At 47.5% G+C, this 121,896-nt stretch overlaps 3 protein-coding genes across 5 annotated transcripts; 2 read left to right on the top strand and 1 right to left on the bottom strand.

Annotated features, from left to right (window-relative positions):
- The first annotated feature begins 988 nt into the window (after nucleotides 1-988).
- BTBD1 (BTB domain containing 1) lies at nucleotides 989-41,579 on the top strand. 2 transcript variants are annotated; one of them, XM_038767274.1, is made up of 8 exons: nucleotides 989-1,134; nucleotides 21,366-21,522; nucleotides 23,050-23,155; nucleotides 24,342-24,539; nucleotides 27,489-27,681; nucleotides 32,967-33,054; nucleotides 36,802-36,948; nucleotides 39,477-41,579. In XM_038767274.1, exons 1-8 carry the CDS (start codon nucleotides 1,052-1,054, stop codon nucleotides 39,633-39,635), a joined length of 1,131 nt encoding a protein of 376 aa, XP_038623202.1. In that variant the 5' UTR covers nucleotides 989-1,051; the 3' UTR covers nucleotides 39,636-41,579. The 2 variants fall into 2 exon arrangements, with proteins under 2 accessions (XP_038623202.1, XP_038623200.1); XM_038767272.1 differs by lacking the exon at nucleotides 989-1,134 and adding an exon at nucleotides 5,718-5,798.
- Nucleotides 41,580-49,505: 7,926 nt separating this feature from the next.
- Nucleotides 49,506-64,913, top strand: C26H15orf40 (chromosome 26 C15orf40 homolog). 2 transcript variants are annotated; one of them, XM_038767319.1, is made up of 5 exons: nucleotides 49,506-49,597; nucleotides 55,634-55,760; nucleotides 61,080-61,207; nucleotides 64,371-64,476; nucleotides 64,596-64,913. In XM_038767319.1, exons 1-4 carry the CDS (start codon nucleotides 49,523-49,525, stop codon nucleotides 64,464-64,466), a joined length of 426 nt encoding a protein of 141 aa, XP_038623247.1. In that variant the 5' UTR covers nucleotides 49,506-49,522; the 3' UTR covers nucleotides 64,467-64,476; nucleotides 64,596-64,913. The 2 variants fall into 2 exon arrangements, with proteins under 2 accessions (XP_038623247.1, XP_038623246.1); XM_038767318.1 differs by having other exon boundaries at nucleotides 64,371-64,911.
- Nucleotides 64,914-66,516: 1,603 nt separating this feature from the next.
- Nucleotides 66,517-84,493, bottom strand: RAMAC (RNA guanine-7 methyltransferase activating subunit). The gene is made up of 4 exons (XM_038767177.1): nucleotides 84,439-84,493; nucleotides 77,822-77,882; nucleotides 69,696-69,875; nucleotides 66,517-67,667 (listed from the first exon to the last, which is right to left on the bottom strand). The coding sequence occupies exons 3-4, from the start codon at nucleotides 69,863-69,865 to the stop codon at nucleotides 67,439-67,441; spliced, it is 399 nt and encodes a 132-aa protein (XP_038623105.1). The 5' UTR covers nucleotides 69,866-69,875; nucleotides 77,822-77,882; nucleotides 84,439-84,493; the 3' UTR covers nucleotides 66,517-67,438.
- Between the last annotated feature and the right edge of the window lie 37,403 nt (nucleotides 84,494-121,896).

The raw sequence follows: 121,896 nt of genomic DNA, 5'->3' as shown, positions 1-121,896 counted from the left end.
GGCGGAGGCGGGAGCAGGTGCTAAAGCGCAGGCGCGAGGGCCGGCGCGCGAGGGCGGGAGCAGGCGCCAAGGCGCAGGCGCGAGGGTGGGGCGGAGGCGGGAGCAGGTGCTAAAGCGCAGGCGCGAGGGCGGGGGCGGGGGCGGGAGCAGGCCCCAAGGCGCAGGCGCGAGGGCCGACGCGCGAGGGCGGGGCGGAGGCGGGAGCAGGTGCTAAGGCGCAGGCGCGAGGGCCGATGCGCGAGGGCGGGGTGAGGGCGGGGTGAGGGCGGGAGCAGGCCCCAAGGCGCAGGCGCGAGGGCCGACGCGCGAGGGCGGGAGCAGGCGCCAAGGCGCAGGCGCGAGGGCGGGGCGGAGGCGGGAGCAGGTGCTAAAGCGCAGGCGCGAGGGCCGACGCGCGAGAGCGGGGCGAAGGCGGGAGCAGGCCCCAAGGCGCAGGCGCGAGGGCGAGGGCGGGGCGAGGGCGGGAGCAGGCCCCAAGGCGCAGGCGCGAGGGCGGGAGGAGGCGCTGGCGCGAGGGCGGAGGCGGGCAGGCCCGGCAGTGCGCAGGACCGGAAGTGGTGTCGGCCGGAAGTGGAGGGGCCGGGCGGCTGAGGGGGCGATGGCGGCCCGTTGAGGCGACCGTTCCCGGCGGGCAATGGCGGCGGCCGCCGCCTCGTCCTCCTCCTCCTTCTCCCCTTCCGCGGGGGAGCCGGCGGCGGCGGCCATCGAGATCCCGGCGTCGGCGCCGGCCCCTCCGCCCCCTCCGGCGGTGCCGGTGCCGGTGCCGGTGCCGGTGGTGCAGCGGGAGCCGCAGTACAACTGGCAGGCCACCAAGGCCTCCCTGAAGGAGCGCTTCGCCTTCCTGTTCAACACGGAGCTGCTGAGCGACGTGCGGTTCGTGCTGGGCAAGGCCCGCGGCCCGCCGGGGCTCCCGGGGTCGGGGCCCCCCCCGCCGCCGCCGCCGCCCGGCCCGCCGCCGCCCGGCCCGCCGCCGCCCGGGCCCGGCCCGCCGCCTCAGCGCATCCCCGCCCACCGGTTCGTCCTGGCCGCCGGCAGCGCCGTCTTCGACGCCATGTTCAACGGCGGCATGGCCACCACCTCCGCCGAGATCGAGCTGCCCGACGTGGAGCCCGCCGCCTTCCTGGCGCTGCTCAGGTCGGGGGGGGGTGGGCACACAAGAATAATAATAATAATAATAATAGCATTTAATGAGCGCCCACTGTGTGCTAAGCACTGCTCTGAGCGACTGTGAGCCCAATGTTGGGTAGGGACCGTCTCTATATGTTGCCAGTTTGTACTTGCCAAGCGCTTAGTCCGGTGCTCTGCACATAGTAGGCGCTCAATAAATACGATTGATTGATTTAATGAGCGCCCACTGTGTGCTAAGCACTGCTCTGAGCGACTGTGAGCCCAATGTTGGGTAGGGACCGTCTCTATATGTTAACAATTTGTACTTCCCAAGCGCTTAGTACGGTGCTGTGCACATAGTAGGCGCTCAATAAATACGATTGGTTGATTTAATGAGCGCCCACTGTGTGCTAAGCACTGTTCTGAGCGACTGGGAGCCCAGTGTTGGGTAGGGACCGTCCCTATATGTTGCCAGTTTGTACTTCCCGAGCGCTTAGTCCGGTGCTCTGCACATAGTAGGCGCTCAATAAATACGATTGATTGATTTAATGAGCGCCCACTGTGTGCTAAGCACTGTTCTGAGCGACTGGGAGCCCAATGTTGGGTAGGGACCGTCTCTATATGTTGCCAATTTGTACTTCCCAAGCGCTTAGTCCGGTGCTCTGCACATAGTAGGCGCTCAATAAATACGATTGATTGATTTAATGAGCGCCCACTGTGTGCTAAGCACTGTTCTGAGCGACTGGGAGCCCAATGTTGGGTAGGGACCGTCTCTATATGTTGCCAGTTTGTACTTCCCAAGCGCTTAGTACGGTGCTCTGCACATAGTAGGCGCTCAATAAATACGATTGATTGATTTAATGAGCGCCCACTGTGTGCTAAGCACTGTTCTGAGCGACTGGGAGCCCAATGTTGGGTAGGGACCGTCTCTATATGTTGCCAGTTTGTACTTCCCGAGCGCTTAGTACGGTGCTCTGCACATAGTAGGCGCTCAATAAATACGATTGATTGATTTAATGAGCGCCCACTGTGTGCTAAGCACTGCTCTGAGCGACTGGGAGCCCAATGTTGGGTAGGGACTGTCTCTATATGTTGCCAGTTTGTACTTCCCAAGCGCTTAGTACGGTGCTCTGCACATAGTAGGCGCTCAATAAATACGATTGATTGATTTAATGAGCGCCCACTGTGTGCTAAGCACTGTTCTGAGCGACTGGGAGCCCAATGTTGGGTAGGGACCGTCTCTATATGTTGCCAGTTTGTACTTCCCAAGCGCTTAGTCCGGTGCTCTGCACATAGTAGGCACTCAATAAATATGATTGATTGAATGAATGATCGCCCACTGTGTGCTAAGCACTGTTCTGAGCGACTGGGAGCCCAATGTTGGGTAGGGACTGGCTCTATATGTTGCCAATTTGTACTTCCCAAGCGCTTAGTCCGGTGCTCTGCACATAGTAGGCGCTCAATAAATACGATTGATTGAATGAATGATCGCCCACTGTGTGCTAAGCACTGTTCTGAGCGACTGGGAGCCCAATGTTGGGTAGGGACTGTCTCTATATGTTGCCAATTTGTACTTCCCAAGCGCTTAGTACGGTGCTCTGCACATAGTAGGCGCTCAATAAATACGATTGATTGATTTAATGAGCGCCCACTGTGTGCTAAGCACTGTTCTGAGCGACTGGGAGCCCAATGTTGGGTAGGGACTGTCTCTATATGTTGCCAATTTGTACTTCCCGAGCGCTTAGTACGGTGCTCTGCACATAGTAGGCGCTCAATAAATACGATTGATTGATTTAATGAGCGCCCACTGTGTGCTAAGCACTGTTCTGAGCGACTGTGAGCCCAGTGTTGGGTAGGGACCGTCTCTATATGTTGCCAATTTGTACTTCCCAAGCGCTCAGTACAGTGCTCTGCACACAGTGAGCGCTCAATAAATATGGTTGATTGATTTAATGAGCGCCCACTGTGTGCTAAGCACTGCTCTGAGCGCCGGGATGGATCCAAGATCATCAGGTTACCCCCCGCGGAGCCCGCCGCCTTCCTGGCGCTGCTCAGGTCAGGGGGCACACAAGAACAATAATAATAATAATAGCATTTCTTTTAGACTGTGAGCCCAATGTTGGGTAGGGACTGTCTCTATATGTTGCCAATTTGTACTTCCCAAGCGCTTAGTACAGTGCTCTGCACATAGTAAGCGCTCAATAAATATGATTGATTTAATGAGCGCCCACTGTGTGCTAAGCACTGCTCTGAGCGCCCGGATGGATCCAAGATCATCAGGTTGCCCCCCGTGGAGCCCGCTGCCTTCCTGGCGCTACTCAGGTCGGGGGGGGGCACGCAAGAATAATAACAATAATAGCATCAATCGTATTTATTGAGCGCTTACTGTGTGCAGAGCACTGTACTAAGCGCTTGGGAAGTGCAAATTGGCAACCTATAGAGACGGTCCCTACCCAACAGTGGGCTCACAGTCTAGAAGGGGGAGGCGGAGAACAAAACCAAACAGACTGACAAAATAGAATAAATGGAGGAGATACGTACAAGTAAAATAGAGTAATAAATGTGTGCAAACGTATATGCATATATACAGGTGCATTGGGGAAGGGAAGGAGTTAAGATGGGATCATCATCAATCGTATTTATTGAGCGCTTACTGCGTGCAGAGCACTGGACTAAGCGCTTGGGAAGTCCAAGTTGGCAACATCTAGAGGCAGTCCTTACCCAACAGTGGGCTCACAGTCTAGAAGGGGGAGACGGAGAACAAAGCCAAACGTACTAACAAAATAAAGTAAATGGAATAGGTATGTACAAGTAAAATAAATAAATAAATAGAGTAATAAATACGTACAAACATATATGCATACATACAGGTGCTGTGGGGAAGGGAAGGAGGTAAGATGGGGGGGATGGAGAGGATGGAAGGGGCTCAGTCTGGGAAGGCCTCCACTAGTAAGCACTCACTATGTGCTAAGCACTGTTCCGAGCACTGGGATAGATCCAAGATCATCAGGTTGTCCCCCGTGGGGTGCACAGTCTTCACCTCCACTTTACAGAGGCCCAGAGAAGAAGAAGAATAATACTGATGGCATTTCTTAGGCGCTCGCTATGTGTCAAGCACTGTTCTAAGTGCTGGAATAGATACAAGGTCATCAGGTCATCAGCTCACCTCCTCCAGGAGGCCTTCCCAGACTAAGCCCCTTCCTTCCTCTCCCCCGCATCTTACCTCCTTCCCTTCCCCACAGCACCTGTATATATGTATATATGTTTGTGCATATTTATTACTCTGTTTACTTATTTTACTTGTACATATCTATTCTATTTATTTTATTTGGTTAATATGTTTGGTTTTGTTCTCTGTCTCCCCCTTCTAGACTGTGAGCCCACTGTTGGGTAGGGACCGTCTCTATATGTTGCCACCTTGTACTTCCCAAGCACTTAGTACAGTGCTCTGCACACAGCGCTCAATAAATACGATTGATTGATTGATCAGGTTGCCCCCCGTGGGGCTCACTGTCTTCACCCCCATTTTACAGATGAGGGAACTGAGGCCCGGAGAAGAATAACAGTAATACTGAAGGCATTTGTGAAGCGCTCACTGTGTGCCAAGCACTGTTCTAAGCGCTGGGATAGATACAAGGTCATCAGGCCGTCCCCTGTGGGGCCCACAGTCTTCACCCCCATTTTACAGATGAGGTAATTGAGGCCCTGAGAAGTATAATAATGATATTGATGGCATTTGTTAAGCGCTCACTATGTGCCAAACACTGTTCTAAGGGATAGATACAAGGTCATCAGGTTGTCCCCCGTGGGGCCCACAGTCTTCACCCCCATTTTACAGATGAGGTAATTGAGGCCCTGAGAAGTATAATAATGATATTGATGGCATTTGTTAAGCGCTCACTATGTGCCAAACACTGTTCTAAGGGATAGATACAAGGTCATCAGGTTGTCCCCCGTGGGGCTCGCAGGCTTCGTCCCCACTTTACAGATGAGGGAACTGAGGCCCAGAGAAGAATAACAGTAATACTGATGGCATCAGGTTGTCCCCCGTGGGGCTCACAGTCTTCATCCCCATTTTCCAGAGGAGGGAACTGAGGCCCACAGACTAACAATAATAATACTTATGGCATTTGTTAAGCGCTCACTATATGCCAAGTACTGTTCTAAGCGCTGGGATAGATACAAGGTCACCAGGTTGTCCCCCGTGGGGCTCACAGGCTTCACCCCCCATTTTCCAGGGGAGGGAACTGAGGCCCAGAGAAGCGACTGGCCCATTCATTAATTCAGTAGTATTTATTGAGCGCTTAACTGTTCTGAGCGCTGGACTAAGCGCTTGGGAAACACCAGACAGTCACCCAACTGACAAGGCGGAGCCGGGATTAGAAGCCGTTGGGCAGGGGGTAGGAGGGCAGGGGGCCGGAGACCGTTGGCCTGGGAAGTAGGAGGGGGTGGGCAGGAAGCAGGGGACCGTTGGGCAGCGGGAGAGGCCGGGGACCGTTGGGCGGGGGGTAGGAGGGGGGCTGGGACAGTGTGGGGGGGGCAAGCAGGGGATCGGGAACCCTTGGAAGGGGGTGGGGGGGCAGACACGGGCCGAGGAATGTTGGGCAGGGGGCGGGCCGGGAAGCTGGACACCGTTGGGCAGGGAGTCAGGCACCAGGAAAACAGTCAGGCCTTCAATAATAACAATTATGGTATTTGCTAAGCTCTTCCTCTATGCTAGAACTGTACTTAGCCCTGGGGTAGATATTATTATGATTAGTGTGGTGTTTGTTGAGCACTTACTATGTGCCAGGCGCAGAACTAAGCGCTGGGGTGGATACAAGCAAATCGGGTTGGACACAGTCCCTGTCCCTTGGGGGGCTCACAGTCTCAATAGAAGCATACTGGGTTGGACGCAGTTCCTGTCCCACAGAGGGCTCACAGTCTCGATCCCCGTTTTACAGGTGAGGTCACTGAGGCCCGAGAAGTGAAGTGACTTACCCAAGGCTACACAGCAGACACGTGGTGGAGTTGGGATTAGAACCCGTGACCTTCTGACTCCTAGGCCCGAGCTCTGTCCACTACGCCATTCTGGGAACCTGGAGGGTGGGCCCTGGGGGTTAGTCAATCAATGAACGGTATTTATTGTACACTTACTATGTATGGGGAACTATACTAAGCGCTTGGGAAAGTAGGAACCCACCCAAACCCTGCCGTCCCACTCACTTTCCCATCACTGTTGACAGCACCACCATCCTTCCTGTCTCACAAACCCATAACCTTGGCGCTATCCTTGTCTCCACTCTCTCATTCCACTCAATTATTCAAGCCGTCACTAAATCACGTCAATTCTACCTTCACAACATCGCCAAAACCCACCCCTTCCCTTCCATCATTCAATCGTATTTATTGAGCGCTTACTGTGTGCAGAGCACTGTACTAAGCACTTGGGAAGTACAAGTTGGCAACATATAGAGGCGATCCCTACCCAACAACGGGCTCACGGTCTAGAAGGGGGAGACAGACAACAAAACAAAACATTAACAAAATAAAATAAATAGAATAGTAAATATGTACAAGTAAAATAGAGTAATAAATCTGTACAAACATATATACAGATGCTGTGGGGAGGGGAAGAAGGTAGGGTGGGGGGGATGGGGAGGAGGAGAGGAAGGAGGGGGCTCAGTGTGGGAAGGCCTCCTGGAGGAGGTGAGCTCTCAGTAGGGCTTTGAAGGGAGGAAGAGAGCTAGCTTGGTGGGTGTGCAGAGGGAGGGTATTCCAGGCCAGGGGGAGGACGTGGGCCGGGGGTCGACGGCGGGACGGGCGAGAGCGAGGCCCGGTGAGGAGGTGAGCGGCGGCAGAGGAGCGGAGGGTGCGGGCTGGGCTGGAGAAGGACAGAAGGGAGGTGAGGTAGGAGGGAGCGAGGGGATGGACGGCCTTGAAGCCCAGAGTGAGGAGTTTTTGCCGGATGCGTAGGTTGACTGGTAGCCACTGGAGATTTTTGAGGAGGGGAGTAACATGCCCAGGGCGTTTCTGCACAAAGATGATTCAGGCAGTGGCATGAAGTATAGACTGAAGCGGGGAGAGACAGGAGGATGGGAGATCAGAGAGGAGGCTGATGCAGTAATCCAGTCGGGATAGGATGAGAGATTGAACCAGCAGGGTAGCGGTTTGGATGGAGAGGAAAGGGCGGATCTTGGCGATGTTGTGGAGGTGAGACCGGCAGGTTTTGGTGACGGATTGGATGTGAGGGGTGAACGAGAGAGCAGAGTCGAGGATGACACCAAGGTTGCGGGCTTGTGAGACGGGAAGGATGGTAGTGCCATCCAAACTGCTACCACATTAATGCAAGCATTTATCTTAACCCTTCCTTGATTTATTGTGTCAGCCTCCTTGCTGACCTCCCTGCCTCTCGTCTCTCTCCACTCCAGGCCGTACTCCATTCTGTTGCCCGAATCATTTTCCTTCAAAAACATTCGGACCATGTTTCCTCACTTCTCAAGAGAATCCAGTGGTTGCCCATCCACCTCCGCCTCAAACCAAAACTCTTCACATGTCCAAGACTGAACTCCTTGTCTTCCCTCCCAAACCCTGCCCTCTCCCTGACTTTTCCGTCACCGTTGACGGCACTACCATCCTTCCCGTCTCACAAGCCCGCAACCTTGGTGTCATCCTCGACTCCGCTCTCTCCTTCACCCCTCACATCCAAGCCGTCACCAAAACCTGCCGGTCTCAGCTCCGCATCATTGCCAAGATCCGCCCTTTCCTCTCCATCCAAACCGCTACCCTGCTGGTTCAAGCTCTCATCCTATCCCGTCTGGACTACTGCATCAGCCTTCTCTCTGATCTCCCATCCTCTTGTCTCTCTTCACTTCAGTCCATACTTCATACTGCTGCCCGGATTGTCTTTGTCCAGAAACGTTCTGGGCATGTTACTCCCCTCCTCAAAAATCTCCAGTGGCTACCAGTTAATCTGCGCATCGGGCAGAAACTCCTCACCCTCAGCTACAAGGCTGTCCATCACCTTGCCCCCTCCTACCTCACCTCCCTTCTCTCCTTCTCCAGCCCAGCCCGCACCCTCCGCTCCTCCGCCGCCAATCTCCTCACCGTGCCTCGTTCTCGCCTGTCCCGCTGTCGACCCCCGGTCCCCGTCCTCCCCCTGGCCTGGAATGCCCTCCCTCTGCCCATCCGCCAAGCTAGCTCTCTTCCTCCCTTCAAGGCCCTGCTGAGAGCTCCCCTCCTCCAGGAGGCCTTCCCAGACTGAGCCCCCTCCTTCCTCTCCCTCTCCTCCCCATCTCCATCCCCCCCTTCTTACCTTCTTCCCTTCCCCACAGCACCTGTATATATGTTTGTACATATTTATTACTCTGTTTTACTTGTACATATCTATTCTATTTTGTTAATTTGGTTGGTTTTGTTCTCTGTCTCCCCCTTCTAGACTGTGAGCCCACAGTTGGGTAGGGACCGTCTCTATATGTTGCCAACTTGTACTTCCCAAGCGCTTAGTACAATGCTCTGCACACAGTAAGCGCTCAATAAAATTGATTGATTCACCCTTAGCTTTAAAGCACATAATCACCTTGCCTCCTCCTACCTCAACTACTGCAACCCAGCCTGCACACTCCACCCGTCTGATGCTAACCTTCTCACTGTACCCAGTCTCGTCTCGTACCATTGACCTCTCTCGCCCACAGCCTACCTCTGGCGTGGAATGCCCTCTCTCCTCATATCAGACAGCTAATTGCTCTCCCCCAGTTCAAAGCCTCCAGGAAGTCTTCCCTGCCTAAGCCCTCCTTTCCTCCCACTCCCTTCTGCACCACTTACTTGCTCCTTCATTCATCTTCCCTTCCATCCCCACAGCACATATGTATCTATCTATAATTTATATTATATTTATATTTATATTAATGTCTGCCTCCCTCTCTAGACTGTGAGCTCATTGTGGGCAGGAACGTGTCCGTTTCTTACATTGTACTCTCCCAAGTGTTTTGTCGAGTGCTTTGCACACATTAAGCACACGATAAATAAGATTGAATGAATAAAAGAATGGTCCCCTCCCGTTACTGGCCTGGATTAGGCTCTGTGGGAGTTGATGTTGCTTTGCGGAAGGAAATTTGTGTGTGTCTGTCGGGGCGGAGCGAGGATGGCCCAGCTTACTTGGCTCAGGAGGATAGAGGATCTCTGCAAAGGACTTGGGATGATGTCCATCTAATTGTACCTTCCCCAGCGCTTAGTTCAGTGCTTGACAAGCTTAGTAAGCGCTTAACAAATATCATTTTAAAAAAGCATGCACAACAGCAAAAAAATACATTCTAAAGCATTTGGAGAAGGTGGAACCTCTCATAGGGTTTGATGAGTCTTGTACTTTTGATGGCATCTGGTACTTGCTTTGCAGTGTGGCCCAGTGGAAAGAGTACGGGCTTTGGAATCAGAGGTCATGGGTTCAAATCCCGGCTCCACCACTTGTCAGCTGTGTGACTTCAGGCAAGTCACTTAACTTCTCTGTGCCTCAGTTCTCTCATCTGTAAAATGGGGATGAAGACTGTGAGCCCCCCGTGGGGCAACCTGATCACCTTGTAACCTCCCCAGCGCTTAGAACAGTGCTTTGCACATAGTAAGCTCTTAATAAATGCCATCATTATTACTATTATTATTCTCTGTGCCTCAGTTACCTCATATGTAAAATGGGGATTAAGACTGTGAGCCCCACTTGGGACAATCTGATAACCTTGTAACCTCCCCGGTGCTTAAAACAGTGCTTTCTCATTCTTGGCTTCAAGGCTGTCCATCCCCTCGCCCCCTTCTACCTCACCTCCCTTCTCTCCTTCTCCAGCCCAGCCCATGCCCTCCGCTCCTCTGACGCCGCTCACCTCCTCACTGGGCCTCGTTCTCTCCTATCCCGTCGTCGACCCCCGGCCCACGTCCTTCCCCTGGCCCGGAATGCCCTCCCTCCACACAGTTGCCAAGCTAGCTCTCTTCCTCCCTTCAAAGCCCTACTTAGAGCTCACCTCCTCCAGGAGGCTTTCCCAGACTGAGCCCCCTTCTTCCTCTCCTCCTCCCCATCCCCCCCCGCCCTACCTCCTTCCCCTCCCCACAGCACATGTATAGATTTGTACAGATTTATTACTCTATTTTACTTGTACATATTTACTATTTTATTTATTTTGTTAATGATGTGCATAGAGCTTTAATTCTGTTTGTTCTGACGATTTTGACACCTGTCTGCATGTTCTGTTGTCTGTCTCCCTCTTCTAGACTGTGAGCCCGTTGTTGGGTAGGGACCGTCTCTCTATGTTGACGACTTGTACTTCCCAAGCTGTTAGTACAGTGCTCTGCACACAGTAAGCGCTCAATAAATATGATTGAATGAATGAATAATAATGGTGGTATCTATTAAACGCTTACTATGTGTCAAGCGATGTTCTGAAAAGCGCTGGGGTAGATGCGAGCTAATCAGTTTGGACAGAGTCCCTGTCCCACATGGGACTTAGTCTTTCTTCCCATTTTCCAGATGAGGGAACTGCTGAGGTACAGAGAAGTGATTTGCCCAAGGTCACAGAGCAAACGAGTGGTGGAGCGGAATTTAAAACTCAGGTCCTCTGAGTCCCAGACCCATATGCTTATCGCTAGGCTACTCTGCTTTTCAGTAGAGATCTCTCGCTTTGGTCCACATGCAGATATATCCCTGAATACTTAGAATCAATCAGTAGTAGCTATTGAACTCCAGCTGTGGCTAGGACACTGTACTAAATGCCTGGAAGAGGACAAAAGAATTAGTAGAATATGATCCCTGCCCTCAAGGAGCTTAGAGTCTAGTGAGGAAGATAGACACTCAAATAAGTTCAGGTAAGAGGAGGAAGGAAAGGGACCGTGCCTGCTACTTCTGTTGTATCGAGCTCTCCCGAGCACTTAGTACGGTTCTCTGCACATAGTAAGCGCTCAATAAATACTGTTAATCAGTTGGTTAGTGTTTAAACAATAAGGAGCCTGAGAGGTACATAAGTGCTGTGGGAAGTGGTGGGAACACAAGGGCTAAGATGAGATAGAAGTGGGGACTATAAACTGAAGAGACATGAAATTAGTCAGGGAAGGCCGCCTGGAGGAGATTTGATTTAAACAGGGCTGTGAAAATGGACAAAGCCGTGATCTCTAGAATAAGCTCGTTGTGGGCAGGGAGTATATCTACCAACTTGGCTGGATTCTCCCATGCGTATAAGACAGTGCTCTACACACGGTAAGCACTCAATAATGGATTGTTGGCTCGATCTGTCCAACTTGGAGGAGCGATTTCCAGGCAAGGTAAGTGGGCATAAGCAGGATGTAGGCATTGTGAGAAATGAGAACACGGCACAGGGAAATGGGAAAGGAGAGAAAAGTGTGAGCTTGGGTGTCGCGGAAGAAGAGCAGGTTGAGTAGGAGAGAGAAAGAGACCCAGTTGCCTTGAAGCCAGTGGTCAGGAGTTTCCGCTTAATGTGGAAGGGTTGGGAAACCGTCGGAGATGTTGGAGTGGAGAGAATGGCATTTTAGAAAAATGACATGGGGAACAGGGAGGAAGAGTCTGAGAACGGGGAAAAAACCAGTGAGGAAGATATAACAAAGCCTGTTGGCCAGTTGAATAGAGACGAGGCTATCGAGAGGATGGTACTGAGGTCCATGATGATAGGATAATTAGGAGGAGAAGATGAGAAGCAGTGTGGCTCAGTGGAAAGAGCACGGGCTTTGCAGTCAGAGGTCATGGGTTGAAATCCCTGCTCTGCCAATTGGCAGTAGCTGTGTGACTTTGGGCAAGTCACTTCACTTCTCTGTGCCTCATTTCCCTCATCGGTAAAATGGGGATTAAAACTGAGCCCCCGTGGGACAACCTGTTCACCTTGTAACCTCTCCAGTGCTTAGAACAGTGCTTTGCACCATCATTATTATTATTTAGCTGGGGAAGATGAAGAGTTCAGTTTGGAACCTGTTGAACTGGAGCTTCTGGCAGGATATATTATGGTATTCTGTAAGCGCATGTCAAGCACCGTATCAGGTGCTGGGGTAGGTTGGTACACGCTAACCAGACCAGAAACAGTCCCTGTCATACATGGAGTTCACACTCTAAACGGAAAGAAGAGGAGATATGGAGTCCCCGTTTTACAGATGGGGAAACTGAGGCCCAGAGAAGTTCAGGGATTTACCCAAAGTCACACAGCAGCAGGCAAGCAGCGGTGCTGGGATTAGAACCCAGGTCCTTTTGGCTCCCAGGCCCGGGGTGGAGATGCCCAAAAAAGTGAGCGGGAAAGGTGGAGGGGGGAGGAGAAATGGGAGGAGAGGAGAGGGGGCTCTCCAGGGCCTAGGCCTGGTTTGGGGGTGTGTGTCGGGGCTGGGGGGGTGTTGGTCCCCCTCTTCCTCAATCGATGGCATTTGAGGGGAAGTAGCATGGTCTAGTGGCTACAGCCCGGTCTTGGAAGTCGGAGGGACCAGGGTTGTGTGGGCCGGGTTGTAGAAGGAGAGAAGCAAGGAGAGGCTGGAGGGGGTGAGGTGATGGACTGCTTTTTTAAAGTTAAAGGTGAGGAGTTTTTGTTTGATACGGAGGTGAATGGGCAACCACTGGAGTCTTTTGAGGAGTGGGGCGACAGGTCCTGAACGTTTCTGTGGAAAAATGATAACGGCAGCAGAGTAAACTATGGACTGGAGTGGGGAGAGGCAGGAGGTTGGGAGGTCAGAAAGGATGCTGAGGCAGTAATCTAGATGGCATAGAATAAGGGATTGTATTAATGTGGTGGCAGTATAGATGGAGAGCAAAGGGCAGATTTTAGCCATGTAGTGAAGGTGAGACCTCCAGGATTTGGTGGCGAATTGGATATGTGGGCTGAATGAGAGAGCAGAATCAAAGATAACGCCCAAGTTGCAGGCTTGTGAGACAGGAAGGATATTGGTGCCGTCTACAGTGACGGGAGAGGGCAGGGTTTGGTTGGGAAGATAGGGAGTTCTGTTTTGGACATGTTCAGTGTGAAGTGACCAGAGGACATCCGAGGAGAGGTCTCTTGAAGGCAGGAGGAGATGCGAGCCAGGAGAGAGGTAGATGTACAGGAGGAGATGTAGATTTGGGTATCATCCATACAGAGATGGTAGTTGAAGCTGTGGGAGCAAATGAGTTCTCCAAGGGAATGAGAAAACGAATTATTGTCATTATTAATATGGTACTTGTTAAGCACTTACTATCTGCCAAGCTCTGTTCTAAGCACTGGGGTAGATACAAGTTAATCAAGTTAGACACGGTCCCCGTCCCGCATGGGGCTCACAGTCTTAATCCCCATTTTACAGATGAGGTAACTGGGACCCAGAAAAGTGAAGGGACTTGCCCAAGGTCACCCAGCAGACAAGTGGCAGAGCTGGGACTAGAACCCAGGTCCTTCTGACTCTCCCAGGCCCTGGGCTCGATCCCCTAGGTCGTGCTTAGTACGGTGCTCTGCACACAGTATCATCTCAAATATCCGTGCTTGACTGAGGATTTAGTGATTGAGAATGGAGAGTCCCAGCCAAAGCTCCTCCATTCAGGCTGTAAACTCGTTGTGGGCAGGGTCTCAAGCACTTAGTACAGTGATCTGCATACAGTATGCTCTCAATAAATACAATCGACTGACTCGGTGGCAAGAGTGCAGGAACAGAGAGGAAACGTGTGCTGGGTGGGAGAAGTTCCAGGGCTTGGGGTTAGCGGGGTGAGGTCGAGAGAGGGAGAAGGGGGGAATCAGTGGAGGGTGATATTCCATAATCTCACTATCTCCCTTTTCCCCATTTAAGGCTGATTGGTTGCCGTTTTGCTACGCTTGCACAGCTTTATATGTACATTCATTTGGATAATCGAGGTCTCAGATTACATGTTGATCGGGAGTGTTTTAGATCATTTAGTTAATTATGGGTCACATTATTCCAAATTGTTGGGAAACAGCAGTCCTTCGACTCAGACACAATTTGATTTCACCTTGCCAAATGATGATTTAAAATTTGGGCTCTGGAAGGATTTTCTAATCAACGCTTGGGAAGATGTTGCCAAGCAAGGATGGGAACACTCTCGTCTGGAAGCCTTTGGAAAATAGAACTGATACCCATCTTTTGGGGTGATTATGTCCTATACCGAAGGACCGCCCTAGACCACTCCAGGACTCTTCTGGTAGTCATGTGAGCATTAATTGAGCACCCACTGGGTGGACTGCAATGTACTAGGCACTTGGGAAGTGGAAAACAAGCATATGTTCCCTGCCCTTATGGAGTTTACCCTCTAACAGTACAAATAGAGTAGTCAAGATTAAATGCACAGTTGAATAAACACACATACATATATGATTTTATATATATGTGTGTGTGTTTATTCAACTGTGCATTTAATCTTGACTACTCTATTAATCATATGATATGATTTTATATATTATATATATGATTATATATATATATATATATGATTTTAATTCAGTAAAACTGGCAGAGTAGGTATAACGCCATACCATGTGGAGACTACACTCTTAATAGCACAAATAGAGAAGTCAAGATTAAATGCACATTTGAAGAAATATTTATAGGAATAATTTTAATTCAGCATTAACAACAGTAGGGGTAGAAAGCCAATATGGTGACCGGTCAAAAACGAAAACCAAACGAAGTTTCTTTGCAGAAGGATTTCTTAGATCTGCAGATGAGAAGAAAGGTTACTTGAGGAGCTGAATCTTTGAGTTCATTTTACAAACACACATACTTAGTTCGGTGTGCTAGTCTGTTCCCAAAAGGGTGTACAGGCTGGGAGAAATCAAATTCTCCACCTACCATTTTGAGCTCGTGAAATAAATGCCATGACTTTTGCAAGTGAAAGGCTAACTTTCCCACCACTTCCAAAATATTTTTAAAACATGACAAAGAAGACTTATTTGACTGTTTCTATAAATACAATACTCATTGTAGCAAACAGTACCCAAAGACTGTCTTCTTTAGATTGTTTTCAAAGTTCCTATAGAAATCCTGTCTCCATGATTCTTTAAAAAATTGAATCGTTCACATTTTACAGTTTTTTCCAAAAGTAGAGCGAACCTTTATATATGTACATTAATGCCTGTCTCCCCCTCTAGACTGTAAGCTCATTGTGGGCAGGGAACCTATCTACCAACAGTTATATTGTGCTCTCCCGAGCGCTTAGTACAATGCTCGGTACACAGTAAGTGCTCAGTAAATACAATCGATTGAGTAGCTCACCGTCTTACTCCCCATTTTCCAGGTGAGGGAACTGGGGCCCAGAGAAGTGAAGTGACTTGCCCAAGGTCACACAGCAGGCAGGCGGCAGAGTCAGGATTAGAATCCGGGTCCTCCGACTCGCAGGCCTGTGCCCTAATCATTAGGCCCCACTCGCTCAAGGTCACTAGCGGATGAGCCAGCAAGCTGAATTTCTTATTCTGGAAGTTGGCTTAAGTTTTATTTTACTTGTACATATCTATTCTATTTATTTTATTTTGTTAGTCTGTTTGGTTTTGTTCTATGTCTCCCCCCTTAGACTGTGAGCCCACTGTTGGGTAGGGACTGTCTCTATATGTTGCCAATTTGTACTTCCCAAGCGCTTAGTACAGTGCTCTGCACATAGTAAGCACTCAATAAATACGAGTGATGATGATGATGATGAATGATTGGTTTTTGTCTGACTCTGACCACAAGAGAGCTGTGTGATTTCACAGGGTCCCCTTCTGGGTCCCCTGTGGAGCCACAAAAGGGAAGTCTGGCTTCCCCCTCTTCTAGGGAGGCTTCCGAGATTTTTGTCAGTCCTGACACCCTAGGACCGTGGCAGGTTACCTGCTGTTCGAGGTCCAAGTCACAGGAGAAGCAGCGTGGTCTAATGGTTAGAGCTCAGGCTTGGGAGCCAAAAGGAGCTGAGTTCTCATTCTGGCTCCACCACTTTTCTGCTGGGTGTGACTGTGGCCAAGTCACTTCTCTGAGCCTCAGTCCCCTCTTCTGTACAATGAGGACTAAGACTGTGAGCCCCATGTGGGACGGCGACTGTGTTCAACCCGGTCAGCTTGGAGCTACTACAGCGCTTAGTGCCTGGCACATAGTAAGCACTTAAAGATACCATGTTTAAATTTTTTTTAAAAAAGAGGTATCAATGTCCATCTTTGCCAAACACATATTTGTGAAACTGGGTGTTCCATGAATCATTTTAATGCTCATCAGGGTCATCAAGAGATACCCATCAACGTCTCTCCTGCCTTGTGATGGGAACGTAATGCCTCTTGGTATTTATTGAGTGCTTACTGCGTACAGAAAACTTGGGAGAGTACACTGCAGCGGAGTTGGCAGACACGTTCCTTGCCCGCAGCGAGCTTGTCTGCCCCTCTCCTTCCCAACAACCGGTCTAAGAGTTGGAGAGCAATTGGCAAATGAGAGAGTAACCTTCAAGTAGCGGTGCAGAGAAGTTTGGAGACTTGGGGAGCGGGCAGACTTAAAAAGAGGGCAGGGACAAAAGAAGAATGAGCTGTAGCTCTGTAATGAAGCCCCGAGGGGATTGTGAACCAGCTGGAAGCCCTGAGAACCCTGGAGCTGTCTAAAGTGGTAGAGTTCACTGCCCACCTCGAGCAGAAACTCCATGAACCAAAAGCCTGATCCAGTCTGTGTTGGTCTTGTTTTATGGTATTTGGTATGTGCATACTATGTGCGGAGCACTGTTCTCTGCCCTGGGGTAGGAACAGTAATAATAATTGTGGTATTTAGGCGCTTACTATGTGCCAGGCACTGGAGTGAATCCAAGTAAATAGGGTTGGACACAGTCCCTGTCCCACGTGGGGCTCACAGTCTCAATCCCCATTTTACAGATGAGGTAACTGAGACACAGAGAGTTGAAGCGATTTGCCCAAGGTCGCACAGCAGAAAAGCGGCCGAGCCGGGATTAGAACTCGTGACCTCCTATCAGGTTGGACACAGTCCCTATCCCACAGGGGGCTCACAGTCTAAGTAGGAGGCAAAACAGGGGTTTAATGCCCTGAGGAAACTGAGGCCCAGAGAAGCAAAGTGACTTGCCTGAGGTCACACACAGCAAGCAGTTGGCGGAGCCGGGATTAGAGCCCAGATCCTCCCTGACTTGTGCTCTCTCCACTTGACCATGCTGCCTCTCAACGAGCTGCTTCCTCCTCCTCTCTCCCTCCTCTCTGCTGATACCAGCTGGGAAACTCTGCAGCAGTTTGCAAAATCCACCTCCAAGCCAGTCTTAGAGCCCTGCCTCAGCCTCGCCGAGGAGATCCACAAGCCTCCGTCCATCACCACAGCCCCTGTTGTTCCGACTCCACAAAAGTTGTCCCGTTTCAGCAAAACTCAAGGCGCGTTCTACTAGGTACCCTCAGAAAACCAACAGAGGATTTCACCAAGGGAAAAGTTTTTTTGGACAAAGAGTGAGGTCGCACCAAAAGTGTGGTGCTGCCCACACCCATTCTTTCTTCTGTTTTTATGGTCTTCGTTTTAAGCGCTTACTCTGTGCCAGGCACCGTTCCCTGCACTGGGATGGGTACGAGCTAGTCCGGTCGGACACAGTCCCCGTCCCACATGGGGCTCGCAGTCTTCACCCCCATTTTACAGAGGAGGGAACTGAGGTGCAGGGAAGTGGAGTGACTTGGCCCAAGGTCACAGAGCGGCAGGCAGGTGGCGGAGCCCATGATTAGAACCCAGATCCTCCTGACTCCCATGTTGTATCCACCGGGCCTCACTGCTTGCCTTTCGTATTCACACCACCATGGTAGGCAGAGAGTTGCTGAGGTCTGAATTCTGACTCAAAGGCCAGAGCTAAAAGTAATATTGCTGGCTAAGCTATAAGGTGCTCCTGTGTCCACCCCACCTATCTTCAGCTCAGTGCGATCTTCGGTGAGATTCCAGCCCCCCTCCCGCCTTATCTTTGATCAGAGCAGGATTTGACAGTCAAATTTTCCTGTTCGCCCTCCTACTTCGACTGTGAGCCCCACGCGGGACAGGAACTATGTCCAACCTAATTCACTTGTATCCACCCCAGTGCCTGGACCAGTATTTGACACATGGTCAGCACTTAACAAATACCTTTATAAAAAAAAAAGAAAGAAAGGATGACTATCTCTGCTCATCACTTTCCATAATACAAGAAATTCACGAATAAGGAAACGGGCTGTTTTTATTAGCATATTGGATGGGTCATCCGAGCTATGACTGATTCTGCCGGTCAGAAAGTTACTGATTTAGGGGGGATATTGCTCTTGCTTTCTTTCGGAAGAATGAACATGTTAATATCAATGTTACTTGGATTTCAAATACTCGATTTTTGCCAAACATAAGCACATAAAAACGCTTGAGTAAAAAAACAGGTCCACAGGTTATCCAGGATAGTGATCAGGGACAGCAGTGGTAGGGACTTGGGAACGAGAAGCGATAGAAGTGGATAGAGCACAAGCCTGGGAGTCGGAAGGACCCAGGTTGTAATCCCGGCTCTGCCATGTGTCAGCTGTGTGACCTTGGGCAAGTCACTTAACGTCTCTGGGCCTCAGTGTCCTCATCTGGAAAATGGGGGTGAAGACTGAGCCCCACGTGGGACAACCTGATGACCCCCAGCGTTTAGAATAGCGCTTGGCGCATAGCACTTCACAAATACCGTCATCATTCATCATCTCATTGTCTGCTGTGTGACCTTCAGCAAGTCACTTCAGTTCTGTGTGTCTGTTACCTCGCCTAAAATGGGGGCTAAGGTGGTGAGCCACAAGGGACTGTGTCCAACCTGATTTGCTTGTATCTACCCCAGTGCTTAGTACATGCGTGATATATAGTGCTTAAAAACATATAAATAAATGAACCCGATGGAAAGGATTACCCCTGGAAGAAATAAACCCATTGGAAAGATGGGAGGAATCTGTGATAGTCACCCTTCTTGAGAACCACCTGCAAGTTTCTGCATGCACTTTCAAAATATATCTTCATCCAACAATCCATAGTATTTATGGAGGGTCTACTTTGTGCAGAACACTGGACTTAGCTCCTGTCATTAGAGGACAAGCATTAGAGGACATGGGCCTTGCCTTCAAAGTGTTTAACAACCTAGCAGAGGAGACCAGTACAAAATGTTACTTATAGGAGGGACGTTAGAAAGCTGAATATATGTGGGTTACTGTTTAGAGTATATGAGTCACTATATGCAGAGGAGTTGCTGTGGTAGTGCACAGGTGTAGGGGGTGACACCAGTCATAATAATAATGATGGCATTTATTAAGTGCTTACTATGTGCAAAGCACTGTTCTAAGCGCTGTGGAGGTTCCAGGGTGATCAGGTTGTCCCACATGGGGCCCACAGTCTTAATCCCCATTTTACAGATGAGGTAACTGAGGCGCAGAGAAGTTAAGTGGCTTGCCCAGAGTCACACAGCTGACAAGTGGCAGAGCCGGGATTTGAACCCATGACCTCTGACTCCAAAGCCCGTCGAGAAGCAGCGTGGCCTGGTGGATTGAGCCCGAGCCGGGTGTCAGGAGGACCTGGGTTCTAATTCTGGCTCTGCCATTTTGCTGCCGTGCCATTTTTGGGTGAGTTACTTCGCCTCTGTGTACCTCGGTCACCTTATCTGTAAAATGGGAATTAAAACTGTGAGTCCTGTGTGGGTCGGGGCTGTGTCCAACCAGGTTAGCTTGTTTCTACCCCAGAGCTTAGTACAGTGCCTGCCGCATAGAAAGCGTTTAACAAATGCCATGTAAATAAAAAAAAATTATGGGAGGATGACCTCAGAGGAGGAAAGTTAATCAGGGAAAGCCTCCTGGAGGAGGAGGAGGTAGGATTTTAGAAGAGCTTTGAAGATGGGGGGAGCTGTGGTCCTATAGACTGTAAGTTATTTAGACTGGTAAATTCATTCATTCAATCATATTTATTGAGCGCTTACTGTGTGGAGAGCACTGTACTAAGCGCTTGGGAAGTACAAGTCGGCAACATACAGAGACGGTCCCTACCCAACAACGGGCTCACAGTCTAGAAGGGGGAGACAGACAACAAAGCAAAACGTGTGGACAGGTGTCAGGTCGTCAGAACAAATAGAATTAAAGCTAGATGCACATCATTAACAAAATAAATAGAATAGTAAATATGTCCAAGTAAAATAAATAGAGTAATAAATCTGTACAAACATAAATACAGGTGCTGTGGGGAGGGGAAGGAGGTAGGGCTGGGGGATATGTGGATAGGGACTGTGTCTAGCAACTCTGTATTCTTCCAAGCACGTAGTACAGTGCTTTGCACACCTCAAGTGCTCAATAAATACTATCGATTGGTCTACCATACTGGACGTGGGGAGAGAGAGGTGCATATTTTGGGGAGGGGGAAAGTGAAGTTGGGCTTGAGCATGGGGTCTGAGGTCTTTGAAGCTCTCAATCACCTTGCCTCCTCGTACCTCACCGCTCTGCTACTGCAACGCAGCGCGAACACTTCGCTCCTCTAATGCAAACCCACTCACTGGCCCTCGATCCCATATATCTTGCAGCCGACCCCTTGCCCACATCCTCCCTCTGGCCTGGAACGCCCTCCCTCCTCAAATCCGGCAGACAATTATTCTCTCCCCCTTCAAAGTCTTATTGAAGGCACGTCTCCTCCAAGAGGCCTTCCCTGACTAAGCCCTGCTTTCCTTTTCTCCCACTCCCTTCTGCATCACCCCGCCTCCCAGCCCTACAGTGTTTATGGGCATACCTTTTATTTTTTTCTTTCTATTAATATCTACCTCGCGCTCTAGACTGTAAAGTGGGTGGGGGCAGGGAATGTCTACCAACTCAGGTTGGACTCCCCCCAAGCGCTTAGTCCAGTGTTCTGCACACAGAAAGCGCTCAGTAAATACAGTTGATAGCTCGATTGATCTCCCCACTCCTCAGAAACTTCCAACAGCTGTCCATTCCTTTCCGCATCAAGCAGAAAGTCTTGACTGCTGGATTTAAGGCACTCAGTTGCCTCCTTCTCCTTACTTATCCACTCATCTCTCCCCCTGCATCCCAGTTTGTACTCTTCAGTTCCTCTCAAGGTCACCTGCTCACTGTCTTGCCCACTTGACAAAGCTCCTTAAGGCCAAGGATCATGCGTACTAATTCTATTTCACTCTCCCAAATACTCCATCTCTGCACACGATAGCCCCTCGACAAATACTTTTGGGTTTTTTTGTATTTTTTGTTTGTTTTATTCTCCACTTTGCTGTCCCCTTGGGAACTTTTGCCCTGAAGGGTGTACGTGCTCGACAGCTTCCTCTTCGGCTGTTCATTTTGGTGACTCCTTTGATTTCTTACGTTGTTCTGCAGATTTCTCTATTCAGATGAAGTGCAGATTGGTCCAGAAACTGTAATGACCACGCTCTATACGGCCAAGAAGTATGCTGTTCCCGCCCTGGAAGCTCACTGTGTGGACTTTCTCACAAAACATCTTAGAGCAGATAATGCCTTTATGCTGCTAACTCAGGTAAATCCTTTGGGTTGAAGCGGATCTTAGCGCATTGTGAAAAAGCAGCCCGGTAAGCCGTCCCCTCCTTCGCCACCACAGACCAGGCCCTAGAGTTTGAATGTGACTGTCTCCATAGTCGTAATCGGGATGATAGGCAGCTACAGCTTGCCGAGTACTGTACTAAACGCTGGGGCTCAGTCGTAAGAGTAACAGGGGAGAGGAGGTTGGCAAGCAAGGCTTAGCACTAGTTTGAGCAAAGACTATCCTAAGCAAAATCTTTTCCAGAAGAGGAAAATTCCATCTCTGAACCCTCAATCTTGAAACGTAACCCTGAAGTAACCGGGAGAAGGGAATCCGTGATTAAAGGGCCCAAGCTCCTGCCCCAAACTTGGGTTGAGTGTGTCAGTTGATTGATGGTACTGATTGAGCGCTGACTGTGTGCAGAGCACTGTACTGAGCGCTTGGGAGAGGACAGAAGAAGAGCTGGTAGACACGTTCCCTGCCCACAACGTTTGCAGTATAGCAGTTGATCAGTGGTATGCGTTGAGCACTTGCCGTGTGCAGAGCACTGTACTGAGCGCTTGGGAGAGGACTGGAGAACGGTTGGTAGACACGTTCCAGTTTGCACCCAGTTTGCCAGTGCTGGGCTTCGATATGAAATGCTCCATCATCAGGAACCCCGCAGGCCTGATTCCAAAGTGGCCTGTATTTCAGAGGCACGGAGAACAACTTCCTTACCAAATCCTGCCGTTCGCAGTATATATTGCATTTTTATGACCGTTTATGGGGCAGTTTCAAATTACATTAGCGATATCTACAATTCTGCCATTTGGGAGAAGAGTCAACATCTGAAACCCCCGAGGGTTTAGAGGCAAGCATTATGAGGAAAGAACATTTAAGCCAGTTCCTGTACTCTACAAGATATCTTTTGTCCCTCATCCTTTCAAACGTTGATTATTTCCCCCCAAATCTATCTATAATAACCAAAAGAGGTTATTCTTTTTCCCCGGGAGGAGAGAATCGATTGGAAAATGGATTTAAACTGTGACCCAAAATACGCAGCTCGGCTCCCAGGGAAAATCTGATCTTTTTCAATAACGCGTGATCCATGGTGAGCATGAAAATATGAGAAACGGTTGATTTTGATCCCGGCGGCCGTTTTTTCCCACTCGGTCTTCGTCCCCGAAACCAGCGATTTAGTCGCCGCAGCACCAACCAGCTCGGAGCGCTTGCTCTCCTTTCTGGGGTTTGCTTTTTGGATAGGCGATCAAATTTAATGCAGGGCGAAGGGTAGCAAAATGAGGGAAAGAGCCAGAGAGAATCCAGTCCTGGAATCCCCTTAAAAATTTAGCGATGCTATTTTAGAGAAATGGCCGAGTAATTCATGAAAGTGAACTGAACTGTACTTGAATCAAAATGCTGGGTCGAAAGTCGGCCCAATCAAACGTGGTTTGTGAGCTACTTGGTGACTGTTGTTGCTTACAGGGCCAAATAAGAATACCTGCAGCCTGAAAGTAAAATAAGTATATCTTTTTATATGCTTAGGCTCGATTATTTGATGAACCTCAGCTTGCTAGTCTTTGTCTAGACACTATAGACAAAAGTACAATGGATGCAATAAGTGCAGAAGGTTTTACTGATATTGACATAGGTAAGTTTATCCCCTTTGACCTGCATTTTCTTGTTTCTGAGTATATCTTAGTGGTGTGTTGTGGATGTGTTCTGGCGGCAGCTAGAGGCTTTTGGGTTTGGAAGAGTGATGAAAATCGATTGCATTGACGGGGGGAAAATCAGTGGCCGTTTTAAAGGGTGACGCTTTGAAAATAGGCCTCAAATATGATTTCAAAATAATAGCCTGTATTGTTTTGTAACATTTCTTTTTTGAAAATGAAGCTAACAGTAGTGAAGCAGCGGGGCCTAATGGATAAGAGCCCGGGCCTTGGAGCCAGAAGGACTGGATTATAATCCCGGCTCTGCCACTCGGCTGCTGTGTGACCTTGGGCAAGCGACTTCGCTTCTCTGGGCCTCGGTCCCCTCCTCTGTAAAATGGGGATTAAGACTGTGAGCCCCATGTGGGATCGTGATTGCGTCCAACCCGATTAACTGGTATCCACCCCAGCGCTTAGTACAGTGCCTGGTACATAGTAAACACTTAAAAAATATCGTTTTTTAAAAAAATGAAGAGTCCTTTGATCCACCTTTAGGTGGGAGAAGATTGGACTCTGAAACCATTTTTGCCTGCTCTCTTAAAGGCAGCTTTCCGATATTTGACCGACTCCGTTCTGGATAGTGAGGGTAGTACATTCCTCCATGCCTCAGCCAGCTTCCCCATGTTTGGATGTGGTGTTTTTGCCAAACATGTTTTGTTTTATGGTCGTTTAGCCCTGTAACCTGCTCAACCAGGTCGCAGTTTTGAAAAGCTCTTTGTTTTCATTGTCAGTTTTGTGCCCCGGGTGTAGTCCAAATTAAACCACCTCACACATTTCTCAATAAATACGATTGACTGACTGACAAGTAAATTTCTCTGCTCCCAGATGGAGTTTTATAATGTTGCGCCCTGGCCACTTCCCTTTTGAAAACAAGTTGTCCCGAGACGATCCGCTAATTCCCTGGATCGTGTACTCCCAGGCGCTCAGCGGAGTTCTCTGTACACGGGAAACGCTCAGTAAAGACCCTTGACCGATCTCTCCCCCTTTAGACTGTCAGCTTGTTCCGGGCAGGGAACTTCTCTGCTCATTCCGTTGTATCAGTGCTCTGCACATAGTAAGTGCTCCATAAGTACCACTAACTCATTGATTGACTTCTTTACCCACCCCGTCCTGTCTTCTGCCCTGCAGACACGCTGTGCGCAGTGCTGGAGAGAGACACGCTGAGCATCCGAGAGAGCCGACTCTTCGGGGCGGTGGTCCGTTGGGCCGAAGCGGAGTGTCAGCGACAGCAGTTCCCCGTGACGTACGCCAACAAGCAGAGGGTGCTGGGGAAAGCCCTGCCCTTAATCCGCTTCCCCCTGATGACCATAGAAGAGTTCGCAGCAGGTAACCTCTTCCCTCCCTGCTCCCGCTCCCAAACCTGGGGGTCCTGGAGGGCAGGTGGGTCCCAAGCCAAAGTGGCCCCAAGAAGAAGCGGGGTCCTGGTGGAAAAGAGCCCGGCTCCGCCACTTGACTGTTATGTCGCTCCGCTTATCTGGGCCTCGGTTCCCCCGTCTGGAAAAGGGGGGGATGAAGACTCGGGAGCCCCATGTGGGACAGGGACCACATCCATCCTGTTTACCCCAGTCCTGAGAAAGGTGCCTGGCATACAGTAAGAGCTTAACGACTACCATAGTATTATATTTTATTAGCGTGTGTCTACCTCAGCGCTTAGTACGGTGCCTGGCATATAGTCAGTGCCTAACAGATACCATGGAAAAAGTCAAAGGCACCACCAGATCATCATCATCATCATCAATCGTATTTATTGAGCGCTTACTATGTGCAGAGCACTGGACTAAGCGCTTGGGAAGTACAAATTGGCAACATATAGAGACAGTCCCTACCCAACAGTGGGCTCACAGTCTAAAAGGGGGAGACAGAGAACAGAACCAAACATACTAACAAAAAAAAATAAATAGAATAGATATGTACAAGTAAAATAAATAAATAGAGTAATAAATATGTACAAACATATACATATATACCAGTGCTGTGAGGAAAGGAAGGAGGTAAGATGGGGGGATGGAGAGGGGGACGAGGGGGAGAGGAAGGAAGGGGCTCAGTCTGGGAAGGCCTCCTGGAGGAGGTGAGCTCTCAGCAGGGCCTTGAAGGGAGGAAGAGAGCTAGCTTGGCGGACCAGATGCTTTTTACAACCAACACTAGGAGCTTTCTGGGAGCATGACAGCCTTTTTGAGAGGAGGTTATGCAGAATTTGGTGGCCAGTTGAAGTCTGCGTGCCAGCTAGAGCAGTTGAGAAATTGCTGGTGCAACTAGCAGTTTATTGGGGAGAAAGGAAAAGGAATTTCATTTTCTTCCCTGCTGCTTAGTACAGTACTTGGCACATAGCGCTTAACAAATACAATAACAATAATAACAATCCCCAAAAGGGAACCACACCTGCTTATCCTGCTGCAGTATCATTTGCAAGCTGATGAAAGAAGGGGAGGGGAGGGGGTGGGGGGCACTTCAGAAATAACTTTGATCTCATTTGGATCTAGTTTGCTGCCTGGGTACTGGGAGACAGTCAGTGGTATTTAGTGAGCGCTTAGCGTGTGCGGAGCACTGTACTAAGTGCTGGCGAGAGTACAACATAACTGAGCTGGTAGACCCATTCCCTGCCCTCAAGGAGCTTGCAGTCAGCATCAAGCGTCAGTATGTTCCCTTGCCCCGTGTCTTCCGATCAGTCCAGTTTTGTGCATAATGGACAGCTGTCTGTTCTGGGGCTATCAAAAAACCTTGCTTCCTGTCTTCCTCCCACACTTCCCCCTTCCAATCCCGTTTCCACCTCTCCTAAGAAGAATAGTTTTTTTCCCTTGGGACATGGAGGCTTCTCCAAAACCGGGAAATGGAGAGAGGCAGTCCCCAAAATAGGCGGGAGCCTTAAGGGATACATGTGTCACCGTCATTTGGAGAAGCAGCATGGCGTAGGGAATAATCTATAATAATAAGTGAATAATAAGTGGGTTCTAATCCCAGCTCCGCTACTTGTCTGCTGTGTGACCTTGGGCAACCCACTTCACTTCTCTGGGCCTCAGTTAACGCAGCTGTAAAATGGAGATGGAGACTGTGAGCCCCACATGGGACAGGGACTGTGTCCACCCCAAAGCTTAGAATAGTGTCTCACACATAGTAAGTGCTTAACAATTACCAAGAAATGCCGTTGGAGATTATATGATCTTGAGAGAGAAGCTCTTCGGGGGGTGGAAGTAAGATGCTCCCACAGTAAAGGCATAAAAAGTGTGAAGGCAATGGAGAAAACCATGGGGCCCGAAAATCACAATTCTGTGGAAGTATTTTTCCCTTGTGTAAATTGGTTATGGGAATCCACCGAATCCGAACAGACTTTAAGCTCCTCGAGGACTGCATGATGTCTACCTGCTCTTTTGAATTGTCCTCTCCCAAGCGCTCAGGAGAGTGCTCTGCTCACAGTTGGTGCTCGATAGCTCGTTATGGGCAGGGAGTGTGTCTGTTTATTGTTGTAGTGTACTCTCCCAGGTGCTTAGTACAGTGCTCTGCACACAGTAAACACTCAATAAATACAGTGGAACGAATGACTGTCAGTGAATCCTTGTGCGTTAGCTGTAGGCCTTTAATAATAATATTTGTTAAGCGCTTACTCTGTGCCAGGCTCTGTCCTAAGTGCTAAGTTGGATACAAGCAAATCAATCAATCAATCAATAGTATTTATTGAGCGTTTACTGTGTGCAGAGCACTGTACTAAGCGCTTGGGAAGTACAAATTGGCAACATATAGAGACAGTCCCTTCCCAACAGTGGGCTCACAGTCTAAAAGAGTCGGACACAGTCGCTGTCATCATCATCAATTGTATTTATTGAGCGCTTACTATGTGCAGAGCACTGTACTAAGCGCTTGGGAAGTACAAATTGGCAACACATAGAGACAGTCCCTACCCAACAGTGGGCTCACAGTCTAAAAGAGTCGGACACAGTCGCTGTCATCATCATCAATCGTATTTATTGAGTGCTTACTATGTGCAGAGCACCGTACTAAACGCTTGGGAAGTACAAATTGGCAACACATAGAGACAGTCCCTACCCAACAGTGGGCTCACACTCTAAACGAGTTGGACACAGTCGCTGTCGCACGTGGGGCTCACAGTCTCAATCCCCATTTTACAGATGAGGTCACTGAGGCCCAGAGAAGGGAAGTGGCAGAGCTGGGATTAGAACCCATGACCCTCTGACTCCCGGGCCCGTGTTCTACCCACTATGCTTTGGTGCTTCTCAAGGTTTGTCCCTTTTTTTCCTTTTCCCCTCCATCGCGCCGTCACAGGCCCTGCCCAGTCTGGAATCCTGTCAGATCGAGAGGTGGTCAACCTCTTCCTCCATTTCACGGTCAACCCCAAGCCCCGAGTAGAGTACATCGACCGGCCCCGCTGCTGCCTCCGAGGCAAAGAGTGCAGCATCAACCGCTTCCAGCAAGTGGAGAGCCGCTGGGGGTACAGCGGGACCAGCGACCGCATCAGGTAGCGGGCACGGAGCGGGCTGCCCGGGGCCCCTTCCCCGCCGCACCCCATCACTCGTCCTCATAATGTTGGTATTTGATACGCGCTTTCCGTGTGCCCCGCCGCTGGACGAAGCGCCGGGGGGGGTTATGAGCCCCTTCCTTCCTCTCCCCCTCGTCCCCCTCTCCATCCCCCCGTCTTACCTCCTTCCCTTCCCCACAGCACCTGTATATATGTTTGTACATATTTATTACTCTATTTATTTTACTTGTACATATCTGTTCTATTTATTTTATTTTGCTAGTATGTTTGGTTTTGTTCTCTGTCTCCCCCTTTTAGACTGTGAGCCCACTGTTGTATGTATTTATTTATTTATTCATTCATTCATTCATTCATTTACTTATTTACTTACTTATATATGTTCGTACATATTTATTACTCTATCTATTTATTTATTTATTTTACTTGTACATATCTATTCTATTTATTTTATTTTGCTAGTATGTTTGGTTTTGTTCTCTGTCTCCCCCTTTTAGACTGTGAGCCCACTGTTGTATGTATTTATTTATTTATTCATTCATTCATTCATTCATTTACTTATTTACTTATATATGTTCGTACATATTTATTACTCTATCTATTTATTTATTTATTTTACTTGTACATATCTATTCTATTTATTTTATTTTGCTAGTATGTTTGGTTTTGTTCTCTGTCTCCCCCTTTTAGACTGTGAGCCCACTGTTGTATGTATGTATTTATTTATTCATTCATTCATTCATTCATTCATTTACTTATTTACTTATATATGTTCGTACATATTTATTACTCTATTTATTTATTTATTTTACTTGTACATATCTATTCTATTTATTTTATTTTGCTAGTATGTTTGGTTTTGTTCTCTGTCTCCCCCTTTTAGACTGTGAGCCCACTGTTGTATGTATTTATTTATTCATTCATTCATTCATTCATTCATTTATTTACTTATTTATTTATTATACTTAAATATACTTAGTATATTTAATAATACTTACGTATTTATTTATTTACTTACGTACTTATTACTTACTCACTTATTTATTTATTTATTTATTTTACCTGTACATATCTATTCTATTTGTTTTATTTTGTTAGTATGTTTGGTTCTGTTCTCTGTCTCCCCCTTTTAGACTGTGAGCCCACTGTTGGGTAGGGACTGTCTCTATGTGTTGCCAATTTGTACTTCCCAAGCACTTAGTGCAGTGCTCTGCACATAGTAAGCGCTCAATAAATATGATTGATTGATTGATTATGAGCAAATGGGGTTGGAGGTAGTCCCTGTCACACACGGGGCTCACCGCCTCCCCGTTTTGCAGGTGAGGGAACTGAGGTACAAAGAAGTGAAGTGACGTGCACGAGATATGGTATTTGTCATAATAATGGTATTTGTTAAGCGCTCGCTATGTGCCAAGCTCTGTTCTAAGCGCTGGGGGGGATACAGGGTAATCAGGTTGTCCCACGTGGGGCTGTCACTTTTAATCCCCATTTTACAGATGAGGTTACTGAGGCCCAGAGAAGTGAAGTGACTTTCCCGAGGTCACCCAGCAGACAGGTGGTGGAGCTGGGATTGGAACCCACGTTCCCTGATTCCCAAGCCCACGCTCTTTCCGCTAAGCCACGCTGCTTACTGTGTGCCGGGCACCTTACTGAGCGCTGGGGTGGATGCAAGAAAATCGGGTTAGACATACCCCCCCGTACCAAATAGGGCTCAGAGGGGGTAACTGAGGCACAGAGAAGCAAAATGATTTGTCAGCGGTGGAGCCAGGATTAGAACCCATGACCTTCTGACACCCAGGCCCCGTGCTCTGTACACTGTGCAACCCTCTCTACGATAAAGGGCACTGTGATAAATACCCGCCACACTCCGTATGTATGTATGTATGTATGTATGTATTTATTTATTTATTCATTCATTCATTCATTCATTTATTTACTTATTTATTTATTATACTTAAATATACTTAGTATATTTAATAATACTTACGTATTTATTTATTTACTTACTTATTTACTTACTTACTTTATTTATTTATTTATTTATTTTACCTGTACATATCTATTCTATTTGTTTTATTTTGTTAGTATGTTTGGTTTTGTTCTCTGTCTCCCCCTTTTAGACTGTGAGCCCACTGTTGGGTAGGGACCGTCTCTATACGTTGCCAACTTGTACTTCCCAAGCGCTCAGTACAGTGCTCTGCCCATAGTAAGCGCTCAATAAATACGATTGATGACGATGATGATGACCCTGGCCCTGGGGAGAACATTTGGAAGACGGGCAGTTCCAAGTCCCCACCCCCCAGGGGATCTAAACGTCAAGCAGCCTGGCCTAGTGGATAGAGCACAGGTCCGGGAGACGGAAGGACCTGGGTTCTAATCCCGCCTGGGCCACGTGTTCTGCCGTGTGACCTTGGGCAAGTGGCTTCGCCTCTATGCCTCAGTGCCCTCGTCTTTCAGAGGAGGGTGAAGATTATGGGCCCCATGTGGAGAGACCGCGGCGGTTAGAGTCCAGTCAGCCCCGGGCAGGAGAGGGCCGGAGCGAGCCCGCAGCGGTCCGGCCACTGTCCTGGCAAAGCAGGGCTGAGACTGGAGAGCTGGGAGTCAGAAATGCCCACGGGAGAAGGGATGCCAACCGGGTGGGCTCTCGGTTTGGGCCCGGTGCCCCCCAGTCTCCCTCTCCCCCCCAAGGCGCTGTACTTACCACGCTGTGGCCTCAGAGGTGCCCCTCTGGGGACTCCTTAAATTCATTCATTCATTCATTCAATCGTATTTATTAATAAGAATAATGTTCAATAATTTATCGAGCGCTTACTGTGCGCAGAGCACTATACTAAGCGCTTGGGAAGTCCAAGTTGGCAACATAGAGAGACGGTCCCTACCCAACAGCGGGCTCACAGTCTAGAAGGGGGAGACAGAGAACAAAACCAAACATATTAACAAAATAAAATAAATAGAATAAACGTACAAATAAAATAAATAGAGTAATAAATACGTACAAACATATAATAATAATAATGGCATTTGTTCAGTGCTTACTATGTGCAAAGCACTGTTCTAAGCGCTGGGGGGGGGGGATACAAGGTGATTAAGTTGTCCCACGTGGGGCTCACAGTCTTAATCCCCATTTTACAGATGAGGGAACTGAGGGTCCGAGAAGTGAAGTGACTTGCCCAAGGTCACACAGCAGACGTGGCGGAGCTGGGATTCGAACCCATGACCTCTGGCTCCAAAGCCCATGCTCTTTTCCACTGAGCCACGCTGCTTCTCATATATATATATAGGTGCTGTGGGGAGGGGAAGGAGGGGGCTCAGTCTGGGAAGGCCTCCTGGAGGAGGTGAGCTCTCAGTAGGGTGGGGGTGCCCGAGCCCCCAGGCGCGAAGCAGCGCAGCTTAGTGTTTAGAGCCCAGGCCTGGGAGTTTGAGGACCTGGGTTCGAATCCCAGCTCTGCCACTTCTCTGCTGGGAGACCTTGGGCCAGTCACTTCACTTTTCTGGGGCCTCGGTTCCCTCATCTGGAAAATGGGGATGACGGCTGTGAGCCCCATGTGGAACAAGGGACCGTGTCCAACCTAATTAGCTTGTATCTACCCCGGCGCTTGGTACAATGCCCGGCACATAGGAAGTGTGTAACAAATACCACAATTATTATTAGCTCTGGGGAGACGAGTGACGGTGGATCCAGGCCGGGGACTGGGAGATGGCACAAAGGAGACAACGACGGGGGCGGGGGCGGAGTACGTGAGGTGGAGGGAAAAGCTTTCCCAAAACCCGGAGCATTTTCGGTGGCTGTAACCCATCCCGTAAGCTCGGTAACCGGTGGGACGTGAGCAGGAGCTGAAGACACGGCAGACAGCTTCATTAAGGGATTCGTCTTCAGTTAGATCAAAAGCCAAGTAGGCAAAACTGAAAATAGCAAATAGATATCAAAGCAAAGCCCAAGTTCCATTGGAAAATCCTAGGGCCCGGCTGCATGGAAAGGAATTACGTTTTTCAAAACCCAGATCAGTTAGATCAAAAGCCAAGTAGGCAAAACTGAAAATAACAAATCGATATCAAAGCAAAGCCCAAGTTTCATTGGAAAATCCTAGGGCCCGGCTGCATGGAAAGGAATTATATTTTTCAAAACCCAGATCAGTTAGATCAAAAGCCAAGTAGGCAAAACTGAAAATAACAAATCGATATCAAAGCAAAGCCCAAGGTTCATTGGAAAATCCTAGGGCCCGGCTGCATGAAAAGGAATTATATTTTTCAAAACCCAGATCAGTTAGATCAAAAGCCAAGTAGGCAAAACTGAACAAATCGCTATCAAAGCAAAGCCCAAGTTTCATTGGAAAATCCTAGGGCCCGGCTGCATGAAAAGGAATTATATTTTTCAAAACCCAGATCAGTTAAATCAAAAGCCAAGTAGGCAAAACTGAAAATAACAAATCGATATCAAAGCAAAGCCCAAGTTTCATTGGAAAATCCTAGGGCCCGGCTGCATGAAAAGGAATTATATTTTTCAAAAACCAGAAATTTGGCACCGATAGATCCTAGAAAAAGAGGCAGAGAACATTCTGCCTTTAACGTTCTCAAGTTACTGAAAGATTTGGGCTTTATTAATATACCTGTAGCTGGCACAAAGCTGGGTGGCCACACAATTATGATTTTTGCCATTTTCCTTCACTTTTTACCCCCTCTCCTCCCACCTCCACCTATGTTAATGCGAAACTTTCTGGTAAACGTTCTTACTTAAGATAAATAACTCCTGACTTAGTAATTGTAGTGTCCCTCTTTTTCCAGGCCCAGGCATTTAGATTTGTCAGGTGTCTAGCATGACTTATCGTGTCAAATCTGGACTTGAAAATCATATATGGACATTCCCAGACACCTTGACCAATGTTAGGTTGCACGTTATAGCTTTTAATGAATCTGGAAAAATGATAGAAATTTAAAATGCAGATGCTTAATGCTTTGCTCTTTTTTTTTTTAACTCGAGTGAGCGGGTTTGAGGTGGCTGATGGGTTGATCTGAACAGGGAAGTGTAGATTAATTTTGGAAATACCTTCTGGGTACGAAAAGCTAAACCCAAGCCTCCTCATTATCCTCCTCATTATCATCATCATCGGTGGTATTTATTGAGCACTTAAAAGCGTACAGTCTAGTTATGCTGTTCATTCCATAGCAGACATTTGTGATTAATTCTCTGATTGCTAGGAAAAAGTTTTGCTGTTGGTTTGTATTCTCTGACTCTTGTTTTTTTTTTCTTTTATGTTCTTCCACCCAAGGTTCACAGTAAACAGACGAATCTCTATCGTGGGGTTTGGTTTATACGGTTCTATTCATGGGCCCACGGATTATCAAGTGAATATCCAGGTATATCTGGGTTTCTCTATAAAGAATCTTTGGTAGAATGAACGTGTCTTTTATTTAGTGATGTCTTAGAGGGATTGGTACATTTGAACCATTAATGGGGAAAAATAATAATTTTCTAGGTCCTTACTGAATATTATGCGCTGTGTCATGCACTCTTTAAGCACTGGGGTAGATAGATCAATCAATCAATCGTATTTATTGAGTGCTTACTGTGTGCAGGGCATCATCATCATCAATCGTATTTATTGAGCGCTTACTGTGTGCAGAGCACTGTACTAAGCACTTGGGAAGTACAAGTTTGCAACATATAGAGACAGTCCCTACCCAACAGTGGGCTCACAGTCTAAAAGGGGGAGACAGAGAACAAAACCGAACATACTAACAAAATAAATAGAATAGATATGTACAAGTAAAATAAATAAATAGAGTAATAAATACGTACAAACATATATACATATATACAGGTGCTGTGGGGAACGGAAGGAGGTAAGATGGGGGGATAGAGAGGGGGACGAGGGGGAGAGGAAGGAAGGGGCTCAGTCTGGGTCAAACGTGGTCCTCAGCACAGGTCAGACACAATCGCTGTCCCTCATGACAGCAAGGGAGGTAAACTCAGCTTATGAGGGAGACTAGGTATCCTCATTTTACAGTTAAGGAAACTGAGGCACCAAGAAGTTAAACAAATTACCGAAGGTCACATCATAGCAGGGGTTAGAGCCCAGGTCCTTCTGATCCCAGGCCCGTGTTCTCTCCACTAACCCACGCTGTACTAAGTGCTTGGGAAGTACAACATATAGAGACAGTCCCTACCCAACAGTGGGCTCACAGTCAGTCGTTATTTAGCAATAATAATTATTATTATTGTGGTATTTGTAAAGCACTTATCGTGTGTCAAACACTATTCTAAGCTCTGGGGTGGATCTATTATAATCAGGTCAGACACGGTCCCTGTCCCTCCCGCGTGGGGCTCGCTAAGTCCGGGGCGAACAACTGTTGTAATTGATTTATTAATGTCTGTCTCCCCATCTGGACTGTCCCAAGCCAGAACGGTGGTTCCCACCGTAAACTCACTGTGGGCAGGGAATGTGTCCGTTCATTTATCCCGTCGTCCTCTCCCAAGCGCTCAGCCTAGTGCTCTCCCCACAGCATAAGCGTGCAGTAAATACAGTCAACCGACATTTGGGCTGAAGAGTTAAGCCGCACCCCTGGCTCTCACCCGAAGTCCTCTAGACCAAAAGCTCTTCGTGGCCGGGGAACGTGGCCGTTTATTGTTCCCTTGGCCTCTCCCAAGCGCTTAGTCCAGTGCTCTGCACACAGTAAGCACTGAATAAATGCGAATAAATGAATGAATGACTGTAACTTCGTCGTGTGCAGGGAATGTGTCTGTTTGTTGTTCCATTGGCCTCTCCCAAGCGCTTAGTCCAGCGCTCTGCACACAGCAAGCACTGAATAAATGCGAATAAATGAATGAATGACTGTAACTTCGTCGTGTGCAGGGAATGTGTCTGTTTATTGTTCCGTTGGCCTCTCCCAAGCGCTTAGTCCAGTGCTCTGCACACAGTAAGCACTGAATAAATGCGAATAAATGAATGACTGTAACTTCGTCTTGTGCAGGGAATGTGTCTGTTTTACTATTTGTAGCGTCCTCTCCCAAGCCCCGAGTCCAGTGTCCTGCACACAGTAAGCGCTCAATAAATAGGATTGAGTGAATGAAGGTCTGTCTGTCTCCCCCTTTTAGACTGTGAGCCCACTGTTGGGTAGCGACTGTCTCTATATGTTGCCAACTTGGACTTCCCAAGCGCTTAGTCCAGTGCTCTGCACACAGTAAGCGCTCAATAAATACGATTGATTGATTGATTGAAGGTAATTTCGCTGTGGGCAGGGAATGTCTGTTTATTGTTGTATTGTCCTCTCCCACGCGCTTACTCTAGCGCCGTGCGCACAGTAAGCGCTCAATAAGTACGACTGACTGTGAGCCCACTGTTGGGTAGGGACTGTCTCCATATGTTGCCAACTTGTACTTCCCAAGCGCTTAGTACAGTGCTCTGCACACAGTAAGCGGGGAATGTGTCTGTTTATTGTTCCGTTGTCCTCTCCCAAGCGCTTAGTCCAGCGCTCTGCACACAGTAAGCACTGAATAAATGCAAATAAATGAATGAATGACTGTAACTTCGTCGTGTGCAGGGAATGTGTCTGTTTACTATTTGTAGTGTCCTCTCCCAAGCCCTTAGTCCAGTGTTCTGCACACAGTAAGCGCTCAATAAATAGGATTGAGTGAATGAAGGTAATTTTGCTGTGGGCAGGGAATGTCTGTTTATTGTTGTATTGTCCTCTCCCACGCGCTTACTCGAGCGCCGTGCGCACAGTAAGCGCTCAATAAGTACGACTGACTGCGAGCCCACTGTTGGGTAGGGACTGTCTCTATATGTTGCCAACTTGTACTTCCCAAGCGCTCAGTACAGTGCTCTGCACACAGTAAGCGGGGAATGTGTCTGTTTATTGTTCCGTTGTCCTCTCCCAAGCGCTTAGTCCAGTGCTCTGCACACAGTAAGCACTGAATAAATGCGAATAAATGAATGAATGACTGTAACTTCGTCGTGTGCAGGGAATGTGTCTGTTTACTATTTATAGTGTCCTCTCCCAAGCCCTTAGTCCAGTGTTCTGCACACGGTAAGCGCTCAATAAATAGGATTGAGTGAATGAAGGTAATTTCGCTGTGGGCAGGGAATGTCTGTTCATTGTTGTATTGTCCTCTCCCACGCGCTTACTCTAGCGCCGTGCGCACAGTAAGCGCTCAATAAGTACGACTGACTGTGAGCCCACTGTTGGGTAGGGACTGTCTCATATGTTGCCAACTTGTACTTCCCAAGCGCTTAGTACAGTGCTCTGCACACAGTAAGCGGGGAATGTGTCTGTTTATTGTTCCGTTGGCCTCTCCCAAGCGCTTAGTCCAGTGCTGTGCACACAGTAAGCACTGAGTAAATGCGAATAAATGAATGAATGCCTGTAATTTCGTCGTGTGCAGGGAATGTGTCCGTTTATTGTTCCGTTGGCCTCTCCCAAGCGCTTAGTCCAGTGCTCTGCACACAGTAAGCACTGAATAAATGCGAATAAATGAATGAATGACTGTAACTTCGTCGTGTGCAGGGAATGTGTCTGTTTACTATTTGTAGCGTCCTCTCCCAAGCCCCGAGTCCAGTGTCCTGCACACAGTAAGCGCTCAATAAATAGGATTGAGTGAATGAAGGTCTGTCTGTCTCCCCCTTTTAGACCGTGAGCCCACTGTTGGGTAGCGACTGTCTCTATATGTTGCCAACTTGGACTTCCCAAGCGCTTCGTCCAGTGCTCTGCACACAGTAAGCGCTCAATAAATACGATTGATTGATTGATTGATTGATTGAAGGTAATTTCGCTGTGGGCAGGGAATGTCTGTTTATTGTTGTCCTCTCCCACGCGCTTACCCGAGCGCCGTGCGCACAGTAAGCGCTCAATAAATGCGACTGACTGCGAGCCCACTGTTGGGTAGGGACTGTCGCTATATGTTGCCAACTTGTGCTTCCCAAGCGCTCAGTACGGCGCTCTGCACACAGTAAGCGCTCAATCAGTACGACTGATTGATCGATTGACCGTAGGAATGCAGGAGGGAGGCGAGTGGCGCGTCTCTCCCGTTGCCCCTCCGCCTTCCCCGGCGCGAGCGGCTCGGCAGCCCCTCGGAGCCGGCCTCCCGGTGACCCTCCTGTGTTGCAGATCATCGAGTACGAGAAAAACCAGACCCTGGGGCAGAACGACACCGGCTTTAGTTGCGACGGAACGGCCAGCACCTTCAGGGTTATGTTCAAGGAACCCATCGAGATCCTGCCCAACGTGTGCTATACGGCCTGCGCCACGCTCAAGGTGAGAAGGGGGCCGGGGCGGCCGGTTCTGAGCTCCACGGCGGCGGCGGCGGCGGTGTGGCCTGGTGGATAGCGCCCAGGCCTGGGAATCGGGACGATCTGGGTTCTAATCCCGCCCCTGCCACCGGCCTCTCCCCTTCTAAACTGTTGAGTTCGTTGTGAGCGGGGACTAATGTCCGTGCATGGTTGTGTTGGACTCTTCCGAGCCCTTAGGACAGCTTATTACTCTATTTATTTATTTATTTTACTTGTACATTTCCATCCTATTTATTTTACTTTGTTGGTATGTTTGGTTCTGTTCTCCGTCTCCCCCTTTTAGACTTAATCCCCATTTGACAGATGAGGGAACTGAGGCCCAGGGAAGTGAAGTGACTTGCCCAAGGTCACAGGGCAGTCAGACTGTGAGCCCGCTGTTGGGCAGGGACTGTCTCTATGGGTTGCCAGTTTGTACTTCCCAAGCGCTTAGTACGGTGCTCTGCGCATAGTAAGCGCTCAATAAATACGATTGATTGATTGATTGATTCTCTGCACACAGTCAGCGCTCAGTAAATACCAGTGACTGACTTGGTCAGTCGTATTTATTATCAATCGTATTTATTGAGTGCTTACTGTGTGCAGAGCACTGTGTTATTATTATTATCAATCGTATTTATTGAGCAGAGCACTGTACTTAGCGCTTGGGAAGTACAAGTTGGCAGCATATAGAGACGGTCCCTACCCAGCAGTGGGCTCACAGTCTGACTGCCCTGTGACCTTGGGCGAGTCACTTCACTTCCCTGGGCCTCAGTTCCCTCATCTGTCAATTGGGGATTAAGACTGTGAGCCCCACGTGGGACAACCTTGTATCTATTTCAGCACTTGGAACAGCGCTTGGTAATAATAATAATAACGATGATGATGGCATTTGTTAAGCGCTTACTATGTGCAAAGCACTGTTCTAAGCGCTGGGGGGGATACAAGGTGATCAGGTTGTCCCACACGGGGCTCACAGTACGTAGTAAGCACTTAACAAAAACCCTTATTATTACTATTACTACTATTATTATTTATTATTATTATTATCATTATTACAACCAACGCTCCAGAGCTAACCATGTGGCCGGTCTCTGGCCAAGTGGAAATACCTCCTAGGCAAAACCGGGGAGCCGCGTGGCCGAGTGGATAGAGCTCTGACCTGTCATCATCATCATCATCAATCGTATTTATTGAGCGCTTACTATGTGCAGAGCACTGTACTAAGCGCTTGGGAAGTACAAATTGGCAACATATAGAGACAGTCCCTACCCAACAGTGGGATCACAGTCTAAAAGAGTGGGCTCACAGTCTGAAAGACTGTCCTGGGTTCTAATCCCGTCTCTGCCACTGATCTGCTTTGTGACCTTGGGGAAGTCAAAGTCACTTAGCTTCTCTGTTCCCCAGTTTCCTCAGTTGTAAAATGGGGGTTCAACACCTGGTCTCTCACCTACTTTGAGTTTTAACCCCAGAAGGGGTGAGGACTCTGCCCTAGTTGATTATCTCGCACCTACGTCAGTGCTTGGTACAGTGTTTGGCACATAGTACGCACTTAAATACTATTATTATTATTATTATTATAGAAACTGCTGAGTCTAAATAGTGGGCTCTTTCCCCCAGGACATGAGGGAGGAGGACTGTGCAGAGCACTGTGTTAAGTGTTTGGGAGATCACAGGACAACAGAGGTGGTAGACATGTTCCCTGCCCACAAGGGGCTTACAGTCTAGAGGAGGAAGCAAATGTTATTTTTTTTTATGGTAGTAAGCGCTTATTACGTGCCAGGCATTGTGCTAAGCGCTGAGTGGTGGAAGAGAAGTGGCTCTTGGCACGGACACGTTGGTATCCCGAGCAATTATTTTCAGGGAGGGTGTCACACTTACCAGAGTCAGAGAGGAAGCTAAATAAAACAGGCTACCGAAAGTCATCAGGGTGCCCGCCATCCCAAAAAAGTTCACTGAGGATGGAGGTCGTTTCATGAGTAATAATTATAATAATAATGATGGCATTTATTAAGCGCTTACTATGTGCAGAGCACTGTTCTAAGCGCTGGGGGGATACAAGGTGATCAAGTTGTCCCACGTGGGGCTCACGGTCTTAATCCCCATTTTACAGATGAGGTAACTGAGGCGCAGAGAAGTTAAGTGACTTGCCCAAGGTCACACAGCAGACATGTGGTGGAGTCGGGATTCGAACCCATGACCCCTGACTCCAAAGCCCTTGCTCTTTCCACTGAGCCACGCTGCTTCTCTAAGTAGTAGTAGGGCTTTTAGAGGAAAATTTATTTTCAACTCCTCCCCCTTAGCCAGGACCGATTGCCTCGCTCCTATTTATAGTACAAATGCATTCCCAGATGGTGAACAGATATCTAAAAGTGGGTTATGATGTGGGATGCCAAATCGGTTGTTTACTAAATCGAACACATTACAGAGTTTGAAAGTGTATTTATTTATTTCTGAAGAGTCTGTTCCCGAGCATTCAATAAGCCCTTAAAGGCGTCTTCTTTTCTTCTGATTTAGGGTCCCGATTCCCACTACGGCACCAAGGGTTTGAAGAAAGTTATACATGTAGCAGCAACTGCAAGCAAAACAACCTTCTTGTTTTTTAGTTCCCCCGGCAACAATAATGGTACATCGATAGAAGATGGACAGATACCAGAAATAATCTTTTATACGTAATCCGCGCAGCAGTTCGTCTCTGCTTATAGCGGCCAACATCTTACTGGCATAAAGAACTAGCCACTAATGATAGTCTGAGTGTTTAAAATGCTCCCAATTTTAACGTGCAATTAAGAAACATTTTAGTTTCTTAGGAGAGATTTTAGAAAAAAGCCTATTTTTGCTCTGCATGGGTATCAGCTGAGTAGAAAAATCTCCAGCAGGATTTTCATTTCCGTAGAAGCCTGGAAGAAGACTTAAGGGCTCTGATGATAAAGGCTGCTAGCAATTGTTTGAAAGTCTGGGTTTTTCACCTGTATAATTTCATTAGTTTGGTTGGCTCACGGTTGTTGGAATTGACAGATCCTTGCTTTTTAAGGACAGTTTACTTTTTTGGTTTGGTGGTTTTTGTTTTTGTTTTTTCCACCATTACGAGGAATGAATGTTGAAGAACGTTGGCCCACGATGGCTTAGTAAAACGTGCTGCCGAAGCATCTTAGTACATCCGTACCTCTGTTTTGGAGAAGTTTGAGGACTGGATGGATATCTTTTTTTTTTTCCCTTTTGTGTTTTTTTGTTGTTGTTGTTGTTGTTTTATAAAGTTCTGGGGTCTCCAAGGACCATCTGTAATTAACAGCGTGGGGAAATCCCACGAAGTGTCAAACCAGCATCAAGCTGCCCGGGTGAGAAATCTGGGCCGTCTGTTTTTAAGAAGGCCAAGTCAGCTGGTCACCTAGCAGAGCCTTCCACGTTGTAAATAAGCTGCAGTTACATATATCGCAACTGCACGGCCTATGTCGAGAGCCTGCGTGGCATTATTCATGGCGTCGGACGCGAGCGGTTGCGAGGCATTAACGGGAAACCGTTTCTGGTACTTGGCAGCCTCTCCCAGTAGCAGGAGGCAAGCGCAGGACTCTCGGAAGCCGTCCCATCGCTGATTTCCTAGAATGCCCAGCGATTCGCAGCAAACACGGCTGAAATGGATTTAACCTATTTTCACCCACTCTCCCAGCCTTTTCCTATCCAAAAGGGTTCTCAGCGCTCATCCTTTTGGCCTCTAAAGCCCCCCCTCAAAGAGCAGAGTTGGAGGATGTGGGGTACAGAAGCGTTCGAAGAAAAGTAAATGAAAATAGAAATCCCATTCCCTCCCCCCAAAAGTGGTTATGTCGTGTGAAATTCTACAGGAGCAGTAAGTACCCATATCAGTGACCAAGAGCAGGAGTTTTAGAAGGTGAGTTTTGAAAGAGCGATTCAGGTTCGGTAGTCAAAAGTGTGGATGTTTGACTTTTCTTCTGAAATCTTCCTTCAGCTTCTATGCGCGTTTTCAGGGAGTTCTTCCGAAATCTTCAGCTTCTATGCGCGTTTTCGGGGAGGGAGGGCTGTTGAAGGAGCTGATAGGAAAGACTGCTGGCTCCTTCCCTCAGCATCTCCAAGCAGGAACTCTTAAATTTATGGAAAGGAGACGGAATTACACCCACGTCTCAATCTTCCGGCAGCAATAAGCGACACGCTTGCTGTCTTGGGCCAACGGATAGTTTTTGTTTGGTGTTCCCTTCTGCTTCCCCATCAGAAATGGGGGAAATGAGTTCTCGCTCTGTCTCCCAGAAAACTTTCCCTCCTCCTCATTCAGCAAGTTCACCGCGGGGAGGGCGGATATGTCCGTACGTTAAATCTCCCGTCAACTCTTCCCTCTGAGGGTCAGGCAGTTTTATCTAGCAGTCGGAATCGATCTCCTCGGCACAACCGGGCAAAGAGGGTCTCGTCGTCTTTGCCCTCGTGGGACTTTTAAAATCTTGCCTGTGTGGCTACTACCGGGCATTTGAGGGGGTGAGGGGGCACTAGGTGGTACAGAAAGGCCCCTTGGAGAAGCCAGAAAAATGGTCAATGGATTTCAACCAGCATCTCCTATTAGTACATCACTATCGTGAAGCAACATCTGTAAATAAATTCACTGTACAAAACAAACATCGTTTCCTTCCATCTCTCGCGCACGGGGGATGGCGTTGGAATCGTATTTGAACTGGACAAAGTACGGAGTTGTTTATGTCCCCCAAATGGCTTTCTAATTCAGAGGAGCAGCGTGGCTTAGTGGAAAGAGCCCGGGCTTGGGAGTCGGAGGTCGTGGGTTCTAATCCTGGCTCCGCCACTTATCAGCTGTGTGACTTGGGGCAAGTCACTTCTGGGCCTCTGTTACCTCATCGGTAACATAGGGATTAAGACTGCGAGCGCCACGTGGGACAACCTGATTACCTTGTATCTACCCTATTCATTCATTCATTCAATCGTATTTATTGAGCGCTTACTGTGTGCAGAGCACTGCGCTAAGCGCTTGGGAAGTCCAAGTTGGCAACATATAGAGACAGTCCCCACCCAACAACGGGCTCCCAGTCTAGAAGGGGGAGACAGACAACAAAACAAAATGTGGACAGGTGTCAAGTCATCAGAATAAATAGAAGTAAAGCTAGATGCACATCATTAGCAAAATAAATAGAATAGTAAATGTAGTGCTTAGAACAGTGCTTTGCACATAGCGCTTAAATGCCATCATTATTATTATTATATAGTACCGCTTAACAAATACCATCATTGTTATTATTATTAATTGGGTAGTTGGCATCACCCTTTTAACTTGTAGTGTGGGTTTCCAGCATACCCTATTATTCATCTCTTGCCCTAATAAAATTCTTCTAGGAAAAGATTTCAGTGACCTGACAAATGGTGAAATAACAATAATAATGATGGTATTAAGCACCTACTATGTGTCAAACACTGTTCTAAGATCTACTGTAGATACCAGCTAATCAGGTTGGACACAGTCCATGTCTCATAAGTGGCTCACAGTCTTCATCCCCATTTTACAGAGGAGGTAACTAAGGCCCAATGAAGTCGACTGACTTACCCGAGGTCACACAGCAGAAAAGTGCTGGAGCCGGAATTAGAACAGAAGTTCTCCTGGCTCCCGGGCCTGTGGTGTATCCACTAATCTGCATGGAAAATATCCATTAATCAGAAATGGGGAGAATAAAAACGGTTTTTAAAAGAGGGAAGAAAATTCTACAAGTAGATGGCTGCTCTTCTGGCTAGACCAGTCAATCAAGGGTATTGCTTGAGTTCTTACTATGTGCAGAGCACTGAATTAAGTGCTTGGGAATTATTAAGTGGACACCTTCCTTGGCTATAACAAGTTTACAGTTTGGAGGAACAAAGCTGCATGTGCCTGTGGCTCATCGATCCATCAGTCATTGGTACTTATCGAATGCTTACTGTATGCAGAGTAGTGTACTCAATGCCAACTCTCCTGGACCCCCTCCAATCTGGCTTCCATCCCCTACATTCCACGGAAAACTGCCCTCTCAAAGGTCATCAATGACCTGCTTGCCAAATCCAACGGCTCCTCTATCCTAATCCTCCTCGACCTCTCAGCTGCCTTCGACACTGTGGACCACCCCCTTCTCCTCAACACGCTATCCAACCTTGGCTTCACAGACTCCGTCCTCTCCTGGTTCTCTTGCCTCTCCGGCAGTTCATTCTCAGTCTCTTTTACGGGCTCCTTCTCCCCCTCCCATCCCCTTACAGTAGGGGTTTCTCAAGGGTCAGTTCTTGGTCCCCTTCTGTTCTCAATCTACACTCACTCCCTTGGTGAACTCATTGGCTCCCACAGCTTCAACTATTATCTCTCCGCTGATGACACCCGGATCTCCATCTCTGCCCCTGCTCTCTCCCCCTCTCTGCAGGCTCGCATCTCCTCCTGCCTTCAGGACATCTCCACCTGGATGTCTGCCCGCCACCTAAAACTCAACATGTCCAAGACTGAACTCCTTGTCTTCCCTCCCAAACCCTGCCCTCTCCCTGACTTTCCCATCTCCGTTGACGGCACTACCATCCTTCCCGTCTCACAAGCCCACGACCTTGGTGTCATCCTCGACTCCGCTCTCTCATTCACCCCTCACATCCAAGCCGTCACCAAAACCTGCCGGTCTCAGCTCCGCGACATCACCAAGATCCGCCCTTTCCTCTCCATCCAAACCGCTCCCCTGCTCGTTCAAGCTCTCATCCTATCCCGTCTGGACTACTGCATCAGCCTCCTCTCTGATCTCCCATCCTCCTGTCTCTCCTCACTTCAATCAATGCTTCACGCTGCTGCCCAGATCATCTTTGTGCAGAAACGCTCTGGGCATGTTACTCCCCTCCTCAAAAATCTCCAGTGGCTACCAGTCAACCTATGCAACAAGCAAAAACTCCTCATCCTCGGCTTCAGGGCTGTCCATCCCCTCGCCCCCTCCTACCTCACCTCCCTTCTCTCCTTCTCCAGCCCAGCCCGCACCCTCCGCTCCTCCGCCGCTCATCTCCTCACCGTTAGGCCTCGTTCTCGCCTGTCCCGCCATCGACCCCCGGCCCACGCCCTCCCCCTGGCCTGGGATGCCCTCCCTCTGCCCATCCACCAAGCTCGCTCTCGTCCTCCCTTCCAAGCCCTACTGAGAGCTCCCCTCCTCCAGGAGGCCTTCCCACACTCAGCCCCCTCCTTCCTCCCCCCCTCCATCCCCCCCGCCTTACCTCCTTCCCCTCCCCACAGCACCTGTATATACTTGTACATATTTATTATGCTATTTATTTGTACATACTATATTTTATCAATGATTTGTATATAGCTATATTTCTATTTATTATGGTGGTATTGACACCTCTCTATTTGTTCTGTTTTGTTGCGTCTCCCCCTTCTAGACTGTGTACCTGTTGTTGGGTAGGGACTGTCTTTATATGTTGCCGACTTGTACTTCCCAAGCGCTTAGTACAGTGCTCTGCACACAGTAAGCGCTCAATAAATACGATGGAATGAATGAATGGAAAGAGAAGCAGTCAGTCTAGGGGGGGAGACGGACATTAGAATCAGTGTCCAAACTGATTAACTTGCATCTTCCCCAGTGCTTTGAACAGTGCTTGGCACCTATTAAGTGCTTATCAAATGGATGATAATAAGTGCCCGACACTTGGAATGCTGCCTGGCACATAGTGTTGCCAACTTGTACCTCCCAATTGCTTAGTACAGTGCTCTGCACACAGTAAGCGCTCAATGAATACGATTGAATGAATGAATGAAATACCATAATTATCGCCATACAACAGAGTTGGTAACCCCAACTATTGCCCTAAGCAAGGGAGACAGGCATTGAAATAAATGACCTGAAATAAATACGATCGATAGATCGGTCGATTGATGTTAACCTTGACCAAGGGCCCCTCTTGCCAACTCCCTCCCAGCGTGGCTCAGTGGAAAGAGCACGGGCTTGGGAGTCAGAGGTCACGGGTTCGAATCCTGGCTGGCCCCACTGTCAGCTGACTTTGGGCAAGTCACTTCACTTCTCTGGGCCTCAGTTCCCTCATCTGTAAAATGGGGATGAAAACTGTGAGCCCCCCTGTGGGACAACCTGATCACCTTGTAACCTCCCCAGCGCTTAGAACGGTGCTTGGCACATAGTAAGCGCTTAACAAATCTACTTATCTATTCTATTTATTTACATATCTCATCATCATCAATCGTATTTATTGAGCGCTTACTGTGTGCAGAGCACTGGACTAGGCGCTTGGGAAGTACAAGTTGGCAACATATAGAGACAGTCCCTACCCATATTTACGTATCTCATCATCATCAATCGTATTTATTGAGTGCTTACTGTGTGCGGAGCACTGGACTAAGCGCTTGGGAAGTACAAGTTGGCAACATATAGAGACAGTCCCCACCCAACAGTGGGCTATTCTATTTATTTACATATCTATTCTATATATTTTATTTTGTTAGTATGTCTGGTTTTGTTCTCTTTCTCCCCCTTTTAGACTGTGAGCCCACTGTTGGGTAGGGGCTGTCTCTATATGTTGCCAACTTGTACTTCCCAAGCGCTCAGTACAGTGCTCTGCACACAGTAAGCGCTCAATAAATATGATTGATTGATTGATTAACAAATGCCATTATTATTATTATTATTATTATTATTATTATTATTATTATTATTATTATCCATAGGGCGTTTTGACCCCAGGCCCATCTAGTGATCGCGGGACTCCCCAATCTAAGCTCGCTGTGGCCAGGGAGTGTGTCTACCAACTCTGTTCGATCGGACTCTCCCCTGTACTAAGCGCTTAGTACAGTGCCCTGCACAAGGTAAGCGCTCAATAAGCACCGTTGATTGATTGAACGCTTTATTTACCCCTCTCTAAACTGTAAGCTTGCTATGGGCAGGGAACCCATCCGCCAACTGTATTATATTGTACTCGCTCAGTAAATCTACTTGTTTTGTTGTCTGCCTCCCCTCCCCTGTGAGCCCATTGTTGGGTAGGGATCGTCTCCACCTGTTGCCAAATTGTACTTTCCAAGCGCCTAGTACAGTGCTCTGCACCCAGTAAGCGCTCAATAAATACGACTACATGACTGAATGAATTTATTGAAAGCTCACTGTGTGCAGAGCACCGTACTAAGCGCTTGGGAAAGGACAATTTATTTATTTTACTTGTACATATCTATTCTATTTGTTTTATTTTGTTAATCTGTTTGGTTTTGTTCTCCGTCTCTCCCTTCTAGACTGTGAGCCCGCTGTTGGGTAGGGACCGTCTCTAGATGTTGCCAACTTGGACTTCCCAAGCGCTTAGTACAGTGCTCTGCACACAGTTGAATGAATTTATTGAAAGCTTACTGTGTGCAGAGCACTGTACTAAGCGCTTGGGAAAGGACAATTTATTTATTTATTTTACTTGTACATATCTATTCTATTTATTTTATTTTGTTAATATGTTTGGTTTTGTTCTCTGTCTCCCCCTTCTAGACTGTGAGCCCGCTGTTGGGTCGGGACCGTCTCTATATGTTGCCAACTTGGACTTCCCAAGCGCTTAGTCCAGTGCTCTGCACACAGTAAGCGTTCAATAAATACGATTGACAATAGTGCTCTGCACACAGTAAGCACTCAATAATAATAGTAATAATAACGATGGTATTTATTAAGCGCTTACTCTGTGCAAAGCACTGTACTAAGTGCTGGGGAGGTTACAAGCTGATCAGGTTGTCCCATGGTGGGGGGGGCGGTCACCGTCTTAATCCCCATTTTACAGATGCGGTAACTGAGGCCCAGAGACGTGAAGTGACTTGCCCAAAGTCACCCAGCTGACAAGTGGTGGAGCCGGGATTTGAACCCATGACCTCGGACTCCAAAGCCCGGGCTCTTTCCACTGCGTCACGCTGCTTCTCTTGTGTGGACTAGTGGCTTGGGAGTCAGAAGGACTTCATTCATTCATTCAATCATCATCATCATCAATCGTATTTATTGAGCGCTTATTGTGTGCAGAGCACTGTACCAAGTGCCTGGGAAGTACAAATTGGCAACATATAGAGACAGTCCCTACCCACCAGTGGGCTCACAGTCTAAAAGGGGGAGACAGAGAACAAAACCAAACATACTAACAAAATAAAATGAATAGATATGTACAAATAAAATAAATAAATTGTATTTATTGAGCGCTTACTGTGTGCAGAGCAGTGGACTAAGCGCTTGGAAAGTACAACTCAGCAACATCATCATCATCAATCGTATTTATTGAGCGCTTACTGTGTGCAGAGCACTGTACTAAGCGCTTGGGAAGTACAAATTGGCAACATATAGAGATGGTCCCTACCCAACAAAGGGGTCACAGTCTAGAAGGGGGAGACACACAACAAAACAAAACAAATCAGGTACAAGTAAACAGCATCAATAACATCGATGCAAATAAATAGAATTATGGATTTATACACATTAATAAAATTAATAGAATAATAAATATGTACATATATACACAAGTGCTGTGGGGCGGGGAGGGGGCTAGAGACTTGGGTAGAGAATCAATCAATCGTATTTATTGAGCGCTTACTGTGTGCAGAGCACTGGACTAAGCGTAGAGAAGCAGTGTGGCTCAGTGGAAAGAGCCTGGGCTTGGGAGTCAGAGGTCATGGGTTCTAATCTCCCCACATGTCTGCGGTGTGACCTTGGGCAAGTCACTTCACTTCCCTGGGCCTCAGTTACCTCATCTGTAAAATGGGGATTAAGACTGTGAGCCCCCCGTGGGACAACCTGATCACCTTGTAACCTCCCCAGCGCTTAGAACAGTGCTTCGCACATAGTAAGCGCTTAACAAATGCCATCATCATCATTATTATTATTCTAGTCCTGGCTCCGCCACTTGTCTGCTGTGTGAGCTTGGGCGAGTCACTTCGCTTCTCTGTGCCTCAGTTCCCTCATCTGTAAAATGGGGATTAGGACTGTGAGCCCCACGTGGGGCAGGGATTGGGTACAATCTGATTAGATTGTATCTACTCCAGCGCTTAGAACAGTGTCTGGCACATGGGAAGAATGAATAAATACCATTAAAAAATACGATCGATTGATCCCCCTCTAGACTGTGAGCCCGCTGTTGGGTAGGGACTGTCTCTATGTGTTGCCAACTTGTACTTCCCAAGTGCTTAGTACAGTGCTCTGCAAACAGTAAGCGCTCAATAAATACGATTGATTGATTGATTGATTAACGTTAACCTTGAGCATATAGCTTTAATTCTATTTGTTCTGACGACTTTGACACCTGTCTATACATTCATTCATTCAATCAATCGTATTTATTGAGCGCTTACTGTGTGCAGAGCACTGTACTAAGCGCTTGGGAAGTGCACGTTTTGTTTTGTTGTCTGTCTCCCCCTTCTAGACTGTGAGCCCGTTGTTGGGTAGGGACCGTCTCTATATGTTGCCGACTTGTACTTCCCAAGTATATATGTTTGTACATATTTATTACACTATTTATTTTACTTGTACATATTTATTCTATTTATTTTATTTGGTTTATATGTTTTGTTTTGTTGTCTGTCTCCCCCTTCTAGACCGTGAGCCCGCTGTTGGGTAGGGACCGTCTCTATCTGTTGCCGACATGTTCTTCCCAAGCGCTTAGTCCAGTGCTCTGCACACAGGAAGCGCTCAATAAATACGATTGAGTGAATGAATGAATGAATAGACTGTGAGCCCACTGTTGGGTAGGGACTGTCTCTATATGTTGCCAACTTGTACTTCCCAAGCGCTTACTGCACACAGTAAGCGCTCAATAAGTACGATTGATTGAATGAATGAATGAATGGATCAATCAATCGTATATATTGAGCGCTTACTGTGTGCAGAGCACTGTACTAAGCGCTTGGGAAGTCCAAGTTGGCAACATAGAGAGACAGTCCCTACCCAACAGTGGGCTCACAGTCTAAAAGGGGGAGACAGAGAACAAAGCCAAACATACTAACAAAATAAAATAAATAGAATAGATATGTACAAGTAAAATAAATAAATAGAGTAATAAATCTGTACAAACATATATACATATATACAGGTGCTGTGGGGAAGGGAAGGAGGTAAGATGGGGGGGATGGAGAGGGGGTGGAGGGGGAGAGGAAGGAGGGGGCTCAGTCTGGGAAGGCCTCCTGGAGGAGGTGAGCTCTCAGTAGGGTCTTGAAGGGAGGAAGAGAGCTAGCTTGGATGGATGAATGGATGGATGAATGGATGAATGGATGGATGAATGGATGGATGGATGGATGAATGAATGAATGAATGAGCAAGGGCCCATTCCTCGCTGACAAGATGGAGGCGCCTAACGCCCTCCAGCGGCAGCAGGATGAACAGCGCGCCTGCGCAGACAAGCTGCGGGCCGGCGCGCCCCCCGGCGGCTGCCGCCGGAGGAACAGCGCGCCTGCGCAGACAAACTGCGGGCCGGAGCGCCCCCCGGCGGCCGCCGCCGGAGGAACAGCTCGCGCGTGTGCGCGCGCATGCGCCTTCGCAGCAGGGTCGCAACGCGCATGCGCCGGGCGGGGGCGCAGCACGCAGGACGGAAGCCGACGCGGGCCACGCGGCGCCGGGATGCTCCACGGACGCTTGGGGGCGCACGCTGGGAGAGCCGCCACGTTCGCTTCCGGGCCGGAGATGCCTAAAAAAGTGAGCGGGAAAAATGGGGGGGGGGGGGCAGGGGGCGTTCATTCATTCAGTCGTATTTATTGAGCGCTTCCTGTGTGCAGAGCACTGGACTAAGCGCTTGGGCAGTCCAAGTTGGCCACATATAGAGACAGTCCCTAACCAACAGCGGGCTCACGGTCTAGAAGGGGGAGACAGAGAACAAAACAAAACATATAAACCAAATGAAATAAATAGACTAAATATGTACAAGTAAAATAGAGTAATAAATGCGTACAAACATATATACATATATACAGGTGCTGGGGGGAGGGGGAGGAGGGGGCTCAGTGTGGGAAGGCCTCCTGGAGGAGGTGAGCTCTCAGTAGGCCTTTGAAGGGAGGAAGAGAGATAGCTTGGCGGGGGGTGGAGGGAGCTCCCCTTTCCTCAATCAATGGGATTTAATAATAATGTTGGTATTTGTTAAGCGCTTACTATGTGCCATCATCATCATCATCAATCGTATTGAGCGCTTACTGTGTGCAGAGCACTGTACTAAGCGCTTGGGAAGTACAAGTTGGCAACATATAGACAGTCCCTGCCCAACAGTGGGCTCACAGTCTAAGAGGGGGAGACAGAACAAAACCAAACATACTAACAATATAAAATAAATAGAATAGATATGTACAAGTAAAATAAATAGAGTAACAAATATGTACAAACATATATACGTATGCACAGGTGCTGTGGGGAAGGGAAGGAGGTAAGATGGGGGGGTTGGAGAGGGGGACGAGGGGGAGAGGACAAGCACTGTTCTCTGCTTCTCTGCATTTGTGGGGAAGCAGTGTGCTCAGCGCTTAGAACAGTGATTGGCACATAGTAAGCGCTTAATAATAATAATAATAATGATGCCAAGCTAGTTCTCTTCCTCCCTTCAAAGCCCTACTGAGAGCTCACCTCCTCCAGGAGGCCTTCCCAGACTGAGCCCCCTCCTTCCTTCTCCCCTCCTCCCCGTCCCCATCCCCCCACCTTACCTCCTTCCCCTCCCCACAGCACCTGTATTTATATATTTGTACATATTTATTACTCTATTTTACTTGTACATATTTATTCTACTTATTTTATTTTGTTAATACGTTTTGTTTTGTTGTCTGTCTCCCCCCTCTAGACAGTGAGCCCACAGTTGGGTAGGGACCGTCTCTATATGTTGCCAAATTGGACTTCCCAAGCGCTTAGTACACTGCTCTGCACACAGTAAGCGCTTCATAAATACATATTTATTACTCTATTTATTTATTTTACTTGTACATATCCATCCTATTTATTTTATTTTGTTGGTATGTTTGGTTTTGTTCTCTGTCTCCCCCTTTTAGACTGTGAGCCCACTGGTGGGTAGGGACTGTCTCTATGTGTTGCCAGTTTGTACTTCCCAAGCGCTTAGTACAGTGCTCTGCACATAGTAAGCGCTCAATAAATACGATTGATGTTGATGATGACGATGACGATGGAATGAGTGAATGAATGAATAAATACGATTGAATGAATGAATGAATCTGTTAAGCAGGAGCGAGCAATGGGAACTTCAGGGAACCAATGAGGACCGACAGGATGGTTGTAAATTCTCATTAGTCTCTGTTCTCACAGCCTTATACAGACGGGAGTTACTTGTTACCGGCCCTTCGACCTTGCATAGACAGGTGTTACCTGTTGTTGAGCCTTGCATAAATACAAAAAGGAGTTGCTCTCGGCCTGCACAAAATGGAGTCAGTCATGCCAAGTCTAGTGGTAGTGCCGTCTACAGTGATGGGCAAGTCAGGGAGAGGACAGGGCTTGGGAGGGAAGATAAGGAGCTCAGTCTTGGACACGAGTTTTAGATGGCGGGCGGACATCCAGATGGAGATGTCCTGAAGGCAGGAGGAGATACGAGCCTGGAGGGAGGGAGAGAGAGCAGGGGCAGAGATGGAGATTTGGGGGTCATCGGCGTAGAGATGATAGTTGAAGCCGTGGGAGCGAATGAGGTCACCAAGGGAGTGAGTGTAGATGGAGAACAGAAGGGGACCGAGAACTGACCCTTGAGGAACCCCTACTGTAAGGGGATGGGAGGCAGAGGAAGAGCCTGCAAAGGAGGCCGAGAATGAACAGCCAGAGTGATAATAATAATAATAATGGCATTTATTAAGTGCTTACCATGTGCAAAGCGCTGTTCTAAGCGCTGATAAGAGGAGAACCAGGAGAGGACGGAATCAGGTTGGATAACGTGTTGAGGAGAAGGGGATGGTCAACAGCGTCAAAGGCAGGTCGAGGAGGATTAGGATGGAGGAGGAGCCATTGGATTTGGCAAGGAGGAGGTCATTGGTGACCTTTGGGAGGGCGGCTTCGGTGGAGTGGAGGGGACGGAAGCCAGATTAGAGGGGGTCCAGGAGACAGTTGGATTTGAGGAATTCGAGGCAGCGGGTGTAGACGACTTGCTCTAGGAGTTTGGGAAGGAAGGGTAGGAGGGACATGGGGCGATACCCGGAGCGGGCTGTGGGGTCAAGGGAGGGATTTTTAAGGATGGAGGATGATGATGATGACGGCATTTGTTAAGCGCTTACTATGTGCAAAGCACTGTTCTAAGCGCTGGGGAGGATGCAAGGTGATGTGGTTGTCCCACGTGGGCTCACAGTCTTCCTCCCCATTTTCCGGATGAGGGAACCGAGGCGCAGAGAAGTGAAGTGACTTGCCCAAGGTCACACCGCAGACATGTGGGGGGATTAGAACCCATGACCTCTGAATCCCAAGCCCGGGCTCTTTCCTCTGAGCCACGCTGCTTCTCTAGACGCGGGCAGGTTTGAAGACAGTGGGCAAGAAGCCACCGGAGACTGAGTGGTTGAAGATGGCAGTGGAGGAGGGGAGGGGGGACAGTTTTAGGAATGGGGTCTGACGCGCATGAGGAGGGGGTGACGTTGGAGAGGAGGCGGATAATAATTGGATAATAATTGTATAATAATATAATATTAATATAATATTGTATAATAATGATGGTATTTGTTAAGTGCTTAGTTCGTGTGAAGCACTGTTCTACGTGCTGGGGTACAGCCCCCTTCGGACAGTGTCCGGCACACAGGAAGCTCTTAACAAATACCACGGTTATTATCAATAATTAATAATTCTGGTACTTGGTAAGCACTTACTGTGTGCCAAGCACCGCTCTAAGCACTGCCGTTGATAGAAGGCAATCGGGTTGGTCTCCCTCTTAATCAGTGGAAATAATAATAATGATGACGGCACGCCGAGAAGCAGCGGGGCTTCGAGGAAAGAGCCCGGACTTGGGAGTCGACCTTCAAATCCCGACTCTGCCGCGTGTCCGCTGTGTGACTTTGGACAAGTCACTTAACTTTTCTGTGCCCCGGTTCCCTCATCTGTCAAATGGGGATGAAGACTGTGAGCCCACCGTGGGACGACCTGATCACCTTGTATTGTCCCCAGCGCTTAGAACAGTGCTTTGCACATAGTATGCGCTTAATAAATACCATTATTATTATTATTATTATTATTATTAGAACAGTGCATAACAAATGCCATCATATTATTATATACTATTATTTGTTATTATTATAAATTATTATTATTATTGCATACTTCCCAAGCGCTTAGTACAGTGCTCTGCACATAGTAAGCGCTCAGTAAATACGATTGATGATGATGATGATGCATAACAAATGCCATCATATTATTATATACTATTATTTGTTACGTGCTTACTATATGCAAAGCACTGTTTTAAGCGCTGGATTTAAGGAGCGCTCAGTGTGCAGAGCACTGTGGTCTCCAGCAGAATTCTGGGAGGGGGGAGACATTATTATTATTATTATTATTATTATTATTATTATTAAAACGGTGCATAACAGATGCCATCATATTATTACATACTATTATTTGTTACGCGCTTACTATATGCAAAGCACTGTTTTAAGCGCTGGATTTAATGAGCGCTTAGTGTGCAGAGCACTGTGGTCTCCAGCAGAATTGTGGGAGGGGGGAGACATTATTATTATTATTATTATTAGAACAGTGCATAACAAATGCCATCATATTATTATATATTATTATTTGTTACGCGCTTCCTATACGCAAAGCACTGTTTTAAGCGCTGGATTTAATGAGCGCTTAGTGTGCAGAGCACTGTGGTCTCCAGCAGAATTGTGGGAGGGGGGAGACATTATTATTATTATTATTAGAGCAGTGCATAACAAATGCCATCATATTATTATATACTGTTATTTGTTACGCGCTTACTATATGCAAAGCACTGTTTTAAGCGCTGGATTTAATGGGCGCTCAGTGCAGAGCACTGTGGTCTTCAGCAGAATTCTGGGAGGGGGGAGACATTATTATTATTATTATTATTAGAGCAGTGCATAACAAATGCCATCATATTATTATATACTATTATTTGTTACACGCTTACTATACGCAAAGCACTGTTTTAAGCGCTGGATTTAATGGGCGCTCAGTGTGCAGAGCACTGTGGTCTCCAGCAGAATTGTGGGAGGGGGGAGACATTATTATTATTATTATTATTATAACAGTGCATAACAAATGCCATCATATTATTATATACTATTATTTGCTACGCGCTTACTATATGCAAAGCACTGTTTTAAGCGCTGGATTTAATGGGCGCTCAGTGTGCAGACCACTGTGGTCTCCAGCAGAATTATGGGAGGGGGGAGACATTATTATTATTATTATTATTATTAGAACAGTGCATAACATGCCATCATATTATTATATACTATTATTTGTTACGCACTTACTATATGCAAAGCACTGTTTTAAGCGCCGGATTTAAGGGGCGCTCAGTGTGCAGAGCACTGTGGTCTCCAGCAGAATTGTGGGAGGGGGGAGACATTATTATTATTATTATTATAAAAGTGCATAACAAATGCCATCATATTATTATATACTATTATTTGTTACGTGCTTACTATATGCAAAGCACTGTTTTAAGCGCTGGATTTAAGGAGCGCTCAGTATGCAGAGCACTGTGGTCTCCAGCAGAATTGTGGGAGGGCGGGAGACGTTATTATTATTATTATTAGAGCAGTGCATAACAAATGCCATCATATTATCATATACTATTATTTGTTACGCGCTTACTATATGCAAAGCACTGTTTTAAGCGCCGGATTTAAGGGGCGCTCAGTGTGCAGAGCACTGTGGTCTCCAGCAGAATTGTGGGAGGGGGGAGACATTATTATTATTATAAAAGTGCATAACAAATGCCATCATATTATTATATATACTATTATTTGTTACGCGCTTACTATATGCAAAGCACTGTTTTAAGCGCTGGATTTAAGGAGCGCTCACTGTGGTCTCCAGCAGATTTTTTTTTTTTTTTAATGGCATTTATTAAGCGCTTACCATGTGCAAAGCACTGTTCTAAGCGCCGGGGAGGTGACAAGGCAATCAGGTTGTCCCACGTGGGGCTCCCAGTCTTCCTCCCCATTTTCCAGATGAGGGAACCGAGGCCCAGAGAAGCGAAGTGACTTGCCCAAAGTCACACAGCTGACGGTTGGCAGAGCCGGGACTTGAACCCATGACCTCCGACTCCAAAGCCCGGGCTCTTTCCCATTGAGCCACGCTGCTTCTCTGTTCTGGGAGGGGGGGAGAGCCGCCATCCCCAGCTGTCAGTCAATCCGTCGGTAGTATTTATTGAGCGCTTTATGTTTGTACATATTTATTACTCTATTTATTTATTTTACTCGTACATATCTAGTCTATTTATTTTATTTTGTTGGTATGTTTGGTTTGGTTCTCTGTCTCCCCCGTATAGACTGTGAGCCCACTGTTGGGTAGGGACTGTCTCTAGATGTTGCCAACTTGGACTTCCCAAGTGCTTAGTCCAGTGCTCTGCACATAGTACGCGCTCAATAAATACGGTTGATGATGATGATGATGATGCACTGAGCGCCTGGGAGAGTACTAGAGCGTAACCGTCGGTGGGTAAGGACCCTCTGCGAGGGACGGCAGAGCGACTGAGGCCGGGCACCGGTGGTGACCTGTTTCCCTCCTCTCCCCCCGCCGCCGCCGCAGGGGAAAGGCCCGGCCCGGGGGTCCCCGAAGCCCCCGCCGCCCGCGGGCCCGGTTGGCATCGACAAGAGCGGCGCGGTGACCGTCGCCGTCCACGCCAAGCCCGGTGCCAAGCAGAACGCCGTGACAGGTAGGACCCCGGGGCCCGCCCCAAGTCACCGTCTTGCCAGCTTGCCCTTCCCAAGCGCTTAGTACAGTGCTCTGCACGCAGCAAGCGCTCAATAAATACGACTGATGACGATGGTCTGTCGGTTGAGCGCTTCCTACGTGCAGAGCACTCGGACCGGGCTCAGCTGGGCCTGGTTGTTCAGTTGTATTGAGTGAGCGCTTACTGTGTGCAGAGCACTGTACTAAGCGCTTGGGAGAGGACAGTAGACAGCGCTCAGTACAGTGCTCTGCACATAGTAAGCGCTCAATAAATACGATTGATGACAATAGAACAAAAAGCACATTCCGTGCCCACAACGAGCTTACAGTCTGGAGGTGACTTCTTTGGGCCTCAGTTTCCACGTCTGTATATTGCCAACATCTAGATGTTGCCAACTTGTACTTCCCAAGCGCTTAGTACAGTGCGCTGCGCACAGTAAGCGCTCAGTAAATACGATTGATTGATTGATTGATCTACAGTGCTCTGCACATAGTAAGCGCTCAATAAATACGATTGATGATGATGACGACAATAGAACAATAAGCACATTCCGTGCCCACAACAAGCTTACAGTCTGGAGGTGACTTCTCTGGGCCTCAGTTTCCACGTCTGTATATTGCCAACATCTAGATGTTGCCAACTTGTACTTCCCAAGCGCTTAGTACAGTGCGCTGCGCACAGTAAGCGCTCAATAAATACGATTGATTGATTGATTGATTGATCTACAGTGCTCTGCACATAGTAAGCGCTCAATAAATACGATTGATGATGATGATGACAATAGAACAGTAAGCACATTCCGTGCCCACAACGAGCTTACAGTCTGGAGGTGACTTCTCTGGGCCTCAGTTTCCACGTCTGTATATTGCCAACATCTAGATGTTGCCAACTTGTACTTCCCAAGCGCTTAGTACAGTGCGCTGCGCACAGTAAGCGCTCAATAAATACGATTGATTGATTGATCTACAGTGCTCTGCACATAGTAAGCGCTCAGTAAATACGATTGATGATGATGACGACAATAGAACAATAAGCACATTCCGTGCCCACAACGAGCTTACAGTCTGGAGGTGACTTCTCTGGGCCTCAGTTTCCACGTCTGTATATTGCCAACATCTAGATGTTGCCAACTTGTACTTCCCAAGCGCTTAGTACAGTGCGCTGCGCACAGTAAGCGCTCAATAAATACGATTGATTGATTGATTGATTGATCTACAGTGCTCTGCACATAGTAAGCGCTCAATAAATACGATTGATGATGATGATGACAATAGAACAATAAGCACATTCCGTGCCCACAACGAGCTTACAGTCTAGAGGTGACTTCTCTGGGCCTCAGTTTCCACGTCTGTATATTGCCAACATCTAGATGTTGCCAACTTGTACTTCCCAAGCGCTTAGTACAGTGCGCTGCGCACAGTAAGCGCTCAATAAATACGATTGATTGATTGATCTACAGTGCTCTGCACATAGTAAGCGCTCAGTAAATACGATTGATGATGATGATGACAATAGAACAGTAAGCACATTCCGTGCCCACAACGAGCTTACAGTCTGGAGGTGACTTCTCTGGGCCTCAGTTTCCACGTCTGTATATTGCCAACATCTAGATGTTGCCAACTTGTACTTCCCAAGCGCTTAGTACAGTGCGCTGCGCACAGTAAGCGCTCAATAAATACGATTGATTGATTGATTGATCTACAGTGCTCTGCACATAGTAAGCGCTCAATAAATACGATTGATGATGATGACAATAGAACAATAAGCACATTCCGTGCCCACAACGAGCTTACAGTCTGGAGGTGACTTCTCTGGGCCTCAGTTTCCACGTCTATATATTGCCAACATCTAGATGTTGCCAACTTGTACTTCCCAAGCGCTTAGTACAGTGCGCTGCGCACAGTAAGCGCTCAGTAAATACGATTGATTGATCTATAAAATGAGGATTAAATCCCCGTTCTCCCTTCCCGTCAGACTGAGAGCCCCAAGTGGGACAGGGACTGACTCTGATGCAGTTATCCTGTACTTACCGTAGCACTTAGCACAGTGCTTGGCACATCGAGAAGCAGCGTGGCTCAGTGGGAAGAGCCCGGGCTTTGGAGTCAGAGGTCACGGGTTCAAATCCCGGCCCCGCCAATTGTCAGCTGGGTGACTTTGGGCAAGTCCCTTCACTTCTCTGGGCCTCGGTTCCCTCATCTGGAAAATGGGGACGAAGACTGTGAGCCCCGCGTGGGACAACCTCACTTTGTAACCTCCCCGGCGCTTCGAACGGTGCTTTGCACATAGTAAGCGCTTAATAAATGCCATCATCATCGTCATTATCATTATTATCATAAGTACTCGAACTCTCCTGAAGGGGTTTTGCCAGTCCATCCTCTTTCCAAGCCCATTCCAGCATATTCCCCTTGGAATACCACGGTTTCGGAGAAGACCCTCGTGAGGGAGAGGATGAATGCGGGGGTGGGGGGGGACGGACGGATCGATGGGGGAGGCCAGGCTGGAAGGAGGCATAATAATGCTAAATAATAATGGTAATTGTTAAGCCCTTAATGTGTGCCAGTAACACAATTACTTATGTTGCCAATTTGTACTTCCCAAGCGCTTAGTACAGTGCTCTGCACATAGTTAGCGCTCAATAAATACGATTGATGATGATGATGATGCCAAGCACTGGAGTAGATACAAGTTAATCAGGTTGGACACAGTCCCTGTCCCACATGGGACTCCCACTCTTATCCCCGTTTTCCAGATGAGGGAACTGAGGCCCAGAGAAGTGAAATGACTTGCCCAGGGTCACACACAGCAGACAAGGGGGAGAGCCGGGATTAGAACCCGGGTCCTTCCAACTCCCAAGCCCATGCTCTAGCCTCTAAGCTACGCTGCTCCCAGTTATTATCCTCAATTATTATTATAATTGCACCCAAACCGGCACCCAGTTGAGAAGCACCCAGTCTTCTAGACCGTGAGCCCGTTGTTGGGTAGGGACCGTCTCTATATGTCGCCGACTTGGACTTCCCAAGCGCTTAGTACAGTGCTCCGCACACAGTAAGCGCTCAATAAATACGATTGAATGAATGAATGAATGAAAGTAGCATGGCATAGGAGATAGAGCACGGGCCTGGGACCCAGAAGGTCATCATTGTCATCATCAATCGTATTTATTGAGCACTTACTGTGTGCAGAGCACTGTACTAAGCGCTTGGGAAGTACAAGTTGGCAACATATAGAGACAGTCCCTACCCAACAGTGGGCTCATAGTCTAAAAGGTCTTCACTGCCTGAAAAGATACAATAGGGTTAAAAAAGGAGGATTTTGCTCCCGCTTCTTTGTCTCTGTAAGGATTTAAAGAAAATAGATGAGGAGGGAAAGGAGAGATTTGCTGGGTGCCGAGACATCTCCTCGTGTCTCCGAGGCCTCGTATTGCAGAACGGATAGGGAGTGGTTGAGGTGCCAGAGGAGAAATATGCTCCGTGCCAAAATTCCCCAGATTTCATTTTCCTACCAAAGGCGGGCTTCAAGACCTTCACGATGATATTTGAGGTGGAAAGGGAGGAATTAGCTTCACGCAAACAGCCTCCAGTTTTCATTTCTCTATCGAATGTCTCCTGTGCTTTGAGAGAACATCAGCTGTGCCGAAGGAGAAATTTGCTTCAAGGAACCTCCAGTTTTATTTCTCTACCTAGCGGCTCTTTAAGGCCACCGAAGAGAATATCGGAGGTGAAAAAGAGGAAATTTGCTTTATACAAAAAAAAAATCTCCTGCTACACTTTCTCTTCCTAAAGTCTGAAAAGGCAATATCTGGGTTGAAAATAAGGAGAATTTTGCTTCATGCAAAACCTCTCCTATTTGAGAGGCTTCAAGAGAACAGTTGAGGGTCCCATAGGAGAAATTGGCTTCTGGCTTAATGGAAAGAGCACGGGCTTTGGAGTCAGAGGTCATGGGTTCGAATCCCGGCTCCACCACTTGTCAGCTGTGCGGCCTTGGGCAAGCCACTTAACTTCTCTGTGCCTCAGTTACCTCATCTGTAAAATGGGATTAAGACTGTGAGCCCCACGTGGGACCTGATCACCTTGTATCCCCCAGCGCTTAGAACAGTGCTTTGCACATAGTCAGCGCTTAATAAATGCCATTATTATTATTATTATTATCTCCTCCTGCTCCTAACTCCACCTCAGGCCTCCAAAGCCTCTGAACTGAGCATGAATGAGGGAACGTTTGAGGTGGAAAAGGGGCAATTTGCTTCATGCAAACACCCCCAGCTTGGATTTCTCTACCTAAGGCCTTCAAGGCAAGAAAAGAGAATATTTAAAGGTCAAAAAGGAGAAAATTGCTTCCTGGAAACCATCTCCAGCTTTTCTTTCTCTACCGTGGCTCAGTGGAAAGAGCCCGGGCTTTGGAGTCAGAGGTCATGGGTTCAAATCCCGGCTCCGCCAATCGTCAGCTGCGTGACTTTGGGCAAGGCACTTAATTTCTCTGTGCCCCCAGTTACCTCATCTTATATGTTGCCAGCTTGTACTTCCCAAGCGCTTAGTACAGTGCTCTGCACACAGTAAGCGCTCAATCAATACAATTGAATGAATGAATGTAAAATGGGAATTAAGACTGTGAGCCCCACGTACAGTAAGCGCTCAATAAATACGATTGAATGAATGAATGTAAGATGGGAATTAAGACTGTGAGCCCCACTTACAGTAAGCGCTCAATAAATGCGATTGAATGAATGAATGTAAAATGGGAATTAAGATTGTGAGCCCCACGTGGGACAAACTGATCACCTTGTAACCCCCCCCCCAGCGCTTAGAACAGCGCTTTGCACATAGTAAGCGCTTAACAAATACCATCAGCAGCAGCAGCAAGGTCGTGGGTTCTAATCCCAGCTCCGCCGCTTGTCTGCTGTGTGACCTTGGGCAAGTCACTTCACTTCTCCGCGCCCCAACTGCCTCATCTGGGGAACGGGAATTGAGACTGTGAGCCCCATGCGGGACAGGGGCTGCGTCCAACTCAATTTGTGTCCGCCCCGGCGCTTAGTGCAGTGCCTGGCACATAGTAAGCGCTTAAATACCATCGTGATTATTATTACTATTATCCAGGGCCTTCTGTTCAGTGCATGGCATAGGCTCCATTTCCAGGAGAAGGAACGGAAATCCAGAAAGCTACCGTAGTCCGCGCGAGCGTGTGTCCACCGGTTAAGGGTAACCCAGGTTTTCCGTGTCCCGAATTATCCGTGCTTTAATCCGCGGTGCGACGGAGATGACGAACCTCGCGTGTCTAACAGCCGAGCGGTCCATCTGTCGGTTGCAGATGTGAGCGTGGAGGCCGTGGGGGTGGCCATCGCAGCACCCCCGTCCGAAGGGGAGGCCAACGCAGAGCTGTGTCGCTTCCTGGCCAAGATCCTAGAGCTGAGGAAGAGCGACGTCGTCCTAGACAGGGTACGTGGTCCCACTTGCCGTCTTCTTTTTTTCAATGGGAGGCCTCGTGACTAGAGTCGGGGCCTGGGTTCTAATCCCGCCTCCGCCACTTATCTGCTGTGTGACCATGGGCCTCAATTACCTCATCTATAAAATGGGGATGAAGACTGAGAGCCCCTTGAGGCACAGGGACTGTGTCCAATTCGATTTTCTTGTATCTGTCTCAGCGCTTAGTTCAGTGCCTGGCACATAACAAGTGCTTAACAAATACAATAATAATAACAACAACAATGTCTCTCTCCCTGCCCATGAGACAACAGACATTATTATTATTGAACACCATAGATAGCAATGCCCATGAGACAAGGAAACAGACATTATTATTATTGAACACCATAGATCACAATCCCTATTTGTGTTTATATTGATTTTTCTTTTTAGCAAGTAGTGCAGAAAAGTAGAAACCAAAGGAGGGGGAAAAAAAGGAAGCAACTCCAGTTAAGCCAGTATAAATCACCACCCAGTTCCATCGTTGATTGGGCTTTGTGGGATTTAATTTTTGATTGGGTTGTGCCAGTTGGGCTAATCCAGGAATTTTACATTTTTTAAAAATGGTGTTTGTTAAGCGCTTACTACCTGCTAGGCATTGTTCTAAGCACTGGGGTAGCTACGAGGCGATCAGGTCGGACAGTCCCATTTTACAGAGGAGGTAACTGAGGCAAAGAGAATAATAATTATGGGACTTGTTATATACTTACTATGTGCCAAGCACTGTGGTAGTCAGGTCAGAGTCCCTATCCAACATGGAATTCACAGTCTTAATCCCCATTTTACAGGTGAGGGAACTGAGGCGAAGAGAAGTGAAGGGACTGGCCCAAGGTCACACAGCAGACAAGTGGTGGAGCTGGGAGTAGAAATGAGGTCCTTCTGATTCCTAGGCCCGGGCTCATAGCCACTAGGCAACGCTTTTTTGGCCCTCGTTAGTCATTCATATTTATTGAGCACTTACAGTGTGTGGGGCAGTGGACTAAGTATTCGGAAGAGGATGAGAGACCAATTTAACAGACACGCATTCCCCGCCCGCAACGAGACGGGCAGACAGACATGAGTTCCATCCCACTGTTGGTGTACAGATGAATATGCTAATTTACAACTCAGAATTTCAATTAAGCTTTTTTTTTTTTTTGCATCGGCAATGAGCAGAAATGAAGCTTTCCATTTCAAAGTTTCAATTTCCTGGTATTACTGTGTTGCAAGGGTGAGCTTTCCAAGTCACGAGTAGAGAGTTGCCAATGGTCCTTGGGAAGCATCTTTGCTGTGGGGGAGGAAAAGTCTCTTAAAACAATTTTACACTCCATCAGTAGCGGGAGTGTTTTGTAAGCGCTTACCGTGTACAAAATCCCGGGAAAGAGTCTACAGGTGGGCATTAGACATGATGGACCCTGTTCGCTGAGGGGGCTCACAATCGATCAAACGGTTCCTGTTTCAGATCATCATCATCAATCGTATTTATTGAGCGCTTACTATGTGCAGAGCACTGTACTAAGCGCTTGGGAAGTACAAATTGGCAACATATAGAGACAGTCCCTACCCAACAGATCGATCCATCATATTTATTAAGCGCTTCCTGTGCACCAAGCCCTGAAAATCAGCGACTCTGTTCCTCAAGGGGCTCACAATCGATCAAGTGGTTCCTGTTTCAGATCGATCCATCATATTTATTGAGCGCTTACTGGGCACCAAGCCCTGAAAATCAGCAACTCTGTTCCTCAAAGGGCTCACAATCCTTGAAATGGATCAGGAGCTAGTTTCAAGATGGATCAAACAATCGTATTTATTGAGTACTCACTGTGTGCCGAGCACTGTAAGTCATTAACTTGTACTTCCCAAGCGCTTAGTACGGTGCTGTGCACACAGTAAGCGCCCAATAAATACGATTGATTGATTAACCCTCCTCCCTGAGGAGGATGGCCTAGTGGATAGAACATGGGCCTGGGCACCAGAACGACCTGGGTTCTAATCCCGGCTCTGCCCCTTGTCTGCCGTGTAACCTCAGGCACGTCATTTCACTTTTCTGGGCCTCGGTTTCCTCATTTGTAAAATGGAGATGAAGACTAAGGTCACTTTGTGTCCAACCCGCCTAGCTTGTATCTACACCAGTCCCCGCAGCGGTGCTTGGCTCATACGTAGAGCGTAACAAATACCGCAAGGAATGTGTCTGCTTCTTGTTGTATTGTGCTCTCCCATGCGCTTAGTATGTGCTCTGCACACAGTAAGCACTCAAATACAAATGAATGAAATACCGTAATAATAATAATAATGATGATGGCATTTATTACGTGCTTACTACGTGCAAAGCACTGTTCTAAGCGCTGGGGAGGTTACAAGGTGATCAGGTTGTCCCACAGGGGGCTCACAGGCTTAATCCCCATTGTACAGATGAGGTAACTGAGGCACAGACAAGTTAAGTGACTTGCCCAAAGTCACACAGCTGACAACTGGCGGAGACGGGATTCGAACCCATGACCTGACTCCAAAGCCCGGGCTCTTTCCACAGAGCCACGCACTGAAGAAAGGAATCGTTCCCGTAGTTCCTGTTTAAAATGATCAGTAAGGCATTTTCCGCCAGGATTCGTTTTATGACCCGGTTTGTAGTTAATACAGATTTGAAAATGAGGATTCCAGCATTGTATTAAATATGCACTAAGTGAATCCTGGAAAAAAACGTTGCAATCCATAAGGAGCGGCCCCCATTTTATCCAAGACAGCGAGTCATTTTTAAAGCGATTAGTGATTACATATCTATTCTATTTTGTTAGTATGTTTGGTTTGGTGCTCTGTCTCCCCCTTTTAGACTGTGAGCCCACTGTTGGGTAGGGACTGTCTCTATATGTTGCCAACTTGGACTTCCCAAGCGCTTAGTACAGTGCTCTGCACACAGTAAGCGCTCAATAAATACGATTGATTGATTGATTGGTCAGGACAAGAGTCAGGAGTTGTGGGGAGGCGGCAGGCAGAGAGGCAGATGGGTCCATAGGGTTGGGTAGGGAGGGTTTGGGGAACCTTTTCCCCTCCGGCTACCATTCTCACCTCCAAGTTTTGGAGTCCCCCCGCCTTTGTTGCGGACTTCAAAGTCATTATTGCCTTTTCCTTAATCCGGTATTTTATTTCCCTTTCGACCCAGGGCGGTAAATCTCGTGAAAAAGTCATAAAGATCCTGTCAGCCACCACCCCGGAGGAGATTTTGGCAAAACTGAAAAAACAGACAGAGACCACGTGAGCCAGAAAAGGTGAGATACAGACATCGTCCTTGGAGGAAATGATTTCTGGACAGGAAGTTCTTCCAGAGACCGAAAGCCAATAACGTGGTCTTGGCTCAGAAGACACGAACCCTGGGTATATTTTGCAGGATTTAAGGTCAAAATCTGGGCAACCCGCTGCTTCCCGTGGCTTAGAGTCCTCCATCAGTTGTCTTCAAACTGTTCAGCCCATCAAAAACTGTGTCCCACGACCTTGTCTTACGACAAGGTCGTAGGAGCATGACCCGATGTCGGCCGCATTGTACCAAGTGAATACGAGTGATAAACAGAGCTAAAGTTTTCGAGACTCGCGTTGTAGAATTGTGTTAAAATTAAATGCTTTGTATATTACAGCGCTTTTCTGGCAGTGTCACTATCTCTAATCCCTGGGCCTCAGCTCCCTCATCTGAGGGAATGAAGTCTGTGAGCTCCGTGGTGAGTGAGACAGGGACTGTGTCCATCCTTGAATAGCTTGTATCTACCCCAGCCTTTAAAACAGTGCTTAACAAATACCATCATCATCATCAATCGTATTTTTTGAGCGCTTACTGTGACTAAGCGCTTGGGAAGTACAAGCTGGTAACATATAGAGACAGTCCCTACCCAACAGTGGGCTCACAGTCTAAAAGGGGGAGACAATACCATCATCATCATCTCCTCCTGCCTGATGTACTCGGGGTCTGGACCACCCGAGCCAATGGGCAGGGCAAAGGGGCGACTTTTAAAGCCGTCTGTACCCCAGAACGGGCACCTTGCTGCCCCCCATATTTGTAGCTCTGAGGACCAGGGACTCACACCATGGGACTGAGGCAGAGGTGAGCCTTGGGCTACAGTTTCATCCCCTTAGTGCTAGCAGAACCAGCCAGGTAATGATGATAATAATGATGGTATTTGTTAGGCACTTACTATGTGCCAGGCACTGTAATAATAATAATGATGGCATTTATTAAGCGCTTACTATGTGCAAAGCACTGTTCTATGCGCTGGCGAGCTTACAAGGTGATCAGGTTGTTCCATGGGGGTGCTCAGTCTTAATCCCCATTTTACAGATGAGGTAACAGGCACAGAGAAGAAGAATAATAGTAATGATGGTATTTGTTAAGCACTTACTATGTGCAAAGCACTAACTGTGCGACTACTGTATTTAAAGAGAACAGTCTATGCTACTGGGTAGATGAATAAAATGAGTAACGTAAAATAGATCTGAGTTATCATTGCTACAAAAATAGAGGACAAGCCCAAATCCTGAATTAAATTTTACATACTAGAAGGAAGGTCAGAACATACAACAGTTCTAAGCACTGGGGGGATACAGGGTGATGAGGTTGACCCACGGGGGGCTCCCAGTCTTAATCCCCATTTTACAGATGAGGGAACTGAGGCCCAGAGAAGTTAAGTGACTTGCCTAAAGCCACACAGCTGACAATTGGCAGTGCAGGGATTTGAACCCCTGACCTCTGACTCCCAAGCCCGGGCTCTTTCCACTGAGCCACGCTGCTTCTCTGTATCTTGTATCTGCCCCATTGCTGTACCAAGTGGTGGGGCAGACACAAGCCGGTCACGTTGAAATACAGTCCGTGTCCCACGGGGAACACACAGTCTTCATCCCCATTGGACAGATTGAGGAAACTGAGGCCCAGAGAAGTGAAGTGACTTACCCAAGGTCACACAGGAGCAGACAAACAAAGCCAGGATGAGAACCCAGGTCCTTCTGACGCCCGGGCCCGGGCCAAAAATCAAATCCCGGGCATTGGAGCTGCTGCTGGACAGCACTGGCGGTGAGAGGGTGAGGAAGAAACGAAATGGAAAGAAGGTGGGGGGAAGTAGGAGTGAAGGGGGAAGAAATGTGGAGGGGAGAGTGGTTAGAGTCTTCAGGAGCACTCCTGGAGGGAAGCATGGAGGAGTACAAGAGAAAGGAAGGGGGCAGTGGCAGGTACAAGGGGAAGACCAACGCAAGAAATCCTCATCAGTCTGAGGGCCCTGAAACGTGCTTCACGGGAACGGAGAAAACAGGACCGTCGGAAACAACTCGTGCGACTACTGTGTTTATTGAAAGAGAACAGTCTATGCTACTGGGTAGATGAATAAAATGAGTAACGTAAAATAGATCTAAGTTATCATCGCTACAAAAATAGAGGACAAGCCAAAATACTGAATTAAATTTTACATACTAGAAGGAAGAAGGTCAGAACATACAACAGAGGCTGAGATAGAACTTGTACGGCATTACATCTAACTTTGATCCCCTCTGTAGCAGGCTTTTGTCATTTTGAAGTTAGCAGGAAGTCTTGTGTTCTTAGAAGAAAATGCCCCCAGACCCTCCATGTCCTATGCCAAAGAAACAGATCAGAACCCACGAAGAAACACTTAAATCTCCATCACTAAACAACCCAGCATCCGGATTTCACATCTTCATCCTGGCTAGCCCTAATTGATTCTTGGGAAGGTGGAATGTCGGCAGGCAGCAGGAGCTACCGTTTCCGGAGCCGGAACCGAGCGGAGGGCGGTAGGTCCGGATTACCTGTGGCTACCCGGGTTAAACGTCGGACGGGATGGCTGCGGAAACCCGCTGAAATGTGAGAAAATCACCGCCGCCCCAAATCTGAGGGGCGGTGGGGGGAGAGCCGACCCTCTCCCCCGGTTCCTACCCGGTCGCGGCCGCCTGTGACTCGCACCTGGTGACGAAGTGGATGTGGAAAGAAAACAAACCCTCCCCCAAAAGGTAAAAGCCCCCGTGGGGAGTTGCCCGACGGCGATGGCCCGGAGGGGGAGGTTGGACGGTCCGGTCCGGCCGCCGGACGTGTTCCCCGCCCCCTCGCACCTGTCCCGGCCACCCCGGGTTGAGCTGCCCACCCCCCACCCCCAACCAAGACTATGTACAGAACAGGAAAAACCAACAGAAGACGCCCACAAGCTTTGCCGCGGCGGAGGAGACGCTGGGCGGCCGGCGGTGTTAGTAGTAGCCGTAGGGGTGCCGCTGGTTGTAGCCGTAGTGGCCGTACTGGTGGGGGTGGGGGTGGGGGTGGGGATGGGGGTGGGGGTGGGGGTGGTAGTAGGGTTCCTGCCTGTGGTGCTGCTGGTAGTTGTTGCCCCAGGGCCTGCCCTGCCACTGGTTCGGTCGATTGTCACTGGCCCAGCCGCGCCTGTTGTCCCGACCGCGGAACGGTCGGTTTTCCGGCAACCTAGGACGAAAGGACACGGGCGATGACGTCGGCCTCTCCTTTCCTCTCCTCCCACTCCCTTCCGCGTCCCCCTGACTCGCTCCCTTTACTCATCCCCCCGGGCCCCAGCTCCCCAGCACTTTCCGTCCACGGCTGCCATTTCTTTCCCTTAACGCCTGTCTCCCCGTTTAGACCGGAAGCTCACTGGGGGTAGGAGGACGGGCCTGTTGTGTTGTGCTCTCCCAAGCCCTTGGTACCGTGTTCTGCATCCAGTAAGCACTGAATAAATACAACACTGAACTCCTTTAATCAATCAATCGTACGTATCGAGCGCTTACTGAGCACAGAGCACCGTACTAAGCACAACACGACGTAACAGACGCATTCCCAGATGAAAAACATTCAATTTGAGCACTAGGCTGAAGCCGGTTTCTCAGAAAAATCAATTACTTTTTCGACAGTAGATTATTCATATCTACCCACAGTTATTCCTATCTTTCCCAAGAGTCATCGAAAAAAACAAACTTTGGATGGAATTCAAGAACAGATTTACTTGTAACATATCTTGACCCGAATCGATCATCTTTGAGTAATAATAATTAACAATGGTATTTATTAAGTGCCGATTATGTATCAGTCATGTTTTAAGCATTGAAGTACATATCTATTCTATTTTGTTAATATGTTTTGTTTTGTTGTCTGTCTCCCCCTTCTAGACTGAGAGACCACTGTTGGGTAGGGAGCGTCTCTAAATGTTGCCAACTTGGACTTCCCAAGCGCTTAGTACAGTGCTCTGCACACAGTAAGCGCTCAATACGACTGATTGATTACCAAGTAATCAGGCTGGGCACAGTCCCTGTCCCTCATGGGGCTTGCAATTTAAGCAGAGAATGAGTATGACCCATCGCTTAGAACAGTGCTTGAAACATAGTAAGCACTTAAAAACTATTAAAAAAATTTGAGCCTAGAAATGACCCTGTGTATATTTACTAACAGATAAAACAAACACAGACCAACTAGGCGGCACACCAGGAGTGCAGAGAAAAAAAAACCCATGATGAAAAATGGTTTGGTGGCAAAACCACAATCCCTTCTTTTAACAGAGGAGGGAACTAAAGCCCAGAGAAGAAAGTGACTTGCCCAAGGTCACTCAGTAAGCAAGGGGTGGAGCAACAGGATTAGAATCCAGGTCCTCGCTCCCTCCGCCAGTTTAGGCCGATTTCTGAAGTTAAGACTCGGATAGTAAAAGTCCATCAAAAGCATGGCTTGGTGGCTACAGCCCGGGCTTGGGAGTCGGAAGGTCCTGGGTTCTAATCCTAGCTCCTCCACTTGTGTGCTGTGTGACCTCGGGCAAGTCACTTCACTTCATCTGGAAAAACCCGTGAGCCCCATGTGGGACCGGGACAGTTCCCAACCAGATTAGCTTGCTTAGAACAGGGTTTGGCAACAATAAACGCTTAACAAATACCATTTAAAAAATATTATTATTATTCCTGGGCAGGGTTTGGCAATAATAGGCGCTTAACAAATACCATTTAAAAAATATTATTCCTGGGCACCTGTGTGTGGAGAACCAGACAAGACAAACTGATTACTGAGCAGCGTGGCTCAGTGGCAAGAGCCCGGGCTTTGGAGTCAGAGGTCGCGGGTTCAAATCCCGGCTCCGCCAATTGTCAGCTGTGTGACTTTGGGCAAGTCACTTCACTTCTCTGTGCCTCAGTTACCTCATCTGGAAAATGGGGATGAAGACTGTGAGCCCCCCATGGGACAACCTGGTCACCTTGTAACCTCCCCAGCGCTTAGAACAGTGCTTTGCACATAGTAAGCGCTTAATAAATACCATTATTATTATTATTATTATTACGAGGTGCCTGGATGAGCAAACGTCTGAAATGACTTTACTTCCCAAGTTAGTCATCACTTATTGAAGTGGACACATGGTTGTAGTGTACTCTCCGAAGCGCTTACTACAGTGCTCTGCACACAGTAAGCGCTCAATAAATATGACTGACTGAACAAAAAGAAATGCAGGGTGGGGGGAGGTATTACCGGTTGCCTCTGGGCCTTTGGTTCCCGCCGGCTCTGCTGTTCCACTCTTCAATTATAGGAGGCGATTCCGCTGGGCGTTTCAAGTATTCTTGATACTCTGTATCTTCTTCGGAGAACCGGTTGGCAAACATCTCCTCGTAATTGGAGAGGGCATCGGGGGTGTCAGTCATCCTGAAAAAGCTTTGAGGCACGAGGGCAAACGGAATCATCTTCGAGCAGAGATACCTTTTTAACAATGAGTCAGTGGCCCGACGATGAAGCGTTTGCTATTTTCAAATGAAACCAGGGCTGGCGACCCAACTGCGTGACTAACAGTCGTACTGATTGACTAGTTGGATATTATTCTTATTCCCTCTTTCTAGTCCCCAACGTCTCTCCCTAATATATTTGGTAAAAGCTTACTACGTGCCAGGCACCGTACTGAGCGCTGGGGTGGATGCAAGCTAATCAAGTTGGACCCAATCCGTCCCGCATGGGGCTCAGTCTTCACCCCCATTTTACAGATGAAGGAACTGAGGCCCAGAAGTGAAGTGACCTGCCCAAGGTCATGGAGCGGGCAGGCGGCGGAACCGGGATTATAGACTACCTCACATTCCAGGCTCCTCGGGGGGGACAGAGGGAACGACAGGTAGGGTCACTAGGATCCTTGACCGAGTGGGATCATGGCTTGTTTCCGATACAGTTTCCAAATTTCCATTCCTCCTCCAGGGATCTGTGTGGGGTCAGAAACATTTCTAACGTGTCTCTGCTCCTCAAGTCTATCAGTCAATCGTATTTATTGAGCACTTACTATGTGCAGAATGCTGTACTAAGCACTTGGAAGACAATATAACAGAATTAGCAGACGTACCCTGCCTATAACAAGCTAAAAGTGTCCATTATGAGCCCAAGCGCTTACTACAGTGCACTGCACACAGTAAGTGCTCAATACGATTGAATGAATCAGTAATTTAAGAGATGTACATAAGTGTCCATTAATAATAATAATAATAATGATAATAATAATTGGCATTTGTTAAGCGCTTACTATGTGCAAAGCACTGTTCTAAGCGCTGGGGGGGATACAGGGTGATCAGGTTGTCCCACGTGGGGCTCACAGTCTTAATCCCCATTTTACAGATGAGGGAACTGAGGCCCAGAGAAGTTAAGTGACTTGCCCAAGATCACACAGCAGGTATGTGGCGGAGTCGGGATTCCAACCCATGACCTCTGACTCCAAAGCCCGTACTCTTTTCACTGAGCCACGCTGCTTCTCTACCAGCCTTCCCGTCTCACAAGCCCGCAACCTTGGTGTCATCCTCGACTCTGCTCTCTCGTTCACCCCTCACATCCAATCCGTCACCAAAACCTGCCGGTCTCAGCTCCGCAACATCGCCAAGATCCGCCCTTTCCTCTCCATCCAAACCGCTACCCTGCTGGTTCAATCTCTCATCCTATCCCGACTGGATGACTGCATCAGCCTCCCCTCTGATCTCCCATCCTCCTGTCTCTCCCCGCTTCAGTCTATACTTCATGCCACTGCCTGAATCATCTTTGTGCAGAAACACTCTGGGCATGTTACTCCCCTCCTCAAAAATCTCCAGTGGCTACCAGTCAACCTATGCAACAAGCAAAAACTCCTCACCCTGGGCTTCAAGGCTGTCCATCCCCTCGCCCCCTCCTACCTCACCTCCCTTCTCTCCTTCTCCAGCCCAGCCCGCACCCTCTGCTCCTCTGCCGCTAATCTCCTCACTGTTAGGCCTCGTTCTCGCCTGTCCCACCGTCGACCCCCAGCCCCCGTCCTCCCCCCGGCCCGGAATGCCCTCCCTCCGCACATCCGCCAAACCATCTCTCTTCCTCCCTTCAAAGCCCTACTGAGAGCTCACCTCCTCCAGGAGGCCCTCCCACACTGAACCCCCTCCTTCCTCTCTCCCTCCCCTTCCCCCCGGCCCTACCTCCTTCCCCTCCCCACAGCACCTGTACATACGCTTGTACAGATTTATCACTCTATTTTACTTGTACGTATTTACTATTCTATTTATTTTATTTTGTTACTGTTTTGTTCTCTGTCTCCCCCTTCTAGACTGTGAGCCCGCTGTTGGGCAGGGACCGTCTCTAGATGTTGCCAACTTGTACTTCCCAAGCGCTCAGTACAGTGCTCTGCACACAGTAAGCACTCAATAAATATGACTGAATGAATAAGTGCTGAGGGATGGGGCGAAAATCCAATGCTCAAAAGTCCCAGATGAGAAGGGCATGGGTTCTTATCCCGGCTCCGCCACTTGTCTGCCGTGTGACCTCAGGCAAGTCCCTCACTTCTCTGGGCCACAGACGGATTTTACCGTCCTCTAGGCTGTAAGCACGCTATGTGTGGGGAAACACGTCAGCTAACTCTGCTCCCATGCGCTCAGTACGGTGCTCTGCACATGGTAAGCGCTCAATAAATACCATGGGGATTGACTGATTGAACTGCACAGCTACTGACACTAAACTCTTCTTGCAAGGGCTATATTTAGACTGGCTTCAGCTGGGCATCTGAATAGTCATTTTCCTGGCAGGGATGGGCACCATTCTGTACGAGGAAACCACAAGGACACAATGTACTGCCCGCCCCCCTCTCCCCCACTTTTTTTTTTTAAAAACAGGCTTTGTTAAGCACATACTATGTATCTGGCACTGTACTGAAGTGCCGAAATGGACACAAGCCCATCAGGTTAGACACAGTCTCTGTTCCACACGGGACTCATGGCCCGTGATCGACGTGCACTGCCCATAAACTTTCCTTACAGTTTCAAATCTACTATAGGCCCTGAAGTTAGAAAGATCTGGGTTCTAATCCTGGCTCTGCCACAAGTCTGCTTGTGTGACCTCGGGCACCTCGGGGCCTCAGTTCCCTCATCTGTAAAATGGGGATTAAGAGTGTGAACCCCATGTGGGACGGGGGCTGTGTCCAACCTGATTAACCTTTATCACCCCAGTGCTCGAAACGGTGCTTAGTACATAGAAAGTGCTTAACGTACCATTATTATTGGAATGGCAGTTGGGTGCAACTTTAAAAACCTAGCACTGCTGGACTTTTGCATTCTCTAGGTGAGAGTGTGACACTGTCGTTCATTCAATCATATTTATTGAGGGCTTACTTTGTGCGGGCACTGTACTAAGCACTTGGGAGAGTATAATATGACAATAAACATACACAGTCCCTCCCCACAACGAGCTTACAGTCCTGGGTGTGACCAATTTCCGGGGAAAAACCAAACTAGTTTCTACCTCCAACAAGAGGCAAAATAAATTTGGGGGAGAACTGCAATATACGATCCGTACTTTCTTACCCAATCAAAAATTTATTTTAGGCCTTAAGGACAGAATATCCGTTACGTATGGTTAAACTGGCACACAAAATGGTAATCTTGGATCTCTTGGAAATTTGAGAGTCCCCGGATACTTGAGCCTGACTCCAACGGTAATTACAAACCCATGTGCACGTACAATACGTGGCCTGGTGGAAAGAGCCCGGGCGTCAGAAGGATCTGGGTTCTAATCTCCGCTCGGCCACTCGTCTGCTGTGTGACCTTGAGCAAGCCACTTCTCCTCTCTGGGCCTCCGTTCCCTCATCTGGAAAACGGGGTTTAAGACTGCGCCCAACCCAATGTGCTCGCATCTACCCCTTAGTACAGTGTCCGGCACATAGTAAGGGCCTAACTTAGGCCACTAAGGTCAAAACCAATGCCCCGAGGGAACGGGGCAGAAATCGAGCAATGGGTTCCAGCTTCCTCTGTCTGACCATGGAACTGCCCCCCATCCGCTAGCCTGGGGTCCCCAAAAGGTTTGGGGGTGGCTTCTCTGGGTGGGCCGCCTGCCGGTTTCCAAACTCCCTTGACTCCGTTCTGCTGTCCTTCTCCCAAGCGCTCAGTAAAGTGCTCCGCATGAAAGAGCCCGGGCTTTGGAGTCGGAGGTAATGGGTTCGAATCCCGGCTCCGCCACATGTCCGCTGTGTGACCTTGGGCAAGTCACTTAACTTCTCTGAGCCTCAGTTACCTCATCTGTCAAATGGGGATTAAGACTGGGAGCCCCACATGGGACAACTTGATCACCTGGTATCCACCCCCAGCGCTTAGAACAGTGCTCTGCACATAGTAAGCGCTTAACAAATGCCATTATGTGTTGCCGACTTGTACTTCCCAAGCGCTTAGTGCAGTGCTCTGCACACAGTAGGTGCTCAATAAATACAATTGAATGAATGAATGAATCTCCAAACTAGCTCTCTTCCTCCCTTCAAAGCCCTACTGAGAGCTCACCTCCTCCAGGAGGCCTTCCCACACTGAGCCCCCCTTTTCCTCTCCTCCTTCCCCTCCCCACAGCACCTGTATATATGTTTGTACTGACTTATCACTCTATTTATTTTACTTGTACATATTTACTATTCTATTTCTTTTGTTAATGATGTGCATTTATTTAGCTTTAATTCGATTTGTTCTGACGACTTGACACCTGTCCACATGTTTTGTTTTGTTGTCTGTCTCTCCCTTCTACACCATAAGCCCGTTGTTGGGTAGGGACTGTCTCTATATGTTGCCAACTCGTACTTCCCAAGCGCTTAGTACAGTGCTCTGCACACAGTAAGCACTCAATGAATACGATTGAATGAATGAATGAATAGTAAGCACTCAGAAAATACAATTGATTGAGGGGCTATTCATGGCAACAATTGTGCTACGTGAGGTGGTGGCACTGGCCTGGCCCCTTTCCCAAAGGGGGTAGCCGACTCATTAAGCATAGGTCATTCGTACCTGTCAGTCATTTAATCGTATTTACTGAGCTCTTACTGTGTGCAAAGCACTATACTAAGTGCTTGGGAGGGTACAATGTAACAGAGGAGGAGAGATCAATCAATTAATCAGTGGTGTTTATCGAGCACTGCACTAAGCGCTTGGGAGACCATGCTATAACAATGAACAGACACATTCCTGCCCACAACAGGCTTACAGTCTAGAGGGAACTGAGGCACGGAGAAGTCATTCGTAGCTACTGAGCGCTCACCGTGTGTGAGTTTATAATAAAGAGGGGGAGAGGTCAATCAATCAATGGTATTTATCGAGGATTTACCTTTTAGACTGTGAGCCCACTGTTGGGTAGGGACCGTCTCTATATGTTGCCAACTTGTACTTCCCAAGTGCTTAGTACAGTGCTCTGCACACAGTAAGCGCTCAATAAATACAATTGATGATGATGATGATGTACAGAGCACTGTACCATGCACTTGGGACACGTCTATACAGTGATATAACAGACATATTCCCCACTCACAATGAGTTTAGAGCCTAGAGGGATGACTGGAATACACAGGCAGGGGCCTTAGGATAATAATCCCTGAACCTGATCGCACAAGGCCGTTGTGGAGAACAAATTAAAATCACTCAGGTAAGGTGTTTTGGCAATAAAAGCAGCGAACAGAAACAGAGAAGCAGCAGGGCCAGTGGCTACAGCCCGGGGCCGTGAGTCTCAAGGACCTGGGTTCTAATCCCAGCTCTGCCACTCGTCCGTTGTGTGACCTTGGGCAAGTCATTTCAATCTTCTGGGCTTCAGTTACCTCATCTGGAAAATGGGGATTAAGACTGTGAGCCCCACGTGGGACAACCCACCTTGTAGTAATAATAATAATGATGATGGTATTTATTAAGCACTTACTAGGTGCCAAGCACTGCTGTAAGCACTGGGGTAGATACAAGGCAATCAGGTTGTCCCACATGGGGCTCACAGTCTTAATCCCCATTTGACAGATAAAGTAACTGAGGCATAGAACAGTTAAGTGATTTGCCCAAAGTCACACAGCTGACAAGTGGCCGAGGCGGCATTAGAACCCACTACCTCTGACTCCCAAGCCCGGGCTCTTTCCACTAAGCCATGCTGCTTCTCAACCCCAGGAGTTTAGAACAGTGCTTGGCAGATAGTAAGCACTTAAATAATAATAATAATAATAATAATAATAATAATAATAACAACAATAATGTTGGCATTTGTTAAGCGCTTACTATGTGCAGAGCACTGTTCTAAGCACTGAATACCATCTAAGCTAAGCACTTAAATACCATCATTATTATTACCCAAGCACTTAGTAAAGTGCCTGGTACACGGTAAGCACTTAACATTTCATAAGAAAGAAAACAAGGTCAAGATTTTTGCAGTTCAGGATACAGAAGTCTCCTCCATAAAGTTAGCAGTCTAAATCCTAAAGAAATTAATATTTTTTTTAAAAGTAGCTCAAAGGAAAGTAAGGTCACTGGTAAACAATGTAAAAAAAATTTCATTCATCATTTAGAAAAACATTTTTTTACAGGAGGCTTTTTATTCCGCATTCCAGAATTTCTAATTTTTTTCAATAAGAAAAACCTGAAGTCTATGGGTGGGGGCAGGGAGGGAATCTTCCTTGAATTTTCCCATCTGGGAGCTGAGTTAACCTTAGATGGAGAATGGGGACTAAGTTAACATTTTTATTTTAACCCTCAATTGAAATCTGTCTTCTAGAAATAGTAGAGCGAGGTTAAGGGGTGCTCAGGGGCAAAATGCCATCAAATCCTTCATCTCCAAATTCACCGTGTTAAATTTAGCCCCAATAGGGATTAGAAATCTCAACTGTGGGGGAAAAAAAACAACTCAGTAGCCCACACAGATGACAAAAATCACCAAATTAGCAGAATGCCCCACCAATTAGCTGTATCTGCTCTTTTATAGAGGATAGGGTTCCTGCTTAACAGTTTCGAAGGAGGTGAGCGAGTAAACTTATTCCCAGCAATGGCATATTTTTCTTCTCAATTGGTCCCACGGTTAGAGCCTGGGAATCAGGACCTGGGTTCTAATTCCAGCCCCCCCCCCCACAATTTGCCTGCTGTGCGACCCTGGGCGAGCCATTTCGCTTTCTCTGTGCCTCAGTTCCCTCATCTGCAAAATGGTGTTTACAACCGTGGGATATGGACTGTGTGTCCAACCCGATTACCTTGTATCTACCCCAGTGCTTGGAACAGTGCTTTACGCTTAGTAATCACTTAATACCGTTATTATCACCTACCCCAGTGCTTTGTGTAGTGCGCCTGACTCATAGTAAGAGCTTAGCACCTAAAAAAAAAAGCCCCTAAAAACAAACAAAAAAAGTAAACCCTACCTCACCAATGCTGCTTTTCTTCTCAATTAGTAAAATTACCGTTTTACAATGAGTGAAGCACTCAATTAAGCATCGGGAAGAATATAATGAAGGGGTTGGAGGGACGAATGACAGGATGAAATCAGCAATTCAAAACAAACAGCTCACAAAGCCACCTGATAATTAATTGTGGCATTTACTGGGCACTTAATACATTCTGAGCAATGTACTAAGCGCTGGGATAGGTAGACACCGAACAAATGGGTTGGCCACCCCATCCCTGACCCAAGCTGGTTTTCAGGAGACAATGAGAAGCAGCATGGCGTAGTGATGATGATGATGATGACGGTATTTATTAGGCGCTTACTATGTGCAAAGCACTGTTCTAAGCGCTGGGGAGGTAACAAGGTGATCAGGTTGTCCCATCAGGGGCTCACAGTCTTAATCCCCATTTTACAGATGAGGTAACTGAGGCACAGAGAAGTTAAGTGACTTGCCCAAAGTCACACAGCTGACAACTGGCGGAGCCAGGATTTGAACCCATGACCTCTGACTCCAAAGCCCAAGCTCTTTCCACTGAGAGCCCTGGCCTGGGAGTCAGAAGGTCATGGGTTCTAATCCCAGTTTGGCCACTTGTCTGCTGCGTGACCTTGGGTAAGTCACTTCACTTCTCTGGGCCTCATTCATTCATCATTCAGAAAAACATTTTTTACAGGAGGCTTTTTATTCCGCATTCCAGAATTTCTAATTTTTTCAATAAGAAAAAAAAATTGCAGTCACCTCATCTGTAAAATGGGGATTGAGACCGTGAGCCCTACAGGGGACAGGGACTGTGTCCAACCTGATTTGCTCGTATCAACCCCAGCGCTTAGTACAGTGCCTGGCACATAGTTAAGCACTTAACAAATACCATCATTATCCAGCGCTTAGAAAAGTGCTTGGCACACAGTAGGCGCTTAACAAATGCCATCATCGTTATTGTTATTATTAATGCTCTTGTTTGGCCTACCTCACAGGGGGTCGGTGGGTTGAAGTTCGCTTAGCTTCTATTTACCGGACACGGGACAGTCCTAATAGGAAACAAACAGCAATTAATCATTAGCTCTCCCCCCGGCTGTTAAATTAAATCAGGCCAATTTAATTATCTATATCCATAATTTACTTATTTATATTAATGTCTACCTCCTCCTCTAGACTGTAAACTTGTCGTGAGCAGGGAATGTGTCTGTTATATGTCTCCTAAGAGCTTAGTATAGTAAGTACTCAAATACTAAGCGCTTACTATACCCACAGCACTATACTAAGCACGGCGAAGAGTAAAATTTGTAAGCTTGCTATGGGCAGGGAATGTGCCCATTTATTGTTGTGCTGTTCTCTCCCAAGCGCTTAGTACGGTGCTCTGCACACAGTAAGCGCTTAATAAATATGACTGAATGAATACTAAGTGCTTGGAAGCATACACAATCCAATAAAATTAGCAGATGGGTTTTCTGCCCACACAAGTTTACAGCTCAGAGGGGCAGGGAATGAGTCATTTTACTGTTATATTGTATTCATTCAGTTGTATTTATTGAGGATTTACCAGTTACAGAGCATCATCATCATCAATCGTATTTATTGAGCGCTTACTATGTGCAGAGCACTGTACTAAGCACTTGGGAAGTACAAATTGGCAACATATAGAGACAGTCCCTACCCAACAGTGGGCTCACAGTCTAAAACGGGGAGACAGAGAACTGTACTAAACACCCACAAAGAGCTTACACTCTGCAGGGGGGCACCAAGGAGACAAACATCAATAATAATAGTAATAATAACAATAATTATGACATGTGTTAAGCGCTTACTATATGCCAAGCACTGCCCTAAGCACTGGGGTAGACACAAAGGTAATCAGGTTGTCCCGCATGGGGCTCACAGTCTTAATCCCCATTTTACAGATGAGGTAACTGAGGCACAGGCAAGTGGCTCACCCAAGGTCACACAGCGGGCAAGTGCGATTAGAACCCAAGACCTCTGACTCCCAAACCCGTGCTCTTGCCACTGTCGCGCTGCTTTCTCTAATACTACAAATATTCATTCATTCAGTAATATTTACTGAGAGCTTACTGTGTGCAGAGCACTGTACTAAGCGCTTGGGGGAGAGGCAGCGTGGCTTAGAGGAAAGAGCCCGGGTTTGGGAGTCGGAGGTTGTAGGTTCTAATCCCCACTCCGCCACTGATCAGCTGTGTGGCTTTGGGCAAGTCACTTCACTTCTCTGTGCCTCAGTGACCTCCTCTCTAAAATGGGGATTGAGACTGTGAGCCCCACGTGGGACAACCTCATTACCTTGGATCTACCCCAGCGCTTAGAACAGTGTCATCTTTATCATTATTATTATTATTCTCTGGTCCCCCATCTGTAAAATGGGGATGAAGTCTGGAAGCCCCACGTGGGGAAACCTGTTCACCTGGTACCCCCCCCCTCCCCAGCGATTAGAACAGTGCTTAGCACATAGTAAGCACTTAATACCATAATTATTATTATTATAAAATGGGGATGAAGACTGGGAGCCCCATGTGGGGCAACCTGATTATGTTGTATCCCCCCCAGCGCTTAGAACAGTGCTTGGCACATAGTAAGCGCTAAACAAATACCATTATTATTATTATTATTATCAATCAATCAATCAATCGTATTTATTGAGCGCTTACTATGTGCAGAGAACTGTACTAAGCACTTGGGAAGCACAAATTGGCAACATCTAGAGACAGTCCCTACCCAACAGTGGGCTCACAGTCTAAAAGGGGGAGACAGAGAACAAAACCAAACATACTAACAAAATAAAATAAATAGAATAGATAGGTACAAGTAAAATAAATACATAAATAAATAGAGTAATAAATATATTATAAAATATATTATTATATATTATATTTTATATATTATATATATTATTATATTATATATTTAATATATTATTATATATTATTATAAATATATTATAAAACGGGGATTAAGACCATGAGCCCCACATGGGAGAATCTGATCGCCTTGTATCCCCACCAGCGCTTAGAACAGTGCTTGGCACATAGTGAGCGCCTAACAAATACGATAATTATTATTATTATTATAAAATGGGGATTAAACCTAAGACCCATTTGGGACAACCTGATTACCTTGTATCCCCTCCCAGCGCTTGACACATAGTGAGCGCTTAACAAATGCAGTCGTTATTACAATACAGCAACAGCGATGATCCCTGCCCACAACGAGCTCACAGTGCAAGCGCTTAGTCCAGTGCTCTGCACGCAGTAAGCGCTCAAGAAGTACAAGCGAATGAATGAATGGAGGGGGAAGACAATCATAATAATTATAATTATTAATAGTAAGAAATAAGTAAAGGAGGGGTTGAAAGGGCGGCAAGCTGGGACTTTGCCTCAGGTCAAAGGTCAGCCTCCGGGCCCGGGGTGAGCTGAGCGGGGGAGGGAAAAGTCAGAAGTTTGGGCAAGTCACTTCTCTGGGCCTCAGTGACCTCCTCTGTAAAATGGGGATTAAGACTGTGAGCCCCACGTGGGACAACCTGATTACCTTGTGTCCCCCCTCCAGCAGTGCTTGGCACGTAGTAAGCGCGTAATTATAATAAGCATGGTATTTGCTAAGCACTTAATATAATAATAATAATAATGATGGCATTTATTAAGCGCTTACTATACGCAAAGCACTGTTCTGAAGCGGCGGGGAGGTTGCACGGTGATTGGGTTGTCCCACTGCGGGGCTCACAGTCTTAATCCCCATTTTACAGAGGAGGTCACTGAGGCCCAGAGAAGAGAAGTGACTTGCCCAAAGTCACACAGAGCCCACTGTTGGGTAGGGACTGTCTCTATGTGTTGCCAACTTGTACTTCCCAAGCGCTTAGTACAGTGCTCTGCACACAGTAAGCGCTCAAGAAATATGATTGATTGACAAGTGGTGGAGCCGGGATTTGAACCCATGACCCCTGACTCCAAAGCCCGGGCACTTTTCCACTGAGCCACGGCATGTAGGAAGTGCTTAATAATAATAATAATGGTGTTTGTTAAGCACTTACTATGTGCCAAACACTGGGGGAAGGGGGTACCAGGTGAACAGGTTGCCCCAGTCTTCATCCCCATTTTACAGATGAGGGACCAGAGAATAATAATAATAATAATAATGATGGCATTTGCTAAGTGCTTACTATGTGCCAAGCACTGTTCTAAGCGCTAGGGTAGATACAAGGTGATCAGGTTGCCCCACGCGGGGCTCACAGCCTTCACCCCCATTTTACAGATGAGGGAACTGAGGCCCAGAGAAGCGACTTGCCCTAAATCACCCAGCTGACTAGTGGCGGAGGCAGGATTAGAACTCATCACAACCTCAGACTCCCCAGCCCGGGCTCTTGCCACTGAGCCACGCTGCTTCGCTTAGAGAAGCAGCGTGGCCCAGTGGAAAGAGCCCGGGCTTTGGAGTCCGAGGCCATGGGTTCAAATCCTGACCCTGCCCCTTGTCAGCTGGGTGACTTTGGGCAAGTCACTTCGCTTCTCTGTGCCTCAGTTCCCTCATCTGTAAAATGGGGATTAAGACTGTGAGCCCCCCGTGGGACAACCTGATCACCTTGTATCCTCCCCAGTGCTTACAACAGTGCTTAGCACATAGTAAGGGCTTGAGTAATTGAGAGGCAGCGTGGCTTAGAGGAAAGAGCCCGGGCTTGGGAGTCGGAGGTCATGGGTTCAAATCCCAGCTCCGCCACTTGTCAGCTGGGCGACTTTGGGCAAGTCACTTCTCTGTGCCTCAGTTTCCTCATCTGGAAAATAGGGGTGAAATCTGTGAGCCCCCCGTGGGACAACCTGATCACCCTGTAACCTCCCCAATGCTTAGAACAGTGCTTGGCACATAGTAAGCGCTTAATAAATACCATTATTATTATTATTATCTGTGCCTCAGTTCCCTCATCTGTAAAATGGGAATAAAGACTGTGAGCCCCACGTGGGATAGCCTGATCACCTTGTAACCTCCCCAGGGCTTAGAACAGTGCTTTGCACATAGTAAGCGCTTAATAAATACCATCATTATTATTATTCTCTGTGCCTCAGTTCCCTCATGAGAATGAAGACTGTGAGCCTGACGTGGGACAGCCTGATCACCTTTTATCTATCGTAGCGCTTAGAACAGTGCTTGGCACATAGTAAGTGCTTAATAAAATACCATCATCTTTATTATTATCACCTGGGCCTCAGTTCCCTCAGCTGCAAAATGGGGATGAAGACTGTGAGCCCCACGTGGGACAACCTTGTAATCTCCCCAGTGTTTAGAACAGTGCTTGGCACATAGTAAATGCTTACTACATACCATCACTATTATTATCTGGGCCTCAGTTCCCTCATCTGTAAAATGGAGATGAAGACTGTGGGCCCCACACGTGGGACAACCTCATCACCTTGTATCGATCCCAGCGCTTAGAACAGTGCTTGGCACATAGTAAGCACTTAATTAATACCATCATCATTGTTATTATCATCTGGGCCTCAGTTCCCTCATCTGCAAAACGGGGATGAAGACTGTGAGCCCCACGTGGGACAACCTTGTAATCTCCCCAGCGTTTAGAGCAGTGATTGGCACACAATAAGCGCTTACTACATACCATCCTTATTATTATCTGGGACTCATTTCCCTCATCTATAAAACGGGGATGAAGACTGTGGGCCCCACACGTGGGACAGCCTCATCACCTTGTATCGATCCTAGCGCTCAGAACAGTGCTTGGCACATAGTAAGCACTTAATACCATCATCATTATTATGATCATCCGGGCCTCAGTTCCCTCATCTGCAAAATGGGGATGAAGACTGTGAGCCCCACGTGGGACCACCTTGTAATCTCCCCAGCGTTTAGAGCAGTGATTGGCACACAACAAGCGCTTACTACATACCATCCTTATTATTATCTGGGCCTCAGTTCCCTCCTCTGCAAAATGGGGATGAAGACTGTGGGCCCCACACGTGGGGCCGCCTCATCACCTCGTATCGATCCTAGCGCTTAGAACAGTGCTTGGCACATAGTAAGCGCTTAATTAATACCATCATCATTATTATCATCATCGAGGCCTCAGTTCCCTCAGCTGCAAAATGGGGATGAAGACTGTGGGCCCCACACGTGGGACCGCCTCATCACCTTGTATCGATCCCGGCGCTTAGAACAGTGCTTGGCACATAGTAAGCACTTAATACCATCGTTATTATTATCATCATCCAGGCCTCAGTTCCCTCATCTGCAAAATGGGGACGAAGACTGTGAGCCCCACGTGGGACAACCTTGTAATCTCCCCAGCGTTTAGCGCAGTGATTGGCACGCAATAAGCGCTTACTACATACCATCCTTAGTATTATCTGGGCCTCAGTTCCCTCATCTGTAAAATGGGGATGAAGACTGTGGGACAACCTCATCACCTTGTATCGATCCCTGCGCTTGAAACAGTGCTTGGCACATAGTAAGCGCTTAATACCACCATCATTATTATTATCATCTGGGCCTCAGTTCCCTCATCTGCAAAATGGAAGACTGTGGGCCCCACACGTGGGGCCACCTCATCACCCTGTATCGATCCCGGCGCTTAGGACAGTGCTTGGCACATAGTAAGCGCTTAACAAATACCATCATCATTATTATTATCATCCAGGCCTCAGTTCCCTCATCTGCAAAACGGGGATGAAGACTGTGAGCCCCACGTGGGACAACCTTGTCATCTCCCCAGCGTTTAGAGCAGTGATTGGCACACAACAAGCGCTTACTACATACCATCCTTAGTATTATCTGGGCCTCAGTTCCCTCCTCTGCAAAATGGGGATGAAGACTGTGGGCCCCACAGGTGGGACCGCCTCATCACCTTGTATCTATTCTAGCGCTTAGAACAGTGCTTGGCACATAGTAAGCGCTTAATTAATACCGTCATCATTATTATGATCATCTAGGCCTCAGTTCCCTCATCTGCAAAATGAGAATGAAGACTGTGGGCCCCACGTGGGACAACCTTGTCATCTCCCCAGCGTTTAGAGCAGTGATTGGCAAACAACAAGCGCTTACTACATACCATCCTTATTATCTGGGCCTCAGTTTCCCTCATCTGTAAAATGGGGATGAAGGCTGTGGGACAACCTCATCACCTCGTATCGATCCCAGCGCTTAGAACAGTGCTTGGCACATAGTAAGCGCTTAATAAACACCATCATCATTATTATTACCAACTGGGCCTCAGTTCCCTCCTCTGTAAAATGGGGATGAAGACTGTGGGCCCCACACGTGGGGCCGCCTCATCGCCCTGTATCGATCCTAGCGCTTAGAACAGTGCTTGGCACATAATAAGCGCTTACCAAATAATCATTATTATTATTACTATTAACAAATGCGATGATGATGATGGTGGGGCGGGGGGGGGGGGATTATTTGTCTGTTTCTCCTCAGGCGGGTGCGGCCTGGTGCGCCTTTCCCGCGCATTTCCCGCCTTTCCCGCGCATTTCCTCAGCCTCCTTCCCGGGCTTCCCGTCCGTCAGTCCGTCCATCGGTCGGTCGGTCGGTCGGTCGGTCAGTCGGTCCGTCCATCGGTCGGTCGGTCGGCCCCGGCCGCCTCACCTCGTCAGGGCGTCGCGCTCCGCCCGAGGCCTAACGGCTCGCTCTCCCTCCCGGAAGTGACGTGCGCCCTAACGGCTTCCCTCCCGGAAGTGACGTGCGACCCAACGGCTTTCCCTCCCGGAAGTGACGTGCGCCCCAACGGCCCCTCTACAGGAAGTGACGTAGGGCCGACAGGCGCGCTCCCTCCCGGAAGTGACGTAGACGGGGGGAAAAGAAGAGGGGAGGGCCGCTTCCGGCGGGCTGAGGCGGCGCGAGGCACTTCCGCTCGGCCTCTTCCGGTTTGGGCGCAACCCCGCCCGAGGGGGGGGCGGGGCCTCTAGGAGGAACAATAATAATAATAATGGCATTTGTTAAGGGCTTACTATGTGCAAAGCACTGTTCTAAGCGCTGGGGGGGATACAATGTGATCAAGTTGTCCCACGTGGGGCTCCCAGTCTAAATCCCCCTTTTTACAGATGAGGGAACTGAGGCTCAGAGAAGTTAAGTGACTTGCCCAAGGTCACACAGCAGACTTGGGGTGTAGGCGGGATTCGAACCCATGACCTCCGACTCCAAAGCCCCGGCTCTTTCCACCGAGCCACATCATCATCATCGCTTAGTCCAGTGCTCTGCACATAGGAAGCGCTCAATAAATACGATTGATTGATTGATTGATTGATCATCATCAATCGTATTTATTGAGCGCTTACTATGTGCAGAGCACTGGACTAAGCGCTTGGGAAGTGCAAGTTGGCAACATATAGAGACAGTCCCTGCCCAACAGTGGGCTCACAGTCTAAAAGGGGGAGTCGGAGAACAAAACCGAACATACTAACAAAATAAAATAAATAGAATAGATAGGTACAAGTAAAATAAATAAATAGAGTAATAAATATGCACAAACATATATACATATATACAGGCGCTGTGGGGAAGGGAAGGAGGTAAGGGGGGATGGAGAGGGGGACGAGGGGGAGAGGAAGGAAGGGGAGCAGTCTGGGAAGGCCTCCTGGAGGAGGTGAGCTCTCAGCAGGGCCTTATAATAATAATATTAGACCGTGAGCCCGTTGTTGGGTAGGGACCGTCTCTATATGTTTTTTTTTTAATGGCATTTATTAAGCGCTTACTATGTGCAAAGCACTGTTCTAAGCGCTGTAAATGGGGATGAAGACTGTGAGCCCCACGTGGGACAACTTGATCACACTGTATCCCCCCCCAGTGCTTAGAACAGTGCTTTGCACATAGTAAGCGCTTAACAAATGCCATCATTATTATTATTATAAGCGGCAGAGGCGGGATTTGAACCTGTGACCTCTGACTCCAAAGCCCGGGCTCTTTTCCACTGAGCCACGCTGCTTCCCTAATATGTTGCCACCTTGTGAGCCCACTGTTGGGTAGGGGCTGTCTCTATATGTTGCCAACTTGGACTTCCCAAGCGCTTAGTACAGTGCTCTGCAATCAATCAATCAATCGTATTTATTGAGTGCTTACCCTGGGCAGAGCACTGTACTAAGCGCTTGGGAAGTACAAGTTGGCAACATATAGAGACGGTCCCTACCCAACAGTGGGCTCACATATTAGACCGTGTGCTTCCCAGGCGCTTAGTACAGTTCCCTGCACACGGGAAGTGCTCAATAAATACGATTGAATGAATTAATGAATAATAATAACAGTGGTATTTGTTAAGCGCTTACTATATGCTGTACTTCCCAAGCGCATAGTACAGTGCTCCGCACACAGGAAGCGCTCAATAAATACGATTGATTGATTGGACTTCCCAAGCGCTTCGCCCAGTGCTCTGCACACAGGAAGCGCTCAATAAATACGATTGAATGAATGAATAATAATAATAATGGTATTTGTTAAGCGCTTACTATATGCTGTACTTCCCATGCGCTTAGTACAGTGCTCCGCACACAGGAAGCGCTCAATAAATACGATGGAATGAATGAATGAATAATAATAATAATAATGGTATTCGTTAAGCGCTTACTATATGCTGTACTTCCCATACGCTTAGTACAGTGCTCTGCACACAGGAAGCGCTCAATAAATACGATGGAATGAATGAATGAATAACAATAATAACGGTATTTGTTAAGCGCTTACTATATGCTGTACTTCCCATGCGCTGAGTACAGTGCTCCGCACACAGGAAGCGCTCAATAAATACGATTGAATGAATGAATGAATAATAATAATAATGGCATTTGTTAAGCGCTTACTACATGCTGTGCTTCCCATACGCTTAGTACAGTGCTCTGCACACAGGAAGCGCTCAATAAATACGATGGAATGAATGAATGAATAATAACAATGGTATTTGTTAAGCACTTACTATATGCTGTACTTCCCAAGCGCTTAGTACAGTGCTCCGCACACAGTAAGCGCTCAATAAATACGATTGAATGAATGAGTGCCAAGCAGTGTTCTAAGCGCTGGGGAAGTTACAAAGTGATCGGGTTGTCCCAGGCAGGGAGTTCACAGCCTTCATCCCCATTTTACAGATGAGGGAACTGAGGCACACATATTAATAATAATAAATAATGGTATTCATTAAGCGCTTACTATGTGCCAAGCACTGTTCTAAGCGCTGGGGAGGTTACCAGGTGATCGGGTTGTCCCACGGGGGGGGCTCACAATCTTCATCCCCATTTTACAGATGAGGGAACTGAGGCACAGATAATAATAATAATGATGATGGTATTCATTAAGCACTTACTATGTGCCAAACATTGTTCTAAGCGCTGGGGAGGTTACCAGGTGATCGAGTTGTCCCACGGGGGGCTCACAGTTTTTTAATCCCCATTTTCCAGATGAGGGAACTGAGGCCCAGGGAAGTGAAGTGACTTGCCCAAAGTCACACGGCTGACAGGAGGCGGAGGCGGGATTTGAACCCACGACCTCGGACTCCAAAGCCCGGGCTCTTTCCACTGAGCCACGCTGCTTCTCGTGGGCGGGGCCTGGAGGAGAAAGGGGGCGGGGCCTGGAGGAGAAAGGGGCGGGGCCTGGAGGAGAAGGGGCGGGGCCTGGAGGCGGAGTGGGCGGGGCCAGGAAGGTGAAGGGAGGGGTCTGGAGGAGGAAGGGGGCGGGCTGGAGGGGCGGGGCTTAAAGGCAAGGGGCGGGGCCTGAAGGAGGAAGGGGCGGGGGCGGGAGGGTGATGGGCGGGGCTTAAAGGTGAAGACGGGGCTTAAAGGTGAAGGGCGGGGCCTGGAGGAGAAGGGGCGGGGTCTGGAGGATAGATGGGCGGGGCTGAAAGGTGAGGGGCGGGGCCCGGAGGAGGAGTGGGAAGGGTCCAGAAGAGGGGGCGGGGCCTGGAGGATGAGGGGCGGGGCTTAAAGGAGAGAGGCGGGGCTTGGAGAAGGGGGCGGGGTCTGAAGGGGAAGGGGCGGGGCTTAAAGGTGAGGGGCTGGGCTTAAAGCAGAAGCAGCGTGGCTCAATGGAAAGTGCACGGGCTTTGGAGTCAGTGGTCATGGGTTCAAATCCTGACTCCGCCAATTGCCAGCTGTGGGACCTTGGGCAAGTCACTTAACTTCTCTGTGCCTCAGTTCTCTCATCTGTAAAATGGGGATTGACTGTGAGCCCCCCCGTGGGGCAACCTGATCACCTTGTATCCCCCCAGCACTTAGAACAGTGCTTTGCACATAGTAAGTGCTTAATAAATGCCGTTATTATTACTATTAAAGGTGAGGGTGGGGCCTGGAGGAGAGAGGGGCGAGGCCGAAGGAGGGAGGGGGCGGGGGCCTGGAGGATGGAAGGGCGGGGCTGAAAGGTGAGGGGCGGGGCCTGGAGGAGGGAGGGCGGGGCTTAATTGTGAGGGGCGGGGCCTGGATGAGGGAGTGGGCGGGGTCTGGAGGACGGATGGACGGGGCTTCCTAAAGGCGAGGGGCGGGGCCTGGAGGAGAAGGGGGCGGGGTTTAGGGGTGAGGGGCGGGTCTTAAAGGTGAGGGGCGGGGTCTGGGCGATGGAGGGCGGGTCTTAAAGGTGAGGGGCGGGGCCTGGAGGGGGAAAGTGGGCGGGGCCCGGATGATGCGTGGGTGGGGCTTTTTAAAGGCGAGAGACGGGGCCGGGAGGAGAAGGGGGCGGGGTTTAGGGGTGAGGGGCGGGTCTTCAAGATGATGGGCGGGGCCTGGGGATGGAGGGGCGGGGCTTAAGGGTGAGGGGCGGGGCCTGGAGGGTGAAGTGGGCGGGGTCTGGATGATGAGTGGGCGGGGCTTCCTAAAGGCGAGAGGCGGGGCCTGGAGAAGGGGGCGGGGTTTAAGGGTGAGGGGCGGGTCTTAAGGGTGAAGGACGGGGCCTGGGGATGGAGGGGCTGGACTTAAAGGTGAGGGGCGGGGCCTGGAGGGGGGAAGTGGGCGGGGTCTGGAGGATGGGTGGGGCTTCTTAAAGGCAAGGGGTGGGGCCTGGAGGAGAAAGGGGCGGGGCTTAAGGGTGAGGGGCGGGGTCTGGGGATGGAGGGGCGGGGCTTAAAGGTGAGGGGCGGGCCTGGAGGATGGATGGGGCTCCTTAAAGGCGAGGGGCGGGGCCTGGAGGAGAAAGGGCGGGGTTTAAGGGTGAGGGCGGGGCTTAAAGGTGAGGGGCGGGGCCTGGGGAGGAAGGGGCGGGGCCTGAAGGGGGGGCGGGGCCTGGAGGAGGAAGGGGGCGGGCTGGGTTCCACCTTTCATTCATTCATTCGTTCAATCGTATTTATTGAGCGCTTACTGTGCGCAGAGCACTGGGCTAAGCGCTTGGGAAGTACAGCATATGGTAAGCGCTTCACAAATACCATTGTTATTATTATTCATTCATTCATTCAATCGTATTTATTGAGCGCTTCCTGTGTGCAGAGCGCTGGGCTAAGCGCTTGGGAAGTACAGCATATAGTAAGCGCTTCACAAATACCATTGTTATTATTATTCATTCATTCATTCAATCGTATTCATTGAGCGCTTACTGTGTGCAGAGCACTGGGCTAAGCGCTTGGGAAGTACAGCATATAGTAAGCGCTTCACAAATACCATTGTTATTATTATTCATTCAATCGTATTTATTGAGCGCTTACTGTGTGCAGAGCACTGGGCTAAGCGCTTGGGAAGTGCAGCATATAGTAAGCGCTTCACAAATACCATTGTTATTATTATTCATTCATTCATTCCATCGTATTTATTGAGCGCTTACTGTGTGCAGAGCACTGGGCTAAGCGCTTGGGAAGTACAGCATATAGTAAGCGCTTCACAAATACCATTGTTATTATTATTCATTCAATCGTATTTATTGAGCGCTTACTGTGTGCAGAGCACTGGGCTAAGCGCTTGGGAAGTACAGCATATAGTAAGCGCTTCACAAATACCATTGTTATTATTATTCATTCATTCATTCCATCGTATTTATTGAGCGCTTACTGTGTGCAGAGCGCTGGGCTAAGCACTTGGGAAGTCCAATCAATCAATCAATCAATCGTATTTATTGAGCACTTTCTGTGTGCAGAGCACTGGGCTAAGCGCTTGGGAAGTACAGCATATAGTAAGCGCTTCACAAATACCATTGTTATTATTATTCATTCATTCATTCAATCGTATTTATTGAGCGCTTACTGTGTGCAGAGCACTGGGCTAAGCGCTTGGGAAGTACAGCATATAGTAAGCGCGTCACAAATACCATTGTTATTATTATTCATTCATTCATTCCATCGTATTTATTGAGCGCTTACTGTGTGCAGAGCGCTGGGCTAAGCACTTGGGAAGTCCAATCAATCAATCAATCAATCGTATTTATTGAGCACTTTCTGTGTGCAGAGCACTGGGCTAAGCGCTTGGGAAGTACAGCATATAGTAAGCGCTTCACAAATACCATTGTTATTATTATTCATTCATTCATTCAATCGTATTTATTGAGCGCTTACTGTGTGCAGAGCACTGGGCTAAGCGCTTGGGAAGTACAGCGTATAGTAAGCGCTTCACAAATACCATTGTTATTATTATTCATTCATTCAATCGTATTTATTGAGCGCTTACTGTGTGCAGAGCACTGGGCTAAGCGCTTGGGAAGTACAGCATATAGTAAGCGCGTCACAAATACCATTGTTATTATTATTCATTCATTCATTCCATCGTATTTATTGAGCGCTTACTGTGTGCAGAGCGCTGGGCTAAGCACTTGGGAAGTCCAATCAATCAATCAATCAATCGTATTTATTGAGCACTTTCTGTGTGCAGAGCACTGGGCTAAGCGCTTGGGAAGTACAGCATATAGTAAGCGCTTCACAAATACCATTGTTATTATTATTCATTCATTCATTCAATCGTATTTATTGAGCGCTTACTGTGTGCAGAGCACTGGGCTAAGCGCTTGGGAAGTACAGCATATAGTAAGCGCTTCACAAATACCATTGTTATTATTATTCATTCATTCAATCGTATTTATTGAGCGCTTACTGTGTGCAGAGCGCTGGACTAAGCGCTTGGGAAGTCCGATCAATCGTATTTATTGAGCACTTTCTGTGTGCAGAGCACTGTACTAAGCGCATGGGAAGCGCAGCATATAGTAAGCGCTTAACAAATACCATTATTATTATTCTTCATTCATTCCATCATATTTATTGAGCGCTTCCTGTGTGCAGAGCACTGTACTAAGCGCATGGGAAGCGCAGCATATAGTAAGCGCTTAACAAATACCATTATTATTATTCTTCATTCATTCCATCGTATTTCTTGAGCGCTTCCTGTGTGCAGAGCACTGTACTAAGCGCATGGGAAGCACAGCATATAGTAAGCGCTTAACAAATACCATTATTATTATTCATTCATTCATTCCATCGTATTTATTGAGCACTTCCTGTGTGCAGAGCACTGTACTAAGCGCATGGGAAGCACAGCATATAGTAAGCGCTTAACAAATACCATTATTATTATTCATTCATTCATTCCATCGTATTTATTGAGCACTTCCTGTGTGCAGAGCACTGTACTAAGCGCATGGGAAGCACAGCATATAGTAAGCGCTTAACAAATACCATTATTATTATTCATCCATTCATTCATTCCATCATATTTCTTGAGCGCTTGCTGTGTGCAGAGCACTGTACTAAGCGCATGGGAAGCACAGCATATAGTAAGCGCTTAACAAATACCATTATTATTATTCATCCATTCATTCATTCCATCATATTTCTTGAGCGCTTGCTGTGTGCAGAGCACTGTACTAAGCGCATGGGAAGCACAGCATATAGTAAGCGCTTAACAAATACCATTATTATTATTCATTCATTCATTCCATCGTATTTATTGAGCGCTTCCTGTGTGCAGAGCACTGTACTAAGCGCATGGGAAGCACAGCATATAGTAAGCGCTTAACAAATACCATTATTATTATTCATTCATTCATTCATTCCATCGTATTTCTTGAGCGCTTCCTGTGTGCAGAGCACTGTACTAAGCGCATGGGAAGCACAGCATATAGTAAGCGCTTAACAAATACCATTATTATTATTCATTCATTCATTCATTCCATCGTATTTCTTGAGCGCTTCCTGTGTGCAGAGCACTGTACTAAGCGCATGGGAAGCACAGCATATAGTAAGCGCTTAACAAATACCATTATTATTATTCATTCATTCATTCATTCCATCGTATTTATTGAGCGCTTCCTGTGTGCAGAGCACTGGGCTAAGCGCTTGGGAAGTCCAATCAATCAATCAATCGTATTTATTGAGCGCTTACTGTGTGCAGAGCACTGTACTAAGCGCTTGGGAAGTCCAAGTTGGCAACATAGAGAGACAGTCCCTACCCAACTGTGGGCTCACAGTCTAGAAGGGGGAGACGGAGAACAAAACCAAACATATTAACAAAATAAAATAGAATAGATATGTACAAGTAAAATAAATAAATAGAGTAATAAATATGTACAAACATATATACATATATACTGTGGGGAGGGGAAGGAGGTAGGGCGGGGGGGAGGGGGAGGAGGAGAGGAAAAAGGGGGCTCAGTCTAGGAAGGCCTCCTGGAGGAGGTGACCTCTCAGTAGGGCTTCGAAGGCAGGAAGAGAGCTAGCTTGGCGGATGTGTGGAGGGAGGGCATTAGATTCGATTACCTTGTAGCCATTCCAGCGCTTAGTACAGCACCTGGCATTCATTCATTCATTTATTAAATCGTATTTATTAAGTGCTTACTGTGTGCAGAACACTGTACTAAGCACTTGAGCATGTACAAAATAACAATAAACCGACACATTCCTTGCCCACTCCATCATTCCATTTATTTATTTATTTTACTATTACTCTATTTATTTTACTTGTACATATCTATTCTATTTATTTTATTTTGTTAATACGTTTGGTTTTGTTCTCTGTCTCCCCCTTCTAGACTGTGAGCCCACTGTTGGGTAGGGACTGTCTCTAGATGTTGCCAACTTGGACTTCCCAAGCGCTTAGTACAGTGCTCTGCACACAGTAAGCGCTCAATAAATACGATTGATTGATTGATTCATTCATTCATTCATTGGAGAAGCAGAGTGGTGTAGTAGAAGATCATGGGTTCTAATCCCAGTTCCGCCACTTGTCGGCTGTGTGACTTTGAGCAAATCACTTCACTTCTCTGTGCCTCAGTTACCTCATCTGTAAAATGGGGATTGAAACTGTGAGCCCCAAGTGGGACAGGGACTGTGTCCAACTCAATTTGGTGGTATCCACCCCAGCGCTTCGTGGTTTAGTGGAAAGATCCCGGGCTTGGGAGTCAGGGGTCATGGGTTCTAATCCCGGCTCTGCCGCTTGTCAGCTGTGTGACTTTCGGCAAGTCACTTCACTTCTCTGTGCCTCAGTTACCTCATCTGGAAAATAGTAATAATACTAATGGCATTTGTTAAGTGCTTACTATGTGCAAAGCACGTTCTAAGCGGTGGGGAGGCTACAAGGTGATCAGGTTGTCCCACGGGGGGCTCACAGTCTTAACCCCCATTTTACAGATGAGGGAACTGAGGCACAGAGAAGCGAAGTGACTTGCCCAAAGTCACACAGCTGACAAGCGGCAGAGCTGGGATTTGAACCCATGGCCTCTGACTCCCAAACCCGTGCTCTTTCCACTGAGCCACGCTGCTTCTTATGGATTAAATATGGATTAAGATTGGGAGCACCACGTGGGACAACCTGATTACCTTGTATCTACCCCAGGGCTTAGAACAGCGTTTGGCACAGAGTAAGTGCTTAATAAATACCATTTTTATATGTATAACATCCCCTCTGGCCTGGAATGCCCTCCCTCCCTCCTTAAATCTGCCAAACTAGCACACTTCCCCCCTTCAAAGCCCCCCTGAAAGCTCACTTCCTCAAGGAGGCTTTCCCAGATTAAGCTCCCCTTTTTCCTCTGCTCCCCCTACCTATGCGTATATATTTATAATTATAATTCTATTTATTTTCATTAATAATATCTATAATTCTGTTGATTTATAATGATGCCTACTGATGCCTGTTTTCTTGTTTTGATGTCTGTCTCCCCCGTTCTAGACTGTGAGCCCATTGTGGGCAGGGATTGTCTCTATTTGTTGCTGAATTTTGCTTCTCAAGCACTTAGTACAGTGCCCTGCACACAGTAAGCGCTCAATAAATATGAGTGAATGAATGAATGAATGGCGCACAGAAAGTGCTTAATAAATACCATGATTAATTATTAAATTAATCCAATTGTATTTATTGAGCACTTACTGTGTGCTAAGCACTAAGCACTGTACTAAGCACTTGGGAGAAGACAATAGAACAATAAGCAGACACATTCACTGCCCACAACAAGCCCACAGTAGAGGTCTTGGGTTCTAATCTCTGCTCTGCCACATGTCTGCTGTGTTGACCTTGGGCAAGTCACTTCACTTCTCTGAGCCTCAGTTCCCTCATCTGTAAAATGGGGATTAAGACTGTGAGCCCCATGTGGGGCAACCTGATTACCTTGTATCCTCCCCCAGTGCTTAGAACAGTGCTTCACACATAGTAAGCGCTTAACAAATGCCATTATTATTATTATTATTATTATTATTACAGTCTAGAGGGGGTGATGGACATTTATATGAATAAATAAATACATTACAAATATGTACAATAAGTGCTGTGGGTCATAGTAAGCACTGAACAAATATCATTAAGGAAAAATGATAATTGGGAAGCACCGGTCTGGGAGTTAGAGGACCTAGGTTCTAATCCCGGCTCCGCCACTGGTCTGCTGTGTGACCTTGGGCAAGTTATTCATTCATTCAATCATATTGAGCGCTTACTGTGTGCAAAACACTGTACTAAGTGCTTGGGAGACTACAGTAAAGTAACAGGCATATTCCCTGCCCACAGTGAGCTCACGGTCTAGAGGGGGAGACAGACAAATACATAAATCAGTAGTTAAATAAATAAATTGCAGATATATACATATGTCCTGGGGGGCTGGGAGGGAGGATGAATGGAGGGAGCAAGTCAGGGCGACTGAGAAGGAGTGGGAGAAGAGGAGAGGAGGGCTTAGGGAAGGCTTCTTGGAGGAGATGGGCCTTCAAGAAGGCTTTGAAGTGGGGCAGAGTAATTTTCTGTACAAGTTGGCAACATATGGAGACGGTCCCTACCCAACAGTGGGCTCACAGTCTAGAAGGGGGAGACAGAGAACAAAACCAAACATATTAACAAAATAAAATTAGTAGAATAAAAATGTACAAGTAAAATAAATAGAGTAATAAATACGTACAAACATGTATACATATATACAGGTGCTGTGGGGAAGGGAAGGAGGTAAGGCGGGGGGGAGGAGGGGAAGAGGAGGAGTTAATGTGGTAGGAGTTTGGCTGGGGAGGAAGGGATAGGTTTTAGCAATGTGAAAGTGGAACTAAAAGGATTTAGCGATGGCTTGATTATGTGTGTTGAATGACAGAGAGGAATCAAGGATAACGCCAAGGTTACGGGCTCGTGAGCCGGGAAGGATGGTGATGCTGTCAATGGGAAAGTCAGGAGGAGGAAACGGTTTGGGTGGGAAGATAAGAAGTTCAGTTCTAGTCCTATTAAGTTTGAGGTGACAGGAGGACATCCAAGCAGAGAGGTCCCGAAGGCCGGAGGAAATGTGAGACTGCAGAGAGGGTGAGAGATCAGGGTTGGAGATGTAGATTTGGGTATCATCTGCATAGGGGTGGTAGTGGAAGCCGTGGGAGTGAATGAGTTCAAGGGATTGGGTGTAGATGAAGAACAGAAGGACACCAACCTTGAGGGACCCCCGCAGTTAGGGGGTGGGAGGCAGAAAAGGAGTCCGCGAAAGGGAGTGAGAAGGAGCAGCCGGAGAGATAGGAGGAGAACCAGGAGAGGACAATGTCAGTGAAGCCGAGGTCGGATAACGTTTCCGGGAGAAGGGGGTGGTCGACAGTGTCGAAGGCAGCTGAGAGGTCAAGAAGGATTGGGATGGAGTAGAGGCCACTGGATTTGGCAAGGAGGAGATCACTGGTGACCTTCGAGTGAATGAATGAAAAAATTTATTGAGAGCTGTGTGGAGAGCCCCGTACTAAGTGCTTGGGAGAGTACAATCAACCTACCATTTATTGAGTGCTTACTGTGTCCGGAACACTGTACTAAGCACGTGGGAGAATGCACACGTTTGGGAGACATATTTTTTAGAGAGAAAGATGTAATGGTGAGCACAGGTATTCTTGAATCAATCCAATATCAATTTCACCATCAACATCCTGCTTTTGAGCTTATAGCTTTTTCCTCATCACCCTTTATTCTACTTCTCTGTTTCTGTCTCTCATACCTATCTGCTTTGGCATCCTTTCATGTTGCTCTTTATGCCTCTAGCACAACCCGTTTTTCATTGGGCAAGACAGTCCTCCATTAAAAATAAAAATCATTCATTCAGTCGTATTTTTTGAGAGGTTTCTGTGTGCAGAGCACTGTACTAAGCGCTTGGGAAGTACAAGTTGGGAGCTCACTGTGTGCCAGGCATTGCACTAAGCGCTGGGGTAAGTACAAGGTAATTGGGTTGGACACAGTCCTATCCCACGTGGGGCTCACAGTCTTAATCCCCATTTTACCGACGAGGTAACTGAGGCCCACAGAATCAATCAATCAATCGTATTTATTGAGTGCTTACTGTGTGCAGAGCACTGTACTAAGCGCTTGGGAAGTACAAGTTGGCAACATACAGAGACAGTCCCTACCCAACAGTGGGCTCACAGTCTAAAAGGGGGAGACAGGGAACAAAACCAAACATACTAACAAAATAAAATAAATAGAATAGATATGCACAAGTAAAATAAATAAATAAATAGAGTAATAAATATGTACAAACATATATACATATATATATATATATATATATACATTGATTGATTGATTGATTAATCCCCATTTTACCGACGAGGTAACTGAGGCCCAGAGAAGTGAAGTGACTTGCCCAAGGTCACCCAGAATTGAGTGGTGGAACTGGGATTAGAATCCAGGTCCTTCTGATGCTCAGGCCCCTGCTCTTTCCCCTTGGCCACACAGCTTGTCTATTCTTCAAATCCCTTTCTCACCTCACTACTTCCAAGAAGCAGGTTTAGGACATCATTTTCCTAATCACAAAGAGTGGGGATAAGTTGATTAGTGATTAGAACATTTACTGGATTCTTCTTGCCTCCCCCTTGTGAGAGCAGAACAGCTAAAACGCTCTATTCAATCAGATGCAGAGGTTAGGTTAATTAAAGGAAGAGCAACGTATCGTAATTCCGCTAGCTAAATTCTGGGAGCGATGAAACACGCAGGTGGAAGAATCCCACCTCAAGACCAACAAGGTGCACTGCCTTGAAGAAAGGAGTGACTTTTTTGAGCAAAAGTTTCATAAGCAAAAAAGAGAACAGAAAGCAGAACTACGTCCTGAAAATACAATAACAATAATAATGATGAATAATAATGGTGGTATTTGTTAAGCACTGTACTAAGCCCGGGGGTGGATACAAGTAAATTGGGTTGGGCACAGTTCCTGTCATTCATTCATTCATTCATTCAATCAATTGTATTTATTGAGCGCTTACTGTGTGCACTGGACTAAGCGCTTGGGAAGTACAAATAGGCAACATATAGAGACGGCCGCTACCCAACAACAGGCTCACAGTCTAGAAGGGGGAGACAGACAACAGAACAAAATAACTAGACGGGCGTCAATCAATCAATCAATCGTATTTATTGAGCGCTTACTGTGTGCAGAGCACTGTACTAAGCGCTTGGGAAGTACAAGAAAATGTAGAAAAAAAAAGCAGCATTTCTGATCAGACTGCTTAAACTTAAAGAGATGTTAATGCACTTATCCGGATGTTGTTAAACGAGTAGTTCAGAAATCCAGGGCCTGATCCACTCTGCTTCGGGTTTACATCATTTTTACATCAATTGGGAAGTGACGGCAATCGTTCATTCCTCCTCCTATCCCCTCATCACCCTTTGTTTCCCATTCCCACCTAAATTAAATAAATAATATTTTAAAAACATACACCTCAGTCATTTACAGGGGAATTAAGACCGGGGCGGGCGGGGGGAGTCCAATTCCGATTCCAAGGCTCTTTGAAGGGTCGGTGGGAGGCAGCCCAGCTCTGGCCTTCTGTTGTTAGGTAAAAATGATTTGGGAAAGAGCAAATGGAACCTACTTCAGGTCTTGAATGCTTTTGTGGTGGTGGAGGGGGAAAGGGGGAGAGGGAAAAGAGTCTCCATGACTGCCCCCAAGGAGAAGCGATCTGAGACCAGCTCGGGCCCTAGCTGGGGGTGAGAGCGACGGTTACTTCTGGAGACCAAACCGGTCCCAAAGAAAAGAGGTTGGCTCCAGCTGGGAAAGATGAATCAGTCACTTTCGGTGTCCGAGTAATCCGCAACTGAGGAAGAGCTGATGCTAGTGGTGCTAGGGGCCATCAGAATAAATAGAATTATAGCTATATGCACATCATTACTAAAATAGAGTAATAAATATGTACAAATAAAATAGAGTAACAAATATGTACAAATATGTACAAGTACTGTGGGGAAGGGGAAAGGGGTAAGGCGGGGGGGTGATGGGGAGGGGAGAAGGAGGAGGAGAGGAAAAAGGGGGGAAGGCCTCCTGGAGGAGGTGAGCTCCCAGTAGGGCTTTGAAGGGAGGAAGAAAGCTAGTTTGGTGGATGTGCGGAGGGAGGGCATTCCGGGACAGGGGGAGGACGTGGGCCAGGGGTCGACGGTGGGATGGGCGAGAACGAGGTACAGTGAGGGGGTGAGCGGCAGAGGAGCGGAGGGTGTGGGCTGGGCTGGAGAAGGAAAGAAGGGAGGTGAGGTAGGAGGGGGCGAGGGGATGGACAGCCTTGAAGCCCAGGGTGAGGAGTTTTTGCTTGATTCGAAGGTTGATAGGCAACCACTGGAGATTTTGGAGGAGGGGAGTGACGTGCCCAGAGCGTTTCTGTAGAAAGATAATCCGGGCAGCAGAGTGAAGTATAGAGTGAAGCGGGGAGAGACAGGAGGTTGGGAGATCAGAGAGGAGGCTGATGCAGTCATCCAGTTGGGATAGCGTGAGTGATTGTACCAACAAGGTAGCTGTTTGGATGGAGAGGAGAGGGTGGATCTTGGCGATGTTGCAGAGGTGTGACTGGCAGGTTTTGGTGACGGATTGGATGTGTGGGGTGAACGAGAGAGCGGAGTCAAGGATGACACCAAGGTTACGGGCTTGTGAGACGGGAAGGATGGTAGTGCCATCTACAGTGACGGGAAAGTCAGGGAGAGGGCAGGGTTTGGGAGGGACAATAAGGAGCTATCCCACATAGGGCTCACAGTCTCTATCCCCATTTCATAGATGAGGTAACTGAGGCCCAGAGAAGTGAAGGGACTAGCCCAAGGTCACACAGCAGACAAGTGATGGAGCCGGGATGAGAACCCACGATCTTCTGACCCCCGGGCCCGGGCTCTAAAACAAGAAACAGAACTACACAGTAAGGGCCAATCTTTTTGGGTCCAGTGTGATCAGGACTGAGGTTGCTTCATCACATGTTGCCAACTTGTACTTCCCAAGCGCTTAGTACGGTGCTCTGCACACAGTAAGCGCTCAATAAATATGATTGATTGATTGATTCATCAGCCTTTATCGTCCACACACACACACACTCAGAGGTGAATTTCATCATTAGTCGTGGGTTCTTCTCAATGAGAAGCAGCGTGGCCTAATGGATAGCGCACAGGCCTGGGAATCAGAGGACCTGAGTTCTAATCCCAACCCCGCCGCTTTTCTGCTGTGTGTCCTTGGGCAAGTCATTGGCATAGTGGACAAAGCACGAGCCTGAGAGTCAGAAAGCTGTGGGTTCTAATCTCGGTTCCGCCACTTGTCTGCCGTGCGACCTTGGATAAGTCAGTTCACTTCTCTGTGCCTCAGTTACCTCATCTGTAAAATGGGGATTAAGAGTGTGAGCCCCAGGGACAGGGCCTGCGTCTAACCTGATTTGCTTGTATCCACCCCAGCGCTTAGTACGGTGTCTGGCAACAGTAAGCGCTTATCAAACGTCACAGTTATTATTATTATTATTACTTCTCTGGACCTCAGTTCCCTTATCTGTAAAATGGAGATGGAGATTGTGAGCCCCAAGCGGGACAGGGACTGTGTCCAACCTGATTTTCATGTATTGTGAAAATACAATGCCCGGCACATACTTAACAAATACCACAATTATTATTATTAATGTGAAGGACAAGCAGCGTGGTTAAGGCACAGACCTGGGAGTTGGAAGATTTGAGTTCTAATCGTTCATTCAGCACAGAAAGGGATTACATAAACCCTTCAGGGCTTGCTGATGTAGCAGAATCAGAAGCATCTCCGGATCCAGAGAGCAAGTGACCTACAAAATCTTTTATTGCTGACATTTGGGGGGGGGGAAGGTGTTCCCGCTGGTAATGAGCCCCTGCCCTTGAGCAATGGAATGAGGAGATCTAAACCGGCGAGAGGTCTTTTTTTTTTCTGCCAAAGCACACCTGGTGTTGGCCCAGAAGGACAGGAGAATAGCACAGTTGCACATCATCTCTCGTTTCCAAAGGAGGAATTTCTCATCTAGCTCTCTCAAGAGTCCGCAGGCAAGTCGGACGGAGTTTAAAGCAATGTCAGGGTTTGCTTCACGAGCACTATTCGGCTAGCTGGACGGCCTGATGCGTGCTTGAAAGACGGCTGTCTAACGGGTCTTTCGATGCCACGTGGAAATCAGTCTTTCTCACTAACCTATCAGATCGTCAAAGGCATTGATTTGGGCTATTTTTATTGTCAGTAACAAGGCCGTCCTGGTCCTTCTCTCTGTTCCTCTCCTCTATTAACAATAATAATAATAATTGTGGTATTTGTTAAGCACTTACTGTGTGCCAGGCCCTGCACTAAGCGCTGGGGTGGATACAAGCAAATCGGGTTGGACACAGTCCCTGTCCCACATGCGGTTAACAATCTTAATCCCCATTTTCCAGACGAGGGCCCAGAGGCCCAGAGAAGTGCGGTGATTTGCCCAAGGTCACACAACAGACAAGTGGCGAAGCCAGGATTAGAACCCATGACCAGGACACATAGGCAGGAAGCCTACTGTGTCCAATTTAGTTAACTTGTGCCCACCCCAGTGCTTAGAACAGTGCTTGGCACACAGTAAGTCCTTAACAAGTACCATAATACTAATAATCAATCAATCAATTGTATTTATTGAGCGCTTACTGTGTGCAGAGCACTGTACTAAGCGCTTGGGAAGTACAAGCTGGCAACATATAGAGACAGTCCCTACCCAACAGTGGGCTCGCAGTCTAAAAGGGGGAGACAGAGAACAAAACCAAACATACTAACAAAATAAAATAAATAGAATAGATATGTACAAATAAAATACATAAATAAATAAATAAATAAATATGTACAAACATATATACAGGTAGTATAATAATAGTAGTCATGGTATGGGGATTAGAGCATGGGACAGAGAGTCAGAGGACCTGGATTCTAATCCCGCCTTTGCCACCACTGTGTGACCTTGGGTAAGTCACCTGACTTCCTAGGCCTCAGTTTCCTCATCCGCAAATGTGAACTAAATGCCCATTCTTTCTCCTATTTAGATAAGGAGCCCTCTATGGGACGGGGACTGTATCCCGGCCAATTAACTCAGCATTTAGTACAACCGTGTAAGGGTTTATAAGTGCTTAACAAATACCACAATTCTTATTTTTATTATAATTATTGTTATGATGGAATGTACTTCTGCTATACCAGGACATTTACTTCACCTCTCATTGCAGACAGACGGCTGTACAGTGACCAGACAAGTCTTTTTTTTGTTCTGTTTTTTAATGGTAATTGTTAAGTGCTTGTGATGTGTCAGGCACTGTACTAAATGCTGAGATAGTTACAAACAAATCGGGTTGGACACAGTCCCTGTCCTACTAGGGGCTCATAGTTTCAATCCCCAATTTCCAAATGAAGGATCTGAGGCCCAGAGAAGTGAAATGACTTGCCCAAGATCACACAGCAGACAAGTGGCATAGTCAGGATTGGAACCCAGATCCTTCTGACTCCTAGACCCTGAAGACTAGGCCTTCAGCCCCTAACCGCCATCCCCGACCTTCAGTCTGGAAAACGGCTTTCAGTAAATCAACCCTGAGCTCAGAGAAATGCAAATTGCCACATCCTAAATTGAAACTGGAAGAGATGGTGTTGGAAAAACAAAAATCCCAAAAGAAAATCAAAGCAGGACCAATTTCCTTCTGCCGTTGCTTCTTGTGCTTTCATTTCTCTTTCCATCAATCATTTGCCTCTGATGATTATGCGGGGTACTTCAAACAATGTAACAGTAAGTGAAATCATGTTCTCTCAAAGGTAAGGTGGGGGAGAGCCTTCACTGGAAAAAAAAAACCCAAATTTTTCTTTTGATGTCTTTTGGGACTGGTTACATTTTTTGTGTAATCCTTCTCAAATTATTGCTTTTTTAAAAAATGAAATATTACTCTGCTCTTTCTGCCTACAGGAAAATCTGCACGAAAAACTGAAAAAGCCTTGGGCTCCTCCAGTTCCCTGGATGGACAGCTGACTGCCAGGTGTAGAGAAATGATGCAGTAAAGAAGACTCATGGCATGTGAGGAGGATGAGGAAGGAGAGGAGGAAGAGGAGGAGGGGGAGAAAGAGAAGGAGGAGGAGAAGGAGAAACAGCAGGAGGAGGAGGCAATAAAGGAGAAGAGGGAAAAAGAGAAGGAGGAGGAGGAGAAGAAAGGAGAAGGAGGAAGAGGAGGAGGAGGAAAAAGAGGAGAAAGAGGAGAAAATGGAGGAGGAGAAGCAAGAAGGAGGAGGAGGAGAAGCAAGAAGGAGGAGGAGGAACAGGAGAAGGAGGAAGAAAAAGAGGAGGAAGAGGAGAGAGAAGGAGAAGGAGAAGAAAGAGGAGGGAGGAGGAGGAGGAGAAAGAGCAGGGAGGAGGAGGAGGAGAAAGAAGAGAGAGAAGGAGGAGGAGAAAGAGGAGGGAGGAGGAGGAGGAGAAAGAGGAGGGAGGAGGAGGCGAAAGAGCAGGGAGGAGAAGGAGGAGGAGAAAGAAGAGAGAGGAGGAGGAAGAGAAAGAGGAGGAAGAGGAGGGGGAGAAAGAGAAGGGGAGAAAGAGAAGGAGGAGGAACAGGAGAAGGAGGAGTAGAGGAGGAGGAGGAAAAAGAGGAGGAGGAGGAGAGGAGAAGGAGGAAGAAGAGAAAGAGGAGGGAGGAGGAGGAGGAAGAGAGGGGGAGGAGAAGGAGGAGGAGAAAGAAGAGAGAGGAAGAGGGGAGGAGGAGGAGGAGGACAAGGAGGAGGGAGGAAGATGATGAGGAGGAGGAGGCAGCATGGCCTAGTGGATAGAGCTCAGTCTTGGGAGTCAGAAGGACCGAGGTTCTAATCCCATTCCGTCCCTTGTCTGCGGTGTGACCTTGGGCAAGTCACTTCACTTCTCTGTGCCTCAGTGACCTCGTCTGTAAAATGGGGATTACTACTGTGAGCCCCATGTGGGACAGGGATTGTGTCCAACCTAATTAGCTTCTCTCTACCACAGGGCCTAGCACAGAGTAATTGCTCAGCAAATACCATAATTATTGGTATTTGCCTGGAGGGACTGGAGTCGCGTTTCCACGTCCTCCCAAAGTTTATCTTTCGTTCTCCTTGTGCCCCACCTCTAGAGAGGTGTAGCAGTCTGGTTTTTCATGCAGAACGTGCTTTTGTAGGTCAGCCTGAATTCCCATCCCATCTAACACCGCACCTCCATCGCCTCAAGGATCTCAGTCGGTTTGCTCATTAACTCGACACGCTGACTCTACTGGTTTTACTAGTCACCATTACTGCAATTCACAACTCCCAGAGGCTGGCCCATCTTTAATTGCCAGACTGTAGCCCCTGTAATTATACTCCGATGCTGAAAATTCTGAGTCCGACTCTTGGTCAGGATTCTCGTGGGGCTGAATTTTTTCATCTAGAGCTAAATTTCTCTTTGATCCTTTTGGTATTCGGTCAACTCATCCATGGCTACAAGTCCCCACAGGATCCTTCCTTCATTCATTCAGTCGTATTTATTGAGCCCTTACTGTGTGCAGGACACTGTACGAAGCACTTGGGAGAGTAAGTATAACAATAAACAGATACATTGCCTGCCCATAGTGAGCTTACAATCTATGCGGCCTAGTGGAAAGAGCACAGGAGGACGTGGGTTCTAATCCCTGTTCTACCACAAACCTGCTGTGTGACCTTGGGTATGTCACTTTGTCTTTTTGGGTCTCCGTTTCCTTATCTGTAAAATGGAGATTAAATCACATTCCCTCCTACTTAGAATGTGAGCCCCATGTTGTCCAACCTGCTTAACTCGTATCTACCCTAGTGCTTCACAAGTACTAAAATTGTTATCATTATGATGATGATGATGACGATAGCCCTAGCTGGGTCTACTGTCTGCTGTGTGACCTTGGGCAAGTCACTTCACTTCTCTGGGCCTCAGTTACCTCCTCTGTAAAATGGGGATTGTCCACATGGGCCAGGGACTGTGTTCAACCCCATTCAAATCCTGCCAGTCTCACCTTCACATCATCGCCAGGATCCGCCCTTTCCTCTCCATCCAAACCACTACCATGTTAGTACAATTACTCATCCTGTCCCGTCTGGATGACTGCATCAGCCTCCTTTTTGACCTCCCAAACTCCTGCCTCTCCCTGCTTCAGTCCGTATTTCACTCTGCTGCCCGGATTATCTTTCTACAGATCTTTCTTCACCCCTGTCCTCAAAAATCTCCAGTGGTTGCTTGTCAACTTCCGAAACAAACAAAAACTCCTCACTATTGGCTTCAAAGCTCTCCATCACCTTGCCCTTTCTTACCTCACCTCCCTACTTTCTTTCTACAACCCAGTCCACACACTCCCATCCTCTGGTGCAAACCTTTTCACTGTGTCTCCATCTCTCCTGTCCCACTGTCAACCCCTGGCCCATGTCCTACCTCTGGCTTGGAACGCCCTCCCTCCTCAAATCTGCCAAACAATTATTCTTCTCCCCTTCAAAGCCCTGCTGAAGGTGCACCTCCTCCAAAGGGCCTTCCCAGAGCCCTTTTCCTTAGTTTCCCCTCCCTTCAGCATCACCTAGACTCACTCTCTTTGATCTTCCCCACTCCCCTTCTCCCCACAGCACTTATGTATATATGTATATACCTGTAATTCTATTTATTTATATTGATGCCTGTTTACTTTTTTTGATGCCTGTCTCCCCCCTTCGTGACTGTGAGTCCGGTGTGGGCAGGGATTGTCTCTCTTTATTGCTGAACTGTACTTTATAAAGGCTTAGTATAGTGCTCTGCACACAGTAAGCGCTCAATAAATGAGTGAATGAATACAATAAACAGACACATTCCCTGCCCACAAGGAGCTTATATAGGGTGGTGGTGGAGCTGGTATTTACTAAGTGCTTACTACATGTCAAGCACTGGGGTAGATACAAGTTAATCAGGTCAGACACATTCCCTGTCCCACATGGGGCTCACAGACTAAGTCTGATTCTTTCTGAAAAGATTTCAAGGGGCTTCGTCGGGAAAGATCTTTGTTGGTAAAATGGAAACCATCAGACCTGAACTTTCTAGAGTTTCCGCATCATCGCTCCTCACTGCTTTAAAAATAAAAATGACACTTGTTAAGCACTTACTATGTGCCAAGCACTGTTCTAAGCGCTGGGATAGATAGAAGTTAATCAGGTTGGACACAGTCCCTGTTCTACATGAGGCTCACGGTCTCAATCCCCATATTACAGATGAGGTAACCAAGGCATAGAGAATTTAAGTGGCCTGCTCAAGGTCACACAAGCTGACAAGTGGAGGAGCAGGACTGGAACCCTTCGGATTCCCAGGCCCGTGCTCTATCTGTTACGCCACGCTGCTACTCTAATACCCTCTCTGTGACTTTTAGAACAGTGTTTTGCACATAATAAGCGCTTAACAAATACCATTATTATTACTGTTTTTATTTCTCTCTCTCCCCTGCTTTTTCTCCCAGGGTCTCTGGCCTGCTCTCCAAATCCACCCCTCCATCAACCTGTAGCACTGACCTTTATCAAGAAGCAGTGTGTCCTAATGGATAGAGCAGAGGCCCAGGAGCCGGGAAAATCTGGATTCTAATCCCGGCTCTACCACTTGTCTGCTCTGAGACCCTAGGCAAGTCACTTAACCACTCTGTGCCTCAGTTCCATCTGGAAAATGGAGACTAAGACTGTGAGCCCCATGTGGGACAGGGACTGTGTCCAACCTGATTTGCTTAAGCGCTTAGTACAGTGCCTGGCACATAGTGAACACTTAACAAATACCACAGTTACTATTATTATCCCCTCTCACGCCCTAAAACATTTGCTCCCACGCTTCCCTTCTCTCCCACTGCGAAGAGTCCGAAGGCCCTGCCTTCTCAACTTGGCTCCACCACTTGTCGGCTGTGTGACCTCGGAGAAGTCTCTTCGCTTTTCTGGGCCTCAGTTACTTCATCTGTATAATGGGGATGAAGGCTAGGAGCCCCATATGGGACATGGACTCTATCCAACCTGATTTCCTTCCGTCTACCCCAGCTCTTAGTATATTGCCTGGCGTGTAGTAAGTGCCTAACAGATACCATAAAAGAAATCCAAAACCTCTCATTCTCTGTTGTCTCCTTCCATTCTGCCTTCAAAAATGCCCAAGTCTCTCCCCTAACTAAAACAACCTTTTTTCATTCCCCAGCCCCTCCAGCGATTAACACACCTCCCTGTTCCCATGCTGTTCTAAACTCCCAAACTGGGGCATTTACACCTGCTGCTTGACTCTCTCTTTGACTCACTGCGATCAGGTTTTCATCCCCTTCTGTCCAGTAAACCTGTCATCTCTCTTTATGGCCAAACCCTAATCCTGCTTCACCTCTTCATTGTCCTTAATAGTGTAGACCACTCTCTTTTCCCTGAAGCCTGGGTTTTGCTGACCTACCGCCAACCTGGTTTCTCCAATGGCTCCTTTTCATTTCCTTTGGCAGGTTTCTCTTTCGCCTCTCATTCAATCAATCAATCAATCAATCGTATTTCTTGAGCTCCTATTATAATAATGTTGGCATTTATTAAGCACTTACTACGTGCAAAGCTCTGTTCTAAGTGCCAGGGAGGTTACAAGGGGATCAGGTTGTCCCACGGGGGGCTCACAGTCTTCATCTCCATTTTACAGATGAGGTCACTGAGGCACAGAGAAGTTAAGTACAGAGCACTGGACTATTATGTGCACAGCACTGGACTAAGCCCTTGGGAGAGGACACTAGAACAATATAACTGACACATTCCCTGCCTACAATGAGCTTACAGTCTAGAGGGGGAGACAGACACTGATAAAAATAAATCAATTACGAATATGGACGTAAGTGCTGCGGGGTGGGTGGGGGGTGGGAATAAAGGGAGCAAATCCTTAACATGGGCTGTTGTAAATCGTTAGTGGTATTTGTTAAGTGCTTACTATGTGTCTGGCACCATAATAATAATAATAATGATGGCATTTATTAAGCGCTTACTATGTGCAAAGCACTGTTCTACGCGCTGGGGAAGTTGCAAGGTGATCAGGTTGTCCCACTGGGGCTCACAGTCTTAATCCCCATTTTACAGATGAGGTAACTGAGGCCCTGGGAAGTTAAGTGACTTGCCCAAGGTCACACAGCTGACAAGTGGCGGAGCTGGGATTTGAACCCATGACCTCTGACTCCAAAGCCCATGCTCTTTCCACTGAGCCGCGCTGCTTCTTCACCATATTAAGCTCTGAAGTAGATATAAATTAATCAGGTTGGACTCAGTCCCTGTCCCCCATGGGGTTCACAGTCTTAACCCCCGTTTTCCAGATGAGGTAACTGAGGCCCAGAGAAGTTGTGACCTTCATGAGGTGACTTAACTTCTCTGCTCCTCAGTTTCCTCAACTACAAAATGGGTATTAAATCCTACTCCCTCCTACTTAGACTGCGAGCCCCACGTGGGACAGAGACTGTGTCCAACCCAATTTGCTTGTATCCATCACAGACTGAGTCCCTTCCTTCCTCTCCCCCTCGTCCCCCCTCCATCCCCCCCATCTTACCTACTTCCCTTCCCCACAGCACCTGTATATATGTATATATGTTTGTACATATTTATTACTCTATTTATTTATTTATTTTACTTGTACATATCTATTCTATTTATTTTATTTTGTTACTATGTTTGGTTTTGTTCTCTGTCTCCCCCTTTTAGACTGTGAGCCCACTGTTGGGTAGGGACTGTCTCTATATGTTGCCAATTTGTACTTCCCAAGCGCTTAGTACAGTGCTCTGCACATAGTAAGCACTCAATAAATACGATTGATGGTGATGATGATCCATCCCAGGGCTTAGTACAGTGCCTGGCAAATAGAAAGCTCTTAACGAATACCACAATGATTATTACTATTACCAGAGACTTGGAAGCAAGCCGCATCATCCCTTAGTCAATTAGGTCTTTCTAACGTCCCACTGAAATGTCTCCTCCTTTAAATTAAACTTAATTTCCCTTTACTCCTAGGGGACCACAGCAGTAACCATTTAGGGTCCTTCCCCTATCGAAGAGATCTGAAGACGGTTACCAGGTTCCTTCTTGGCGTTTTCTCCTCCCGCCGAAATACGTTCAGCCTCTCTTCCGAGGATCTATTTTCCAATTCACTAGCCATTATAGCTCCTTTTCTCCGGCCCTTCTCATTTCTTCCTCCTCCCAGACTCGGAGTTCTAAGAGCCTGATGGAAGACGTTCTCTCTCAGCTCTTTCAGGCCACGCTGGGTTTTTGTCATGGTCGTCTTTCCTCCGTAAGAGCATCCCGGCACTCTCATCCCATTGGATTTCATCCTGCGTTAGGACAACCATTTTCAAAAACTGCTCAAAATGACCTTGAATTCTCTTCCTGTTAGCAGGCATGCCTGATTTTGAACCATTGGCAAGTTTGAAGCCTCACTTTCCCCCCTGAAACTGCCTTCTTTCCCCCCTGCAAGCTTGTTGCAGGCAGGGACTCTGTCTGTTTATTTTTCTGTTGTCCTCCTCCAAGCGCTTAGTACAGTAAATCCTCAATAAATACGACTGAATGAATGAATGAATGGTGCCTCCAGTCAATAATATCTGGGTCACACAGGATTCTTGCCTTATAAACAGCAGGTGTGGTCTTCTCAGAGAAAAAACCTGGACCTCAGAATAGGACCGCACCCCTGAGTCAGTTGGCATAGGTAAGCGTGGCATAGGTAGCGTGACGTTCCAGATGAGGGAACTGAGGCCCCGAGAAGTTGAGTGACTTGCCCAAAGTCACACATTAGACAGAGGGGCATCATCATCATCATCATCAATCGTATTTATTGAGCGCTTACTGTGTGCAGAGCACTGTACTAAGCGCTTGGGAAGTCCAAGTTGGCAACATATAGAGACAGTCCCTACCCAACGGTGGTCTAAAAGGTGACAGGTCTAAAAGGGCAAAGGTGAACATCTCAGCAGGGCCAAACCTGTGTGCTCCTGGAGTGATAACTGTGGTATTTATTAAGCTCTTACTATGTGCCAGACACTGTATTAAGCTCCGGGGTGGACACAAGCAAATCAGGTCAGTCCCTATCCCACCAGGGGCTCACAGTCTTAATCCCCATTTTACAGAGGAGGGAGCTGAGGCCCAGAAAAGTGAAATGACTTTACCCAAGGTGACACAGCAGACAAGTGGCAGAGCCAGGATTAGAACCCAGGTCCTTCTGACTCCCGGGCCCATATTCTATCCACTAGGCCACACTGCTTCTCAATTCATTCATTCAATCGTATTTATTGAGCGCTTACTGTGTGCAGAGCACTGTACTAAGCGCTTGAATAATAATGATAGCATTTATTAAGCACTTACTGTGTGCAAATATATATATATATAGTATATATGTTTGTACATATTTGTTACTCTATTTATTTATTTATTCCTGTATATATATATTATATATAAATATATAATATTTATTTATTTATTTATTCCTGTATATATGTATATATGTTTGTACATATTTATTACTCTATTTATTTATTTATTTATTTTACTTGTACATATCTATTCTATTTATTTTATTTTGTTAGTATGTTTGGTTTTGTTCTCTGTCTCCCCCTTTTAGACTGTGAGCCCACTGTTGGGTAGGGACTGTCTCTATTTGTTGCCAACTTGTACTTCCCAAGCGCTTAGTACAGTGCTCTGCACACAGTAAGCACTCAATAAATACAATTGATTGATTGATTGATTTTACTTGTACATATCTATTCTATTTATTTTATTTTGTCAGTATGTTTGATTTTGTTCTCTGTCTCCCCCTTTTAGACTGTGAGCCCACTGTTGGGTAGGGACTGTCTCTATATGCTGCCAACTTGTACTTCCCAAGCGCTTAGTACAGTGCTCTGCACACAGTAAGCGCTCAATAAATGCGATTGATGATGATGATGATGATGCAAAGCCCTGTTCTAAGCGCTGGGGAGGTTACAAGGTGATCAGATTGTCCCACGGGGGGCTCCCAGTCTTCATCCCCATTTGACAGATGAGGGAACTGAGTGAGGCCCAGAGAAGTGAAGTGACTTGCCCAAAGTCTTTGCCACCTCTTCTGGCCCCTTTCCTCCCCAGCTGAAAATTGGGGATTACTCTCTTTTTAAAAAAAAAATGGTATTTGTTAAAGCGCTTACTATGTGCCAGGCACTGTACTAAGTGCCGGGATAGGTACAAGCTAAGCAGGTTGGACACAGTCCCTGTCCCACATGGGGCCTCACAGCCTTAATCCCCATTTTCCAGATGAGGGAACTGAGGCCCAGAGAAGTTGAGTGACTTGCCCAAAGTCACACATTAGACGAGTAATAGAACCCCGGTCCTTCGGACTCGCCTCACAGCCTTAATCCCCATTTTCCAGATGAGGGAACTGAGGCCCAGAGAAGTTGAGTGCCTTGCCCAAAGTCACACATTAGACTAGTAATAGAACCCAGGTCCTTGGGACTCGCCTCACAGCCTTAATCCCCATTTTCCAGATGAGGGAACTGAGGCCCAGAGAAGTTGAGTGACTTGCCCAAAGTCACACATTAGACAAGTAATAGAACCCCGGTCCTTCGGACTCACCTCACAGCCTTAATCCCCATTTTCCAGATGAGGGAACTGAGGCCCAGAGAAGTTGAGTGCCTTGCCCAAAGTCACACATTAGACGAGTAATAGAACTCCGGTCCTTAGGACTCGCCTCACAGCCTTAATCCCCATTTTCCAGATGAGGGAACTGAGGCCCAGAGAAGTTGAGTGACTTGCCCAAAGTCCCACATTAGACTTGTAATAGAACCCAGGTCCTTAGGACTCACCTCACAGCCTTAATTCCCATTTTCCAGATGAGGGAACTGAGGCCCAGAGAAGTTGAGTGCCTTGCCCAAAGTCACACATTAGACGAGTAATAGAACTCAGGTCCTTCGGACTCGCCTCAGCCTTAATCCCCATTTTCCAGATAAGGGAACTGAGGCCCAGAGAAGTTGAGTGACTTGCCCAAAGTCACACATTAGACGAGTAATAGAACCCCGGTCCTTAGGACTCGCCTCACAGCCTTAATCCCCATTTTCCAGATGAGGGAACTGAGGCCCAGAGAAGTTGAGTGACTTGCCCAAAGTCACACATTAGACGAGTAATAGAACCCAGGTCCTTAGGACTCACCTCACAGCCTTAATCCCCATTTTCCAGATGAGGGAACTGAGGCCCAGAGAAGTTGAGTGACTTGCCCAAAGTCACGCATTAGACGAGTAATAGAACCCCGGTCCTTAGGACTCGCCTCACAGCCTTAATCCCCATTTTCCAGATGAGGGAACTGAGGCCCAGAGAAGTTGAGTGACTTGCCCAAAATCACACATTAGACGAGTAATAGAACCCAGGTCCTTAGGACTCACCTCACAGCCTTAATCCCCATTTTCCAGATGAGGGAACTGAGGCCCAGAGAAGTTGAGTGACTTGCCCAAAGTCACACATTAGACGAGTAATAGAACCCCGGTCCTTCGGACTCGCCTCACAGCCTTAATCCCCATTTTCCAGATGAGGGAATTGAGGCCCAGAGAAGTTGAGTGACTTGCCCAAAGTCACACATTAGACGAGTAATAGAACCCAGGTCCTTAGGACTCGCCTCACAGCCTTAATCCCCATTTTCCAGATGAGGGAACTGAGGCCCAGAGAAGTTGAGTGACTTGCCCAAAGTCACACATTAGACAAGTAATAGAACCCCGGTCCTTCGGACTCACCTCACAGCCTTAATCCCCATTTTCCAGATGAGGGAACTGAGGCCCAGAGAAGTTGAGTGACTTGCCCAAAGTCCCACATTAGACTAGTAATAGAACCCAGGTCCTTAGGACTCACCTCACAGCCTTAATCCCCATTTTCCAGATGAGGGAACTGAGGCCCAGAGAAGTTGAGTGACTTGCCCAAAGTCACACATTAGACGAGTAATAGAACGCCAGTCCTTAGGACTCGCCTCACAGCCTTAATCCCCATTTTCCAGATGAGGGAACTGAGGCCCAGAGAAGTTGAGTGACTTGCCCAAAGTCACACATTAGACGAGTAATAGAACCCCGGTCCTTAGGACTCGCCTCACAGCCTTAATCCCCATTTTCCAGATGAGGGAACTGAGGCCCAGAGAAGTTGAGTGACTTGCCCAAAGTCACACATTAGACGAGTAATAGAACCCAGGTCCTTAGGACTCACCTCACAGCCTTAATCCCCATTTTCCAGATGAGGGAACTGAGGCCCAGAGAAGTTGAGTGACTTGCCCAAAGTCACGCATTAGACGAGTAATAGAACCCCGGTCCTTAGGACTCGCCTCACAGCCTTAATCCCCATTTTCCAGATGAGGGAACTGAGGCCCAGAGAAGTTGAGTGACTTGCCCAAAGTCACACATTAGACGAGTAATAGAACCCAGGTCCTTAGGACTCACCTCACAGCCTTAATCCCCATTTTCCAGATGAGGGAACTGAGGCCCAGAGAAGTTGAGTGACTTGCCCAAAGTCACACATTAGACGAGTAATAGAACCCCGGTCCTTCGGACTCGCCTCACAGCCTTAATCCCCATTTTCCAGATGAGGGAACTGAGGCCCAGAGAAGTTGAGTGACTTGCCCAAAGTCACACATTAGACGAGTAATAGAACCCAGGTCCTTAGGACTCGCCTCACAGCCTTAATCCCCATTTTCCAGATGAGGGAACTGAGGCCCAGAGAAGTTGAGTGACTTGCCCAAAGTCACACATTAGACAAGTAATAGAACCCCGGTCCTTAGGACTCGCCTCACAGCCTTAATCCCCATTTTCCAGATGAGGGAACTGAGGCCCAGAGAAGTTGAGTGACTTGCCCAAAGTCACACATTAGATGAGTAATAGAACCCAGGTCCTTCTGACGCCCAGGCCCGGGCTCTATCCATTAGGCCACACTGTCTCTTGGTCTCTGCGGCTTCCCCAAAGCTCTGGCTGCCAAATGTGAGGGACAGGGGTGTTCAACTGCTCCAGGGAAAGCTTCATTTAGGGCCTGGTGGGAAAATCTGAATACCATGAATTAGTCTGTTTGCTCCGACGCAATTCAGCAGAATCCATGCTGCTCGGGAAAGGGAGAACACAGAAAAATCAAATCCCCCAGCAGTCCCCAAGCTTCCTTTTTATTTATTTTCAATCTCCTCCTCCGCCAGGCATTAGTCTTGACTCTTTCCATCCTCCCTCTGGTGGGAGGGATAATGAGCGGGACTCAACCAAAGGGTGGCAGTGGGAGTGAGATCCAGGAAACAAACAACCTGAATAAGCTACACCCTGAAAAATCAAGAATTGACTATATTTAGAATAATAATAAGATAATTTTCAAAATAACGATAATAATATCTTGAATTCGTACAGTCCTTTTATTCTCCCAAAGTGCTTTTAAGTCCATTTCAAATCACATATTTTTTCCTCACAACAATCAACTGCCTGGTAGGGAGGGTCAGGGGTTCTTGACCCCATTTTACAGATGAGGAAACTGAGGCCAGAGAAGCTGGGCCTTGCCTGAAGAACCACAGGAGACCTTTGGCAGAGCCGGATTAGCAACCAGACCTACCGAATCCTGGTTGTTTTTGGGGGGCATTTGTTAAACTCTTACTAGTAGCAGGCACTGTACTAAGCACAGGGGATAGAAACAAGTTAATCATGTTAGACACAGTCACTGTGTGTCACAGTCTTAATCCCCATTTTACAGAAGAAGTAACTAAGGCCCAGAGAAATAAACTGACTTGCCTAAGGTCACACAACAGACATGTGGCTGAGCCAGGATTAGAACCCAGGTCCTTATGACTTCCAGGCCTGTGCTCTAGCCACTAGGCAACACGATTTGAGACAGTAGCAGTTAAATTTGGGGTCTCTCCATGCTGAACAAGATTTGTTCTGGTCTTCCCAAATCACCCTGGACTCCGGTGGAAGGCTGCAGGCTTAGAATTCATTCTTTCCAGAACCAAGAACAATCCATCACTGGCTATTTTGGATATTTGGGATGGCAAGGAGCCTTGCTTGAGATTTTAAAAAAGAAATAAATAACCTGCAGTCAGTTAGTGTTGTCTGGTTAGAGCCCTGTTTCACAGGATGAGGTGGACCATTTGATTTCTTTCCCCGGAATGGAAAGGGGTGCCTTGATTTCTGCTACTAGAGCAGGGTCATTTTTTTTCTAATGGTATTCGTTAAGCACTTACTGTGTGTCAAACGCTGCTCCAAATGCTGGGATTGGTACAAGTTAATTAGGTCAGACACAGTCCCTCTCCCACATTGGGGCTCGTGGTCTAAGTCATTCCGAAGAGCAGTGTGCTGAGAAGAGGAGGAGGAGGAGGAATAGGAAGAGAAGAAAGAGGAGGAGGAAGGGGGGAGGAGGAGGAAGAGAAGGAAGAGGAGGAGGAAGGGGGAGGAGGAGGAAGGGGAAGAAAAGGAAGAAGAGGAGGAAGGGGGAGGAGGAGGAAGGGGAAGAGAAGGAAGAGGAGGAGGAAGCGGAAGGAGGAGGAAGAGGAGGAGGAAGGGGAAGGAGGAGGAAGAGGAAGAGAAGGAGAAGGAGGAGAAGGAGGAGAAGGAGGATAAGTTGGAAGCAGGTGGATTCTGTTCTTTCATTTGGTTTGCTCTGGAGACCTTGGAAAACAGAGCAGAACTGCAAACAAGAGAGGAACATTGTTCCCTGTTGGCACATCAAAAATGATTCCTCCGTTGAATCTCTAAACAAGCAGAATCCTCGACACTGTGAACACCCAAAAGCCCAACTGAATGGAATGGTCCCTTGGGACATTGTATGTGTCACCACTGGAGAGGAAGAGCTGCTTCTCCTTCTTCTTCCTCTTCCCCCTTCTCTGCCGCCGCCCCTCCCAACCCCTTTACATAAATCCTAAACAAAAATTCCTCAGCTCTGACGCCTGGTAAGCTCGCTGCGGGCAAGGAATGGGCCTGCTTATTGTTATATTGTACCCTCCCAAGTGCTTAGTACAGTGCTTTTCACATAGTAAGCACTCACTAAATACGACTGAATGAATTAAAGAATGGTCCAAGGCCCAGACCAAGTCCACCCTTGTCTCTTACCTCTTTGGCCACTCGAGATGCGGGTAGGGCAATGAGACGGGGGTCCTGCTGGGGAAATGAAGCAGAGAGGCAGTGTGGTTTAATGGGTAGAACACAGGCCTGGGAATCAGAGGACCAGGGTTTTAATCCCAGCTCCGCCACTTGTCTGCTGTGTGACTTTGGGCAAGTTACCTGACTTCTCTGGGCCTCAGTTACCCCATCTGTAAAAAGGAGATTAAAATCCTACTTAGACTGTGAGGACCACGTGGGAACGGGGACTGTGTCCAACCTGAGTAGCTTGCATCTACCCCAGCGCTTAGTACAGTCCCTGGCTCATAGTAAACGCTTAACAAATACCATAAAAAAGAGGTCAATGCCACAGGGTTCTTGGGGGGCAGAGTGGCAAGCCGGAGGTAACGGGAGCGAGGGACTCGAGGCTGGGAGTTGGAAGTCCTGGGTTCTAATTGCCCCTCTGTGACCTCAGGCAACCTGCCAAATTCTCAAGGATTCAGTTTTCGCCTCCGTTTAATGGAGATGTCACACTTGCCTCTCCTTCCCTCCCAAGGATGCTACGAGGATAAACTGTGCGACCTTGGGCAAGTCACTTCACTTCTCTGTGCTTCAGTTACCACATCTGTAGGATGGGAATTGAGGCCCAGGTGGGATAGGGACTGTGTCCAACTCGATTTGCTTGCATCCACCCTAGCGCTTCGTACGGTGCTTGGTAAGCGCTTAAAAATACCACGCCTATTATTGTTATTTTATACAATCCGAGACGGCCCTGACTTAACTGGGATGGGTGGTCTGCTGCTTCCGATGCTCAGGAAATGAGAATATGTTGCAATTCTTATAGCTCTCCCCTATGGAACGCTAACCAAAGTGCTGGCAGACTTTTTTTTTTTTAAAAAAAGGCACTATACTAAGTGCTGGGGTAGATACAAGCTAATCAGGTTGGACACAGTCCATGCCCCGCATGGGGCCCACAGTCTTCACCCTCATTTTACGGACACCAGACAAGAAACAGAGTCGGGATTTTGAACCTAGGTTTTTTGACTCCCAGTCCTGGACTCTAGCCACCAGGACCTGCTCCTTCCCAATCCCATCCCCTAAGCGCCCAAATTCCTGTGGGGGAACTGGGCTGCAGCTGGGACGAGGAGAAGAGGCATGCCTGGTGGAAAGAGCACAGCCCTGGGAGTCAGAGGACCTGGGTTCTAATCTCAGATGTGCCGATTTCCAGTTGGGTGACCTTGACCAAGTCACTTCACTTCTCTGTGCCTCAGTTCCTTCAACTGGGAAGTTATTATTATTACGGTATTTGTTAAGCGCTTACATGTGGAAAGAGCCCGGGCTTTGGAGTCAGAGGTCATGGGTTCGAACCCCGGTTCTGCCAGTTGTCAGCTGTGTGACTTTGGGCAAGTCACTTCACTTCTCTGTGCCTCCGTTCCCTCACCTGTAAAATGGGGATTAAGACTGTGAGCCCCACGTGGGACAACCCGATCACCTTGTAACCTCCCCAGTGCTTAATAAATGCCATTATTATTATCATTATTATTATTATTGGGGTCGATACAAGGTAATCAGGCTGTCCCACGTGGGGCTCACAGTCTTCTAAATCCCCATTTTACAGGTGAGGTAACTGAGGCACAGAGAAGTGAAGTGACTTGCCCAAAGTCACACAGCTGATAAGTGGCAGAGCAGGATTAGAACCCATGACCTCTGACTCCCAAGCCCGGGCTCTTTCCACTAAGCCACGCTGCTTCTCTAAATGGGGGGGAAATGGGGGTTCAATACCTGTTCTCCCTCCTACTTGGACTGTGAGTCCCAGGGACGGTGTCCGCCCTAACTGACTTGTCTCTATCCCAGCGCTTAAAACAGTGTTGGACACATAGTAAGCGCTTAATATACACCATAAAAAAAGAGCTTGAAGCCCCTTCAAGGACAAAGGCAGAAGAGTGATAAATAAGTGATCGGCCTTTTCAGAAGATGCATTCTAATTAAAACCAAACCCTACTGGTTTTATAGATGAGAAGAAGCCCATAAATCTGTAATTGCTTCTCCGGGATCTAATGACACAAATAACCCTCTCCAGCCTCATTGGGTTGGTGGATATCAGCAGAGCCGGGAGGTGAAATTTCACCCTTGTTTTGTACAGTTGAGTGTAGTGTCTTCTCCCCACCTCCCCCTCCCCACCCCGAGGAGGGGCTGAGTTCGGATCCCTGGGGCACAGAGGGAGGGAAGGGGGCGGCTGGAGTCAGTGGAAAAAGTTCTGCGTAAATATGATGTCACCAGTTCAATTAGAGCTTTTGGCTTCCCTGTTCCCCAGGGACAAGTCGTTGCCTGAGCAATACACCTTGCAAAGCTCACTCATCAGCTCCTCTGATGGCCCCCAGCTGATGCTCTTCTGAGCAGACTTTTCTCTCTCCCAAGTGCTTAGTACAGTGCTCTGCACACAGTAGGTGCTCAAGAAACACGACTGACTAAAGGAATGAACGAATTCCTCAGGAGAAATCACCACTTAGGGTCCGAGCTCCTCTGTGCCAACCTTCTCACTGAGCCTCAATCTCTCCTATCTCGCTGTGGACCTCTCGCCCGCTTCCTGGCTCTCTTCCTCCCTTCAGAGCCCTACTGAGAGCTCACCTCCTCCAGGAAGCCTTCCCAGACTGAGCCCCCACTTTTTCCTCTCTTCCTCTTCCTCCTCTCCCTAACCCCCCCGCCCTTCCCCCTTCCCCTCCCTACAGCACTTGTGTATATTTGTACATATTTATTACTCTATTCAACTTGTACTTCCCAAGCGCTTAGTACAGTGCTCTGCACACAGTAAGCGCTCAATAAATACGATTGATCGATTGATTTTATTAATGATGTGTATATAGCTATAATTCTATTTATTCTGTTGGTATCGACACCTGTCTACTTGTTTTGGGTTTTTTTGTCTGTCTCCCCCGTCTAGACTGTGAGCCCGTTGTTGGGTAGGCTCTACATGTTGCCGGCTTGTACGTCCCAAGTGCTTAATACAGTGCTCTGCACACAGTAAGCGCTCAATAAATGTGATTGAATGAATGAATGGAATGCCCTCCTGCCTCATATCTGCCAGATAATGATTGTCCCCCCTCTTCAAAGCCTTACTGAAGGCACATCTCCTCCCAGATGCCTTCCCTGACATAGCCTCCTTTCTTTTTCTCCCACTCCTTCTGTGTGGCCCTGACTTTTTTCCTTCATTCATCACCCCCTCCCATCCCCACAGCACTTCTGTCCGTGTCTGCCATTTATTTATTTCCAGTAACGTCTGCCTCCCCCTCTGAATGTGAGCTCGTTGTGGGCAGGGAATGCGTCTGTATATTAATCAATCAATCAATCAATCAATCGTATTTATTGAGCGCTTACTGTGTGCAGAGCACTGTACTAAGCGCTTGGGAAGTACAAGTTGGCAACATATAGAGACAGTCCCTACCCAACAGTGGGCTCATATTGCATTGTCCTCTCCCAAGAGCTTAGTACAGTAAACACTCAATAAATATTACTGATGGATCAAACGATTGATCTCTCCCCCTCTAGACTGTAAGCTCGTGGTGGGCAGGGGTCATGTCTGCTTATACGGTCGTATTGTACTCTCTTAAGCGCTTAGTACAGTGCTCTGCACACAGTAAGCGCTCAATAAATACCATCGGTTGATTGCTCACAGTAGGGTGGCCGATAGTCTGGTTTCATGCAGTGTGGGTGGTTCTCAGCATTTCTGTACACATCTTTAAATTATGTACTATAAATTACTTATGAACTCCTATTATTGTCCAACTCTCCTTCTAGACTGATATTGTAGTCCCCCAAGGGCATCGTGCAGTAAGCGCTCAATAAATACCACCGATTGATTGATGTTAATAATAATAATGATGGTATTTATTAAGCACTTACTATATGCCAAGCACTGTCCTAAGCACCGGATGTCTACTCCTCCTCTATACGGTAAGCTCGTTATGGGTAGGGAATGGGCTCGCTCATTCTGTAGGATTGCCCTCTCCCAAGTGTTTAGTACAGTGCACGTAGTAAGCACTCAATAGATACGATCGATTGATTGGCCGATTGCCCCTGCATCCTGCAGCGGTTATTGTTGCCTCCAGGACTTATATTTTCACCCCCAGCCTCAAGTGTTTCTGTTCTGAGTGACTGGGGAAGAGAATGCAATGGCTTCAGAGAAGATCGGAAACTTAGAGGACCCCAGAGAGATCCCCTGGGGCAGGGCAGATTTGGGCATACTTCCTCAAAAATGCCGAAACTTCATCATCGGTAAACACCTGTTCTTCTTCCCTCTTCGACTGAGAGCCCCATGTGCGGTAAGTGCATTCCTCCAGCACTTAGCAGAGTGTTTTGTGCATAGTATCTGATTTGTTCCCTTTATTTAACCCTCCCTCAGCCCCACAGCACTTACGTCTAAATCCGGAATTCATCAATCAATCAATCGTATTTATTGAGCACTTACAGTGTGCAGGTCACTGTTCTAAGTGCTTGGGAGAGCCCGTGATGATTTAGATTAATGTCTGTCTCCCCCTCTAGACTGTACGCTCGGTGTGGGCAGGGAATGTGCCTGTTATATTTTACTCTCCCAAGTGCTTAGTACAGTGCTCAATAGTATTTATTGAGCGCTTACTGTGGGCACAGCACTATACTGTTTGGGAGAGTACAATTCGACAATAAACAGTCACATTCCCTGTCCTCAATGAGCTTACAGTCCAGACAGACAGCAATACAAATAAATAAAATTACAGATGTATACGTAAGTGCTGTGGGGTGGGGAGGGGGGGAAAGAGCAAAGGGAGGAAGCTAAGGTGACCACTGGAGGTTTTTGAGGAATGTGGTGCTCAATAAATAATAATAATAATAATGATGGCATTTATTAAGCGCTTACTATGTGCAAAGCACTGTTCTAAGCGCTGGGGAGGTTACAAGGTGATCAGATTGTCCCACAGGGGGCTCACAGTCATCACCCCCATTTTACAGATGAGGTAACTGAGGCTCTGAGAAGTTAAGTGACTTGCCCAAGGTCACACAGCAGACAGGTGGCCGAGGCGGGATTCGAACCCGCGACCTCTGACTCCAAAGCCCGGGCTCTTTCCACCGAGCGCTGCTTCTAAATCTGTAGACTGTTAAGTTTGCTTGGGGCAGGGAACGTGTTACCAACTTTGTTATATCGTGTTCTCCCAAGCCACTAGTAGAGTGCTCTGCAATCAATCAATCAATCAATCAATCATATTTATTGAGCGCTTACTATGTGCAGAGCACTGTACTAAGCGCTTGGGAAGTACAAATTGGCAACACATAGAGACAGTCCCTACCCAATAGTGGGCTCACAGTCTAAAAGGGGGAGACAGAGAACAGAACCAAACATACCAACAAAATAAAATAAATAGGATAGAAATGTACAAGTAAGATAAATAAATAAAGAAATAAATAGTAAGCACTCAATAAGTATGATTGATTGATCTATTGATGTTAATTGAGGAGGAAGGGGGCAGAGCACAACTTTCCACCCAACTTTCCACCCAGTCCCTTTGCTCCAGCTTGGTTCCTCAGGTCCGGCACTGGTGGTTAGAAGCAGTGTGGCCTAGTGGGTAGAGCCCGAGCCTGTAAGTCAGAAGGGCCTGGGTTCTAATCCCGGCTCTGCCACACGTCTGCTGTGTGACCCTGGGCAAACCGCTTCACTTCTCTGGGCCTCGGTTCCCTCATCTGGAAAACAGTCCGTGCGGGACAAAGATTGTGTCCAGCCTGATTTGCTGGCAGCAGCGCGGCTCCGTGGAAAGAGCGCGGACTTTGGAGTCAGAGGTCACGGGTTCAAATCCCAGCTCTGCCGCTTGTCAGCTGTGTGACTTAGGGCAAGTCACTTAACTCCTCTGGGCCTCAGTTACCTCATCTGTAAAATGGAGATGAAGACTGTGAGCCCCACGCGGGACAACTTGATTACCTTGTAACCCCCCAGTGCTTAGAAAATGCTTTGCACATAGTAAGTGCTTAATAAATGTCATTATTATTATTATTATCCGCCCAAGCACGTAGTAAGCGCTTGACAAATCCCACAGTTATGATTATTATTGTTATCGTCAGATGTGTTCCTTTAACTTTATCTCAACTGTTCAGTTACTGGGTGGAGTGTTGACAGAACCAGCTCCTCCAGGCTGACTAGAAGCTTCATCAGAAGCTTCCCACGCAGATAAACAGGTAACAACTGAGTCACCACCCCACCGCTCCTCGGAACAAGCTCTATGCTCTCTGGAGCCTGGGGAAACTCCTGGTTAAACAGTGCTTTGCACATAGTAAGTGCTTAACAAATGCCATTATTATTATTATTATTATTATTATTATTATTATTATTATTATTCTTGTTATCAACCCCAGCGCTTAGTTTCGAGCCCAAACCCTAGTAAGCGCTGAACAAATCCTTATTAATCCTTATCAAATCCTTATCCCCATAGAAGAGCGCGGGCTTGGG

This window comes from Tachyglossus aculeatus, chromosome 26 (genome assembly GCF_015852505.1).
Source record: "Tachyglossus aculeatus isolate mTacAcu1 chromosome 26, mTacAcu1.pri, whole genome shotgun sequence".
Taxonomy (NCBI): Eukaryota; Metazoa; Chordata; class Mammalia; order Monotremata; family Tachyglossidae; genus Tachyglossus; species Tachyglossus aculeatus.
Note: the sequence above shows the minus strand (reverse complement) of the source record. Positions and strands in the feature narration are given on the sequence as shown.

What these genes read in the sequence shown, in the direction of transcription:
- C26H15orf40 (XM_038767319.1), top strand. Translation starts at nt 49,523, where the DNA reads ATGCTCCACGGACGCTTGGGGGCGCACGCTGGGAGAGCCGCCACGTTC. An exon ending in GGCCGGAGATGCCTAAAAAA is followed by an intron (nt 49,598 to 55,633) that starts GTGAGCGGGAAA and finishes CCGCCGCCGCAG; the next exon opens with GGGAAAGGCCCGGCCCGGGG. An exon ending in CAAGCAGAACGCCGTGACAG is followed by an intron (nt 55,761 to 61,079) that starts GTAGGACCCCGG and finishes TGTCGGTTGCAG; the next exon opens with ATGTGAGCGTGGAGGCCGTG.
- RAMAC (XM_038767177.1), bottom strand. Translation starts at nt 69,865, where the DNA reads ATGACTGACACCCCCGATGCCCTCTCCAATTACGAGGAGATGTTTGCC. An exon ending in CAAAGGCCCAGAGGCAACCG is followed by an intron (nt 67,668 to 69,695) that starts GTAATACCTCCC and finishes CTTTCGTCCTAG; the next exon opens with GTTGCCGGAAAACCGACCGT.
- BTBD1 (XM_038767274.1), top strand. Translation starts at nt 1,052, where the DNA reads ATGTTCAACGGCGGCATGGCCACCACCTCCGCCGAGATCGAGCTGCCC. An exon ending in CCTTTATGCTGCTAACTCAG is followed by an intron (nt 21,523 to 23,049) that starts GTAAATCCTTTG and finishes TTATATGCTTAG; the next exon opens with GCTCGATTATTTGATGAACC. An exon ending in GGGACCAGCGACCGCATCAG is followed by an intron (nt 27,682 to 32,966) that starts GTAGCGGGCACG and finishes CTTCCACCCAAG; the next exon opens with GTTCACAGTAAACAGACGAA.